Genomic DNA, 140,669 nt, shown 5'->3' with positions numbered 1-140,669 from the left:
GGTCTCCAACATTCAGGAACCAGATATATCCTTTGTCTCTGGGAGAGTGCAAAGCTAAGCAGAGGTGACTTGCAGCCAGAATTCCAGGCTTCCTGAGCCTGTAGGATCAGGGTCTGGAGAACTAGATCAAATGGTTCTAAAATGGCTTCTCTCTATAAAAGCCCAAAGCACCCATTTCTGAGAAGGAGCCCTCACTGCTCACAGCCTGCCCTGTCATACCCTAGGCCTGGCTCCTGCCCATGGGCAGCAATGGCTACATGCCACCTCTTGGCTCTTGCCTTCCCCCCTTTGTCTCCAAGCTAACTAGCTGCCTGTTCACACAAGCTTGCTCTGGGCAGGAAACTGGGAGGTTGGTGGCACTGGCTTGTTACCATCTCATTCTTGACCTCCAGTACCCCCATGGAGTCACAGTAAATTCAGTCCCTGATGTGTGGTTTCCACTAGTCAAACCCGGGGGAGAGAGCCTCCTGCCTCTTGTTTGTGGAGCACGTCCATCTACCTGGCCGTGTGCTTTCCCACATTCTCAACTCCCTGAATTTGGCTCCCGAAGATGCTCACTTGGTTAGTGTACCAGTTGAGGGGATAAGGAATCCCCGCTGGGAAGAGCAACCAGCCCCACTCCTAGCTGGGAAAGAGGTTGACCAAAGCGCTGTAGTTGCAGATTGTGGCCGCCAGAGGACAAAGTGAGCAAAGCTTTGGGAGAGCCAGTTTCGGAAAAAGTCAAACTAGACAATGTCTCTGGGTACTTCACTTGGGTTCCCCCTCCTCGAGTGGGATTTGGTAACGCCCTCTCGGGAACGGTCTAGCCGGTCTTTCTTTCTTTTCTTCCTTTCTTTCTTTCTTTCTTTCTTTCTTTCTTTCTTTCTTTCTTTCTTTCTTTCTTTCTTTCTCTTCCTTTCTTTTTATTTATTTTTTATTGGTGTTCAATTTACTAACATACAGAATAACCCCCAGTGCCCGTCACCCACTCACTCCCACCCCCCGCCCTCCTCCCCTTCCACCACCCCTAGTTCGTTTCCCAGAGTTAGCAGTCTTTACGTTCTGTCTCCCTTTCTGATATTTCCCACACATTTCTTCTCCCTTCCCTTATATTCCCTTTCACTATTATTTATATTCCCCACATGAATGAGAACATATAATGTTTGTCCTTCTCCGACTGACTTACTTCACTCAGCTCTTTTCTTTCTTTCTTTCTTTCTTTCTTTCTTTCTTTCTTTCTTTCTTTCTTTCTTTTCTTTCTTTCTTTCTTTCTTCTTTCTTTTTTAATTTTTTTTATTGGATGCCAACATTTAGCATAACACCCCGTGCTAATCCCGCCAAGTGCCCCCCTCAGTGCCCATCACCCAGTCACCCCAAACCCCCGCCCACCTCCCTTTCCACTACCCCTTGTTCATTTCCTAGAATTAGGTGTCTCCCATGTTTTGTCATCCTCACTGATATTTTAACTCATTTTCTCCCCTTTCCCTTTATTCCCTTTCACTAATTTTTATATTTCCCAAATGAATGAGACCATATAATGTTTGTCCTTTTCTGATCGACTTATTTCACTCAGCATAATACCCTCCAGTTCCATCCATGTTGAAGCAAATGGTGGGTATTTGTCCTTTCTAATGGCTGAGTAATTTTCCATTGTATACATAGACCACAGCTTCTTTATCCATTCATCTTTTGACGGACACCGAGGCTCCTTCCACAGTTTGGCTATTGTGGACATTGCTGCTATAAATATAGGGGTGCAGGTGTCCCAGCGTTTCACTGCATCTGTATCTTTGGGGTAAATCCCCAGCGGTGCAATTGCTGGGTCTAGGGCAGATCTATTTTTAACTCTTTGAGGAACCACACAGTTTTCCAGAGTGGCTGCACCAGTTCACATTCCCACCAACAGTGCAATAGGGTTCCCCTTTCTCCACATCCTCTCCAACATTTGTTGTTTCCTGTCTTGTTAATTTTCCCCATTCTCACTGGTGTGAGGTGGGATCTCATTGTGGCTTTGATTTGTATTTCCCTGATGGCAAGTGATGCAGAGCATTTTCTCATGTGCATGTTGGCCATGTCTATGTCTTCCTCTGTGAGATTTCTGTTCCTGTCTTTTGCCCATTTCATGATTGGATTGTTTGTTTCTTTGCTGTTGAGTTTAATAAGTTCTTTATAGATCTTGGATACTAGCCCTTTATCTGATAGGTCATTTGCAAATACCTTCTCCCATTCTGTAGGTTGTCTTTTAGTTTTGTTGACTGTTTCTTTTGCTGTGCAGAAGCTTTTTATCTTGATGAAGTTCCAGTAGTTCATTTTTGCTTTTGTTTCTCTTGCCTTCATGGATGTATCTTGCAAGAAGTTGCTGTGGCCAAGTTGAAAAAAGGTGTTGCCTGTGTTCTCCTCTAGGATTTTAGTGGAATCTTGTCTCACATTTAGATCTTTCATCCATTTTGAGATTATCTTTGTGTATGGTGAAAGAGAGTGGTCTAGTTTCATTCTTCTGCATGTGGATGTCCAATTTTCCCAGCACCATTTATTGAAGAGATGGAGTACTTCCAAACTCGTTCTATGAGGCCAGCATCACCTTAATTCCAAAACCAAAGACCCCACCAAAAAGGAGAATTACAGACCAATATCCCTGATGAACACAGATGCAAAAATTCTCAACAAGATAACTAGCCAATAGGGATCCCTGGGTGGCGCAGCGGTTTAGCGCCTGCCTTTGGCCCAGGGCAAGATCCTGAAGACCCGGGATCGAATCCCACGTTGGGCTCCCGGTGCATGGAGCCTGCTTCTCCCTCTGCCTATGTCTCTGCCTCTCTCTCTCTCTGTGTGTGACTATCATAAATAAATAAAAATTTTAAAAAGAGACATTAAAAAAAAGATACTAGCCAATAGTGGATCAATATAGCCAATATAGGATCCAATAGTGCATTAAGAAGATTATTCACCATGACCAAGTGGGATTTATCCCCGGGATGCAAGGGTGGTTCAACACTCGTAAAGCAATCAATGTAATTGATCATATCAACAAGAGAAAAACCAAGAACCATATGATCCTCTCAATAGATGCAGAGAAAGCATTTGACGAAATACAGCATCCATTCCTGATCAAAATTCTTCAGAGTGTAGGGATAGAGGGAACATTCCTCAGCATCTTCAAAGCCATCTACGAAAAGCCCACAGCAAATATCATTCTCAATGGGGAAACAGTGAGAGCCTTTCCCTTAAGATCAGGAACAAGACAGAGATGTCCACTTTCACCACTACTATTCAACATAGTATTAGACGTCCTAGCCTCAGCAATCAGGCAACAAAAAGAAATAAAAGGGATTCAAACTGGCAAAGAAGAAGTCAAACTCTCCCTCTTCACTGATGACATGATACTGTACATAGAAAACCCAAAAGCCTCCACCCCAAGATTGCTAGAACTCATACAGCAATTCGGCAGTGTGGCAGGATACAAAATCAATGCCCAGAAATCAGTGGCATTTCTATACACTAACAATGAGACTGAAGAAAGAGAAATTAAGGAGTCAATCCCATTTATAATTGCACCGAAAGGCATAAGATACCTAGGAATAAACCTAACCAAAGAGGTAAAGGATCTATACCCTAAAAACTACAGAACACTTCTGAAAGAAATTGAGGAAGACACAAAGAGATGGAAAAGTATTCCATGCTCATGGATTGGAAGAATTAATATTGCGAAAATGTCAATGCTACCCAGGGGAATTTACACATTTAATGCAATCCCTATCAAAATACCATGGACTTTCTTCAGAGAGTTGGAACAAATCATCTTAAGAGTTGTGTAGAATCAAAAAAGATCCTGAATAGCCAGGGGAATATTAAAAAAGAAAACCATAGCATCACAATGCCAGATTTCAGGTTATACCACAAAGCTGTGGTCATCAAGACAGTGTGGTACTGGCACAAAAAACAGACACATAGATCAATGGAACAGAATAGAGAATCCAGAAGTGGACCCTCAACTTTATGGTCAACTAATATTCGACATAGCCAGTCTTTCTTACCTGCTTGTGCCGCCCTAACTGGTTGGTCCCTGTTGAAGCTGTCCTTGGGCCCCGTCTCTCCCCCCCAGATGTTGATCCCATGCCCTTGGAGGAAGCCTGATGATGGGGTGAGGCTTCCCTGGCTTTTTTCTGCCCCATGGCCACATCTTTCTGCTTCAGCAGTCTTATCTTTGGACCAATTATTTCCACATCTTCCCTTGAAGGGAGTTTTATCTGCCATATACATTATAGTAGTATGGTCCTTTACCAGTATTCAAATTGTGCCTGACATGCATGAGAAAGAGAAGAACCAGTGTGGGGGTGCCCAGATGGCTCAGTTGGTTGAGCATCTGACTCCTGGTTTCAGCTCAGGTCATGATCTCAGGGTCCTGGGTTGAGCCCTACATCTGGCTCTGTGCCCAGCAGGGGAGTCTGCTTGAAACTCTTTCCCTCTGCCCCTCACCACCCCAGCTTGCTCTCTCTCTCAAATAAATAAATAAATAAATAAATAAATAAATAAATAGTCTTTTTAAAAAAGAAAAGTCCTAGTGTGTTCTGGTCTTCTGCAAAGAACAGCAATGTGAGCCCACCTTTTAGTGTTGGGAAGTATTTGGTAAGATGGTAACTTACCTTAGCCAAGAACACTGAAGTTTAAGGCAAACCTAAATGCCAAGTTGCTTATCTGTGCTAAAAACAATGATAGTCTGCCCCACTTAATGAAGCCTTTCCATGGTCTAGGAACTATACCGAGTGTTTCAAAGCTACCATTTAACTGGATCACAGAAATCCTATGAGAGTAATGATCATTTCTTCTCTTTCCAGATGAAGAATCTGAGCTTCAGGAAGATTAAGTGACCTGCCTAAAATCACAAAGCTTGTAAAAGGGCAGAATTGGGATATTAAACAGATTGAACCGGATTCATTATTTCCTTAGTGCCCCACCTCTGATCCAGCTTCCATTCCCTTGCACCCTCCTGGCATGGCACTGGCATCCTTCCTGGCACCTGTGCATTGTGGTGACACCATTTGTGGGATGTTGCAAATGCACACCTATCCATCACAATATAGTCCACTGACTAAGGAGAGATCTGGGGAAATGTGTCCCAATATGTTTAAACTGCTTACAGCACTGTTGCTTTTATCTTCTTTATTCTTTTCAAAGTTTTTTTATTAATGTATTTTATTTCTTGAATCAGAAGACTATTTTCATAATAGGTAAGGTCCATCTTTTGCTCCCAAAGGGTTCAGCCCATTCATTCTGCCTGAGGTGTCCACCGGTCTAGCAAACACCTGAGTGTCTTGTGAACCTCAGCTCAAGGACTGGATCTCTGTGATGTCTTTTCAAATACTCTGCCCTCTTAGTACTCTATTGTCTCCACCATGGCACTTGTGATGTTTATCACACTTATTTATCTGTATCCCCCACTGCGTCCCCAGATCTGAACTGGGGCTCAATCAGATTCATAAGTTTCTGCAGGACCTGGCATAAGCTGTGGATCCATGTAACAGCTAATGCTAATTGAGCACTTACTATGTTCTAGGTGCTTTACTATGTGCTAAGCATTTTGCCTATATTAATTCTTTTTTTTAAGATTTTATTTATTTACTAGAGAGAGAGAGAAGCAGAGACACAGGCAGAGGGAGAAGCAGGCTCCATGCAGGTAGCCCGACGTGAGACTCTATCCGGGGACTCCAGATCAGGCCCTGGGCTGCAGGTGCCGCTAAACCGCTGAGCCACTGGGGTCGCCCTATATTAATTCATTTAATCTCACAATTGTCCCGTGAGGTGGGTTTACTATTATTTTCATCCATTTTACAGATGAGGAAATTTATGCAGAGATAACTTGCTTAGGTCATGTAGCTAGTAAACAACCAGACCTGGGGCTTGTACCCAGGCTGTCTGACTTAAGTCTGTGACCTTAAACATTATGCCACATTGAAAAGACACTTGGGAAAGTTTTGCTGAATGAAAAAACCTGGAATTTCTTCAAAGTGTCATTCAATCTGAAAAGTTCTTTGGCTGATCTCAAAGGCAGGGATTTAAATCAATATCCCGGGCACCTGGGTGGCTCAGTGGTTGAGCACCTGCCTTTGGCTCAGGGCGTAATCCCAGGGTTTCAGGATCGAGTCCCACATCAGGCTCCCTGGAGGGAGCCTGCTTCTCCCTCTGCCTGTGTCTCTGCCTCTCTTTGTGTCTCTCATGAATAAATAAATAAAATCTTTAATAAATAAACAAAATACCCCAGCCTGCCATGTGGATCTAGTGGTCACCTAGGCAGTTTACTCAGAAAAACCTGAACTTAAACCATTGGTCTCACTGAGTTCACCTCTATTCATTCACTGGACCACATGGGCCTCAATCTATAAGGAGACAAAGGGTGTGTGAATGTGGAAGAGGGGTTGTGATGGTCTGACTTTCCTGGCTCTAGGACTGCAGGAACAATCCTGAATTTCCCCCTGATGGGTCTCCTCCCCCTGTCTAGAGTGGATCTGAGACAGAGTGGGTCCTAGGATCTCAACCGAGCATGCAATTTATCTCTGAGTTTCCCAAGGCCCTAGGCAAACAGAGGAAAAAGATTGGTGTGTAACACTCCACGTGAGCTATCATTAAGTCTGTGAACAGTTACTAATCACCCAGGCTCTGCCAATCACTGTGCCCACTCCCAAGAAAACAAAAAGAAGCCAGGAACCATTGATCTGTGCAGTCAAAAGGACTACTACAGCTTTGCCCAGCAGAACTGTAAGAGCCACAGCTGGGAGCCACATATGTAATTCCAGTTTTTCTCACAGCTCCATGAAAGAACAGCAAAAGAAACAGGTAAACTTAATTTTTTAAAAAAGATTTTATGTATTTATTCATGAGAGACACAGAGAGAGAGAGAGGCAGAGACATAGGCAGAGGGAGAAGCAGGCTCCATGCAGGGAGCCCGGTGTGGGACTCGATCCTAGGACTCCAGGATCATGCCCTGAGTCAAAGGCGGATGCTCAACCCCTGAGCCATCCAGGTGTCCCTAAACTTAATTTTAATAACATATTTTAACTCAATATATCTAAAATGTTATTGTCTCAACATGTAATCAATATAAAACTACACTAACGAGATGTTCTTTTTAAAAATATTTTAAAATCTTGTGTATATTGTACATTTCTAGCACTTTCCACCCTGACCAGCCACATCTCAAGTGCTTGGTAGCCCCGTGAGGCCAGTGGCTACTGATTGGGAAAGTACAGATCTATAATCTAAGAAAATAAACTTTTTCTTTGCCTTAAACTTTCAGAAGAAAGGATTGTGGCATTGGGTGTTGGAGGCTGGGACATTCACACTGTTTCCCAAGTGATCAGAAATCTAAACCATAAGTGGCTCTTGCAATTTTTTCTTTATTTGTTTTTAAGTTCACAGGTAATGGATATGTTTTTATTATAAGGAAAGCAATAAAGTAAATTGTCCCTTAATCTTCTTCAATACTGTTCCATTCCCAGAAATAGGCTTAACTATCTAGCACTTGGCTATAGATCCTTCTTTATTTTTTTCATATTTTTTTATTTATTCATGAGAGACACATAGAAAGAGGCAGAGGGAGAAGTAGACTCCCTTCGGAGAGCCTGATGCGGGACTTGATCTCAGGACTCTGGGATTACGACCTGAGCTAAAGGCGAATGCTCAACCACTGAGCTACCCAGGTGCCCTCTTGGTACTCCTTTCGCGTGCATATATTGAATCACTTCATTCTCTTTAATGGCTACATGATATTCCAGAGCCATTTCCTTACTGAAGGGATTTTGGGCTGTTTTTAATTTATTTTTTCACTACTGGTAATACTGCAGAAAGAGTATTCTTGCCCTTACCTCCACGTACATTTCTGTAAGTGTTTTTCTGGAGTAGATAAAACGGAGTGTATTTGCTGGGAAATCTACGTCTTGAGTGATAGTAGGTGCCATCAAGCTACCCTCCACAAGGAAACTCAATTCATATCCCCTCCTCCCCTCAGTGCGAGGATTTCTCACACCCTTCCATCATACACTGGATCTGATTTTTATTGTAAGGAGGGGTATCAGATTTTAGTATCGATACAAATGCAGTAAAAAAAATATTTTTTTTATATTTATTCTACAGTATTCTTCTCTTCATATCCAGAGATTCAATTCCAGGCCCAGAGTGAGTCACTGATGATTTCTAATGAAATCAACAAGAATGTGACAGCATCATCATGTCCTACTGTGGGGCCTTAGAATCTAAAGTGAGTGATAGGGAGCCCTGGGTGGTGCAGCGGTTTAGCGCCTGCCTTTGGCCCAGGGTGCGATCCTGGAGACCTGGGATCGAATCCCACATTGGGCTCCCGGTGCATGGAGCCTGCTTCTCCCTCTGCCTATGTCTCTGCCTCTCTCTCTCTCTCTATCATAAATAAATAAACATTTAAAAAAATAAATAAAGTGAGTGATAACCGAATATGGTCAATGTTACCCTAGTACAATAATCTCTCCAGAAGCGCCCTCGTGGATACCAATGCACCTTCTAAGAATTCAGTTTTTCCTCCAGGACTGGCATAGATCTTCAGTTCTTTGGTCAAACACTAGATGAAGTTGTTAGCTTATTCAGGGATCTTGTAGAAAAAAAAACATAATTCTTCAAACACTCAGCCCACCAAGCTGTTCACTCTGAGAGGCCCTCAGAGAAGTGAGACCTAGACAATCCGCAGGAGTGGAAGTGCCCTCTGTCTACCTCATTGGGAGCCAGGTGCTCATGGAGGAGGGAGGCAGGCACTCCCTCCCTCGCTTGCACTATTTATTACTGTTTTTTAAATATTTTATTTTTTCATTGAGAGAGGGAGCGTGCAAGTGTGGGAGGAGGGAGGGACACAGAGAGAATCTAAGCGGACTCCTGTGAGCCTGGAGCCTGAGGTGGGGCTCGATCTAACGATCAGAGCTGAAACCAAGAGTTGGCCACCCAACTGACTGAGCCACCCAGGTGCCTCCACTTGCAGTATTTAAATTCTCTTTTTTGGGATGCCTAAGTGGCTCAGTGGTTGGGCACCTGCCTTTGGCTCGGGGCGTGATCCCAGGATCCAGGATCAAGTTCTGCATCAGGCTCCTTGCAGAGAGCCTGCTTCTCCTGCCTGTGTCTCTGCCTCTCTCTGTGTCTCTCATGAAGAAATAAATAAAATCTTAAAAAAAAAATCTCTCTCTTTTTTTCATGTGGACTTCCTCTAGTGGGAGTCAGGTAAGTTTAAAGCTTTTTATGAGATTCCATTGTTCTGGTCTTCAAGTGACTACACTGTCTTCCAAAATCGTGCAGTGTATTTGTTCAGCCAGGGCAAATTTCCCCTTCAGTTTTCAGGAATTTCAAGAAAGTACCTACTTGTGTGGCACTCGCAGAGCCCTGGCATGGCCTGCATGTGGCCGTATGTGTTCTCATACACAAGGCTCCCTCTTTCCAGTTCTGGGGATTCTTCTGTGGCACTGTAGGCTCAACACAGTGAGCTTTGTCTACACTTCAGAGACCCAGGGGGAGATTAAATCACTCTCACAGTTCCTTCTTGGATTAGAGTTCAGTGTATTGTGACCACTATTATTTTTATGGTGTTATTTTGAGTAATTTAATATCTTATTATAATGGTCTTAGATAAAATGTAAGGCATCATGATAAAGACAAAGGCTTCCTTTTTGGGCTTCCTTCTGGAACCAGAGCACAATACCTAGAAGGCAGCCTCTTAGTGTCACTGGAGAAAGGCAGTAAATGAGCAACTATGAAGCCTTCAGCAGTGGATTTACCTCCAAGAACTCACCATGGTCTGATGCTCAGTTTTGGGTCTCCAGGGTTTGGTTCAGATATGGTACTTGCCAGCAAATTCATATGAACCATGCTACTAGGAAATGATCTAAAGCCAGAATCCATGCATTGATTTATTTGCTCATCAAACTTTTACTGACACTGGGCTTAAGCCAGGCCATACCCTAGGCTCTGGATGTAATGAACAAAACAGGTTTGGTGTTGATGGTCTAGTGGGACATAAGCAGCCCATTCCAACCCAATGAGACAAGGTGTTATGGTTATGGGAGCAACTAAGAGAGAGTGACATACTTAGCACAGGGAAGGAAAGAGCCAGTAAAAGAATAGTATCACAGGAAAGATAAGCCATGACTGCTAGGGCAAGGTCTCAAAAGAAGAAAACTAAATGTGAACCAGAAGTCTCTTTCCTGAGTAGGGAGGGAGGGCCAAGGACACATACAATTCTAAGATGGGTGAGAGGCAGTTCTTGCCGGTATAATCTACCTGGGGACAAAGGGTTAGGAAGCAAGTTGACTGCTGAGAGTGAGGGAGAGGTTCTGATTTGGCAAAGATTAGAACAGACACTGTAGGAGGATGAGGGACATATCTGAACAAGGAAATATGCTGACCCCAGCATGCATGCAAGGGGTGCTCCCCTTCTGGCTCCCACAGTGCCCATGCCCTGAGTGGGGGCACACAGAGGTCAGACTCACAAGGGTGGAGACTATATCAGTCTGGCACCATTGAATTAATAGACCATGGAGTTGGATAAGGAAAGGAGCAGAGAGCACAGGGAGACAACACACAGAAAAAAAGCCTGATCATGGGTTCCTCATCTCAGTGAGGGTTGTCACCAAGCTTCCACCGCTGGAGTCAGAAACTGGGGTATCCTCAATTCCTCCTCAACCTCAGTCCATCACCAAGATACATAGCTCCATAGCCTCCTTATCTCTTTGGTCCATCAACTTCTTTTCATCTTCCCTGGTCCCTCTGCTCTGCTCCCCCGAGAACTCTGGTGATTCCATGAGTATAGGACAGAACTTTGCATCAGATTCTTTCTGCTGCTGGGGAAAAGCTCAAATGGCTTCTAGAGCCAGACAATGAATGAGTGAAGATGCCAGGGATTGTGGCATGTTGGAAAGCCCTTCGCCATAAAACAGGGAAGGAGAGGGCTGCCATGAGGAAATGTAGGTCTAGTATTTTGCTGGATCTTTCTGTATTTTTAAGAGAAGCTTAAAAGAGTTTTATAGAGAAGTTTCCTGATTTTTAAATGTAGGCAAACTATTCAAATTTAAGGGGCACCTGGGTAGGTCAGTGGTTGAACATCTGCCCTTGGCTCAGATTGTGATCTTGGGGGTCTTGGAATCCAGTCCTGCATCAGGCTTCCTGTGGGGAGTCTGCTTCTCCCTCTGCCTGTGTCTCTGCCTCACTCTCTCTGTGTCTCTCATGAATAAATAAATAAATCTTTGAAAAAAAAACTATTCAAATTTAAAATAAAACTGTTCATCACAGAAAAACTTGTTTTTCTTTTCTTCTTTTCTTTTTATTGTATCTGTATGACACGATGGGTATTAGCTGAACCTATTTTGGTCATCATTTCACAATATTTGTAAATCAAAGCATCATGCTGCATGCCTCAAACGTATACAGTGATGTATGCCAATTATTTCTCAATAAAACTGTTGTTGAGGTGTTTCAGAGTAAAGTGTGCAGAGGGCTGTAATTTACCTTGAAAAAGATCAAAAGATGCACCCTTGGGTGGATAGAGGGATGGATAGATATGGGATAAAGCAAATATGGCAAAAATGTTAATTGGATCACCTTAGTGACGCATATACATAATTCTTTCAACCTTCCTGTGTGCTTGAAAATTTCAAAATATAAGGGGTACAGTTTTTTTTAACGGAAAAATAATTGTGACCCCATGAACCACTACTTGGTGACTTCCGTTACTAGTTTTAATGGACTTTATGAAAGTGAGGCAGAGGTAAATGAGTTCATAATATAAAGGGCATAGAACAGTCCCTAGCATATTTAATAAATATTAGATATTTATATCGCCAGCATTTGGAACAGAGAAAACGGACACAGAAGGGCTGGACCTAAACGAATTTCATTGAGTGTAGAGTGCAGGGACTAGGATTGCACGCTGTTGCTGTGTGAGTTTATACCTGTAATTTCCATCTCTGCGCCTCACGTTGCTCACTTAAGCTAATAAGAATTGGACCTAAGCTCCCCTGATTGATCTGCTCCCTTTCCTGTTTCTGCCTATACGTGTCTCCATTACCCCTCCTTTTTTTCCCCTCTTTAATGCCTTCCTAAAAACTACAATTCCCAGGAGCGCCTACAGGCGTCGACGTCGCGCAGTTCTTTGTCGTAGCTCGCGCCCTTTATACCTACTTCCGCCCACGAGCCACTTCCTTTTCTTTCCGGGGCGCGCGGCGGCAAGATGGCGGTGCAAATTTCCAAGAAGAGGAAGGTAAGACGCTGGGGTCTAGGTTCGGGGATCTGTGGTGCCGCGCGGGTCGAGGCTTGTCGAGATGCCGTCGCGAGACCCTCAGCTTCGAGCCCTGCTTCGGGAAGCGGCCTGGGCCGCGTGGCATTCCCGCGGACCGCGGATGGCGGTGGATTGAATGCGAGGCCCGAGCCAGGCGAGCGCGGTTTGGCGGCGGAAGGGAGTGATGAGAGACGTCTGCCGCTTCTGGGCGAAGACCAGACGTGAGCACCGGGCGCCCCTCCCGCCCGAGACAAAGCGCTTGGGAGCATTACTTGGTTAACAGGTAGCTTTAGTAAGCGTATTTTGAGAGGTTGGGCCGTTCCCCCTAATGTCTCTCACTAGGACTTTGGGGGGGGGAGGTGGCGTGTGCACGCCTTCTTCGTGTCGGGGCGCGGCCCTCTGACCCCCGAGACCTCGGTTGGAGAGGCTGCTGTATCTTGCCCCGTCTCTACCGCGGAGAAAGTAACCGGGAGGGAGGAGAACCGGACAGAGCACTGGATCGAGCTTTAACTTTTCGCTTTTCCGCAGGCGGAAACTGTAAAGTCCGCTTGCTTTAGAAAGAGGCAACTAACTTGTCATTTTGTGTGTGTACACAGCGTCGTGCAAATCCACACACTTTTTCGAATTAGAGTTCAGCTTTGTGAGACATGTACTGTAGGCAAGATAACATGGCTGGGAGTCTTCTGATGGTCCCTGAAGGCAGCGTATTTTCATGGGTTACAAAGGTAGCATCTCTGCTCTGCAGACAGAAGGAGTTGTGAATGTGCCATTTTATTTTATTTATCTTAAGATTTTACTTATTTATTCATGGGAGACACAGACCCAGGCAGAGGGAGAAGCAGACTCCATGCAGGGAGCCCGATGTGGGACTGGATCTCGGGACTCCAGGATCACGCCCTGCGCCGCCCTGGACCGGAGGCAGGCGCTTAACTGCTGAGCTACCTGGGCATCCCGTGAATGTGCCATTTTAGAGCAGCTGTTTGTTTGGCATGTGCTACTCCTAAAGAAGTCTTTAAAACCCTTCAATGAAGAGAAGATGACGAGTCTGACTGGAGGTGTTATCTTTGCCAGGCGGCCCCTACTCCTTGCTGCGTTCTGTGGCAGTTTTAAGGGTCCTTGGGTTAAAGTAACTTCCAAAGGACGATCTAGAGGCATTTGTCTGAGAAGGGTTGTTAAATTCTGTGTTGGAACAAGGGTAGTAAGAGTGATGATGGGATGTTTGTATGAGGTGTTGCATTGGCAGAAGGACAATGACCCTGCCATCCCACGTTCTAATTGTGAATTTTCCCTTTTGGTTAGTTTGTCGCTGATGGCATCTTCAAAGCTGAACTGAATGAGTTTCTCACTCGGGAGCTCGCTGAAGATGGCTACTCTGGGGTTGAGGTCCGAGTTACACCAACCAGGACAGAAATCATTATCCTGGCCACCAGGTGAGATCTCATTTTCCTGGTTAGCACCTGTTACTTGTTGTATATGCTAGGTTGGTGTATTCTGTAAACTTCCAGGGAGAACCAGTGAATTGGCCTTATTAGCAAACGTAAGTGGTTTGTTTTTGTTTTTAAGATTTTTATTCATTTGAAAAAAAAAAAAAAAGATTTTATTCATTTGACTGAGAGTGCAAAGCGGAGGATGGGAGGGGGTGTTGAGGGGCTGAGGGAGGAGCAGGGAGCCCTTTGCCGGGCTTGATCCCAGGGCCCTGGGATCTTGACCTGAGTGACCTGAGCCAAAGGCAGACACTTACCAACTGAGCCAACGTGGCACCCCACAAATGTGTATTTTCGTAACTGCCTTTTAAATCTGATTCTAGCTCTTGTCATCCAAAATTTGTATTTTCTATGTTAGACGGGTGAGACTTCATTACCACATATATGTAAAATTTAAAGCCATGTTTGCAGTTTTGTGAGAGCTATTGTGTATTTTCGTTTTCTCAGGACACAGAATGTTCTTGGTGAAAAGGGCCGGAGGATCCGGGAATTGACTGCTGTGGTTCAGAAGAGGTTTGGTTTTCCTGAGGGCAGTGTAGAGGTGAGTGATTTTGCCTTTTGCCAGAGATTACCGTGGACCTGGAAATGGTTATTTAGGGTGGTTACTTTTATAAACCCTTAATGTCATGAAGACCTTAGTTATCACCAAGTATTACATATGAATTGGTGTTTTGTTGGTTGTCTTAATAAGTAGCAGGCTTTATTTTATAGGCCTTTTCTGCTCATTTCTGGTGGTTAAGGGACTTTTTTTTACTCTCAACTTAAGTATGGTAATGATATGTATGATGGATTGGCTATCCCATCACTTGATGTAGCTGTAGAAGTATCTAGGGATGAGAGGGCAATAAGGAAAGATTCAGACTATGTCACAGCGTAGGCTACCTATGAGTAGTAGGAGTGTTTTAGTACTTGAGGGATGCCACAGTGACCACATGCTTGTATGGTGAATGAGTTTTTTTTTTTTCTTTAATTGAAAACAATGGGGAAAGTTAACAGGTTTAAGGGTGTACCTTGATTTCTTCTTAAAGCTCTATGCCGAAAAGGTGGCCACAAGAGGTCTATGTGCTATTGCCCAGGCAGAGTCACTGCGTTACAAACTCCTAGGAGGCCTTGCTGTGCGGAGGTAAGTGTCCTGAGACTTTTTTTTTTCAAGATTTTATTTATTTATTCATGAGTTATACACAGAGAGGCAGGGAGATAGAGGGAGAAGCAGGCTCCTCACAGGGAGCCTGATGCAGGACTCAATCCCTGGACCAGGATCACACCCTGAGCCAAAGGCAGACACTCAACTACTGAGCCACCCAGGCATCCCTGAATGATTATGTTTTAAAGAGTGGTCAGTGCTATAAAGGGAGTACACTTCTTGGTGCTTAGGTAATAGAACAAAAACAACTCCAGGGAGAGGAGGTCAGGGTTCCCGTTGAAGTTAGCTCCATGAAGTGTGGAGATTATAAAGGCATAAGACATAGTCCTGATGGGAGAGAGCTAATCTGAGCAGTATGTAGGTATGATGTGAGGAGTGGATTATAGAGTGTATGAGGTAGCTAGATTGGCCCTGGAGCCGGGCCTTCTGATGAGGTTTCAGTAGGAGCTCTTTGTGTACTTTCATTGTTGTAATTGGAATGCTTTTCCTGGGTGTATGAAATTTAGGTGGTACTTCCTGCAGAGCCCTGGGAGGTTTTCTCAGCAGGAGAAGAAATTAAGAGCTGTGCTTTAGGAACATTGACCTGGTGGGGAGATGGATGGCAGGAAAGGTGTTATAGGTAGGGACATACAAGAAAGACTGCCTGGCTGGTTTGAATGCCAGCTACACTACTTAGAACTGTGGTCCTCAAAAGCTTAATCCTTGGGCTATGATCACTGATATCCTTGGAGGAATTGTTAGAAAAATTCTCAGTCTCCACCTGCTGAAGTGAAAAGGAGTGTGGATCAGCAACCCTTTTTATACCCACTGACTTGGAAGTTCTGAGACCTGAGCCACTTACTGAACATTTGACCCTTGGATCTCCTGTTTGTAAATGGGGGGTCATTATATCCACCTCTCCTTTTAGTGGTGATTAAATGAGATGATGCGAAGGGGCTTGAACCTAGAGTGGTGGGTCCTGCTTTACTTTCCCTGTTGAAGGTGGCAGCTAGCTCTCCTAATTAGTATGTCCTAGGGTGTATAGTAATAAATGAGTTGGTGGGGGGCATATTTTACGGCTTATTGTCATTTTTATAGTTCTAGAAGTATCTTTTCCAGCACTCTGTTCAGGGCAGCTAGGAGCCTACATTAGTAGCTTGGATTCCTAATAAATGTGAATTCTGGAGATTGAGGAATATTTAGTAAACCATAAAGGGGCCGCTCAGTGACTGGGTTCTTACTGATTGTTTACCAACTCATTGTGAAATGCTGCATTTGCAGAGATGGACTGGATGACCTATGCTTGAGTTATACCACCCCCACCATTTAATTGCCAGTTTAGGGGTGCCTGGGTGGCTGAGTTGGTTAAGCGTCCAACTCTTGGTTTTGGCTCAGGATGTGATCTCAGAGTTGTTAGATTGAACCATGGTCAGCTCTCAATCTGTATTGAGTGTGGAGGCTGCTTAAGATCTCCCCTCCCTCCATTTGCATGTGTCCTCTATCCCAAATGAAAAAAAAAAAAAAAAGAGTAAATTCTTGAGTCTGTAATTGCCAGTTTAATTGACCTGGTGTGAGGCTTGGACTTCACAGGTGTTGTTCTAGTTTAATCTTGAGGTGATTGTAATGTACACCCAATGCTGTGAAGCATTTGGGTTAGAAGGAACTGGAATATATATTCCTTAAAGAATTACCTTAAGATTAGGTGTGATAGGAATGGAGAATTGCCAGGCTCTGGTCAAATTTATTCTCCATTAAAGGAACACTGAAGATATTGTAGACTAGTAAGTCTATGGCTTTGTTTTTATTTTTTTAAGAATGACAGGGTGGTTAGGATGCCTGGGTGGCTCAGCAGTTGAGCATCTGCCTTTAGCTAGGGTGTGATCCTGGGGTCCCAGGATCGAGTCCCACATTGGGCTTCCTGCATGGAGCCTGCTTCTCCCTCTGCCTGTGTCTCTGCCTCTCTCTCTCTTTTTCTCTCTCTTTCTCTGTGTCTCCTGTGAATAAATAAATAAAATCTTAAAAAAAGAGAATGGGAGGTGGGATGGGGATAGGGTAGGCTTGAATAGTCTTGTCTTTGGTTATAACAGGTGGATGTTTCTTGTTCTCCCAAAGGGCCTGCTATGGTGTGCTGCGGTTCATCATGGAGAGTGGGGCCAAAGGCTGTGAGGTCGTGGTGTCTGGGAAACTCCGAGGACAGAGGGCTAAATCCATGAAGTTTGTGGATGGCTTGATGATTCACAGTGGAGACCCTGTTAACTACTACGTTGACACCGCTGTGCGCCATGTGCTGCTCAGACAGGGTGAGCAGCTGGGAGTGCTTGAGGCAGAGGGCTTTTAGCAGATAGATGTGGTTTTTTTTTCATGTATACCTCCATGTCAGGGAACATGTTTTGGGAGTAGTGGAGCATGTTTGTACTCCATGTGAGTTTATTCACGAGCTGCATTGACCTCTAAGAAGTAAATTGCTGAGATCCAAGAGTTGGTTTGCTTTTGTCTCAGCCACCTATGTACCCTTCGGTGATGACACGATGACGAGTCAGAAAGGTCACATCCTGCTCTTGGTCCTTGTCAGTGCCACGTTCTGTGGTGCTGTGCATGGGTTCCTTTTGCAAAAGTGTCCTGTTTATTGATTGATTAGAGGCATTTGTCTGAGAAGGGACTGGATCCATGGGTGCTTGAGTAACCTACTATTATTTTACTCTGCTCTATCCTATTGTGGGACAGGTACAACCACAGCTAGATTCTAATTATGGCATCTTCCAGGTGTGCTGGGCATCAAAGTCAAGATCATGCTTCCCTGGGACCCTAGTGGTAAGATTGGCCCTAAGAAGCCCCTGCCAGATCATGTGAGCATTGTGGAACCCAAGGATGAGATACTGCCCACCACCCCCATCTCGGAACAGAAGGGTGGGAAGCCAGAGCCGCCTGCTATGCCGCAGCCAGTACCCACAGCATAAATAGGTGTGTCTCTAGGGGCTTCTTGGGGTGGGCATGAAGGACCCTTATCCTTTGTCTCCCTAATAATTGTATATCCCGTACTGTTGTAAGCACTTGCTATGTAAACATTGGATTATACTTACCACGGTTGGAGCCAGAGGCCCATTTAACCAGGGATTCTGTAGGAAGAGAGATTTGCCTTTAGTCTCCTAAGACATTCCTATGTTTACCAGTGTGTTTGAAACAAGAATTTTCCTTTTATTTACTTAAAATCAAGGCACTCTTGTTAGTAGTTACCTGTTGTTCAGCAGCCCCTTCAGCAGTTAAAAAGGTATCACCAATCCTCTTCTATGGCTAGCACCTTTTGTTTGTTTCTAGGTGTTCTGTGTGTATATATTCTTCATGCAAACCCTAAATGAGAAATGAAACAACCCAATATTCAGGTGAAGATTCTGTTCTTACTGTTGTGCTCTATTTGGTTTCAGGGTCTCCTTGGCAGTTGGATCTGGAGGCTGGATTTTACTCTGTGAAGACCTTTAATAAAATATTTGAGTAAAACACGTGGCACAAATAGACTGTCCACTATTTGGTCTGAGAATTCTATTGCCTGAAGGGAACATTAACTTGGTTGGCTGCCGGCCTCATTTTCCCTGAAATCCTTGGTTTCAGCTGTTGTTGTGAGGCAAGAGCCAGAACAGGAAGACCCAAACAGCTAACCAGAGTAATATCCTATAAATCTGTGTAAAGTGAAGGCTGATTGCTAGTTGGATAGCACCTTGATTAATTCACCCACAGTTTGAGGTTATAGGTTTGGAAGAGGGATATATTTAAGATGTTTTTCTTTTCTAATGCATAAAGAAATCTTATTGCACATAGAAAATAAATACGGTGCCTATTGTATTTTCGGTCATTTCTACACTATAGGTAGTTTTGTATAATTCTACATTTTATCCTGAGCATGTCTGAAGTGTAAAGGGAATTTGCTTGTGCCACTGAAAAGCCTGAGAAGTACATTTATTAGAATCCACACTTCTTTGTTCAGTCCTTTTAGCCATTATACTTTAGAAGAATGTAAAGAACATTTACATTGTCTACAGTTTGTCATATTTGAAGTGCTTTCTATTGATAGTTATAAGAAATGGGGTCCTCGTAGTTTCTTTGGGTGAAAGTAGTGTGGGACCAAGGTGGCATGAAAATCCTACGTGGCTATATAGGGAATGAGTTCCATTGAGCACAGCGACAAATGTATCTCTGCCCCCTCCTTCAAGAACCTTTGATATTTATGCTGTATCTAGACCATCACCTATTGCTGGTTTTGTCAGTGTGGTTTTGTTTTAAAGATTGTATTTATTCATGAGAGACCCAGAGAGAGAGCGCGGCAGAGATCCAGGCAGAGGGAGAAGCAGGCTCCATGCAGGGAGCCCGACAGGGAACTCGATCCCTGGTCTCCAGGATCACACCCTGGGCTGAAGGCTGGTGCTAAACTGCTGAGCCATCAGGGCTGCCCTGTTTTTGTCAGGGTTCATGGAACTGAGACCACCTATCACTAGTAGAGACACTTCCCTTTAGAAGTCCATAACCTCTGGCAAAGCTAACGTGTTTACTGTTTTAGGGAGTGGAATGTGTATATTCTAGTCCCTAATGTATTAGGAACTAGAGCCTGAATAAAAAATGTAAATGTTCCTTATTTCCCCATTCTTCCCCTCACCTTGAGGTGACAGTTTCTCAAGCTGATGAAAGTTTTCTGGGAAGGGCTAAGGAGGAGGTGATTTTAGACAGGCTGGTGTTGGGCCTCGTCAGTACTATATGTGTGTAAAGTGAGATTTGAGTGCTCTGGATAAATGATTCTGTGCCCACCCCCAAATCTAATGAAATACAGGCAATAGGGTTTTTGTTTGTTTGTTTGTTTGTTTTTTTTGAGAGTGTGAGAGAGGCAGAGACACAGACAGGGAGAAGCAGGCTCCATGCAGGGAGCCTGATGTGGGACTCGATCCCGGATCCCCAGGATCACACCTCAGGCTGCAGGTGGCGCCAAACCGCTGCGCCACCAGGGCTGCCCCAGGCAATAGGGTTTTATTTATCCCTTCTGGGTAAAACTAGTGGCATTTTGCAATTTACTGAAAAGTGTTGGAGCTATGTTGCTTTAATTCTTGTATTTTTGGACTTGTGTAGTTCAGTTGTGAGGAGATTTTTTTGCTGTGAAAGTAGTTCAGGCTAATAGCATCCAGAATACTGGGTGCTGGTAACAGGTTAAGGCAATCCTGATCATGTAGGGCCTCAGTGTCTAGTACTAGCACAGCCAGTCACAGGTCTTCGTGTATCAAATTATGTAATTGTTTAAATTCTTTAATCTACTTAAAACTGGAAGTTCGGGGTGTTGGATTCAGAAGTGCTGTTAATGTCCCACCAGGGGGTGCTGTAGCAGGAAATAAGTATCAAAGTAGTAGCTTGGGGAAGGAAAGTAAAACTCATTGAATTGCATGCACATGTGGAAAAGTACGTGGTTTATTGGCATGCGTTTGTAAAGCTGGAGTTAATGTGAACGTACCCTTGGATAGCCATTACTCCAGTAAAGAAAGGCTTTGGGGTGTGTTTTTTTTTTTTTTTAACGATTTCAAAAAACGAAAGTAAATGTAGAACTTAGGTAAGCACTCTAACCACAGCCCATCAAGAAATGCAGGTTACTCTGGAGGATGTTAACACCACCAATCCTAGATTAGTTTTTCAGCTATCTCTTTTTCCTTTGTGTCAGTCCCTTTGACATTTTATTTTTTTTAATTTTTTATTTTTTTAATTTTTATTTATTTATGATAGTCACAGAGAGAGAGGCAGAGACACAGGCAGAGGGAGAAGCAGGCTCCATGCACCGGGAGCCCGATGTGGGATTCGATCCCGGGTCTCCGGGATCGCGCCCTGGGCCAAAGGCAGGCGCCAAACCGCTGCGCCACCCAGGGATCCCTGTGTCAGTCCCTTTAAAGTTGAAAGTTGACATGTGAATATCTGACTGGCTACTCCTGTGTGTAATCCAGCTGCCTGAGGTGGGGAGAAAAATAGCTAGCTAGCCCCTTTGATTGTAGAGGTAGGGCCCAGACTTGCACAATGCTCTCTCCTTTACCTCAGTAGGCAAAGTGTTGGTACTGGGCAGCCAAAACTTGTGGAATGGCCCTTGGAACCCAATGGTGAAAATCTGACTGGTTGTAACATGGAAGCAGATGACCTCCTTTCATGGACTTCTCAACAAAAGGTTACTGTCAAGCTCTAAAGAGTTAAGTTCTGGTCATTAGGATTCCTGGCACCATGACAGGCTTCAAGCAGGAGCTGATTGATCAGCTTGTCCATCAGGCAAGGAAAGAATAGCTGCTGAGATGTGAGAACTTGGAAAGAGGCCCTGGGTGCAAGCAAGGGCCCCAGACCAATGGACAGCACTGTCCATATGGAGAACCAGAAGTATAGAAGCTGATGGCTTCAGAGACAATGGGCAGAGGGTTTCTTACGGAGGTTTCCCTCCAGACAGAACCTTCTATTGGCACAGGCTGCTGGAACCTACAGCAGGATGATAATGTGTGGGGGGTCTGCTGCCCACCTCCAGTCAGTCAATCTACTACCTGGGAGATGAGGCAAAGGTTATGGGAATGTTCAAGCATGGTGGGGTTGAGGATACGATTCTCTGCAGAGTGCTTTAAAAAGGAGACTGGTGGTAGGGAGAAATGGCTTTGCAATCAGACCTGGGTTCAAATGTGATAGCGGCACTGATCCACTGATGGTGAATCTCCAGTTCAACAGGGCTGTTGGAAGTTAAAGATCTATCAGTACCTGTCTGTAGTGTTTATCATCTAGTATATTACCGTTGGAGGCAACAGCTAAGAGCCCAGGCCTTCCAGTCAGACTTGGTTTATTTTTTGTATTTTTAAAAAAGATTTTATTTATTCATGAGAGACATAGGCAGAGGAAGAAGCAGGCTCCCTGCAAGGAGCCCAATGCAGGACTCAATCCTGGACACCCAGGATCACACCCTGAGCCACCCAGGCATCCCAGACTGGGTTTAAAACCAGGTTCGCAACTTAGGACAAACTTGGGGACCTGTATTATTGTCTGAGCTGTTTATCTGCCTATGATTTCATAGCACAGTATCTGATCCTCTGTAAATGTTAATGTTACTATTGAGTACTTAAGCATTTCCTCTTGGGACTCATTAATAGCTTAACTTCATGGTATTGGGTTCTCCTCAACTGTAAGGGCCCTGACCATAGAAACAGCTTTCTGCTACTGTTGTGGAGTGGGCATCACTGGTCAGGTCTCACTGCCCTATTTTACAGGTGGTGAATTTGGCTTTTTCTTTTTTCTTCCAGATTTTTATATTTATTCATTCAAGAGAGGCATACAGGCAGAGAAGCAGGCTCCCTGTAGGAAGCCTGATGCAGGACTCAATCCCTGGACCCCAGGATCACAACCTGAGCCAAAGGCAGATGTTCAACCACTGAGCCACCCAGGCTCCCTGAATTTGGCCTTTTATCGTGCCATGATCCACCTAGTGAGAGAATCCGCATTTTCAACCTCAAAAGATAGTTTTTCTTACCATATTTCTCCCTCAGGAACATGAGATTTTGATGTTCCCTTATGAAACAAACTACTTCCCTATTGATTAAAACTACATGTATAACTTGATAAGCAGCATGACCGTGGTGAGAATTTAATTGTTAAATGCTCCAAGCTTGTTGTAAACACTTCATTATTCTCAACATCCCTGTTCCGGGCCAGTTCCATTACTAACTTCATTTTATAGCAACTTTAACCCACATCCTACATCTTAGGGGAATGTATGAATTCCCTTAGACTTGGAAAATATTTAGAATATTTCAAGATCCCTGCAAACTGGTTTGAGAGCAAATAACATGAATCCTGAGGTTGGGAACAACTTACTTGACCCTAAGCCCTTATTTTTACAAAGAGCCACAGTGGCCCTGAGATTCAAATGAGACCAGGCCTCTGCTGCTCAGTCCTGTGTTGTATTAGCAGCTCAGTCAGCTAGACACAGCTGGGCCTTTGTCCGCTGATGGGGAGTACTGCTGGGATGGGTTCATCCCACCCTCCACCTTCACTGGCTGGCCAGGGATTGCCCCCATGATCAGCGTGCTCCCGCCAGTCCTTTGTGTGGAGAGTCAGAGGAGCCAGACCCTTTGGATCCTAAATTGCTGAGAGGAGAGGGCGAACACAGACCCAGCAATAGGGCTGCTTTCCCTTCTCCCTTCAGGGACCAGAGGTGATGGATCTTTGCTCACTGGTTTTCCCTCAATATAACAGGAAAAATAGCCATTGCTATTTACCATCTAGTCCAATGACACCCTACCTTTTATATTTTAAGTCATTTTATAGATAATTTCCAGAAGTAAGAATAAAGGGAAAGTGGAAAACCATTTTATAAATTTTACAGGTATTTAAAAATACTAAAGTTTTAGCTAGTAAAGCACCATTCTGAATATACTAAAAACCATTGAATTATATACCCTTCAAATGGGTTGGTTTTATGGGATCTGAATTATATATCAGTAAAACTCAATTCATATATTCATGAAAATATATATACATATATATTTATGTATAATATATATGTTTATATAATATACATAATTTGTGTATGTATATACATATATATGTACTGTATATACATGAATATATACTATATATATATATATATACACACACACACATATATATGGATTGAAACAGGGATATCCAGGTGGCTCAGTGGTTGAGTGTCTGCCTTTGGCTCAGGGCATGATCTCCGAGTCCCACATCAGGCTTCCTTCATGGAGCCTGCTTCTCCCTCTGCCTGTGTCTCTGCCTCTCTGTCTCTCATGAATAAATAAAATCTTAAAAAAAAATAGTAAGGAAACAGTAAACACTTGCATATTTTCCTTGCCTGGAAGACCTATATACCAAAAAGCACCATCTCTTGAATGCAGATAAATGCTCATTAGCTACCATGTGTGAAGCTGGAATGTATTCATCTTATAACTACTGATCTCAGATTTCAAATATATCTCTAGTAGGCTCTAGCTTATTGTTTCTGGGGTTTGCTTTTTGTCTAGTTTTACACTTGCATCGTCAACAATGGAATACTTTATTATTTTTTTACAGAGAGAGAGGCAGAGACATAGGCAGAGGGAGAAGCAGACTCCATGCAGGAAGCCCAACAAGGGACACTCGATCCCAGGTCTCCGGGATCACACCCCAGGCTGAAGGTGGTGCTGGGCCACCGGGGCTGCTCCAACAATGGAGCACTGTAAAAATTTTTGATGGCTCATAATGTTGAAGAGAGGACAGTCCTATTCTTTCCTCCATAATTTTATTTTTTATTTTCTTAAAGATTTTATTTATTCATGAGAGACACAGAGGGAGAAGCAGGCTCCTTGCTGGAAGCCCGATGTGGGACTTGATCCCGGGACTCCAGGATCATGTCCTGAGCCGAAGGCAGATGCTCAACTGCTGAGCCACCCAGGCGTCTCTGCTCCATAATTTTAAAATATTTTTGATTTTTGATTTATAAAGATCAATTTGAATAACCAAATTAATTTTTAAAATACAGCATCTATTTTCCTACATTCACCTTAGTACACAACTGTCTCAGCATGTCTTCACTTACAAACTAACAAAGTATACTAAGTAAATCTGGGGGTATAGGCATCTTAATAAAAAAATATTATACAAAACGGGATGGTAGAGGTCTTTGTCAAAAAAATATTGTGCAAATGGAATCCTTTTTGCTGAATGACTTAAAATGCCACATTTTCTTTCACTTACCAATTCTTGAGTTTAAGAAAATTCATCTAGGAAAGATTTTGCTTCTGTGACCAATTTCCCCATCTTCAGAGGCTAGAGTGCTACTGTGTGTCTCTGCGTTCATTTTCTGATTTGTTTGTATTAGGTGTGAAAGATCTCTCCATTTTCTTCTCTTTTGTCATGGGTGGAAAATGAAAAATCCTGAATTCTCAGCCTACGTCTCTAGACTTCTTGTATCTATCATATTGAAAGATAATATACAGTACTTTAGGGAATACTAAATGGAAACTGAGGGATGATGTGATAGTGATGATGTATTCACTATTCTATCTTTTGGGCAATACTATCATTTTATCATTGCAGTCTTGTTTGGGAATAATTGCGGAGTAACATGAAGTGATTTTTAGGATGATCAAATAGCAAAGTTTTTCCAAATGTAGGAAAATAAATTCTTCACAATCTCATAATGTATTTTAAGTTTATTAAAGAATCTAATGAATCCATATGGTGATTGTAAGTTACAATGAGTTTTACTGTCTTTTTTAAAAGGTAAGTAAACTTGTTTTTTAGAAGCCCATTAAGTCATAAAATATCAAGTCTTACAAATATGACTTCTCAAAAACGAAACTCAAAAACTAAATTTGGGTTCAGTGGCTTCTGATGGCATATGAAGAGTTAAGTATGTTCTTAGCTGGGGAGAGTATGGCAAACTCAAGTGGCTAAGGGATCATGTACTCAGAACTTGTGGTCTGGCTTCCTGTTGGATAGTGACAGTCCGTCTCATTCAGCAGGCAGCCCAAAGGGGGGTGAAGAGCAGTGGGCTGGGAGCCAGAGAGGCCCTCCATATATGGTCTTGGTTGAACTCACAGTCTTAGAAATTAGGACATGTGGGTGTGTGACCTTTTGCTTTGTATTGTGTCCCTGTGAGCCTCACCAGGGAGATGAATCACATCTCCCCTTCATCCAACTAGAAGCCCCTAATGGCAGGGACAAAATCCCATCAGGCCGGGGCTTCTCTTGGTGGAAATGATATATAGTAGTAGTAGTAGCTCCCCCCACCCCTGTCCCCATTATCTGTGGTTTCACCTACTGTGATTTCAGTTACCTGAGATTAATTGCATTCTGGAAGCAGATGATAGTCTTGACTTAGGTCAGTAGTAGCCTAAGGATGCATCATGATGTCTAAGTCATTCACCTCACTTCATCTCATCCTGTAGGCATTTTATCATCTTGCATCATCACAAGAAAAAGGGCTAGTACAAAAAGGTATTTTGAGAGCCCATATTCACAATAACTCTTATTATAATGTATTATATTTTAATTATTAATTACTTTTAATCTATTGTGCCTAACTTACAAACTTTATTTTTTTTTAACTTTTTAAAAATTTATTTATTCATGAGAGGCACACAGAGGCAGAGACACAGGAAGAGGGAGCAGGCTCCATGCAGGGAGCCCAACACAAGACTCGATCCCAGGTCTCCAGGATCAGGCAGGCCCTGGGCTGAAGGCAGCGGTAAACTGCTGAGCCACCCAGGCTGCCCACAAACTTTATCCTATGTGTGTATAAGAAATCATAGTGTATACAAGGTTTGGTACCATCTGTGGTTTCAGGCATCTGCTGGGATTTATCCCCCACAGATAAGGGAGGACTACTGTATCTTCTACTTTTAAACAACTCATGTGCTATCCTTAACACTATTTTCTCAGATTAGCAGAGCCTAGTGAGGCTGCATGGAGAGAGCAGGGTTTTGAGATAGCTTGACCCAGGGTGGAATCTTGGCTCTGCCACTACTCACCAGACCAGAGACATTAGTAGACAAATCACATCTCTGGATCTCTAGTTCCTCATTGGTAAGTGGGGCAATAGGTATGAAATAGAATCCAGGAAACTTTGATACAGCATATTGAGTGGGGGAGGGCTCTTGTTCTGGACATGGGGGATACATAAATAAGGCTGACACCTTTCCTGACTCAAGAAGCATTCTATGGATATGTCAGGGAAGACTAGGGATGTCACATACGAAGGCCTGGCCATATGCCTGGTGATAAAAGAGGAGCAGATAAGGAAGGGACATGAAAGACCAGACAGCTCTGGAATGAGTGGAGGGTGTCAGGTTTGCCCAGGCAGAGAGAGGAGGAAAGGGCACTGGCACTTGGACAAGAGAGCATTAGAGGCATGAATGGTCATTGTTGGAGAAATGGGGTGGTTTGCTTGGCACACAGGAAATGCCCTGCCCAGGTGAGGTGCCCATGTTCTCAAGATCTCTCCCTGAATATTCCCCTACTTTTTCCACTCAGGCTTTTGCTTGGGTGGGCAAGCAATATGGCACTTTTTTTTTTTTTTTTTGCTTTGTCCTGGGTATTATCTGTGGGGTGGGGATAGGCAGGCTCTGAAGGGTTGGGCCTCTACTCCCCTCCCCTTTACCATTATCATCTGCGTCCAGATGGTCACAGGCTTCCTAATCTGAGATAATCAGAGAATAGCAGCTCAGCTGGGGCCCAAGCCTTTGTGCTGGGCTGTGATGGGCCAGCCCCAGCTGGAGAGACCCCACAGATAGGGCTCTGGGGCTTTGGAAGGCAGGGAGGGGCATGGGGCTGGCCCTGTGCCGGAGGGGATGCAAGGAGCAGATGATAGCTCTTCAAAAAGCAATCTGAGTGCACATAATGGGGAGCCCCAGATGGGACCTGGCCAGCCCCTCTGGGCCTTAGAAACATAGGCATAGGACCTGAACCTACTGGGTCTCCCCCACAGAATACATGATATCTTTTGTCCCCTCTCTCCTCTGGGCTCATTCCTCCTCCTCTAGCAGTTTTATGTTGCTGCCTGTAGAGCCTTGCCACCCAGGTGCTTTTGTGCCCCTTGTTGATATGGGGGATCTCACAGGTCCAGGTGCAGTCCCAGGCTGGCTGGGATCTCAGGCCTGGGGCTCTGGTGCCTGCCACCCTGGGCCTGCAGTTTGCTGTGAGCCTTGGCCTCAGTGCTACTCAGGGTCCCACAACTGTTCTTGTCCTATTTTGTTTCTGCTGCTTTCAGAGTCAGGGAGCCCTACCTCAGTCCTGGCTTCTAGCAGTGAGCCTGGTTTGTAATCCCCTTTTTAAAGCTTTATACCAGGGTCTGAACCCCAGAGCTGGATGGAGTTTCTCCCTTTCTCATGGTTTTATAATTCCAGTTTCCTATGGCTCGGACTCTTTAGTTGTTTGGCTTTTAATTTTATCTGTCATTGCTAAGTGCCTGAATTGGAAAGGGTGGTTTAGAATGAGAGAAACAACCTGACCAGAAGTGCTTCACAGATTGTAAAGCTTCATGAAATCTTGAGTCATGGACGCTGCCACTTACTAGGTATGTGGTCTTGGGCAAATCTCATCTTTTTTTTTTTTTTTTTAAAGATTTTATTTATTCATGAGAGAGATAGAGCAGAGGGGGGGGGGGGGGCAGGCAGACACACAGGCAGAGGGAGAAGCAGGCCCCATGCATGACATGGGACTTGATCCTGAGTCTCCAGGATCAGGCCCTGGGCTGAAGGCAGCGCTAAACCGCTGAGCCACCCGGGCTGCCCGAGTCCCCTCATCTTTTAAGGCAGTTCCTTTTCTGTAAAATACAAACATTAATAACTAGCTCGTTAAAAGTTAAAAAACTGCCAGTAATCTCAAATTTAAGGACAGTGATTACCTCTGGGAGGAATGTGGGAAGGAATGGGTTTGGGAATGGAGGTGCCTACAAAGGCATTTGTAATGATCTATTTCTTAAGCTAGATGGTGGAAACACAGATATTTTATTGTAAAACTGTACAAAAATATATATATATACTTTTTATGCATGAAATATTTCATAATTTAAAAAATATGTCCATACTGCCATTAGGAAGGTAAACAAGGTAACATATGAAGGTGCTTTGTAAAGAGTCAAAGCAGGGAGCAGATATTGGGCATTACTTCTCCAGACAAAGCAGGCTTGAGCTGGAACACAGATCCAACCTTTGAAGGAGGTTTTATTTCTACAAGAAAGGGGGCAATAACTTAAGGGTCTATATACATGGAGGTGCCATGAGGAGGGCAGTGGTGAGCCTGAATTCCCCCTCCTTTCTCTGCTTCCTGGCTCAGGCTGTACAAGTCTGAGTCACCTGCCCAGGGTCTGAATGATGGTGATGCAGCCATGGGAGCTGGTGCAGCGCTGTAGGGACGGCTGAGCCTCCACCTGCCCATTGCTGGGGTCAAAGGTGAAGACCTTGTCGGTGCTCTCCCCAAGATCATCCCGCCCACCAAGGATGTGGATCTTCCCGTCACACACAGTCACGCCGCAGCTCTCCTGGGGAGACAGAAAGCTAATCAGCTCTGGGGCTCCCTGTGTCCCTAGCTGGTCAGGCCAAACAATAAAACCTGGACACACAGAATATGAGCAGGCAGTCTGGATGACAGAAAGGCAGGAACTAAATGAATCTGAGTTCAAGCTCTGGCTTGACCCTTACTAAATGGCCTTAGGCAAGTCACTTAAGCTCTCTGGGCCTCAGTTTCCTCACCTGCAAAGTAAGAATAATAATAGTACCTTCTTCCTAAGGTTACCTTAACAGTTAATGGGGTTAAGCATTTTATAGTGCCAAGAATATAGTAAGCACTCCAGTAAGTGACAACAATCACCATGACCACCACTGCTGCACTGAGATCTCAGACTCAGAGAAGCCAAAAATCTCAAGCTTTTAGAATCATTGAAGGTCAGAACTGGCAGGGACCACCAATCTATGTAGTCTCTTTGGAGTTTCAGGGATGGGGACAAGTGGGGGCCAGAACATCCAGGGCCTGGACTTCCCTGGTCTGATTTACTAGGGCAGGGGAACTTAACCAAGTCCCTTCTCCATCCTGGACGCCCCACAACAGACTACTGGTTGTGGCCTTCAGGACAGAAGAGACTGCAGGGTCATTTAGATCAAGACTCATCCAAAGCTAAAGACTTGGGACTGGGCTTCCATGCTTTGGTTTAATTGGTGGCCTTGGGTGAAGCCTCAGTCTAAGGCTGGTCTCATCTGTGGAAAACAAGGCTGATTATCAAAGAACAAAGCTAAGGAACGATGTATAATTGCCGAGCACAGAGTCAGAGATAAGACTCAGAACCTCTGAGATCCATATCCTTAGACATGGGACTTTGCTCTCCCAAATGGAACCGGTACTAAGGCTGTGCCCTGGAGCCTCTACTTACCACAGGGCTGGGGAGGACAGCTGCCTCCCCCCAGACATCTGTGCCAGGGTCATAGGTGAAGATTTTGCTCATAAGGCCCCCCACCACATAGATGATGCCCTCAAGGGAGACAGCCTCGAGACACCGCTGTGAGAAAGGTGCTGGTGATCGCAGACTCCACTGGTCCTCCTTGGGGTCAAAGCACTGCACCTGAGGGGCAGGAGAAGGGACTGTGGTGAAGCTTCATCCTCCAACTGCCCTGCTGCCCACATCCTCCCATCTCTCCAGCAGGGGGACTCATTTGACACAATATTTGCCTGTGTCCACCAGGCCTCAGCTAGCATCTAGGGGTGGGGGGGGGGGGTGGTAGAGGACACCCACCATCCCTGCCCTCAAGTGTTCTCAGTCTGGCTCCACACTGTAGCCCCAGCCCTGGACTCCCTTTGTCCAAAGCCTCATATTTCAAGGTCCAGGAAAGATCTGCATCTCAGAAAATAGAAGTACCATCTGCATTAGTGCTATAGAAGGTTCTTAGAGAGCAGGTACCCCAAAGAGATGCATTTCTTATTGCATACATTGTTACTCCCCCCCACTGCCCTGCGGTGCTCTGAGCTCATGACAAGATTTCAGCTGGGTGCCTTGCAGCCCCCGTTCATACAGCTGTCTACAGGCTTCTGAGGCCCACCACTGTTTATAACACCTTCCAGATTTTCTGAGAGCTTATACCACTTGCATGTTCACTTTGACTCTGTTTCCTCGACTGTTGCCTTGGAGACTCCTGGAATGGCCTATAAGGAACCAATGCTGCACAAGAAGGTACTAAAGGGCAGTTCTCCCAGCCAGCCCCAGGAAGGTGTGTGTAGGGGTGCATGAGTCGGAATATGGAGGGGTGAGGGATCCTAGTTCTAGAAAGATTCAGATCCTGGACTACAGACTTGTGAGGCCAGCAGGGGAGGGAGGAAGCTGCTATGAAGATGATTAATTTTTATTCACAGAAAGCCAAAAATGTCCAGCAACAGAAATTTTGGTGGATAGACTATGGGTCACCCACCCTGTGGACTATTCCACATTGAAACGTTGGCTGTGAGGAGTTTTTAAGCATGGGGAAAGTGCTTACATTTAAATGAGAATAAAAAGAAGAATGCAGAATTTTACTAACAATAAAAACACAAAGCTAAAACAGAAACACAAAAGTAGATTCAAAAGAAGCCTGGAAAGCAATGCACCAAAATATTAATAGTAATTATCCTTTGGGGGTGGAATCATGGGTAATTTTTTTGTTGTTATTTCTCTGTTTTCTAAATTTTCAATAATGTGTGGGTGTTTTTTTATTTCTTTGGAGGAAAAACATTTTTAGTTATCCCACCCTTGCCCTCAGTTAATTTTTAAAATCTATGAGAGCCCTATGGCACCAGCTCAAATATTCGGGTTCAGACCCGCTGTGGGACCTTGAGGTCATCCTCCCTTCCTTGCTGAAACGGAGTCACTCTTCAAGGCTGTGGGGAGTGAGAAAATGGATGAGGATTGAAAGTTACCAGCTCTGCTCTTGGCACCAGCAGGCCTCCAGTACCCCAATCCGTGCCCACCTTGTTTGTGCTGACACCGTCCTGCCCAGCGCCCCCAATCACGTAGATCCGGCCCGCGCAGGACACCACCGCTGCCGAGCTCACGGCCTCGGGGAGCGGCGCAGCGGCCACCCAGGTGTTGGAGAAGGGGTCGTAGCGTTCTACGCTGCGCAGGCGCCGAAGGCCATCAAAGCCGCCCACCGCGAACAGCTGCAGGTGAGGACAAGCAAGGGTGGGATGCAGGTGGAAGCCTTCGCTCTGTGCGGAGAGACTACCTCCAGACCCACACAGGGCGCATCCCAACACTGCCAGCACCTGGCCGGCCTCCCTCAGCAGCTTTCCTCTAACAACTGGGGTTAATGATACCGGTCTCTGGGACGGGTATTAGCCCTGTCAGATACCTGGCACCAAGCTGATGCTTAATCATAACATCTGGTAATTTATTGAGGGTTTACCCACCTTACTTCAGTAATCCTAAGACATGCTTTTTTTCTTTTCTGAAATTGGGATGTAGCTTACAAAGATAATTAGTTTTAATTGGCAGACTCAAAATTCAAACCTAGTCTGGCCCCAGAACCCATGCTTTTGACCCGTGACCACTAGGCTGTACAACTATAGCCATTAGTTTGTATTACCATTAGCATTATTATGTAACTTCGGGCAAGTATCTTTCCTTTTTGGTGTTTAAGATTCCTTCTTTCAAAGAGACTGTCCTATAGGACCTTCCCCCAGGAAGTCCACTGTCTGTACCTTGGGCCACAGGGCAGCAGCTTTTGTGTGTCCCTACCTGCCCCTGCATGACTGCCATCTTGTGCCTCCACCTGCCCTTGAGCAGTGAGGCCACCTTGATCCAGGTGTGCAGAGGAGTACTAAACATCCACACATCACGGCTGTTGATATGGCCTCCTAAGGAAAGAGAAGCAGCTGTTGACCCCAGGCCCTCTTGGGATCAACAGCACCACTAAAGACCTTGATACAAGGGCCTCCAGATCCAAAGAAGAGTTAAGGGTAGATGATGGAAAGGACTCCCCCCACCCCAACCCTTATGGATGTGAGACTCCTACCCAGTGACCTGGACATGTGCTTTGAATGAATGGTGGGAAGGTGTGAGGACAGAAGGGCAGGGAGTTTTGAAGGGAGAGACCTGAGAGATTTGGGGAGAAGGAGCTGATCTTCAGTGGGTGCCTTATGGTGGTATGCCAGGATCTGTACTCAGGGAGTAAAAGAGGGGGGTACTTAGAACTCAACTGGAGATAAGAGTGCAAAGTGTGCCCAAGACAAGCATCAGGGATGTGCTGGGGACAGAGCAGAAAGCACAGCCACCTGGGCTGGGGTGGGAAGAGGTAGAGAATGACTCAGTAACCCTGCGTTATTTCTGCCCTTACCTTCATTATGTCATGTCTGTTCTCATCCCTCCAGGAGGTGTTAGGATTATTGTACACACTTTACAGATAGGAAACTGAGATGTGGCTTAGAGACCAGGAATGCCCTGCTGAAAGCCACATGGCCTTTCACTCTAGATCAATGACCAGAGCCAGAACTTCTAGTCTCCCAAGATGAGGATCAGTATGCCTTATGGGGCTAGGCCTTGGAATGCAAACTGCAGACTTTTCTTCCCCATTCCTCTTGGTTACTGACCAGGGACTCCTCTCTCAGGAGCAGCCTTTCCAGGGACAACCCTGACTACATCCCTCAGTCTGAGCCCATGAGTCAAGCTCCAGCTTTGTTTTGTAGACCTTGCCTTTGTGCATTCCCAGCAGAGGCCCTACCTGCTGCTCACAGGCCATCAGTAGCCTTGGATAAGATGTCCAGTAATAAAGTGTGGCCTGGATGGACCTTGAGATCTTTCTGGCTCATTCTTCTGGTGTCTTTCCCAGACACCCATACCCCTCCCTACGAGTGCAGTCTACCTAAGCCTGGAGTCAAAGCCTCCCTGATCTGACTCAACTCCCTTTCCTGCCTCATCTACAATACTTCCCCTCCTCTCCCAGACACAATCAGCACTCTGGAGACCCAAGTGCCTGGGGTTCCTTTCTGCACATTCTTGCCTTCATGCCTTTGGCTATGCTGTTCCCTCCAGATTTTCAAGGTCCAGCTGAAAAGTCTGGTGACAAAGTGAAGTCTCTCTGTCTCCCCCCTCTCCAGGGGAGTAGGGACTATTTTATTCTCTCTCTAGGGCCTGAATCTCAGAGAGGGCACAATCCATTGGTATCACACCAATTTGTGTTCCTTCTAGCTTTACCATTTTTGAGATAATGGGAAAATTCTTAACCTCCCTGTAAAATGGAGTTGTAAGGGAAATTGAGTAACTAACGAAAGCTGTGTAGCATATGTTCTGCAGAGAATTGGCTAAACAAAAAGAAGTGGTTATTAATAATACAAATTGAAGTGGACATTGCGGATGAAGGTCGGAGTCATTCCAGTGACTGGCCCTGCAGGACTATATACCACTTCAGCCAGTAACTGTAGGTTACTGGGGGAAAATCCCACCCCTATCTCGTGGTTGGAGAGAAAAACAAAGGGAGTGGCATGAGAGAGGCAAAGAACCAATCCCCACTGCGCCCTATCCTCACCCGAGACATAGACATCATTGCGGAGAGCACAGGCAGCAAACTCTGAGCGTGTGTAGCCTGGAAGGCTGGGCAGTGGGGTCCAGCGCCGGCTCTCTGGATGGTAGGCATCAGTGAAGGGCAGCTTCAGGAGCCCCTTGCGGTCGCAACCACCGATGACCACGATCACTTCAGCTAGCTCCATGAATCTGGCGTGGGAATAAGCCCAATGCCCGTTGACCCACACCCAGGTTTTGGCGTCTCACATCCTCTTGTTGACCACACTGTACCATCCTGCTGCCCTTCTATGCCCTCATGCTCTTTCACACTCTCTGCCGCCCAATCTCATGCTGGACTCTGCCACTTTCAACCTCCTTTCCTAGTACTGATGGGAAGAGTCACCAATCCTTAACCCCAATCTACTGACCTCTAAATTACAGGAAAAGGATCTTTACAGAGCCCTTACCTAGGAAAGTCACCTCGTTTAATCCTTATGATAGTTTTATTAGGCAAGGATTACTATTCCTTTTGCAGAGAAGGAAATTGAGGCTCACTGACTTTGGCTTGCCAGAAGTCATGGTGCCAATTAAGTGAGACAGCTGGAATTCAAGCCTAGTTTGGCTGCCACTAACCCATTCTGTTTACCTTTTTCTTCCTTTCATCCCTGTTAATTCTGCTGCCTCCCTCCTACTGTAACCATTTCCTAAACCCATTCCCTAATCACTGACTCCATTGGACCAGGATACACACCCTTTCAGCAAAACATTCTCCCCTCCCGCTAGTCAACCCCTCAGGCTCTGACCCCACCAGAATTTCCAAACCAAGCCACCTGGCCTCCTATCTAATTCCTTTGACAAATACTGAGCAGCTTCTTTGTACCTGGTCCTGGGCTTAGTGCTGGAGACACAGTGTAGTAAAACAGAGGCATCCTGTCTTCGGTCTCTGGGAGGGTGACAGACAGTCTTGGGCTACTCCACCCTAAGTCTCTTGGTCTGGCATTCCAGGGGTGGGAGAGTAGCCCTCTTTCATTTTTTTTTTCCAGGCCCTATTTATGTCCCTTACAGAACTGAGCTTTCGGAGGGTAAAAGCTGTTTTCAGTTACTCCCCACGTCAGGGCACCCAACACAAAGCCTGCACAGAAGCAGTACTCCGAATTACGGATGGATGGGCAGGAGAAAGAATGTGTACAAGCTGTGAGATCCCTGCCTCTTCCCCCACTGGACTGTCAATTCTTTAAGGACAGAATTCTCCACACCGAGCCCGTGAAATGTGTCCTGAATGAACGACCGAATCTCATTTCAGCGGCCCGATTAAATGACTGCATTAAAGGATGCCACAGGGGGCAGCCCGGGTGGCTCAGCGGTTTAGCGCCGCCTTCAGCCCAGGGCCTGATCCTGGAGACCCGGGATCGAGTCCCACGTCGAGCTCCCTGCGTGGAGCCTGCCTCTCCCTCTGCCTGTGTCTCTGCCTCTCTCTCTCTCTCATGAATTAAAAAAAAAGAAAAAAAAACTTTCTCAAATTAAAACAAAGGACGCCACAGGGCCGGGATGAGGGCGGGTGGGGGCTGGGGCCGTACCTCCGCGGCCGGGCCTGCAGCGCGCCCGCCTCGCGGCCCAGGATGAAGCAGGCGCGGGCCTGCAGCAGCAGCGGGCGGCACTCGCGGCTGGCCTGCAGCAGCTCGTCGGCCTCCACCTTCTCCAGGAAGTAGGCGGGCGCCAGCAGGGGCAGGCGCACGTGCTCCAGCAGGCGCCTCAGCTGCCCGCGGCGGGCCGGCGCGTCGTGGCGCACCCAGCGCATGGCCGCCTCGAACACCGCCTCCTCGCGCGCCACGCCCAGCGCCGGGTCGGCCAGCAGCGCCGCCACCTCGTCGGGCGCCAGCTCCAGGAAGTCGGCGTGGCGCGCCACCTCGACGAAGGCCTGGCGCAGCACGCGGCCGCAGCGCTCGGCCAGCGAGGCGAGCGAGAAGGCGGCGGCCACGCGGCGCAGCGCCAGGCTGTTGGCCGCGCGCAGGCGGCCCTCGAGGAAGCGGGCGCAGGCCTCGCGCAGGCCCGCCACGCCCAGCCGCTCGGCCAGCGCCAGCACGGCCGCCGCCTCGTCCTCGGCGCGCAGGCGCACGCCGGCGCCGTACACGTAGTCGAGCACCACGGCCAGCGCCGCCGCCGCCGCGCCGGGCGCCGCCTCCGAGGCCACGGGCGCCACGGGCACCACGGCCGGGCCGCGCTCCGGGCGCCCGGCCGCGAACAGGCTGCGGAAGTAGGCGCTGCCCGCGCTGAGCGCCGCGCGGTGGCAGGGGAAGTCGCGGCCGCCGGCGCGCAGCACCACGTCGGTGAGGGTGCCGCTCCGCCGGAACGCGTTCAGGGTCTGCAGGACGCGCTGCGCGTGGCAGGACGCCGCGCACGGCGCCGGGGAGCCCGCCTCCAACTCCTCCGGCGCCGGGCCCTCCAGCATCCTGTCGGGGGAAGGACACAGACAGCGTCGGAAACCCACCGGGTGGGGCGCGCGAGGGGGCAGGAGGGCCCTCCTCCGTCCGCTCCGTTGGGCGTTCCCCGTGCACTCGGGCGGGGTCCCTCCATCCAGAATCATCCGAATCCCAGCGGCCTCAGTGCTCTGGAGCCTGCCTTCCTGAGGGGCTAGGCCCTGCCTTAGCTGCCGCCACCTTCCCCTCTTCAGCCGTATTGCTCGTTCTGTTCTTCAAACTCCCTAAAATATTCCTTATCGATATCAGCGGAAGACAGATGGCAGGCTCGCAAATGGGGGTGATTTGAGGATAGTCTAATAAGGAAACGATTTACAAACACGGCGTCTAGGGCCTCTCACAAGGGATGAAGCAAGGCCTGTGGCTGCCAGCGGCGGGGAGCCTTTATCTCTCCCCGAGATCTGGAACCTGCACGAAATATCTATAGGAAGGCCCCCTTCCTGACAGGAGCTATCGAAGGGATTCAGGCTACCCTAGAAATACCCAGTGTGGTGTGGGGAGCTATAACTGGGCTCCCTCTTGTCGCACACCGTCTTGTCTCCTGGTGTCCTGTAGGTGCTCCCCACTGACCAAATCCTGATGATTGATTGATACTTTATTTATTTGAGAGAGTGCGTGTGCATGTGCAGGAGAGGGGGGGGGGGGGGGACAGAGGGAGAAGGAAAAGCAGACTCCCTCCCTGCTGAGCGTGGAGCCCGAAGCCAGGCTCCATCCCAGGACCCCGAGATCATGACCCAAGCTGAAGTCAGATGCTTAATGATCAAGCCACCCAGGTGCCCCCTGATGATTCTGTTTAACAGCCGCTTCTCCCACAGTAGGTGCTCAATTTTTTTAAAAGATTTATTTATTTATTCTTAGAGAGAGAGAGAGAGAGAGAGAGGCAGAGACACAGGCAGAGGGAGAAGCAAGCTCCGTGCAGGAAGCCTGACGTGGGACTCGATCCCGGGGCCTCCAGGATTACGCCCTGCTGCAGGCGGCGCTAAACCGCTGCACTACCGGGGCTGCCCAGTAGGTGCTCAATTAATATCTGTTTAAGGTTGTGTGAATGTATTAAGCTAGCATGTATTTAGAGCCTTTTCTGTGCCAGGCAGTGAGCAACACAGTCATAGACCTGCCCTCCTGGATCTCACAGCTTGTTGGGGGTCCCATGGTGGGGGGCGTGGCCACCATAGAAGGGGCACTAAACACAGTTGGAGGGGAGTCAGGGGAGGTGTCCCTGAGGAGAGATCTTCACAGTGAGAAGCAGAGGGGGAATTAGCCAGGCAAGAGGAAGGGACTTGTTCAGGGGTGATGTCTCCATTTAGAGAACAATCTTTGCTAAGGCCCAAAGGGTAGGAGGGCAGGAGGCTAGAGCCCAGAGCCCAGGTGGAGAGGGAAGTTAGCCCTCTCTCTAGTGAGTTCTGTCAGTGTTCTTGTGGAAGAACTATGGGGAAATAGAGCTGGCTCTGAGGACTGATCCGGGTTCTGGGCCTGCCTCTGTCACTGACTCACTAAGTGAGCTGTGCAAATCACTTCCCTTCAGTTTCCTCCCCTGAAGTGGGATCTTAATGCCTACCTTACAGGATTGTTGCAGTGTTGTGATTATTAAGTGGTATATGAAAACTGCTAGGTAGGGGCACCTGGATGGCTCAGTGGTTGAGCATCTGCCTTCAGCTCAGGTCATGATCCCGGGGTCCTGGGATCGAGTCCCACATCAGGCTCCCCTCAGCAAGCCTGCTTCTCCCTCTGCTTGTATTTCTGCCTCTCTCTGTGTTTCTCATGGAAAAATAAATAAAATCTTAAAAAAAAAAGTGCTAGCTAGGTACATAGTATAGACTCAGCTAATGTTTCCTTACATTGGTTTTTACTCAAGAGGAAGGGAGCACACCAGGTGTGCTAGCAGATTTTATGTGCATAATTTCCTTTGATCCTCACAACCCTGAGCATTTCTTTAGATGTCCTGCCATCCTTTAAGTTTGTTGTAAGGAAACTAGCACTCAGGAAACCTGCCCTTCAGAGGTTCCTCTGAGTGTCAGAGGAGGGGTGTTTGTGAAAGCACTCTACAGACTGAGGGTCGGTACTGGGCTGGTTGTGACTCAGTCATTATGAACATGCAGTGTCTGCTTGCACACCTCCAGTGACAGGGAGCTCACTTCTTTATGTGGCAACTTACTTTCGGGGAGCAGGAGTCTGTCCTCAACCTCTTGCCTCTCCCTCCATGCTCCTGGTCCCACGTACTCTGCCTCCTCTGAGACTGCTTTGCCCAGAGGTCAGATCTTGCCCAGTGTTAGTCTGGCTTTCACTGCTCATGCCTCGGTCATCCTGGGTAGTGGATCCTCATCTCAGGCCACAGAAATGACCTCCCTGGTGGGCAGCGTCCCAGGAAGCTAACTGTGCCCAAGTAGAGGGGCTGGGCTCTGAACCCACCTGGCTCCATACTCTGCGTGCTTAGCCGCTTGCCAGGGTGAGGGCACGTCCTAAGGAGCAGCCCAGGAGCAGCAGAGGGAAGTGAGAGAGGTCACTGGAACATGCTGCCTCCATTCCATTCTCTGCCGGCTGCTTGCTAAGAAAGTAGCCACCCTCTGAGCTGAGATCAGGAGGGCAGGTCTCTTCTGGGTATGAAGGGGCTTGCTTTCTGCAGCACAAGGGGCTGTCTGGGTGGAGAGAAGGAGTCCCTTCCCGGGAATTGCACCACTACTTTTTCATTCTTTCTACTGCTGTCTACTGTGACAGGCACTGTGGTCACACTGGGACATCAGACTCTGTTTCCACCCTGGAGGTTCCCGGGCTGGGGGCTGGAGGACCCAGTTGCAACGTGGAAGGTAGGGATTCCCAGGCAGGGCTCAGTTGAACATTCTCCTGTCCCAGCTAAGAATCTAGGTACCTCCAGCCAAGAGTCCTGATGCAGACTAAGGGATCCAGCTCCTAGAAGTTGACATGCCACCCTGTTTCTTGTGCACACCCATAGCCACTCACACAAACACACAGACTTGTAGACACCACACAGCCCTGCTGGTTGAGGGGCTAAGTCCCTGGATGTTCCTGGCACTTACCTGGCCATGCCCTCACCCAGGTGCTCTGCAGCTACTGCTCTCGTACTGACCACTCCCGTCTGTCCTCCTGCTGCACCCTTGGCAGTCCGGGCTCCAGTGTCCTTGCCGCTCTGCCTGGACTCCTGCTCCGACTCAGCTGCAGGAGGACAAAGGGGCTGGACGCCAGGGGGGGAGGGAGAAGGGGGGGGAAGGGGAGGAGGGACGCTGGGCTTTTGTTCCATTCTTGGACCAGCCCTAGGAGGGAGGGAAGGAAGGAGGCGGGAGTAAGCATGGCCTTGACTGTGCATGTATCTCAGGGATCCTTGTATCTGGTTTGGGGGTTATCTGGTGCTGGGTGCACCCCTGAATAAATGCATGGATGTGAAGGTGTGGGGGTGCTGCCCTAAGGAGTCAGGCTGTAATTGGGTGGTTGTGAGGGTACAGGTGTTCCAGGGTACCTGTATATGAGCGTGCGAGTGCACTGTCCCTGACTATGTAGCATTGGGGTGGGTGTGATCATGTAGGTGTGGCGAAGACTGTGGCTCTATACTTAGAGGTTTCAGTTTCCCTCCTATCTGTGTGACTGCCTATCTGTGTTCCTGTTTGACAGCAGACATTGGCATCATAGGACTTCATGTGTCTGGTTGTCTGTCTGATATGTCCCTCTTTGTCTCTGTGATTGTTTCTGTGTTTGATATGGGTCTGTCTGTGCATGACAGGGAGCTGTGCCTTGTGGACCACATATGTCCTATGTCTGTGGCCTGGTATGAGTTGAGCTGTTTTTCAGCAATGTACCTGCCTTGGAGGGGACTCCGTGAGGTGGGGTGTGGTGGTACTGAGCAGGCCTGGTTGAGGTAGTTGAGAGGGAGGCGTCCCTGGGCCAGCCTGGCCTCCTGGAGCCAGAGGAGGCAACCACATAGGCTGGTCCCAGATCGTTTGCTGCCTCCACACAGGGCCAGAGGGCCTAGTATTTGAGAGGCAAGTTAGGAGATTTGCCTTCATGGAAGAGGACAGCCATTGGGAGGAGGTTGCTTTGACAAAAACCCAGACCGGCCCAGGGCACTTGGGGTCAGGTTCTGAAACTGCCATGACTTACCATGCAGCCCTAGGCAGATCACTGCCCATCCCTTGGCCCAGCTCTTCATCTTGGCAATAGGGGTTGCTCTCAGTTCCTGCTGTGCCTTATCTCATTGGGTTGCTGTGACACTCAGGAGGAGGCTTGTAAGTGAAAGCCACGTGCCACATGGAGTCAGTGAGGCCGGGGTGCTACAGTAATGTGACCCGGCCTGCTCAGGCAGGCTGAGTTTGTGGACAGAGCTGTGATGGGGTCACTGTGATGCTGCCAAGTATGTGTCCTGAGGCCAGAGCCTGTTTCTGGTACCCAACGCCAGGGAATGTTTTATCTCCCTTCTCCCTAAAAAAGGAGGGTGTGTTGCCGTGTGTCAAAGGGTATGAGAGATTCAGGCACCTTCATATCTGTACTTGGGAAGGAGGACTCTGGAGCAGGTGGAGGGTAGGCTCCACCTGGTGGAGGCTGCACCCTTGAGGTCCAAGAAAGGAAGGAAGGAGTGGGAAGGGGAGGGGCTCTGTCTCTAGTTTTCCTGTCTGTCCTCCACAGACAAGGGGAAGAGGTGGGGATGGCATCAGGAAGTGGGGTTCTCAGTGACTCCTCAGGTCAAGGGCCAGAAGCCAGTACTGGCCCCAGGCTGTGGGCGCAGCTGAGGGTGGAGACAGGACTGGCTGTCTGCGCAGCTAGGGGATGGCCTCCATCATCCCTCCATCGTTTGGGGTGAGGGAGGCAGCTAGACTGCCTCTGCACTGGGGACATGGCTACAGTGTAGGGCCCTGGTGAGAGTGGGATGCTAACTAGCTGTCCAGCCCCCTCTACCTGCTCCTGGAGACTCTGAGATCTCAGGTTGCCCAGGTGTGGCCACAAGCCAGGGATATCCTAGTCAGGGGCACTGATGGGACAGGGAAGGGCTGGAAAGGTCAAATCCACTTTCCTGGGTGGGTCAGCCAGAGGCTGGAACGGTTACCGGGGCATTTTGGGTAGAGCAGTGTGTCCCATCCCTGACTCAGCTGTTCAGAGTTTCCCTTATACTTCATACCCGGGGAGAGGCAGGAGTTGACCTCTGCCTCAGGAAGGGATGCGCTTGACAATTGTTCCGTAGGAGGACAGGAGGGCACATCTCCTCCCAGTTCCCAGAGGGCAGTCTTAGAGGTTAATGTGGGGGGCCCAGTCTGGATTCCAGCATCTGGGAGGGATTTCTTTTTCTTTCTTCCAAGAAGGTGCCAGAATTTCCTCAGACCCCAAGAGTTCTATCCAGAAGACTCCTGTTTGGAGAAGGGATACATCCCTTGGCTCCTAGGAAGCACCTCAGAAAGTCTCCATATGGCTGTGAGGGGACCTGCTAGTTCTGCCACCCAGCCCTGCGTCAGACCCAAGAGGCCTTCCCATCTGCCTTGCCATTCTGGCTGGTTGTGGAAGGCATACATATACTCAGGCTGGAGCTTGGGCGCGGTTCTGGCTTTGTCCATTCTAAGCTGTGTGGCTTTGGATGGTCACTTTACCACTCCAGGACCATCTCTCCCCACCACAATATGGGGATACTGATCCCCAATCCCAGGGCTGTTAAGGAAATCCCAGTGTCATGGTGATGCTGGGTAGGGGCCCAAGCACCCTGCGCTCTTCTATTCATTTCTGAGAATGCTTCCTCCTCAAATCATCGGCCCCAAACTGAATCCCAAACCCAGCAAACTCTATCCCTACCCTCCCACAGACCATTCAGAGACGACACATGTCAAGATGGCAGCTTTAATCATATTGGCCAAGGCCCTCAGGCTCGCTCTGCTGTAGGCTTCCTTGGCCATATGCCCACCCTTCCCAGGTGGCCACTACCCTGTGGCCACCGATGTGGAAACCTGAGGTTGTGTCAGTCTGTGGACCTCCTGGGCCTCTGTGCCACTTTGCCCTAGAAGCCTGTTGGACACTTAGGTAAGGGATAAAAGTAGCCTGAAGCCTACTCTTCTGGCCATCTCCAGCTGCTCCTGGGGACATGGCTTGGTCCCTCTCCTGGGGCAGGGCCAGTGGTGGTAGGAGGCCGGCCGGGGAGGAATGTCTCCACCACCGCAGCACCGGGGAGGAGTGTCTCCACCACCGCAGGCTTTCCTCCTGGGCTGAAAATCCTTGTGCTTTGAGACAGACAGAGATGCAGGGGGCAGAGGCCCAGCCCAGGCCCTCAAGGCAGGAAACACGCAGAGAAGTCAGTTGCCTCTGAGCAACAGGAGGACGGACACACATGGGTACACGTGGATATCCACATTCTCAACTGCCACAGGGACGTGGCACAGCCCAGAACATCGTCAAAGCTTCCAGATCAGGATACAAGGGAAGGCCTCCAGGGGAGGACCAGGCCCCAGGCCCCAAACTTTCCACAAGGAGCCCCAGGCCTGCAGGGGCATCTGCGAGGCTGGAGTCCTGACCCAGCTGGGCCTCAGGAGAGAGGGGAGCCCCCTCAGCGGAGCCCATGGCTGACAGAGGGCCAGAGCCGATGGGGAGGCCGTGGAGCCAGCTCCCAGAGCTCTCCCAGTCCAGACATGCTTGTGCCAGCTCTTTGGGGTTCCCTGGTCTCCACCTCAGGTATAGGCTGGGATAAACAGGTCTTCAGCTAGCACCCACTCCGGTCTGTGAGAGTCTTGGTGCGGCTGCCACTCCCGCGGTTATTCATGGGGGTGGGAGCGCGGTTGGCATACGTGTCGTAACTGTTGTCTGAACATACAGAGAGCTCATCGGAGACCTCCATGCCATCGCTGATCTCTGTTGGGTCAGAGGGAGGCAGAATGTGAGTGGGGAGAAGAGGGGTCAGTGAGGATGGCTGGCTGATGCAGCAGGAAGGGGCACCTGCAGCAAGTCCTGGTCAGGCACTTGGGGGCTGATGAAATCACTGGGTTCAAGTTTGGTATTGAGGTTGGCATTCAAGGCCCTCCTTGGACTCTGCAAACACTCTGGTCACACCTCAGTCTGGTCACACCTCATCTGCTGTCCCCTGGAATTCCGTGGGAAACCATCTGCACCCTCCTGATCTTGGTACCCATGTGTTTACTCAGGCCTCTCTTGGGAATGACCTCCCTGAAAACACTTCCTCTTCTTAAAATCTGGCTCAATTTTTCTCATCTCTATTATCACCACCTCCTAAAAGCTTCTGCTGAGCATCCCCCCTGTGGTAGGATGGGGCCTTCTCACGGCCAGCCTAGCCCCTGCTTTCCTGTGCCCCATTACATCCTGTACTGTCACTATCTGTGGCTCCTACCGACTGGAGTACATCAAGCACTGGGCTGAGGTCTGGGCGTCTGTGTCCCCACTGTCTGGCACAGCACTGGACATACAACAGAGCCTCAGAAAAGGTCTGCCGAGTAGAGCTGAACCCACCCTGAGGGGACTGAGGGTGCCTTGGTGAGGCTGAGAGTCTCTGTAAAGGACTTTTTAACCTGGAATGGGCAGAGTTAGGTGAGGATTGTGGCTGGCTCCTCAGAGCCTGCACTTAGAAGATGCTAAATGAATAAATAGCCTTTGCCACTGAGGAGAGGTGGGGGCCTGGATGCACAGAACCTGCGAGGCCTAGGGGCTGGCCTCTTTCCTTCCATTCATTCTACCTGCCCCTTCTGACTTCTCTGGGCCAGGCTGTAGGAGCCTGGGGACCCCAGGTGCCTTTGATTGACCCCTCCTTCCAGGAGCTCCCCAGGGTGGCTAGAGGGCTGTGGGCCACCAGGGGAGGCACCCCAACCCAGCCTTGGTGCTCAGGGAAGGCTCTCAGGAGAGGGAGGTCTTTTCAGCCAAGGCAGGAGGAATGCAAGTACCCCATAGGCAAGAATCTGTGAATCCTAAGCACCTAAGACAGTGCCCAGCATTCATTTGTCAAAGGAATGAAAATAAAGGAACGAATGAATGAGTAGATGTTCATACCATCCTGGGAACCAGCCCCCAAACCAGTCACCCCCACTGGGGTCTCGTTCATTCAGACAGTGTTACCAAGCATACCTCTGGGCCAGGCGTGGTGCTGACCTGTCAAGCACCCTGTGAGGGAGTGCCGGTCCATTTTGCAGAGGAGGCATCTGATGCTAATGTGCTCTGGTTCTTTTATCTAGTTGGGGATGGAGCTGGGATTTGAACCCCAGTCCATCTGGCTCCCAAATATTCTTCAGATCTCTCCTCTCCTATATTCCCATACCCAGTCTCTCACATGTGTTACTGGTTTCTTTGCCTCCAGCTTCCCCCTCTTTTCTATCCTCCACACTTGTTATAGATGGAGTTGTGCTCTCCCCCAAATTCATAGGTTGAAGTCCTAACCCCCAGTACTTCCAGAATGTGACTTTATAGGGGAATAAGGTTGTTGCAAATATGAATTAGTTAACGTGAAATCATTAAGGTGGGCTCCAGCCCAATAGGCCTGGAGTCCTTATAAAGTGGGGAAATTTAGACACAGAGATGCATACTGGGAGAGCACCATGTAAACAGAGATGACTGTCTGCAAGTCAAGGAGAGAGGCCTGGACCAGATCCTTCTCCATGGCCCTCAGAATGAACCAACCCTGCCGACACCTTGATTTTGGACTTCTAGCCTCCAGAGCTGAGACTACAAATTTCTGGGTTTAAGCCACCCAGTTTGTGGTGATTGTTTCAGCCCTACTGTAAGGAGGACAAATCTGCCCATGACCATACTCTGCTTTCAAAGTGAAGCCCAAGTTCCTGACCATAGGCTTGAAGCCGAAGTGCCTCCCTAATGCCATGTGAGTGCAAGGCCACCCTTCATGCCATATGGCATGATACATAGTTCCTGGTACCCCAGTAAGCCATGCCCCCTCACTACCTCTGAACACATGCTGTTCCTGCCTGAATGCCCCTCTTTCGCTTTGCTCGGTCAGCCCTCACCTCCAGCCCACCACCCAGGCCCCTCCTGCTCATCTTTCCCATTCCAGCTAGATCACCTCCTTGCAAAATGGGCCCCAAGATCCTCACTGCCCCAGAGAGCTCTGACCATTCACTTCTGCAGCCCATTCTGGCTCGCATGCCTGTTAGAGCTCTAGTGGTACCCAATTTTCTATGTATTTGTTTATACAGCTGTCTCTTCCATCAGACTGGGAATGTCAACAGGGACTGGCAGCAAACAGGAGTAAAAAAAATCAGTATTTGTGTACAAACCAGGCAAAAAGGGGTGAACTTTAAAAGCAGACCCCCCCCAACTGCAAAGCTGGGTGGGTGTATGTATGTCCATGTTATGTCCCTGCCAGTATGTGTTGCGTGCGAATATGTGCACACATACTCAAGTACATGTGTGGGGTGGAGATAACTGAGCCCGCTGCCTGCCCCGAGTTGCAGGCCTGCACACCTGAGAAGATGAGCTTCTCCTTCATGATGCTGACATCCCGGCTGGTTCGACGCACTGCAGCACTCAGCATGATCTGCTCAGGATTGTAGCTCCGTATGCCACCTAGGCGCCACCTGCAGAGATGGCCCATGGGCACGGGTCATTTCCCACACTTCCTTGGAGGGGAGCATCCTGCCCAATCCCAGAGCCTATCTGGATCTGGCCTGAGAGACCAGCAGGACTCTTGTCTGACTACAGATGGGGAAACTGAGGCCCAGACAAGGGCAGAACTTGAGCCTGAATCAGAGTCTACTGACTCTCAACCAGGGCTCTCCTGCCTCCCTCTTGTCCCTGGGATCCTAGATCAGGTCCCCTTGGCCCAGAAGATGGTTTGTTTGGGGTTGGTGAGTTCTGTTTTAGGTGCGCACAGTTGTACGCTGACTGAATGGGACAAACTAGGAGAGAGTTTAGCAGGCATGACTCTGACACCCATCTGTGGGGAACACACCAATCTCAGGGAGTCCCAGCTGCTGTATCATCCAGCTCCACCATCAGGGCTAGGCTGGATGAAGCCAGTGGGGAAGGCCCAAGAGGAAGTGAGAGAGGGTAGAAAGCGAGGAGGAGGCCGTGGGGGGCTTGTCTTCACAGGTTCAGAGGCAGAGGTATCAGGGTGACTTGGGTGGGCCAGAGGCTGCTCTGCTCCAATAACCCTGGAAGAGTGGCCTATTTCCTCCTGGGAGGCAGGGGCGAGAGCATTAATTGTTCTGATGGCTGAGGCAGGGGTGAGGTGGGGAATAAAATTAAGCCAGTGGGCAAGAGGTGAGGCTGTAGGGGGCGTGCAGGGGCCCGGCAGAGCCAGGAGACTCAGGTTCTGGTGCCCAGCCTGGGGCAGTTTTTGCCATTGCAGTTTCTCTCAACCAGCCCTAGATCTTTAGTTTCTGAACTTAAGACTTTTCCAGTGAACCAGACCGAAAGATTCACTGCCCCCTCTCCCTCCCACCAAGAGAAGCAGGGATCAGCTTGGAAACAAGAACCCAACCTCCCCAGGCACTGAGCCCTGCTGGGTGGTGGGGGGAGCCCAGACTCGATGAGAAATCAGTTGTTTCCAGATGGGGTCAGCACAGCAGAAATGGACAGACAGATGGACAGGCAGGTGGGTGAATGAAAAGAGCAGACAGACAGGGGAAAGCAAGAAGCAGAGGGGAAGGCAGCTTGTGCTCTGGCTGGGCTGGCTGTCCTACATGTCCTTGAGGGCGACAGGGTCTCTTATTTATCACTGTGTCCCTGGCACCGACCTCAATGCCTGCTATGTGGCAGGTGCCCGGAGTATTTGTTGAATGTATGAATGAAGGCTAGGGGGCCACAGGGAATGGTCTCCCTCAGGGTCCCCTCATCTGTCAGTCCTCTCCAGACTCCCAGGAAGACAATGTCATGGCCCTGGCTGGACACTGAGCAGGCCTGGCACCTGGGCCACCTCAGCTGCCCCTCAGCACACTGGGGCTCCAAGGGTGAAAGCCTGGCTCCCTGTTTCAGGCCCAGCACAGTGGCAGCATGTGGGGGCACCTACTGACTAAGAGGATGAAGGAAGGAGAGATGCATGTCCCTTCGCTGGGCTCTGTCCCTCAGCCAGGGAGCAGTATGTCCTCCTGGAAGCTGGTTGGTGAAGGTATCTAAACCAGGAGGGCCCAAGGCACTGGACCAACATGGGGTCTTGGATCCCCAGGACCTAGGACTCACATTGGAAATTAACATTACACCCAGGAGGAAGGTGTCAGGCTGGGGTCTCTGCAGCCAGGTACATCTAGGACAGGAAGCTCAACCACTGTGGGGTTATTCCAGGGAAAGCAAAGAGGCTACGTGTATGAGAGGGGAGTCAGAAATGGAGAGTGAGAGAGGAGAGACACAGAGAAAGTGAAGGAGCAATTTGAGAGGCAAAGCCCGAGAGGAGACACCAAGAGATTAGAAGGGAGAGACAGAGCTTGGTAGGGTTTTTGCTGGGCAGTGGTGAAGGTCCCTGCGAGCCAGCCTTGGGAGGGGTGGCCAGGCACAGTCCTTCCCCAGAGGAAGCTGCTTTGGTGCTGAGAGAGGCCTGGTCAGCAACCTGCAAGGAAGCGCTGGCTTCCGTCCACAGAAACAGCAAGGAGGACCAGAGGGCAGCAGGGCACACATGGCGAGATGGGGAGAGAAGGGAGGATCGCGGGGCAGAGAAAGGATAGCAGGAGGCATCAGGCGAGGGGAGGAGGTGTCTGGAGGGGGACCCACGAGGGACCCAGGCACAGGCTTGGTGCACAGCAGGTTTTCAGATGGAACTGGAGAAAGGGATGGCAGGGAAGAAGGAGAAAGAGGAACAGGAGAGGAAGACCACACCAGAATTACCTGATCAAGTGATAGCTGTGAGATGCCAGAGTGCAGCAGAGAGGGGAGTGGGGAGAGAGAGGAGGGACATGCGCCGGATCAGAGCAGTGTGTGACAGAGAGAGAACGTCAGTCAGGAATAAAACAGCCAGTCATTGTTTGTGGCTGGATCGGGGGCCCCTGTCTGGCCCTAAACCCTCCCCTGGGCCAGCCCTCCCCTTCCCCACTGCATCACTGTCCCAGCTGCTGCCCTGACAGGCAGGGGTTCTCCAACATGGCACACCCAAGTTCTGAGTGTTGGTGACAGCCCAGGCCCTAGGGAACAGGTGAGGACACAGACAGAGAGGAGCTGAAACCCACCAAAGTCCACACAGCAAGTCATGGCAGAGCTTGGCTCTGGGCTCCCAGCTGGGTGCTTGTTCCAGAAACCACTCAGCTTTGGCTGAGGAGGATGGGCTGAGGGCCACTGGGTGGTCCTCCTTTTACCCTGAAAAGGCTGCCCAGGGCTCAGGAGGAGGTTCGACTGGCTGGGGTGGGGGCTGGGCTTGTGGGGCATGGAAGGAGGTCAGAGCCTACTCACTTCTGGAGGACGAAGATGCCAATGATGAGCATGAAGGAGATCAGGTCCGCGGTGACCCACATGAGACAGTACTCGTCTGGGGGCTGTGGACAGATGGCCCGTGGCCAGTTTTCAGTTATGTCCGGTCCATACCAGAGCTCCAAAGTGAGGGTCTGGGTAGGAGGACCCCATGTCACCCTCAAGGAAGGATGAGGGAGGACCTAGAGGGGGCTTTGGGGTTTGGGGCCTTGAGATTATATTTTGTAGCAGTGAGATCTGAGCACTGTGGGTGTGTGGGCGTGTGCATGTGCAAGTGTAGGATAAAAGAGATCTGTGTGGGCTATGTGGGGGTGCCTGGGTAGCTTTGTCGGTTAAGTGTCTGACTCTTGATTTCAGCTCAGGTTATGATGTCAGGGCTGTGAGATCAGGCACCACGTTGGGCTCCATGATGGGCATGAAGCCTGCTTAAGATTCTCTCTCCCTTTTACTCTGCCCCTCCCTCTGTCTTCTCTCTCTCTCTCTCTCTCTAAAAAAAAAAAAAAAAAAAAAAAAAAAAAAAGTCTGTGGGGAGGTCAGGGTAAAGGGGGCATATGTTAATAAGCCTGAAAGGTTTGTGTGCTTAAGGGGACTCCAAGCAGAAGGCAAGTCAATGAAAGGCAGGCAGCTGAATGTGAAGGTGTAAAGGACTAGCAGGTATGCAGGGGTGTGTGTGGAGAGGCACAGGGCATCTGTGCGGGTCTAAGGTTACATGTGTCTCCGTAGGATGTGGAGTGCGGGAGCTCCCCCTCCAGGGGCCAGGGAGGGCAAAGCCTCCTGTGCAGCCAGGCCTCCAGGGCCCTCGATCTCAGGGAGACTGTGGAGGAGGGTTGGGCTGGGCCAGGAGCCCTTCTCGCTGTTGGTCAGCTCCAGTGACCTGAAAATTCGAAGGTGCTCATTGCTGTTGCCGCCAGTCAGTGAGTTCCTCCATCTCGTTCTGAGCAGAGCCCTTGGAGGTTTGTGAGGACAGTGGGCAGGTGGATGGACACACCTTCCAGAACCTAGATCTGATTCACTGACCCTGACACTGTCTCAGCTGGACTGGCTGTCATGTCCTCAGGGGAGGTGGCAGTGGGAGCACAGCAGGGAGGTCACAGGCACCCCTAACCCCCTATAGCAGAGCTGGGACTGGAGCTCAAGCCTGTCAGCAGGTGCTCCATCAACCAGTTGAAAATTGGTTTTATTTGCTTTATTCTCAGACCAGCTTTTCACTTTCCCTATCCTTGTCCTGTTGTTACTCTTTTTCCCCCTCCTTTAAAATAAGACATAACCTCCCCACGCTCAAACCCCAAGTAGTAATTGACTCCCCTAGGGCCCTGAAGTGATGTTTTTCTCCCCACCCCCCAGCACCATAGAGCAGACCTCAGAGGCCACGAAAATCCTCCTCAGTGCCCTGCTCCCCACCCTTGAGACCTCACCAGAGACTGGAGTGTGGAGCCTGCCCCCCACCCTGTGCCATAGGCTCTCTCTATACATCCCCAGGTATCCTCTCTGCCCCCCCAAAATTTCCCAACTCACCATGATCCAGAGGGGGGAAGGCACCTGGGACAGGACATGGGTGTTGTCAGAGGTGACAGACGGGACCCCCGCGCACCACAGCAAGGAGAAGAGCCACGGTGCATTGACCGTGTAGAGGTTCACACTCAGGTTCCAGGATGCGTAGTCCCTGTGGGGCCGGCGGACAGAGGCTGGTTGGCCCTCGGACCAGGGCCTCCAGGCCCAGTGTGGGAAATCTATAAAGCATGCCCCCCTATATAAACCTGCTGTCCTCACAACTGTCCCCAGAGAAAAGAATCTACCCCCAGAGGACCAAGCTCAGACAATGCCCAGATCTGCCTTATGCTCTCAACCTCTACTCCTTGAACCATGAGCTCCAGTGCGTCTGGCCTCCTCTGCGTGAGCTGGGGTGGGCACCTGAGCTCCTGGCGGGACACCTGAGTGTAGCGCAGGTTCAGCCTCTGGATGTGGCCTCTCCGCAGGCTGGTGGCCGCCTCCTTGGAGCCCGATGTCTGCTGGAAGCCAGGGGCCACCCTCCGCACGAAGGGCCTCTGCCTGTTAGGCAGCCACATGACCTGCAGGCAGGAGCGGGTCAGCCTCAGATTTCTCTTCTGTCAAACCGGGTTATGGCATCTACCCTCCCAGAGCCCCGGGAAGGGTTAAAAGAGATGAGGACCCGGCACACAGTGAGGCTTACATGTAATAACCATCTACAGGGGCCAGCTAGGTCCAGCCAAGGCTGTGGAATTGCTCCGGCAACAACTCGGGAACCTTCCCCTCTAGTCCCTTTGTCACAAGACTGATAACCCAGGTTACTCCGGAGGTTGCCACCGGCCTGGCATGCTGCCATAAAGTGGTTTCAAATCTCTGATCTCCAAGTAGTACACTGCAAGGATGTGGGCAACGCTTCATGAAAGTAAGTGTTCCAGAGAGCCTGCTCCTGCCCTTTGTACATTTCAAAGGGCTTCCTTGTTTCCCTCTTGTCTCCATGATGGCCCTGTCAGGAAGGCATGGGGCAGGCCATCCCCATTCTACACTGTGGAAGCTGAGGTCTAGACAGGTGGCCTGGGAGTTGATAAGGGAGTCCTGGGTTTCCCGAGGGGTGGGGCGGGGTGGGGCCGGGTGGGGCTGCTCTGCAGGGCCTCACCTGGTGCTGGGGGTAGCCAGAGCGCAGCAGGGCCTCCAGCGTGATGTTGAGGAAGCTGCCTCGGTAGGGGTGCTCCCGTGGTGGGTCACGCAGGTTGAGCAGCAGCGTGGCATTGCCCTTGGCCAGCTCCAGGAGCTCTGCTAAGCTGCAGATGGACTGGTTCTGCGCCTCCCTGTGGTCAGAGGGCGACAGGGAGCTGGCCGTCCAGAAGGGATCAGTCTGGTGGAGATAGGGATACAAGAGGCTGCCTCACCGGCTGTTGGGGCTCCTGGCTACCAAGGAGGGAGACCCTTGAGCTGCCAGTGTCTGCTGGTGTTCGGGTCAGGCAAACTGATGGCTGTGGCCAGTCTAGGAGATCCCAACCCTAACTTCTCCACACCACACCCTGTTTCCTGAAAGAATCATTTGCTTGGAACTTCTCCCAGACCCCAGCACATTTTAGTAGCATTTCAGACCAGGAACCAATCTCCCTCTAGAGTTTGACAGAGTTAACAATTTTTATCTGTTAACTATTCTCATCACTGTCAACTTTTTCTATGGGGAAAACAGAATCAGAACAAGCAGTGATGACCATGATATCTGGGCTCCAGTGATAGGAGCTCACCAACCGGCCTGGTGATGAGTCACTGATGCTAGGGAACTAGGGGTCATCTGAGCTGATGGCTGCCCCATCGGGTCCCTATCTGTGTTTTCCATGTCCAGGACTGGGACAGGTATAGCCAGACCTTCAGGAACCACTGGCCGGCGTTGAGCCTCTGCAGGATGGTCCAGTTCAGCATAGAGGCGGGCTTGCGGGCGAGCTCTGGGAATTCCTCCTCCACGTTGGTGGTTCGCCGCAGGGTGTTGTCATGCATGAGGAAGGGCACACCATCCAGGCTGTGCGAAGGTGGGACCGCCAAGTCACTGTCCACTGAGGCCCCTCATCTGCCCACTGATGATCCTCCCCCAACACCCATTCACTCCTTCCCACCCATTTACAACATGCCCATGGGAGCCAAGCAGGCTTTGCTCCTGTCTGGGCCTCAGGGAGGACAGTGGGCCGGTGGGGGACTCCCTCTGGCTCTCTGTGAGGGTGAGATGGGGGTAAGGATGGCTGAAGATGAAGGGCTGGGCCTATTCTCTTAGCAACCACAGCAGATAGGTGCCACCTCATTTGTTAATGGGGCGACTGAGGCTGTGAGAGGGAAGTACCTAGTTCAGGCCCATTAGCCCAGAGAGTGGTAGAACCTGATTTAGAACCCAGGCCATGTGAGGCCATTATAGGACAGTACAAATGCAGGCCTCTTTGACACATTCCTCTTACCACCAGCCTGGTCTACCCCACTGGGGCTGCCAATAGCCCACATGGTATCTTAGTGTGAAATAGTAAAAGGCATGGGAGTCCCCCTTCCTCAAGGCATTTTACCACCATCTGCTAGAAAGTTTGGATAAACACACAATTCTGTGATGTCTACACTGGCAATGATGGACTGATGGTGATATCTATACGTGGAACCTATGTGTGGTTTCATTTTTCACTACACAATCACCTGTGTAGACTAAACATGGTAGCCCTGTCTTTTTCCCCTTCTCAGAGGTAATCTGTTGTGACACTTTATGGATTCTTCTCAACCTTTATACTAATAGATACTTTTAAAAGCTATACATTGAGAATGTGTAAATCATTTTATGTGGTCTTCTAAGAAAAATATAATTGACATCACAGTGGATGTATTACTCTACAATGTGTTTATTTCACTTATGAGTGTTTGAACTCCGTCTTGCTGAGCCATATAGATCTAGTCTCTCCTTCAACAGGACCTGTGACAGGACCCCAGGTCCCATTCCCCCACCCCTGCTTGAACCAAGAGCATCTACTCACTTCTCTATTTTATATCCTGGCATTTGGCACAAACAGGGTGTGGGCCCTGCAGTGGATAGTCCAAGTCTCTGCCCTCCCATCTCTGAGGCTCTGGGACCTGAGGTTCCTCCAGCAGAGTCCCAGATGTGAGTGCAGCAGGGATGAGAGGTATAGCAGTCCCCCCAACCCCTACACCTACCTGATGGTGACATCAGCCTGTAACCCGTACAGCTTCTGCTCTAGGGCCTTCCGGAAGGACATCAGCGTATGCTCTGGGGCCAGCTGGGCAGGAAGGGAGAGCCAACATTTAGCTGATGTACACCTCCCCGGCCAATGAGAACCTGTGTCGGGAGGCTAGAGTAGGCCTGGTGCTAGTTCCCACTCCTCCAGGCAGTGGTTGTGGGACCCTGGGCACCCACGCAGATTCTCTGAGGCTCAGTTTCCTCATCTGTTAGATCATGCCTGCCTCAGAGGTTTTTTTGAGGGGAGGAGGCAGGGGTAGTTAGTGTTGACCTATAGAAATGTGGGGGGTGTGAGGGCTTTTATATAGTCCTCTGCCTTGTGGCAGTCTTGGGCTGGGGCTATTTCCTCATGGTTATACCCTAGGTCCAGGGGGGAAATCCCAGAGGGAGAGGAGAGGGTACTCAGGATGGCAGAGTTTCCACAGGGTTCCTGGTTTTCTCATCTATACAGACATGACAAGACCACCCCCCAGATTGTTACATGGGTTAAAAGCCCCCAACATAAGTGCTTAATAAATGACTACTAATATCATAGCATATACATCAAAAGATCCTGGTTCTAGCCCTGGCCCTTCCATTAACTAGCTTTGTGACCACCAGTGCATCTCCTTCCCCATTTTCCCCTTGGGGGTGCATACTCCGTGTTCTCTGGATTCACTGGGTCCTTCCAGTTGGGAGAGTGGGAGTTCCAAGTCTCCCTCCCTAGTTGTCTGGTCTGAGGACCCTGTCATACCCCTTGTCACCACTGGGGGTCACTACCACACCAAGGATTGGGCTAGGACTCTGCACAGTGTGGGCTGGAAGAGGAAGGACTCCTGGCAGTGAAAGGATGGGCTGCAAGGGGTTCCTGTGGCTGATCTCATTCCCACCGAGACATGCTCATGCCCATCTTCCCTCCCTCTGGTCTTGCCGCTCCCACGTGTAACACATTCCCACAGCAAGGGCCATGGGGCTGAGAAGGAACAATTCTACTTCCCACTCACCTCACCTCTGCACCTTGGTTTCTTTAGCTTAAAATGGGCTAATGTTATCAAGCTCACAGGTAAGATAAGAGACATCCTTTGTTCCTCTTTCCCTGGGGCAGAGCAGCTTTGGAGGACGTGGCTCCCTTCTCTCAGTCTTGTGGGCTGTGTGAGGCCTCACCCAGAGGCAGAATAGGGTCACAGAGGCATTAGAGACAGGCTTGGACTCTGGAGCCCCTGCCCGTCTCGCCGCTACATGGTCCACACAGCCAGGCCTCTCACAAGTGCCAGAGCTCCCTCGTGGGCTGAGGCTGCAGAAGGTGGACTGTGGGTAGATACAAAGGAGCATGGCAGGGGCTACAAAGACCCCTGGTGGGCGAGGCTTTGTAAACCCAGGTCTCTCAGGGGGTAGGTGCCGACCTCCTGGAGAGAGAGACATGGAAACCTGGGCCTCCCTGGCCAGCCTTGGGACTCCAGGAGGGCTCTAAGAAGCAGGCAGGATTTCAGGGTGAATTCTTAATCCCTGCCTGCCTCAGGCCTAAGCCCAAGTGGGGTTCTTTTGTCAAGGAGTGTGTATATGAGGGGCAGTTGTCACAAACTCAGGTGGGCAGGCCACTGTAGTTAAAAGTTCCAACGCTGGAGTTAGTCTGACCAAGTAATAAAGAGGAAACACACAGGTGCACCCACATAGGAACCATACACCCAAGGGCACACAGACACCATCTTGAAGACAGCAGTGTGCACTTGGGCTCATCACACACAGATGTGTGGATCCAGAGCCAATGATACACAATGATATGTATTAGTGTAGACACCGATACACGTGCATGCACAGTGAGACACTTGGCTGTGTCAGACACTCGTGCCAGCCCCTCAACAGCCACTGCAAGGACGTAATCACCCAGATGCATGATGTGGGAGATTCTCCAGGACAAATGACTCAGTTTCTTTGACAAATAAACAGCATATGGAAAAAGGGGAGGGGGACTGCTATAAACTAAAAGATAACTTGGAAGACATGTCAGCCAGATGCACCATGTGGACCCCATTTGGAGCCGGATTTTTAACAGCTCAACTGCAAAAAAAGTATTTTGAGACAACAAAGGAAAACTGAACATAGATTCAGTATTAAATAATTTTAAACAATTATTATTAATTTGGTTGGGTGTAACAGCAGCATTGAGTTGTCATTATGTTAAAAAAAAAGTCCTTATGGATTAGAGATACATCCTGAAGGATGTATGGGCAAAATGATACGATGTCTGGGATTTGCTTTAAAATATTACAGCAGAGGGGTGCCTGGCTGGCTCAGTCTATGGAGCATATAGCTCTTTTTTCCTTTTTTAAGATTTTATTTATTTATTTTTGAGAGAGGGAGAGAGAGCGAACACACGCGCATGCACACTTGCACACACACACACAAGAGCAGGGAGAGGGGCAGAGGGAGAAGAAGAGGGAGAGAATCCCAAGCAGACTCCATGCCAGGCACAGCGCTTGATCCCACAGCCCATGAGATCATGATCTGAGCCAAAAGCAAGAGTCTGATGTCCAACTGACTGAGCCCCAGGCAGTTGGGGCATGTAGCTCTCGATCTCAGGGTCATGAGTTCAAACAATGTTGGGTGTAAAGATTGCTTACATAATACATTTTCTTAAAAATCTTAAAATAGGGATGCCTGGGTGGTGCAATCGGTTGAACATCTGACTCTTGGTTTCAGGTCAGGTGGTGATCCCTGAGGTTGTGGGATTGAGCCCTGCATCTGGCTCTGCACTGGGTACGGTATCTGCTTGGGATTCTCTCTCCTTCTCCCTTTGCTCCTCCTGCTTGTGCTCAAAATACTCTAAAATAAGTAAATCTTAAAAAAAATATATTGAAAATAGCAGAAAAAAAGTAGGGAGACAGATGAAATAAGAATGGCAAGAGTACTGATAAATGTTGAAGGTGGTCTTGGAGTCTTTGTACTGTTTTTCATTCTATGATTCCTTATACCATTCTTAACACCTCCCACAAATATTAGAGATTTTTCCTACTAAAAAAATTATCTATGCTGGGGCCACTGGCTCCTTCCCAGCTGAGGGAGCAGGTGGGAGTGGGTAATCTGGGTCATGGACAGAGGAGGTGCTATAATCTTGGGCCCCCGCCCACCTGCAGAGGCTATGCTTCTATGTTATGCTCATGATAGTTTGCAGCATAAGGCACAGAGGGGATTGGTGACCCACCCCACCAAGACACACAGGCAACATGGGGCAAAACTGGACTCCAAATCCAGATCTCTGACTCCATAGCCATGGCCCTTCCATCTGCTTTCCTCCAGGAGGTGCTGGGACCAGCAAAGGGTATGTTGGGAGGGCCCCAGGGTGCAGCTAGGGAACAAGTGTCTGTGTCTTATCTAGTAAATGGGCACAGTAACACCCACCACAGGCAGCAGGGAAGAACCTAAGAGTGATTCACAGCCCCATAAGACTCAACTACCTCCTTTTAAAAGTTACTTTGTCAGGTGCCTTGACTACCCTGAAATTCAGTGATACCATGGAACTCTCAATCACTGAAAAAAAAAAAAAAAAAAAAAAAAAAAAAATGCTCACGGAGTCTTCGAGTGCCCCCTGGGGGTGGAAAGTGGTACTGCCTCTGTTCAGAATCACACATTCCAGGTGCTTCTGGAGAAGGAACCCCTGGTCCAGAGGAGGGAGAGGGCCTGCCCCAGAAAGCAGAAATGTATACCTATTCCTTTCTGTGCACTAGGCCCATAACCAGGCACTTCACACGTGCTAAGGCCTGCTTCGCATCGGCCAGCAGGGCAGACGCTCTGGTTATCTAGGACAAGGGAACCGGCGGCAGAGCAGATAGGGATCAGTCCAGGCTCCCACAGCTGACAAAAGGCCGAGGAAGAAGGCTCTGAAGCCATCCTCTCAAGAAGAAGGCCTACTGTGGGGTCACAGGGCTCTGACTTTGACTTCTTCCTCTCTCCAGGTGAACCCCGTGAACACCACTACCTTCCCTTTAGCCATGGGCTCTGAGCTGCACCTGTCCCTTTAGTGCCAACCCCCCCCCCCCCCCACCACCAGCCCTGAATGTGTTTCTGCTGCCTCTGGCAACCCAGGGACCTGCTGTCCTCCCCACACCTGGCACCTCTCTCACCTCACCCAGCTCTGCTGGGTCTGGCCCAGCCTGAAGCCCTCCTGCATCTTCCCTCAGGATAAAAGTTAAATCTTTTTAGTAAGATACCTTCAGGGCTCTTCAGGATTCAGTCCATCTAAGATCACTGCTATTACTACATTACACGTACATTCCTTTCCCCACAAGTTCCTCTCTACAAGGAGATGGTTCTTGGCCTGTCTTCCCCAGAATGGTAGCCCCACTCTGCTCCTTTAGGACCCTCAGGGGGCACTCACCATAGGGGCTCCGCGGTGGCCAATGAGGGCAGGCTTGGGGCCCAGGTCCTTTTTCTCCATGATGCAGGGAGAGGAGATGGTGAGAGGGGCCAGGTAGAAGGCAAACACCACGGCAAAGAAGATACAGAGAATGGCCATCTGGGAGGCTGCAGACACCGACTGTGAGTGAGGCTGCCTGGGGAGCTATTTGGCTCCCACAAGGCCCACCCATGAACCCTGGGCAGGTTGGAGGTGAGGGGGGTGGGCAGAAAAATCCACCTGTCAGGACCCAGATACCGAGGTGACCCTGCTCCACAGGCAGCCCCCATTCTTGCTGGGATGGCGAGCTTGACTTCTAACACACACAGACAGGCAGAGGAGGGAACACTCGGGGCTGACCAAGGTTGCAGCCCTAGGTGGAACTTGTCGTCCACTCTGAACCAGAACCCCTGCACTGAGAGTGACACCTTATCCCCAGGCTCCCTAGGTGATGTTCATGTGAGGGCAGGGCAAGCTGGTTTTGGTACTCAGAAGGCAGTCATACTTACAGGACCGTTCTGCACGGGCGAACTGTCCGGCCACGATCCAGGAGAGCGCAGTGATGGCAGCTAGGGCCCCCACATGCAGGAATGGTGCCGTGCCCTGGTGTGTGGGAAGGGGCAAGAGGGACCATTGGCTCCCAGCTATGCCCAGACTCTATCTGTGGGTCAGGCAACTCTATCTCCATTTTTCAGTGGAGGAAACTCTGGGTGCAGAAACCCTGAGCCGTAGCCTAGCCCCCTCCCTGCTCTGACTTGCTGTGTGGCCTAGGCCACTCCCTGCCTCCTCTGGGCCTTTGGAGAGACATAAGTGATAAAAAGGGACTGCCTTGTTTGGAAGGTCCCAAGGAAGGAGCTGTCCATAACCCCCCTCACCAACCCCACCGTCCCCCCCTCACTGCCCCCCACTACCCCTTCACCACCCCTCACCATCCCCACTCACTGCCCCCCACTACCCCCTCACCACCCCTCACCATCCCTCACTGTCCTCCCTCACTACCCCCCATTACCCCCTAACTACCCCCCACCATCCCCCACCATCTCTTATCGCCCCCCCCACACTCACCTGCAGGGAGATCAGCAGTACCTCCCACTCGTCCTTCCACAGCTGGGCTACGGCTGACATGGCCACCACTGTGGACACCAGGATGACCACCAGCCCCATCTGGAAGGGGAAGTATCCCCCAACAGAGGGTCAGAGCCAGTGTGCCTGGACAGCCTGAGCATCCCCAGTGTGTGTGTGTGGGGGGGGGGGGCAGGCAGTGGGAGAGCCTGAGAGGTCACAGAGAGGAATGGAGAGTGCAAGAGAGACCCACAGAGCAGGGAGGCACGACTATAAGGGAGCCATAAGTGACAGAGGCAGGAGAAGGCAGGGGGACCTCAAGAGAATATGGAAGGGAGGCTGGAGAGGAGAGAAGATGGGAGGCAGCTGGCGGGGAGGTGAGGCACAGCCCAGGGTTCAGCCCCACTGAGGGTGTGAGAAGACACTCGGCCAGTGGGACCTCTGCCGGCCCCAGCCTGTCACGTCCAAGGCCTCTCCTGGCACTGCCAGCACCCCTTGGGGTGAAGGGTGACTTGTCCAGACCATGGGGGCAGGAGGCTGAGAAGCCGGGTCCCCTGCAAGAGCTGATACCCCCTGGGGGGTATCAAGCAGACGTGAGGCAGGGTTCTGCCCCCAACCCCCTGCCCGGCCCCACCGCCAAGGCTTGCTCCCAGCCCCGGCCTCTGAGCTTCCAGCTTCTGTGTTGGTGGGGGCTGCCCTCTGAGCTGCCTCCCGGAGAAGGTGAGGAGCATAACCCTGAGGGAAGAGGAGACAACCTCCACAGGTCAGCGAGCTCTGCGGACAGATGGGATCTGAAACATCTCCTGCAATGCAAGATGCTTCCCCAAACCAAGTGAAGCCTGGTTTCTGACTACTCGGCCCCCAGCCCCCCTCTCAGTCCAGCCACTTTCCCCCCACTGCCAAGCCTGGCAACTTAAAGCTCAGGTCACACCTCTACCTCCAACCCCCCACCCCCATAATCAGCCCGTAGCGCCACCATGGCCTGCCCTGCTGCTGCTGCAAGCTCTCCCCACTGCCCCCACCCCTTCCTGCAGTGCCTTTTCTGGAGGCAGCAGCCTCCAGCTTCTGAGAGCCCTCCACTAACAGAAGGAGCTTGGATGGTAAGGGCAGAGACAGTGGTTGATCCATCTTTGTTCCCTGCCAGGCAGGGAAGATTCATTCCTGCCTGGGATTAAGTTTTCCTTTGGAGGTTTGTCATTCCAGCCCATCAGCCCAGAAACAAATGTTCCAATAAGAAACAGTAATAAGGCTGAGACGAGTAGGGGCCTTTATGGGCTGTAACATACTGGCCCGGGGGACGCGGGTAAGGGAGAGGCAGGTACACAGAGGGCCCATGTGCCCGGGGCCAGGGGAGGGATGTCCTGTTTTCCTCATGTTTTTTCTTGTCATGTCCCAGGTGAGGTCATTATCACCTTGGGTTTACAGATGGGGAAACTGGTGGGCATAAGGGTTTGCTTGCCCTGTAGCTTTGAGGGGGCAGATCCAGAAACAAACTCCATCCTGCCTGTCTCAGGGGTCGTGCTCTTTCTGGGCTTTCATGCTGCAGTAGACGGGGAGGCCAAGGAGTGTGCTCACCGTCCCTGAGAATCCCCCCCCCCCTCAATACCCAGGCTCCCTGCCCCTCTGCTGCCCCTTCAGGCAGGCCCTGGGCGCTGCCAATGTCTCTGAAGGGTTGTTTCCGCAGTATTCCTACATTTAACTGATAGTGAAAAGACTGATTTCCCATAATCCTAATGCAATTAAAATTTTTATTCTCTCTGAGTTTTGCAGTTGCTGTCCTGGCAACCATTATGCTCAGCAGCCTTACTGCAGTGTTCAGTGTCTGTGAGATCCACATCCCCCCCAATGTCTCCTTAAGCCATGATAACTGCACCGATTTCCAACAACGTGACCATTGTCCCTTGAATCTGACTGGAAAGGATAAAGCCCACCCAGAAGGCCAGTGATGGCTCACTATCCTGCTCTGAAAGTGGTCCTTGGTTTCCTGTGCAGGTGGGATTGTGGTTTGAGAGGACAGCGGGAGGGACGGAGGACACATGCAAAATATCCGTGCAGTGAGCCTGGCCTGCATGCTGGTGCCTGAGAGGAGTGGGAAGCCAGCCTTGCAAAAGTGCAGCAGGTGGCTGGAATCTGGGTTCTGTGATCCAAATGGCAGATGTCTGGCCAAGGTTCGGGGCTGCACCAGTCCCATCCTTCAGTTAAATTTCAGCTTTGTGGCCTAATTTGAGGGGCTAGCCCCTCGAAGCAGCTCTCCTGATCTGTGCAATGGGAAGAGCAACTGCCCCCTGAAAGGGGTTTGGGGATACGGCGGAGAAAGCAAGTGTTGTGCTCATAAGCACAGGGGTTGGCAACAAAATAGTAAATGCAAATGCTTACTAAATGTTAGTGGTATAATTTGAACAAGTGGGCATAATACCAAATGAACAAGATTTTTATTTTATTTTTATTTTTTTAAGATTTTATTTATTCATTCATGAGACAGAGAGGGAGAGAGAGGCGCAGACACAGGCAGAGGGAAAAGCAGGCTCCGTGCAGGAGCCTGACGTGGGACTCGATCCGGGTCTCCAAGACCACGCCCCAGGCTGAAGGCGGCGCTAAACCGCTGAGCCACCCGGGCTGCCCGAACAAGATTTTTACAAGGAGTAAACGAAATACCGTGTGGAAAGTGTCTGACACACACAGTAGGCGCCCAGGACATGATGGCCACGGCTACTGTGATGAGCATCACCTAGCAGGAGTGTACCTTCCCGAGCTGCAGCTGGAGGAAGAGAGACCAGATGCCAGGAAGAACTGGGGAGCCTGGGCTGGTTGTTTGGAGGGCAGTCTGAATTCATAGGGAGCGCTGATGCAGGGAATGTGATAGGATGGCCTCCAGAGGCATTGCTGGGGCCTGGGCTGAGGGCAGAAGCACAGGCCCTGCCCCAGCACACAGTAACTGATGGGTGTGACTGTGCCCAGTCCTCCTCCCTGGGCTGCAGCTTGGGTCACTGACAGACACCTCCTCTAGGCAGGCCCTGGGCTGGGCGCTGCTGCCACTGTGGCAGAGGCCTCAGACAAGGCCACAGATTGGGGCAGTGGAGTGTGATCAGTGCCAGGACGAGGAACAGCCTGGGGAGGTAGGAGCTGTGATCAAAGCCCCTCATGGCAGTGACGTCTGAGCTGATTCTGGAGTGCTGCGTGGGGCAGGAAGGGGGGCATCTCAGGGAAGGGATCTCCTGTTTACTGGAAAGTCCCAAGTACACTTCAACCTTCTCATCCTCTGGGCCCTTGCCTGGACTTGTCTCCTGTTTCTGGGAAACAAGCTTTGAGAGGACTGGGGAGGAAGGGGAAGGTCCCCAAGTGGACACCCAGATCTGCTCACAGTACCCTGCCTGCCCCAAATGGCTCCTGTTCTGGACCATCCTAGGCCTCTTTGTTCTGCAGCCTGCCCCTAATCAGGACCCCGGGGAACCAGAGACTCTCAAAATAAAGATAATGATTAAAACATAAAACTGTAGTACGTAAATCAGTACAATACTGGGCATGAGACCGGAGAGATAAGTGGAAGTAAATAAAAACCTCAGAAACAGATCCTTTTTTTTTTTTTTTAAGTAGGCTCCATGCCCAAGGTGGAGCCAAATGTGGGGCCTGAACGCATAACCCTGAGATCAAGACCTGAGCTGAGATCAGGAGTCAGGTGCTTAACTGACTAAGCCATGCAGGTGCCCCCAGATCTATGTATATTTTAAAAATTAGTCTAATATAAAAGTGTCATCTCAAATTAGAGGGAAAGAATGGATTACTGAACAGAGTCGAGTCAGGACCTAGGAAGCCATCTAAAAAAGAAGAAAAATCACACGATACCCTCAAATAACTTCCAGAAAGATAAAATAAGTAAATGTTAAAAAAAAAAAAAAGTAGAAACCTACAGTTACCAAGTGATACCAACATAGAAATTTTTTATAACCTTGGAGTGGGAAAGACTTTTCTAAGGCTGACACAAAACCCAGGAGACATAAAAGAGATGACACATTCACATCCTGAAGAATAAAAAAGTTCCTATGGCAAAAATACAAGCCCAGTTGAAAGATGAATTGGGAAGAATTATTTGCAGTTCAGTGGTCAAAGGGCTGAATTTTCTGAATCCATAAAGCACTCCTACAAATTAGTAAGCAAAAAGCAAATCCCACCGCAAAAAAAGGGGCAAAAGAGATGAAGAGCCAGTTTACAGAAAAGGAAACTAAGTGACATGACTTCTAGCATGTGGAAAATGCTGAATCTAAGTCATCGAGAGAGAAATGTACAGTAAACTACTGGCAGCATCATCCTCACCCATCAGACTGGCCAAAGTCAAGAAATCTGGGAATGCTTTACAGCAAGGGTGTTTTCTAAGCCCAGACTGCAGGGCATGTGTCGCTGGCCCTGGGCCAGAAGGCCGAGTGGCAAGAACTAGTGAGAGTGCACACTCTTGACCACACACTTCCCTGCCCAGCTCACTGCCACACTGTATGGGCGAGGAAGTGAGAACTCTGGGATCCGGGGCAGGCGCATCAGCCTGGAATGAGGGACGGGGTGGGGGGGGCGGGGTACAGGAGCCAGGAGTGGACACCCGTGGGGACACTCTCCACGCAAGGAGCTCTGGTTTTGCCAAGGTGCAGAAGATACTTTTTTAAATATTTTTTTTTTTATTGGGCACCTGGGTGGCTCAGTGGTTGAGTGTCTGCCTTTGGCTCAGGTTGTGATCCCGGGGTCCTGTGACTGAGTCCTGCATTGGGCTCCTTGCAGGAACCCTCTTCTCTCTCTGCCTGTGTCTCTGCTTCTGTGTCTCTCATGAATAAATAAATAAAATCTTTTTAAAAAAATGATCAACAAGATAAAAAAAAGATTTTTAAGAATTTATTTGAGAGAGCAAGCTAGCAAAAGAGAGCAGGGGCAGGGAGGAGAAGGAAAAGCAGATTCCCTGTGAGCACCAAGCCCCACTTAGGGCTCTGTCCTGTACCCTGAGATCATGACCTGAACTGAAGGCAGACACTTAACCTAACCTACTGAGCCAGCCAGGTGCCCCCCAAGGTGCAGAAGACAGGGAGCAGGCTAGTACTTGTGTCAAGGGAGGAGGAAAAAGGAAATGTATTTGCCTATTTGCACATACTTAGAGTACCTCTAGAAAGGTAGTAGGGAGATTCACACTGCATAACTTTTTCGTACCTTTTAAATTTTGAACTGTGTCAGTGTATTAGATGGTCAAAATTTGGTTTAAAACAAAAAAAGATAGGATTCTTTAGAATCTTAGGATCGAGTGATAGAATCTTTGAAGCAGAAGAGTAGAATTTCCAGTCCCTGCTTGAATCTTCCGACCCCCAGGTACTCCCTCCATCCTGGTGCAGCAGGGCCAGCTGTGGATCAGCTCGGCCTGCAAAGCCCCTCCTCGTGCTGAGATCTCATGGGAGGGCATGGAGGGGAGAGGAAGGCAGGACTGGCACCCCAGGAGCTGGCCCTGGGGCACATGAAGGCATCTGATCCTCCCAGACCTAGGGGACGACTCCCTGTACTGATCTGCTACCCAGGCTGGCTTCATGCCTCTGGAGGCCTCTCCACCAGGATCAAGGAAGTGTGACCTGACCTGCTGAGAACCAGGCATGAGCCAGAAGAGGTAACCACAGTGGGTGCCAGCCCCACCTGGGGTGCCAGCTAATGCAGTTCTTTCAAGTGTCAGCTGCCCAGTCGGGAGAAGAAAGAGCCCCATGAGGGGGCCTTCAGAAGCCTGGAGGAGACTTCAAGATAGTGTGACAAGCAGGAGGAAGGGGGAAGGCTGCTGGCTGGCCTTCACTCCTCTCAGACTCAAGTTACCAGGATCTGACTCCCCCATGCCTGACTTCAGAGGCCCCCTGGATGCCCCCTGGCACCTGCCACTCCACACAGCCTAGCTTCTTGCCCTGTCCTCCTCCTGGTTCCTGCTCCATGTCCGCCTTCTAGCAGGAAGTGAGCCCCTCCCCTTGTCACTCTGCACCCCTCTGAGTGACTTCTGAAGGGCTTCTGAACTTATCTTCCCCTTCTTTTAGGAGGGGGGTGGGTGAGCCACGTTCTGGTAAAAAGAGACACCTAGGCTCCCTCTGCGCCCCACATGCTCCGGGGAAGGAGGGGCTCTCATGGTCGGCTTTGTGCCACACCCCATGCCAGCTGAGGCCTCAGGAAGGGCAGGCATTGGCCACATGCATTCACATGTGTGCAATGAGTGGCCTGAGCACTAAGCCTTGGAATGTATGAAGCCTCCCCACTTTGGGCCCCACCCTGAGTGGGGCACGGGGGACACAGAGATGGGCAAAGCCAATCTGGCCTGCAAGGAGCTCCCAGACTGGGGAGGGTCGGTGTGGGGGGGGCCAGGTGGAAGTGGACAACACAGATGCTAAGGACCGGCAGGGGAGCTGGTCAGGGCCAGGGGAGACTGAGCAGTGTGTGGGTGGGGGACGCAAATGAAGAAAGGAATCCAAAGGAGAGAGAGGGAGGGCAGGAGCAAAGAGGTAAAGTCAAGAAGCAGCAGCCACACCAGGAGGGCCCAGGCTGTCTCATGCAGCAGAAGCGGAGGTGATCATCCCATGCCAGAATTTGGGAGGCATGAGCAGGGCCCAAGTCATGCAGGGCCTTAGTTGGGGAGGTGGGATCACCCTGGGAGCAAGGGGAGTGGTGGGAAGGGCTCTGAGTTGGGAATAACATCACCATGTGAGTTTAACCATATTGAAGAATGAAGAGGGTGGGGGCTGGGGCTGTGACCTGTGCTGGCCAATTGGCAGCTACAGAGCCAGGATCCTAATAAGTGGGAGACCCTGAGCAAGTTTCTTAAACTCATGGTACCTCAGTCTTTCCAGCTGCAAGATGGAATGATAAGTCCCTCCATCATAGGGTTACCATGAGGGTTAAATGAGTTAACATCAGCCAACCTATGAGAACAGTGCCAGCTACAGAGTGAGTGCTCTGGTAGCTGTCTGAACGACTGTAAGGGCAATCCAGAGGAGGGATGGCCTCCTTCCAAGGAGGAAGGATGGCGTGTCCAAGCTCTTCCTCTGCTGCCGCAGCCTGCAGCCCCCCTTCCGTCTCCCAGCCCCCATGGAGGTTGCCCTTACCTTGTGCAGCCAATGGAGGTTCATCTGCTGCCCCACGGCGATGTGACATAGTGCTAGGACCTGAGGATGGGGCCCACAGGGTAGCAGTCAGGTACCATGTGGGACCCGAAGGTTTTTGCTGGTTCCCACATGCCCTTCGCCAGTCAACAAACTGCAGTGGGGCAGGCAGTGGGAATGCTCAGTCCCAGCCCAAGCCTGGCCACCTCCCAGGTTATTCTAGGCCCCTAGGCTCCTCCTCCCCTACAATTTCTTCCTCAAGAGGTCACTGGACCCTGCTGCACTTGGGCTGCCCGGTAAATGTTTTAGGAGTTTGAGGCCCCAGGGTTCTGAAGCAGACTTGAGCCTCATCCCCAGAAAGCCCCCAGCCCAGCATGGGAATTGACCTGAGTCTGAGGGAATAGAGAATTGGGAGAAGTTTCTGGAAGAGACAGTCTGCAGTGGGCCCTAACAGAAAGAAGGTTCTCACTGGGTCAGGAGGAAGACGTTCCAGGATGGGGCAAAAGCAAGATGACCTCCCACCCCAGAGGTGCAGCAGGCTAAGGGGCTCTGGGAAAAAGCCAGCTTCCCCCTTTAGACCAGGGTAACCCTCCATTGGCCCGTGCAAGCCGCCTCCCTCCCCCTGGGAGCAGGGCTGCCCGCCCTCTGGGACAGCCCCACGTACCAGGAGGCCCGCGATGTAGGTGAAGGCGGCAGCTGTGGTCATGAGGATGGGCACGGACCAGTCACTCCAGTAGCCCATGCGGTTGTAGAGGTACCTGCCAGGAGGAGAAGAGGTCAGACCTGCACCAGGGAACCAGGAGGCTCCCCTGGGGCAGCAGGCCGTCAGCGCTCACAGCCAGCCTCAGTGACCAGGCCTTGGACCTCTCAGTAATGATATCACAGTCTCCGTGCTCACCGGTCAGGCCTGTCCAGGGCTCACAATGGACCCCGGGGCAGGCCAAGAAGCATAAAGAAGAAAACAACAGTTCTCCATATTTCTGCAGCCCAGGAGTAACCATTAGCAAGACTTTGCATACTTTTCTTCCAGTGGGTTTCCCATGGTTATATATTTATAAAATAGCAAAGCCAGGACCTTGCCATGTCCAGCACATGCTCAGCTTGGGTTTCGGAGGGAGGTGCAGAGGGTTCAGATCCCCACTCTCTGCCTCTTACTGGCCTGCAGAGGTGACAGGCTTCCCTGATTCTAAGATGCCATTGACTGTGACATTCATCTTAATTTCGATGCTAAAACGTGAAAGTCTGGGGGTCTTAGGATTGATAAATCAGAATCCCGGACTTCTCTGAGCCTTAGCTTCTTCATCTGTAGGCTGGAGAGAACAAAGTGTCCTTCACGGGGCTTCTAGAGCACGAAAGGAGGCAAGGCACGTGGTAGTACTCAGTCAGTTCTCTTCTCATTATTAACACAAGAATTTACTGATGTCAGTAAAAATCCCAAGGAAATGTGATTTTTGAAAAGCCATGTGTCTGCTGAATTAATGTGCCATATGTAGTCAACTTTCTACTAATGAAAACAGATTGCAATGATTCACTCTTATAAATGAACACAAAAAAGAAAATTTTGCATATAGCTCTATTATTTTCTTAGGCTCCTACAAATAGAATCATAGGCCAAAGGGAATGAACTTTTTAAGGCTCCTGAGAGCTACTGCTGAGCTGCTCTCCAGAAAGACTGAGCCACCTGCATCCTCCCTGGACAGCTGGGGACACTGAAGCTCAGAGAAGACAGCAGTTCACCCAGAGTAGTCAGAGAATGTGAGCCGGCCCCAGGTGCTTTCCAGCCTGCTGCCACCTTTGGCCTGGGCAAGGGGCTGGGAGGAGACACCAGGAGGACACTCTGGGGCACCTGCCCTTCCCTGACCCTCATCCTCAGTTGCAGGTGAAAATCTGCTGCTTAGAAGACCACTGAGTGCACCCTTCTCACCATACAGCTGGAGAAACTGAGGCCCAAAGAAGGGCAGGACCTGCTCCTTGGGAATGACTCCTGAGAGCTGTTTGGTGACACTTGTCTCTCACTTTTGGCAGGGAGCCCTCCTGGAGAGCAGCGCCCACACGGCCCCCTCCCTGGCTCTCTGCATCCAGCCCTCACCACCTGCCTCTTGCTCATGTCCTCTCACTTGTGTGAACCATCCCCAGATGCTGTCGAGACCAGGAGGGCCGGGCCCGGGTCTCCTGAATCCCAGCACCAACTCCAACAAACTGAGAGGACAGGCTGAGGGAGCTACGGGTCTTGAGGCCATCACTAAGTCCCAGGCCTTCCCCCTGCAGCCTCCCCAACAGGGCAGGCACCTGTGCTCTGCTTGAGCTGCCCAGTGACGGGGCGCTCACTCTAGGCAGAGGGAGGTAGTTCTGTGGACAGTGTGATCCAGTCAGCCACGCTCAGGTCCCTGCCTGCCTCTTGCTGTGTGACTTTGGAAAGTTTACGTAACCTCTCTGAGCTTCAGTCTCCTCAGACGGTCCTCAAACTACTTTGGCACTAACTGGTTTTGTGGCCACAGGTGAGTCCTGCCCTCTCTGGGCCTTAGTTTCCCCATCTGTACATGATGGGGGTAGACCGGACGAGCTCCCAGGAAACAGCCCGCCAGTTCAGCCCAGTCCAAAGTCTGCAGTGGAGGGCCAGCAGGGAATGTTTCCATTTATGCACAACAGTGCTTTGGGTATCTGTGAGGATGAATAATTGATTTATGGCATTTAATAAAGGCCAGAGGCCACCTCTGTGACTCAGGCTCATCTTGCCAGGCTGCAGGGGGACAGCGGCACATCCTTTATTGTGCTCATTAATAACAGGGGCACAGCCTTGTGCCATGCAGAGGCGAGTGGATGCCCAGATTCCACTAATGGCATCTTAGGATCATCTCAGAATCCTAGAACCACAGCACTTCAGAAGCCCAGAGTCCTGGAAATCCCAAATTCTAACCTCATGGCCACCTTCCAGCTGGAGCTCTGGCCTTCCTGGAAGCAGCCCTGAGGGTGATGTGGAGCTCTGGGCCCTCGTATGGTCATCATCTCTTTTCATCCTCAGAAAGACCTTATGACAGTGGAGTTATCCCATTTTACAGAAGAGGAAACTGAGCCTAAGAGGGGCTCAACTTAGTGTGCTCATGGTCACAGTGAACTGAGCTGAACTTTCAACAGGATGGAGAGTGAGGAGGCCTGGCTTCCAAGCCCCACGTCGGCTCCCACTGGCTGTGTGACCTGGGGCCTCCGTTTCCATGCCTGTCAGTGGAGGAGTTCCCCACCAGAACCCAGGGAACTTACCCCCTTCCTGTGCTCTTCACTGTCTGACAAAGGTAGGCAGCGGAGGCGGTGAGGAAGAAGCAAGTACCCTGGTGCTCTGGTACCAGCCTCAGATGGCCCTGCCCTTGGACCTGAGGAGTGCTGAGCTATCCTAGAACCGTAGCATCTGCTAGCCCTGCCCAAGGTCCTGCTTAGGGATTTCGGATGCCTGGGGGCTGGGGTCACCTCCTCTGCCGAGGCCCTGGCCTTTCTGGGCCTTGGGATTCTTGTCCACAATGAGGTCCAGAGACCCCAGACCTGGGCTGAGCCCTGCCCCAGCCTCCTGTTCCTATTTTCCATGACAGCTCAGCAGGAAAGAGTTCCCTGTTCTCCCCAGTGGCCCTCAGCTCCTGCAAGGCCTTTGTGCTTTCCAGAGGATCACCCTGTCCCCAAAAGGCATACACAAGCTCTGGGGCCCAGCCTGGGAGACAGGTTCAAACCAAAGCCCCCCAGTTCCAGCCCAAGGTCCAGGCCCCCATGTCCCCTGTCCACCCCATACCCACTCACCAGTTGAATTCATCGTAGTCATTGTGCACTTCCCACCAGAAGTAGAGCCAGGTGAGTGTGAGGCCGAAGGTGAAGGTGAGGAGCAGGAACCAGAGGCGTTCCCACTGGAAGAGCAGAGCAAGGAAAGGAGACAAGTGAGGTCAGCGGCTGGCCCCTTGGGCCACCTCCCACCTAGAATGTTCTTCTGACCTCCCCCTTTATAGCTAAACCTGCCAAGCAGGGATTGCTTCTACCCTATTCATCCTGGTGGGGACCTGCCCAACACCCAAAATAGTAGGGAGCTAGGAGCAGCATTAGGGGTCTGCCCCAGGGGTCTTCTGTTCCTCTTTGGCTGAAGCCTTTCCAGGGTGCACCAGCTTCCCCATTCTGGTGATGGCCCCCAGGAGCAAAGGCCACATGTGCCCTAAGCCTTGGCACCAGCATGGTCCTCTGCAGCCTGTGAGGTTACATCCCTCACCTCCTTCCCTTCTCACACACACCTACAGTGTAGGCGTTGCTTCTCACCCCTGCCTGATGCTACTCAAACTCACTGAGGCTCAGAGAGGTGAAGCAACTTGCCCTAGTCACACAGCAAGGAAGCAGAGGATTAAAGACCAGCACCCCAGTCTCTGGACTTGAAGCATTGTGTTCCCCCCACCACCACCAGGTGTCAGCCCCTCAGGGCTGGGCCATGTAGCCATCCCCTCCCCACTCCCGTTCCTGCAGGGATGGGGTCCCTCCCCCCCCCCCCCCCATTGCTGCTTCCGGAGAGGTCTGCAGGCACTTCCGGCTGGGCCCTCAGGTTTATCCCTGCTTTCGTCTGTCCCCTTATCTCAGAAGCACAACAAGCTGGGAACATCCTGCTCTCTGGGAAACTGCTGAGATCATCAGAACAATCCAACAGCCTTTGAGGGGAAGTCAGTGCAGAAAAGAACCTTGGGGGACTGCAGGGCTTGGGTGGCCCAGGCATCTCTTGCCTGGCCACTGCCCAGAACCCTTGCAAGCTCCCTGCAGCTCCCCTAGGCTTCTTTGATCCTTCTAGCCCAGAGGCATGGTTCTAACCCTGGTGTAACCTCTTGATGGCGCTCCTCACTGCTTAGCCAGGTAGGGAGGTCCCTCTGGGGGTGCTCCCCTCACCCCCCCAGCTGCATCCCCTTCCCCAACCAGTTCCCTCACCCTGGAAGAGTCACTGCACCCTGGCTTATTTGCTTATTTCCTGGACTCCACCTCTGCCACCCACGGCATCAGTGCATCTGTCTCTAAACTCATGCCCTGTGCACCGTGGTCCTCTCCTGTGACCGTGTCTCCCAAATGACTGTGTGATCTACAAGGACACTCCCTTACAATTTATGACTGTAGGCAGGAACACACGTATAAGAGGAGGGAAAGTTCATTCACTGCCCAGGACACCTCCATCCCATGCCACCAAGAGACACCGCAGTGGAGCGGTTATACATACAGTGTCTGGAGCCAGACTCCCCATTTACCACTTACAAGCCGTATGACCTCAGGCATTACAAGCTGATGTAACCCCACTGTGCCTAGTTTATTCGTGTGTGTGGTGAGGAGAGTAGTAGTACTGACACCGTGGGGTCGATTTGAGGATCAAATAAGATAATACAAGCCATGTTCTCAGAACCAGGCCCGCACGGTCAGTGCTCTAGCAGTGCATCTTCAAGCACGCTCTGCCTCTCCCAGCATGTTGGGAAAGGCCCTTAGACCCAGAAGAGCCATGATGATCCACACTGAGCACCCACTCCATGCCTAGGCCTGGGCAAGGGGGTCCGAGCTTGGGTGACAGTTAAAGCAGCCTCCTCCGCTCACCGTCATGTACAAAGCCAGGCTGCCTTGCTTTGCCCCACTTTGCACATAAACAGATGTAGAGGTGACAACTCCCTGAAACCAGCTTTCCAGCAGGTGGTGGTGGGTGGCTTCTCAGACAGTAGACCACTTGCGTCTGTCCCACCCAGACAGAGGATGGCACGAGCCCCAGCTCCAGGCCCACGAGGCTCAGCCTTGCTCGGGAGTGGAGAAACCCCAGATAGAGGCAGGGCAAGCCATGGGCCGTCCTGGAGCATGGGAACCCTGACAGCCACCAAACAACCTGCGTGGCTGGGACCATTCAGGGGAACAGAAAGGAGCCACAGTTCAGCCGTGGGGCTGAGGGCTGTGGGATGCCACGTCTGAGCCAGCATCCCCAGCCCAGCTGACCTAGCATCCCCCAGGCCTTGACTTTCTCAAAGTCCCTCTTGCTGCCTCCAGTCCTTATTTGCTCGTAACTAAGAATTCATTCACCCCCATTCCTGCAGAGTGCAGCTGGCTGGTCCCAGGCCAGCTTAAACATCGGTCTTCCAAGACTGATCCACCTCTGGTCATGTCATGCCCCAGCTCAGGAATCTCGCTGGCTTTAGCCGTCACCTCTGCCCCCTAACAGGCACTTTCCAGCCCAGGCACCAAATCACCCGCAGTTCCTCAAACAGGCTCTTTCAAGCCCCATGCTTCTGCACAAACCATTCCCTCCATTTAGAAGGCAATTCCTCCTCCCAAGGCATTCCCTGTCCCGGCAGGGTGAATCTCCTCTCCACGGAGGTTCCACAGCCCTGGCCTCCCTGTCCTGGCACAGACCCCACGGTTCTGTAACTGTCCCTATGTGCCAGTCTCCTCTGCTGTACTGTAAGCACCTTCCAGATCTGGGGGGGGGAGGGGGGGTCTTCATAGTCCCAGGGTAGGGAGGGAACCTAAGCAAGTTTTGATAGTGAAATGGTAGGTGAGAAAAGACCCTTTCTCCAGCTCCAGCATGAGGATGTCACCCAGGAGAGATTTCACCGGGGGCTTACCATCCCACCCCCGACAGAGGGGACCCCCAGCTGGCAGCAGTGAGCGGCTGTCTGTCCGTAGAGCTTGCTCCACTTCAGCAGGGGCAAGGCTGCTGCACGTCTGGCCAGCAACAAGGTTCTGCGAGGGCTCTGGGTGAAGGGTGAGCCCCAGCCCATGATGGGTCCAGTCCCAGGCAAGCAGTCTGGAATTTGGGACAGTGGCATGTTAGAGAACCTCCTACAGGTGCTGGCCAGGCGAGGTGTGACGCGGGCCCCAGGGGCAATTCTGGCAGGTGGCCAGGAAGACCATGGGTGTTGGGGGGCCCTGCGCACTAAGGCCACTGTCCCCACCTGGCCAGATCCTGACAGCAGGGCAGGAGGGACGGCAAGAATGTAGAGCTACCCTAATGAAGCTGGACACCGGCCCAGATGAGAAAATTTGAGCTGGCAAGTGGGTGAGGCACCCAGGGTCTGGCAGAGATGGAGGCCAGGCCTAAGGATCAGAACCAGGCAGGAGCTGGGGGTGGGGGCCACCTAGAGATGAGACTCTTGGGAGCCTGAAGCTGGGGGGCCTATGGCCACAGGGAGCCCGTAGATGGGGATGAAGAGGCCCAACCCCAGTGGGGAGGCAGCAGATCGCTGTAAGAACAATCGGAGGAAAAACCTGGATGTGGGGGAAGGGCTGGAAGAAATGGGAGGGGAAGGCCAAGCACTGGTGGAGGAAGGGGCGGGCAGCAGCTCCACCAACAGAGAGGCTCTGAAGGGCACTAAAGGTCCTTTGTCGGGGCCCCCACAGGAGAGAGGCCTGGGCTACCTCCCAGGAGGTCTGAGCTCTGAGGTCATGGCCAGCTGGGAGGGATGTGGACCCACCGGCCCTCCCTGACTTCCTCCTGCCTGCACAGGGCCTGGGGCTCTCTACTTGTGGGTTTTTATCCCCATCCAGAGCAAATGAGAAGGGCCAGCACACAGAGCTGAGGGAGCTGCGGACCCCAGCACTAAGAAGTGGCTCTCGCATCATACTTACCATTGGTATATAGATTTCTCATGGCCCCTTTCCAGCGGATGCTGGACATAGTCCTGGAGAAGGGGAGCCTTTTGCTAATTTGCACAAAGGCTCAAATATGGGTAAGTAGAGAGGAGTCAGAGATTGAGCAACATGGCCAAGGTCATCTAGAAGGGGAAGATGGAGGTGGGATTGAACCCAGGTGTCCTGACAGGAGGCAGCGGTCTGCAGGTTCCTTTGAGAGCTGGCCCTGCCAGCTGGGACCTAGTATAGTAGCCCCAGGTCAGCCTGGTCCCCTGCAATTCCTTGCTCCTGTCTCTCCGGGCTCCACCTGAGGCCAAACCCCCTCCTTCAGCAAGCACTTCCATCCCTCAGCCCTTGAAGACTTCCTTTCCCTGAGCACTTCTGCACAGACTCTTGGTACCCACCAACTTGGCCCTCAATCATATTCTGAAATTTGGACATGGAAAGAGCCTGGGCTCTGGAAGCAGATGGACCAGTCTCTGCCCCTTGGGCCAGTTAACCCCTCTGAGCCTCAGTTTCCTCATCTGTAAAATGGGAAGAATAACCCCCTACCTTGGAGGGGTGATATTAAATGAGGTGATGTATGTCAAGTGGCACACAGTAGGTGCTTCAAAAGGGACAGTTCCCTGGGCTGGGGACTCCTTCAGGACAGGGATGGCTAAAATATGTCTGTGTACCCTGGCCTCATCCTGCAGAGAATAAGGTGGTGCTCGGTTATGGTGTGAAGAACAGAAGAAGGTGCGAGCATGCCTGATGCGGGGAGGCTCAGGCCACCAGTGCACAAGGCCACCCTCCCACACAGACATAGCCTCAGGCTGAGCCTGCAGCCTCGAGGAACCAAGGGAAGGAGCTCCTGTGATACTCCGCCCCCTTCCCTTCAGAGCCCCAGCCGCCGAGAACAAAGGTCAGAAGTCCCTGAGCTGACTGGGCAGTAGCGGGCACAGGGGAGGGGAGAGCAGCTGGGGAAGGGGACAGGCCCTGGCTGGGAGCTGGGAGCGGGGACTGAGGGAGAACCCCAGGGGCCCAAGCCCCAGAGCCTAGGGCATTCAGCCCCACACCTCCTGCCTCCTCTCCTCCCGTGCTTGTCCCCACGCTCCCTCCAGGAAGACAGGTCCCTCCAGCCTGCGCCAAGCAATGGTGTGCCAGCGTCCCAGAGGCCACTGCTTCTCCTCCCTGTCTTCTGCTGATTGTCTCCTTTTCTCCTCACCCCTCTTCATCTCTGTCCCGCCCACTCCAGAGCCTTCTGCATTCAGAGAGAAACTGAAGGAGCTTATGAGAAGGAGGGGGGGGGGGGTGCGAAGGGCAGTCACACAGCCCGGGGCTGCAGCCACAAACCCTACACAGGAAGTGTGGGGCCAGGCCCCAGCTGCAGCTGGCTGCTCCCCTCAGGCCCCTGCCAGGATGCGCACAGACACGGCTCCCGCTCCTGGGGACCCTTCCAGTCTTGGCTCCGCCACAGACCTCAGATTCACAGGATGGCAGAGCCAGTGCTGGACTCCTGATCTCCCCTGTCGCCCCCGAGGCAGGGACTGCCGCTGCAGCCTCCGGGAGAGGTGCCCACCCAGCTTCTGCTCCTGCAGCTCCAGGGATGGGCACTCGCCCTCTGGATGCTGCATGGTCCTCCTCTAGACAGAAAGTTCTTCCTCCTAAGACAGCAGCCGGATAGGGACACACTGCCTTGGGAGCCCAGGGACGCGGGCTTCGAATCCCAGACTGGCCACCTACTAAATGGGTGGCCTTGGAGGAGACAACAGCAGGTGGGCAGGCTGCACAGAGCAGCAGGACCTGAGTGTCCCACCATCCCTCCCTGATGTGCCACTGACATCTACCTCCACAACTGCCACCTGCAGCTGGTCCTCTGACACCACACAGAACAAGTCCAGCAAAGGGGCAAGAAATATTGGGGTCAAATGGCCAGGGCATGGGAGAGATATGACCAAGAGTTGGATTTTCATTCTCAGCCTTCCTCCCCATTAGCTGCAGGGCTGTGGGCCAGTCACTGAGGACCAAGCCTCAGCTTCCTCCTCCATTCACAGGGATGACATCACCTCTACCTCACGGAGGGCTGCCAGGCCCGCATGTGATTACAGATGTAAGCTGTAAGTCACCAAATCCACGATCGTTCCTATAATTATCATCTCGCATCTGACAGCCCTTTAATTATGTGAAGACAGTGATCAAGACGTCCCCCGCCCCCTGCTCTACAGCAAATTTTTTCCGGCTGCTGAGGACAGCCGGTAGCTCACCTGCCCCTGGCCTGGGGTTGGTGCCAGGGTCGGCAGGAGACAGAGGGCGGGCCCAGTTTTGCGGACTGCTGTCCTAGAAGCAGGCAGGGATGAAGGAAGGAGACCCTGGCACAGCAGCTGCCCCATGCCCCCTCCTAGCCCTGCACTGCTGGCTTTGGGGGACAGAGCCCTGCGAAGCCAGAATTCACACTCGGGTCTGAGTGCCTTCAGCATTTTCAGCTATCCCAGAGCAACAACAAGCAGGACAGGTAATTATCCTTGTCTGACCAAGGCGGAAATTGGCTCAGAGGGGCAAAGCCTTGGACCAAGGTCACCAAGTGAGTCATAGGCAGTGCCAGGCCAGGAACTCTGGAATTTCAGTTAGAAAAGAGTTCAGACCTCATCTCACCTCATCCTCTACGGGCCCAGTTCCGAAATGGAAAAACTGAGACCCAGAGAAGGGGGATAGCCTGGAAGCAAGGACACAAGATTAATACATGGCAAATTAGTACAGAAACGATGAAGAATCCAACAGATGATGTCAGGACATCTGGACATCCATCTGGTAAAAAAATTAGACCTCTACCTCACACCCCATACCAAACCAAATCCCAGAAGCTCCCCTCTCTCCTTGCCGCCACTCTCTTTAGTGACCCTAGACACATGCTGAGCCCTGCACCATGCAACGTGAAGGAGGCCTGGAATCCCCTCTGAGCAACCCCCACAGATTGCAAGGCAATTCCAATCCCAGGAATCAACGTGGCAAATGGGGCAAGCATGGGCTTCTCAGGAGTACAGGGCCAATGACAGGAGGAGGAAGGATGGTCTGGAGGGCTTCCTGGAGGAGGAAATGTCTGCTGCAGAGTTGGAAGGAATGGGCTTGCTGGGATGACAGGTTAGGGAGCCTGGACTGGGGCACACACCTCGGCAGCTTTTGCTTGGGGAGCTGGCTTCTTTTCCTCTGGGCATATAGAAGCTTTCCCTATATAAGAGTATTTATCTTCCTATATACTGTTTATTGTCTTTTATTTGATTATTTTACTTTAATTTTTTTATTATGCTTTTTGTATAAAAATTTAAATTTTCAGGGTGCCTGGGTGGCTTAGTTAAGTGTCTGACTTCAGCTCAGGACATGATCTCAGGGTCCGGGGATCGAGACCCACATCAGGCTCCTGGCTTAGCGGAGAGTCTGCTTGTTCCTCTGCCTCTCCCCCACCACTTGTACCCTCTAACACACTCTCTTTCTCAAATAAACAAAATCTTTAAAGAAAAAAAATTTTTTTAATTGTCATGTAGTCAAATCTACCCCTCTTTTTCTTTCTTTCTTTTTTTTTTTTTAAGATTTTATTTATTAATTCATGAGAGACACAGAGAGAGAGAGGCAGAGACACAGGCAGATGGAGACTCCAGGATCACGCCCGGGGCCGAAGGCAGGCGCTAAACCGCTGAGCCACCCAGGGATGCCCCCTACCTCTCTTTTTCTTTATAGGTTTTACCTTTGATATTGTGTTTAAGAAAGGTAGCTCAAGATTATATATATGATTCTTAGTTTATCCTGGTAATTTCTTGGCTTAGTTGTTTACCTTCAAATCTGTAATCCACCCAGGGCTGTGTACGCATTTGTCTACGGCTCCAAGTGAATGTGTGTGTGCCTGGAGAGAGGGTGGAAAGCCATTCGTCTCAAGCGTGAAGATTAGAATTCCTTCTACTCTCCATCTTTCCAAGTTGTTTGAATTTTCTCTAACAAATGTGTGCTTCCTAAATAGAAAAAAAGAGCTTAAAAATAGAATAAAATACATTTTAATCCATTTGGAATTTATTTGGGTTTGAGGTAAGAGGCAGAGATCTAATTTTACTGCCACCAAATGGATACGTCAGCTGTCCCTGCACGGTTTGTGAAGTCTGCCATCATTTCCGTGTTCATGTACCACACGGCAGGCACATCCTCACATGTGCGTGCACCGCTTCTAGGCGTTCGAGTCTGTTCCAAGGCAGCCCTTGCCCCGTGGGTGGGTGCTGCCTGCGTTCCTTCCTCGTGCCTGAGCTCAGCTCCCTGCAGCGCCCTTGGGGTCCCTAGTCTGCTTTACCGTCCTCAGCACCACACGGCCCTGCAGGGACTGGAGAGAGAGACTGTGGTGCGGGGTGCCTACCCACAGAGTCTGCCCGCGCACAGGCTAGATCTCAGGCAATGCCAGGTCCTCCAGTCCTCAGCCTGTTTCACCCTTGCCACATGCCAAATGGGGGGACTGAAGCGCCCGAGAAGCCAGGAAGATGTCAGCTGGGAAGGATGCAGGGAGCTCTGGGAGGGGAGAGACACGCAGGGATTACTCTGGCCCTGACCCAGGAGATTTGGGGGAGGGGGTGGCCTGGGGAGGTCTGAGATGTATTATAGCATTAGGGCCAAGCAGGGAAAGGGATTAGAGTCTCCACCCCCAGCCAGCTCCTGACAGCCTAAGAGGCCGGATTGATCTTTCTGGGCTACAGAGAGCCAGGCAATTAGGCTTGTGTGTGCCCCTGCTCCTGCTGGGTGCACTGGGAGGGGCTCACGAGGCAGTAGAATGAAACTAGGCCCAGCCGAGGGCACCCTGCCTCTCCGCACCCATCCCATGGGTTGCATCAGCCCATGGGGAGATAGCAGTGGAGGAGCTAGGGGGCCTTAGGAGGGATTAGCCCGAGCTCTTAGAGGGCCTTGCCAGGGCCACAGGGGGGTGGGTGGCGGCACCTCCGGCTGCTGCCCTATCATCTCCTGCCCCTTCCAGGCTCCCTCAGCAGACACCCAAGGTGGTCACCGAATGTTAGGCGCTTCCCCTGCAGTGTGGCATGGCCACGCCAGGCACCCTTGGCACCATTCAGCAAGGAGCTAGGTGGAGTGCAGGGGTTCCCAAAGGCCGAGATGGCTTGGCCTTATTACAGTGATAAATCCTCCGCGCCCTTCACTGCAACAAACCAGAGCTCCACCAGCCTCTCCTCTCTCTCATGGAGGCAATAATATCATCTCCTATTTTCTTATCATAGTGGCAACCCTGCAAGGCTTAAAGGATAATACAGGTCTGATCCACATTTTATTTATTATTTTGTTTTTTATCCCCTTTTTTGGAGTGGGAAAACTGGACACTGAAAGGCGCCCCCGCCCCTCTGACCTGCTGGGCTCCTTTTCACCAAAGCACCAGAGAAGGGAACAGCCACCCCTTTGAAAGTTTATAGGGTGGACACGTTTTCCCCAAGGTTGGGACAGCAGTCTCTTGTACAAGACATGAGGTGCACTGGTACCCCTTGGGGCATGAATCTGTACCTCCATCTAACCCATAAGCAGGCTGAAGCCCAGAGACGGTCTGGCCTTGCCTAGGGTCACACACTAAGTCACTGATGTAGGCAGGGAAGAGTTCAGGGCACAGCTCCCTGGGGGATGCCCAAGCACTTCTGGCTGACTCCAGTGACACCCTGGAGCCCATTGCAAAGGCTGCTTTATCGAGGGAGCCCACCTGGATTCCCAAGTGGGATCCACTCTCCCCTATAGGCCCACCTGGTGGTGATAGGATCGTGATGAAATGCTTCTGTGACTTACCACCAGTCTGTTGCCCCATTACACAGATGAGGATCAGAAAGGTCTGGCTTCACAGAAGAACTTCACCCACAGCTTGTCTGAGTTGGGAGGTGCTGGGGGAGGCTCCCTCAACACCTCCACCCTCGTGCTCCTGCCCACCCACCTGCAGAGTCCAGTCTCCACTCTCAGGGTGGCCTAGGGGGTTCTGTGGTGAAGTCCGCACCCTCATCTGCCAAGCACAGCCAGGAGCACCAGGAGACAGCATGCACCTGTCCACACACGTATGCTTGCCCTCTCCCAGACCACCCAATACCCCAGAACTCATCGGAGGTCTTCCCTCTCTGGGCAAGGCCAGCAGAATGGCAGGTCCCTAACTGGCTTCTTCAGTACTCTTCAGCACCCCGCCTCAGGCATCCTGCCGGCCTTGCCCGAGCCCCAGGCCCTGCTCTCACAACACTGAGTTCTTTGGGAGGCACAGAAAGTCACAGTGCACAGGAGCAGCCAGATTGGAAGTGCCACGGGAGCCCAAGGGAGGGGCACCTGGTTCTTTTTTGGTTTGAGGGGGATAATTCTCCAAGAAGGCATCTGCCATGCACCTTGAGAGGTAAAGAGCGAAGGGGCATTCCAAGCGAGGGGGCAGCCTGAACACAGGCCTGGTGCTAGGAAGGGGTGAGGCTATTCTGGAAGGGGTGGGGCGTGGGGGGGAATGATAGACTCCCCCCAGCGGGGGCCTTCCTGCGTGGCTACAGGGCCTCTGGTCATAGGAGACAGACCACTGGGGGAGGGGAGACATAGTTGTGTCCCACCCTCACTGTGCTCTTCCTGAACTCTGTGGAGACCACTCTCGTCTGGCACTCACCCCGGGAACACAGCATGCTTCCCCACCCCTCTCTGGAGTGGCCTCATCCAGCTAGGCTAGAAACCATGGGGTGATGGGAGGGAGGCATCGTCAGGGACTCCCTTAATCTCTTCCATCTCCAGACTGTTGATTATATCTCCCAAGTCTCTCTAGAATCCCTCCTTTCACCAGGAACCTGCACACGCTATGCCCCCCCCCCGCCCCCTCCCCGCCATCCCCCCAATCCCCCACCCCAGGTGAGGCCTCAGCCTCCCTACCTGGCTCCCCACTCTCCCCACCTAAACGCCAGCCTCTCCGTGCAGTCTCCACATCACCAGGCTGGGCCCTGCACAGCCTGAGTCTGACGGGGCTCCCTCCACCCAGGATGGGGAGTAGGCTCCGCAGCACAGCCTTAGGCTTCCCTCCTCACATGGAGCCACACTGAGGCCAAACTGCTTTCGGTTCCCAAACAAGAGCAGCTCTGGTATCCCGTGCCTCGAACACTTCCCCGTCCGGCTAGACAGAACTAACTCTCAGACATCAGCTCAGGCAGGCCCTCCCATAGGCCCTCCCGTCTGGGGCTTTCCTGGGCCTCAGCACTGATCACCCTGGGTGGCCTGGGTGTGTTGGTGCTTGTTGATGAATAAGGAATCGGTGCATTGCAGACAAGACTGTTGGTGGGGAGCAGGCGGGGGGCACAGGGCTGGGGATGCAAGTGGAGGGCAGCGCACGAAGGCTGTGCCTCCAACTCTGTGGCTGGAATATAACACTTATTTTGCCTGGAGCCTAATCCATGAGGCGGAGGGGTCACAGGAGCTTAAAACAGCCCTCAGAAGGCAAAGGCAATATAGAAATACAGGAGAGGGCAGCCGGGTGGCTCAGCGGTTTAACGCCGCCTTCAGCCCAGGGCCTGATCCTCAGGACCCGGGATCGAGTCCTACATTGGGCTCCCTGCATGGAGCCCCTCTGCCTGGGTCTCTGCCTCTCTCTCTGTGTGTGTCTCTCATGAATAAATAAATAAAATCCTTTAAAAAAAAAAAAAAAAAGAAATACAGGAGAATTGACAGTCCCTGTCTGTCACCTTCAGTGACTTGGGCTGGGCGGCTCCTCCAGGGTCTGACCTATATGCCTCTTGCTACAAGAGAAGCTGGTTCTGACACGGTGCTGCCTCCCACAGACACGCGGTCTTCAGGGGGCCCTGGGGGACAGCCTGAGAACTGTCTCCTGTCCTACCAAGCCCTTAATTGGCAGTATTAGAGTAATGAGTCACAGACAACAACCAATTCATTATCTCCAGTTATAAAAAGCTGCACTTCCCCTTCCTAGCTGTCGAGTGAGCCAGCCTCCTGCTGCCAGGCTCTTCCATTCCCCAGGGGCTGGGGGCAGAACAGGCCATCTCACCTCTCAGGTCTGGTCCTCAGTTTCCTGTTTCCTTATTTGTCCAGAGTGTGTCCTGGGGGTGGAGGGACAGTAAGAGCAAAGGCCTGGAGGAGGTGGGAATGCATCAGGCTGGTGGGGCGGGAAGGCTCAGGCTGGGGGGCAGCAAGGAGGCTGCTAGCTCCTATGCAGAGGAGGGGGCTCCTCTCCGTGCCCCAGGATCCACTCCAGTACTGCAGGGCCCGCTTTTCATCCCTGGACCTCAGAGGGCTCCTAGTCTGGCATCCGAGCCACTCCCACTCTTGCTCCTGGTCCCACGCTCCTCCCCCATCGGGCAACTTCCCAAAGCTTCCTCCGGCCCCTCCTTTCTTCCCCTTCTTGCAAGTTCTCATTTAATCACATACTCCTCCCCTTCTGCCTTCATCCTCCAGAGGCTCCTGTTGTAAAATCCATCCTGGGCTTCAGGTGTGACGCATGGTTTAAGCCTCGAGTTCTAACTCATGGGAATCATAGTTAAACCTGCCCCACAGGGGCGATCTTACAGGGCAATGCAAGTAAGCTCTCGGCTCCGGCATATAATAGGTACTCAATAAATGTTAACTGTTACTCTCAGGCTTTATTTCCCAACCTGAGCAGGATCGTGATGAAATGCTTCTGTGACTTACCACCAGTCTGTTGCCCCATTACACAGATGAGGATCAGAAAGGTCTGGCTTCACAGAAGAACTTCACCCACAGCTTGTCTGAGTTGAGAGGTGCTGGGGGAGGCTCCCTCAAGAGGACAGGGAGGGGAAGGGTCCCATCCCCAAAGTCAGAGGGGCAGGTGAGGATGAGAAGAGGCACAGGCCCAAAGTTGAAGCCCCTGCCCTTTCTGGGGGCCTTTCCTCTACTGCTTGGCAGTGCTCCTTTCACACCCAACCTGTGCTCCCAGAGCTCCCTCCAGGGCCTGTTTGTTCAGCAATGCTCATAGAGCACCTTCTCTGCATCAGCCCTGACTGTGAGCCCCAGGTGTCAGGCCAGAGAGCCCAGCCCCCATCATGGTCCTCACCTGGCCATCACGGGAGAGGCAGAGACAAAGGGTGAGCAGACTGAAGCTAGAACCCAGGAAGCGGGCGGGGAAGCGGGATGGGGTGAGTGACAGGGAAGGGGTGCTCTTCCTCAGCTGGGAGTCGCAGTGGGTCGCCCGAGGTGAGCTCAGCCCATTCTGCATTCTGTGAAGGCCCTGACACCCAGAGCTGCTGCAACATGCTCTCCCAGCCAAGCTGGCGTGTGGCCTCCTGCAGCCCCTACTGCCTCTGTTCCATACCTGGCACCCCCGACACAGGCATTTGCAGACAATATAATACTGCTTGGGCTCCCAGTCAGCTCAAAACCGGCTTCAGCCCACCACTTCCTCACCTGGGCCCTGGGCTGGCCTCAGCCAAGATTTATCACTTCCTGACTCTGAAGCCTGGGATGGGTCTGCCCGGGGCCTACTGAGGGGTGTGAGATGTGCTGGGAGCTCTGCCCTCCTCCAGCAGCTTCTCGGATGGCCAAGGGGCTTGCTGCTGGGGAGCTCAGCCATCCTCCCTCCCGGAGCTATGGGACCAGCTCCCTCCCAGGGCCAGATCACAGCTTCTGCCCCTCATCAGCGCTCCTGGCTTCTCTTACCCCATGAGAAATGGTAGAGATGACATTAGCTCGAGGGCTTGTTGGGAGAAACATGAGAGTGGCCATGTCAGTGCCCAGGACTGCACGTGGCACCCAGACACTGAGTGCCAGCTGCCTGCCAAGCTCCGGCCTTTCCCGACACGGGGCGGCCCTGCTGTCTGCCCTGGGTCTCTGGGGAGAATGGAGCAGAGGAGCCAAGGAATTCTGAAGTCTTGACCCAACCCCTCCTCCATTTCTCAGAGGGAGAGGCTGAGGCTCCTGGAGCTGGGAATGACTTGACTTAATGACCAGTCACAGCCAGTGCTGTACCAGTCACTCGGTGCCATTAGTGTGTGCCATCCACCAGCAGTTCCCTGAGGAGGGGGATGTTTTTGCACAGGTGAGAAAGCTCAAAGTCAAGTAGGTACAAGTAGAAGAGGCACAGTTTGGCCTTGAGGCCTGCCTGGCTCCCGATCTCATGGCCTGCACCCCTGTGGGGGAGATCCCCCAAATACATAAGACGGAAAGGCTGTCTCGGCAGGGCCAGAGATGGGGAGATTGGGGCTGCCACCTCAGCACTGCAGGGACCTGTCCTGTGGCCTTGGGCAGGCCCCTCCCTCCCCCTCGCCTCAGTTTGGCAAGTCCCCTTCTCTGAAGGCCCACACAGAAGAGAAGCTCAAGCTGGCCAGTGAGGAGATCGCCCAGGTGCACGGCAAGGCCCAAGCGGAGGCCCTGGCCTTCCAGGCCAGCCTGAGGAAGGAGCAGATGCGCATCCAGTCACTGGAGAAGACAGTAGAGCAGAAGACTAAGGAAAATGAAGAATTAACCCGAATCTGTGATGACCTCATTTCCAAGATGGAGAAGATCTGACCTGAAGCCCCTCCCCCCCTTTCTGTATATCTGTCTGTCTGTCTGGGGAAGGTTTTGTGTTCTTTCCTCTCACTTAACCTCTGGTTTTTAAACTAGACTACTTTAAGAAGAGTAAATAAAGTTTCCCTTAGGTTAAAAAAAAAAAATGGTAACATGGTAACATGTCAGATGATGTGCTCACCAGGTGGCACCTGCTTCTCACCACTTGGGGGTCATGAACCTAGGCTCCTGACTCAGGCTAGTGCTCTGTTGCTCCCCAGCATGTGCAGGGAAGGAGGACGGGAAGGCGGATGAGCTTCCCAATCCTCCCCATCCAGAGAGCCTGGTGATACTTGGCTTCTGACCTCAGCTGCCACCCACACCCTTGGCCGCTCCATCCTGTTTCAAGGCTGGCTCAAGGTGGAGTCTGGCTTCTTTGTTTAGACAAGCAGGAGAGAGGAGGAAAGCTGTTTTCCAGGCAGCAAAGCTTTTAGATAAACACTATTTATCTCCCTCCCTTCCCTCCTCAAGGAGTTGGGTTCCTTCAGAGAAGAAACTAGATCCAGCGGCTAACAGTATCCCAGGGACGGAAGCACGGGCTCAGCTCAGGGGCTGGCCTGGGGTGTCAGACATTGAAGGAGGCTTTCTTTATCCGGCTGAGCACCTGCTGCCAGCTCGGACAGGCCTGTGGCTCAGGTGGCGGAGCCCTGGTGCCAGGCCGTGGCCCTGCCAGCTCCCAGGCTCCAGGATGGCCTGGCCCAGTTCCTCACCCTCCCCTCCAGCCGCCTGGCCACCTGCCTGCCTAGCTGCCAGGAAGCTGAAAACTTTTGCTCCTTGGGGGTGAGCCCTTCCTCTTGGGGTGTCCCTCCTGGAGCGCCCCTTTCTGCTCAGACCTCAGGAGTAGCCCAGGACCCATGTGTCAGAGGAGAGTTCACCTCCTCCGTCCTGCATTCCGCTGGAATGATCATGGGCCCATTTTACAGAAGGGGAAATGGAACCCCAGAGGGGCAGTGACCCGTCCAGAGCCACACACAGATGACAGAGCTGAGACCCTTCCCCCCAGGCCCCAGGGCTCCCTAGGTCCTCTGGCCCCATCCCAGCACAGCTTACCGGCGTGGTGTCATCGTGGGACCGCTGGTAGCGCTTCCAGCGACAGCCGTAGATGCCGGTGAGGCAGGAGAGGCACAGCTGTGGCTCATAGTACTGCAGGGGCTGGTGTCTCACCATGCTCTTGCCTGCCGCCCTGACGCCCGTTCCTCAGGCGCCCATGGACGCCCCGGCTGGTCCTGCAGGAGGAAGCACAGGGCCGTGAGGCAGCGGAGGGGCAGGGACTCGGCCCCAGACACAGCAAGAGTCATTGTCGCCCAGTTAGGTGCCAGGCCCCCCACAGGGCCCTGCCGCGAGGCCTACACAGAGGCCGGCCACTTGCAGGTCCCCCAGGACGGTCCCTGCCCTAACAGGGAAGTCACCCCCCAGCCACACTTGCTCTGTACCTGCTGCTGCTTCCTCTGCCTGGAATGCTTTCCCCTTCAAGCTCCACATGGCTCTTTCCTTCCCCTTCTCAGGTCTTTGCTCAAATGTTCTTTTCTCAACCAGACTTTCCCAGGCCACCTTCTATAAAACTGCCAACTCCTTCCCATACTTCCTCAGCCATTCTCAGCTTTATTTTCTCAATCGTGTCCTCTGATGCACTTTATTTAAAATATACCAGGCACTGTCTGAGCACTGTATACCTCGGGGGCAGGTACACGTCCCAAAGCCGTTTGACAACTGAATACACTGAGGCTCGGGGAGAAAGGGACTGTGCCTGGCATGGAGTCAAAGACCTGGCTGTGGCCAATCTGAGGACCTGCTCTGGTGTCCCGAGTGCTCATTGCTTTGGGCTTAGCGAGTTCTGCTGTGGTTGCTAGAACAATGAGAGGTATCTTGTGGGCTGAGTCGCTGCCACCAGGAACAATGGCCTTGGCCCTGTTTGGCACCCTGGAGATGCCTGTTGGGGACTCAGCCACTTGAGGCTAGCATCGGTCAGTGTGGCCACCTGACCGCCGGCTAAGGCATCTCACACACCCTGATGTCAAGCATCATCTGACCCTTGTTGCCACTGTTCTTATCATCCTATCTTACAGGACGAGGACCCTGGGGTTCGGAGCAGTCAAATGATTTGCCCAAGGAGTCAGGACTCAAGTCCAGGTCTATGGGACTCCAGAAACTCGAAGCCACATGTTATGTATTGGGTCCCGTCCTAGGTGTTGGAGACAGTGTGAATGGGACAGGCTCACTGATGTCCTCGGGGCCCCACAGGACCAGTGAGGGACAAAGCCAGTCACTTACTGTGCACCAACTCTTATAGTGACCCTATGAAGTATTATATTTTTACTGAGATCACACTCACCAGCCAAGAAATTCACCCTTTTAAGGGGTACAATTCAGTATTTAGCATATTCAGGTTTTAGTGTGGTCATGAAGTTGTACAACTGTCACCACTGTCTGATTCCAAAGTGTCTTCATCATCCCAGCAAAACACCCAGACCCAGACCCATTAGCACTACCCGTCCCCAGTCACCATACCCCTCACCCCGGCCATGCCCCCTCCTAATATACTTTCTGAATCTATGGATTTTCCTGTTTCTGGACATCTTGTATCACTGCAATCATACAATATGTGACCTTTTGTGTCTGGTTTCATTCATTTAATAGTATTCAAGGCTCACTCTATTGTAGCAAGAGTCAGTCCTGCATTCCTTTTCAGGGCTGAGTTACAATTGCATGAAGAGACCATTTTATCCATTCATCAGTTGAGGGACATTTAGGTTGTTACCACTTTTTTAGTTGTTAGGACTAACACTGCTAATGCACAGGTTTTCACACGAACATATTTTCATTTCATTCTTGGGTACATTCTTTGGAATGGAAGTACTGGGTCATGTGGCGACTCCATGTTTAACCTTCTGAAGAATGGCCAAGGACCGTTTTGCCAAAACAGCAAAGCAGCTGCACCATTTTACATTCCCCGTGTAAAATCTTTATCACCCTCACTTTCCAGATGGGAAATCTGAAGCACAGAAAGGTTTAGCCATTGCCAAAGGTCACACAGCAGAGCCTGTCAGTCCAGCTCCAGGGCTGTGCTCTAAACCCAGGGTTGGCAAATTATAATTCATGCACCAAATCCGGCCGGCCACCTATTTTTGTGTAGCCCACAAGCTAAGAATGGTTTTTCTGTATTTTTACAGTTTGGGATAAAAAAATCAAAATAAGAATATTTCGTGACACATGAAAATTATATGAGAGTCAAATTTCAGTGTCCATAAATAAAGTTTTATTGGATGCAGCCACGATCATTTGTCTATGTACGTCTATGGCTGCTGTAACAGAAACTATAGTGGGGGGGACTGGTTATAACAGAGACTAAATGGCCCACAAAGCCTAGAACTCCCTGCCCAGCCCTTGGCGGGGGCAGCGTACTAACCCCTGCACTAGCGAGCTGGCCATAATGGCTCATGAGCTGGTATCTTGAAGAGGTAAAGGCAGGCTGTGGGCACTTAGCATTGTGCATGTTGGGTCAGGACATGCTTCCAGGAGACAGCAGGGAGTTGAGGGCTGTCTCCAAGTGCCCCAGGGGCTCCTCCAGGAGTCAGGCTGGGCTCCAGGTCCACCCACTACTTCCGCCTTGGCCTCACTCAGGGCCTCTACCTACCCCCATCCCCACCCCATCCTCCACCAAAGGTTAACCTCAGCACAGAGATTACAGCCTCTGGACAGTAGGAGGGGAGGAGACGCATTAGGGCCTTGCTGGGAATATCGACTGACTTGGAGCCTCCTAATTGCTGGGAATTGTCTGGTGTAGCCTCTGTGCCCGTGGCTCCCTGGGGAGGCCTGTGGACTACGGTGCAGCTGCTGGGGGCTCTCGGAGCCAAGCTGAGCCCCGGGCTTAGGGGCAGCATGGGATGGTGTGCTGTTGCAGTCTGGTGGCTTAGGTCCCATGGGGTTGGGGAAAGGGGAGAAGGAGGGGCAGTTTTGGGGGGGCTCTCTGCTTTCCTCTATTGCACTCCAGAAGGAGTGTGTGCTCACAAATGTACTCCCACATTCACAGCCTTCCAGACGGGGTAGAAGGCCAGATCCCACACAGCCAGGGAACCAAATCTTACCCCACCTTTACTCTGTGGTTGGGGCCTGTAGGGTTCTTCCCTGATCCTTGGTTTCTCAATCTGTAAAATAGGTAACAGCCTCTGCCTTGACTCCTATAGGAAACCAGATTATTGGAGGGGAGGGGTTGCCTGGAGGGCACATCCCTGCAGTGACTGAGGTACAGCAGGCGGGCATTCTGTGAACAGGAGCCCCACACCAAGGTTCCCCATTCTCACGAGCCTTTCCCAGAACCTGCCGAGCCTGGGACTGATTCCCATATGTCCTTTGCCCTCCGCTGCCCCACCCCCACAAATTGAGCATTACAAGGCACCAAGAATGGAAATTCCATCTCAGATCGGGGAAGCAGAACTGCCTGCACTAGGCCGCAGCCCTGGGCTCAGCTGATCTCGGCTCTAGGAGTCGCCTCCCCTCTCCACCCCCACCCTGCCCAGTGAATTTTCACACTCTTCAGAACCTCAGGGAAGTCTTGGGGAGGCAGACCTCTTCTCCCTCCCCTGCATGTTCTGGGGCTTTTTCTTCCACTCCCAGGGCTTCAGCTATCAGGTGTGGCCAAGCCCACTCAATATCTGCCTCCCGACAGAGGCAGCCAGCGGCTCCTGAGTGTCATCCAGACTCTACAGACCCAGTACAGACCACATCGACCTCCTTACTCCGCAGCCCGCTTCTAACACCCCTCACAGCCTCTTCTCACCAGCCCCCTGGCTGTTGGCCTGGCCTGGGTCTCATCTCTCCCTTAGATAGGCAATCCTCTGGCCTCCCTCCGGGGGCCCCACCCCACCTCACCTGTGGCCCTCGTGAGCTCTTCAACAGGCAAATGGCCAGGATGTGGCCTCTGACACTTCTAGCCTCACCCTCCAGAACCTGCTGTCCCTTCTGTTGATTAACACCTCTCCATGCTTCAAGTCTCAGCTCAGATGTTACCTCCTCCAGGAGCCTCCCCTGAGCTCCAGGTTTGCTTCCAGGGTTTCCCAGCTTCCCCTGGCCCTGAGCATCCCGCAGTCCACCCCAGGCACCCCGTGTGAGCGCGGCGGACGGGCCTGCCTCCCCCATGGAGTGGCCTCGGTTATTCCCGTGCCCTCGGTGGCCAGCCGCAAGAGGAGGGGGCACTGGGGACTCACGGGACTATATTTCTGAGGAGGCCCGGAAGTCCTGCTGTCAGAGATGTGCCGTTCAGACGCTGAGCAGTCGGACAAGCTCCCAGAGACCAGACTCTCCCCGGCCTCACCCGACACCTCCTCTTCCTGCCAGGGCTAATGACATTACGCAGGACTGATGGATTTCTCCAAGCCACCTCCAGGACCAGCCCGATGGGCTGGGGAGGGTAAGAGAAAGCCCTCCCCTCTGAGCCTGATGTTCAAGGGCGCCCCTCAGTCCAGAGTTCCATTTTCTGTCGGAATTCCTGGCCCTAGCCCTAGGCTTTCACAGACTCCTGTTTTGTAGATGAGAGAGCCTCCAAGGAGTCGGGCCTGGGATGGAGTGAACACCTGCCATGGAGCAGGAGCAGGATGCTGGCCCTCCTGGGTCCTCTCCCATCCTGACACCCTGGGTACGGACCTTCTCCTTCCTTGCATGACCACCCTCACTGCCACGGACCGTGCTGGCTGCGGCCCCCAAGCCTCTTCACTTCCCTGAGAGCGGAAAGAATTTCAGGCCAAGGTGTCAGAGCCCGGGTTCCAGCCTGATCTTCAGCTGACTTGCTGTGTAACCTCAGACGTCACTAGCTCTCTCTGAGCCTCTACTCACCTGAGAAATGTGGACCAGATGGAGTGACACAAAAAAGGACCCAAGCAAGGGCACCTGGGTGGCTTAGGCAGTTAAGCATCTGACTCTTGATTTTGGCTCAGGTCATGATCTCAGGGTCATAAGATCGAGTCCTGCACTGAGCTCCACGCTTGATGTAGAGTCTGCTTGAGATTCTGTCTCCCTCTGCCCCTCCCCCTGCTCGCTCTCTCACTCTCTCTCCCTAAATAAAGTCTTTTAAGAAATGTTTTGTAATTAAAAAAAAAAGGACCCAAGGTTGCAATAAGAAGAAATAAAACATGAATATATGCTACAACATGAATAAATCTTAAAAACATGGTGCAGAGTGAAAGCAGCTACAGAAAGTGACATGGGTTATACCTGTGTCATCTCCTGATGACAATCTTTCAAAGTAGAGCTCCACAGACTTCTTTTACAGTTTGGAAATATAGGCTCAAGGTGAATGGATGAACAAACTAGTCACCCAGACAACGGAATAGTTTTCAGTGAAGGCACCTGGGTGGCTCAGTTGGTTGGGCAGCTTCTTTTGGCTCAGGTTGTTATCTCAGGGTCCTGGGATCAAGCCCTGTATTGGGCTCCCTGCTCGGTGGGGAAGTCTGCTTCTCCCTCTCTCTGTGCCCCCCACAACTCATGCTCTCTTTCTCAAATAAATCTTAGAAAAAAGGAAAAGTGGTCAGTGCTAAAGAGAAGTGTATGATTAAGCCACATAAACACATGAAGAGACCTCAAAGCATATTTTTATGTGACGGAAGCCAGTCTGAAAGGCTCCATACTGTATGATTCCAGCTACATGACATCATGGATAAGTCAAAACAGTGGAAGCAATAAAGAGATCAGTGGTTGCCAGGGGTTGGGAGTGGGAGAAGCATGGAAGATTTTTAGGGCAATGGAATTATTTTATATGATGCTATAATAATGAGCACATTTGTCAAACCCCACAGAATATACCACACCAAGAGTGAACCCTAGTGGAAACTATGACTTTGGCTAATGATACTGTGTCAACATGGTCTCATCAGCTGTAACAAACATACCACCCTAATAGAGGATGTTAATAACGAGGGCAACTGTGAGGTGGGGAGGGAGAGTATGTAGCAGCTCTCTGCCCTTCCTGATTGATTCTTCTCTAGACCTAAAAATGTTCAAAAAAGGGCTATTGGGACACCTGGGTGCCTCAGCGGTTGAGGGTCTGTCTTTGGCTCAGGGCGTGATCCTGGGGTCCTAGGATCGAGTCCCACATCGGGATCCCTACAGGGAGCCTGCCTCTCCCTCTGCCTATATCTCTGCCTCTCTCTGTGTCTCTCATGAATAAATAAACAAAAATATTTTTTAAAAAGAGGGCTATTAATTAAATATATATGTATTCAATTTAGATACCTATATCAATCAATTGATCAATAGCTAGATAGGCAGGCAGGAGAGATTAAGTGATTCACCCAAGGCCAAATGGCTAAGTGGGGAGAAGGGAAGACTTGAACCCAGGACTTTCCATGGCACTAGCCCCAGTGTGCCCACATTCCTGCTGCCTTCCATGTCTGTGTCAACCACAACGCCCATATTACTACAAACTGCACATCAAAGAGCCAAGCCCAATATTTTGGTTGGTACCAGGGGAGCAAAGAGGGGAATGCGGCCAAGTACCCAGGGGAAGAAAAGGGAAACCCCTGTCCTCACTGGCCTCAACCCCAGCCCAGCCTCGGGAGACCAGCAAGCCGGGTGACCCCACAAGCCTCTGGCCTCGGCTTTCCTGTTGTGTCATGGGATACATGCCACCAGATGACCAACCAGGGCCTTTCTGGCATGCACCCTAACCTTCTAACCCCCTGCTCTGTCTTCATCCTCAGGAGAAAAGCAGAGATGGGGCAGCACAGGAAAGGAAGGACAAACCCCACAGTTCTTGCCTGGTCTGGGGGGAATAGCCCTCCCCTTCCCAGGACTAATGCTGGAAACCCTGAGCCTGCCACTGACCAGAAGAGTCCAAATGAGGATGAAAGCTGCAGGAAGGCCTGCAACATGGCTAGAGGCCTAGTTATCCTGAGCCCCAGGCCACCAGGGCTCTGCCCCTGCCTTGGTGCCTCCACTGGCTTTGACTGTGGACCCAGGTATAGGTAATTGCAGGCTGGATAAGTCACAGTGATGACCCCAACATTCCCTTAGAGTAAAACCCAAGACATGAAAGGCACAGGGCTATGAGGATGCCTCCTTAGTGCTCAGGGGACATGGCCTCGGAGGTAGACCAGGGCTGCCCTGTGGCTCTTCCTCACTGCCCTGCCCCTCTCCCGCTCCCAGTGTGGGTGTGCCTGTGAAATGGCCTTAGCTCTGGGCCCCTCTGCCCATCTTCAAGGCCTAGAAACTCCTACTGGGCTCAGTTCAGCAGCCCCTCCTCCAGGAAATCCTCCCTGCCCCGGGGCGAGGTCTCTTCTGGGTCTCATAACTCCTTTGCCTCCTTGGCCCCAGCACCGATCATTGCAGGCTGGCTTCTTGGAGAGGGCAGATCTAAGCAGAACTCAGAAGTAAGGAAGGACTTGTGGCAAAGTAGGAGGACACGGGGGCTCTAGGTAGGGGGACAGCACAAGGAGAGCCCGGTGGCAGGGAGGCATGAATGGGGCCTCCTGCATAGCTGAGGGCATCCCCAGGCTCCAGCCAGCAAGTTAAGCCCCATGTGGGTTCCATCTGGAGGTGATGGGGGGGCCTGTTGCCAACAGGAGACTCCTCGCCCTCTGGGAGCCCAGGGGCAGCATGGAACCTCCAGGCAGCTCATCAAGCAACTAAACCCAAGCCCAGGAGACAAATCCTTGGCTCCAGGCTGGGGCCGGCAGGGGGCAGGGGCAGACAGGGTCAGCAGCCCTAGGCCCCTGTCACTCCGGCTCATTCTTTGGGGAAAAGCTGCTCAGTGGCCAAGGCTTGGGCTCTGCAGGAGGCCTCAAAGAATCAATCAGGCCATAATTAGGGTCATTATTAATCTCCTTCCACAGTGGTGCCAGGGCTGCCTGTTTATCCAACACTTCCGTGCCAGGAGACCTCTTATTTCCCTTCCCCTCTGAGCAGGCCAAGCTAGACCAATCTTCCAAGCAGGCCCTGGCAGTGGCCTCCCCAGTTCTTCTGCCTCTCTTGGCCGTCCTCCTGCAGAAAGTGCTCCTCGCCTCTCCCTCAGGAAGGGACGGCTTCCTTGGAACTGTGGCCTCTGGAACGATTTACCCTCTACCTCAAGGCTCTTGAGCTCCCTGGGTAAATGTTTAAGAAGCCTCTGCTCTGTAGCAGGCACTGCTGGGGGCCAACAATGATTCATGGGGAATCAGACACGAACCTTCCTTTCCAGGAGACAAGCTCACTGCACAACAGCAGCTGCAACTATAGCCACATGCCCAGTGCTTTCCAGCGCACGGGAGCCTCCACACACCCGCTCACTGAAGCATCTGGCCAGCTCCTCAGGTAAGTACCAGGTGCCCATTATACAGACGAGGCGGAGAGGCTGGTGGAGGTCAGGATAGGACTGCTGAGCTTCAGTCAAGGCCCTAGGGAGACAGACCCATGTGTTTGGGGCTCCGCGCTGGACAGGAGCCAGGAATACCCCTGTCCAGGGGACCCGACTTCTCTTGGCCTAGGAAGGACCACTCTTTCCCAAGTCAGGACTCTGAGCATGGGCTGAATAGCCGCCAGGAGTGACCTGGCCTTGCCCAGAATGCAGAGCTTATTAGCATCTCAGAACTGAAAATCTCTAGCTACAAACTCTCCACACCCAGGGTCTTAGAATCACCTCACTCGAGACTCATACAATCACAGAATCCTAGGATCTAAGAACTATCCTTGGATTTCAGACTATTAAACTCATCGAATGTCAGCACCAAGAAAGATCTGGAACCATTCCATCCAGCCTCCCTTCCCCGGCAGATATGCCCCATCTAGCTCCTAGGGGTGGTTCCCCAGCAGAGTGGCCTGCATAGGCTTGCATACTCCCTGTGACAGGCCCCTCCCTTCCTGAACGACTGAGTGCTTCCCCCTTGAAGCCACCAGGACCCCCATCCTTCACCCCCCCACCCCCCACTAGCAGTGGCAGGCTCTCCCTGGAGAAGGCAGAGTGAGCAAACATTCTCAGGGCTTCTGGTGGGGCCTCAAGGGTCAGCCTGGGGTCCTGGAGAGGGAAAGGCTTGCATCAACCTCTCACCTTGTTGACATCTCTGTTGAATCACCTCCCAGGAGCTGGATGATTCAGTCACAGGGACCAGGCTGACTTTTTCCGGGGCCTTTCCCTCTGAGGTCCCTGTGAAGCGGGGCGATTGGGTGCCCAAATGGGAGGGAAAGGAGAAAGCGCAGTCTGGCAGAGACTTGCACTGAGCAAACTTGTCCCTGCCCAGTTTTTACCCCCAGAGGGAATAGAGAGCAATGATTTATTTTATTTATTTATGTAAAACAGCAGAGTTATCATACAAACCGGCTTCCCAAGCAGGCCCTTGGGGATGGGAAGAGAAGCAAGGCCTACCATTTGGGGAATCTTTCTCTTGCTCCTTTCCCCTTCTGCCACCTGTGTAGCCGCACCTCCCCCTGCCCCTCTTCACACCCCTCTGCTCCAGGCACTCCACACCATCCAGCCTCCTCACCTCCACGCCTTTGCTCATGCTGGGCCCTCTGCCAGGAAAGCCCTCCGCGCCACCCCAATTCAAATCCTCTCCATCTTAACAAACGGACCCTATGCAAAGCTTGGTCTGATCCCCCCACTCCCCCAGAGGCCCCCCGCCCCCCGTCTTTGTGTTCCTGTCATGTCATCTGGCAAAACTGGAGACGTGATCGCAGGCCTCTGTGCCCGGTAATTATCTGCTTCCGTAGCTGAGAGCCTCCCCAGGCAGAGATTTCGGAACCATTTGGCCAAGCTTTTCTGAAGAGCCTCAGTGCCTGCGGCCCCGCACCGGGCCACGGGGACACAAGAGACCCCCCCCCCCCACCGCCCCCCGGCCCTGCTAGAGGAGTCACTATGTCCCTGCACCAGGTCCAGCACCAAGGAGGCTCTGGTTTATCTGTCAGCCAGAAAAGCTGGTGAAACGTGCGGCGGAAGGAAAGGAGATCGGAGCCTCCTGTGCTGCGCGACTGCAGAGCCACTTCTGAGCCTGCTTCCAATTCTGCTCCTGAATGATAATTAGCCTCTCCCAATTTACAGAAAAAAAAAAGTTACTAAAAAAAGTCTCAATTAAGTATTTTCTCCCACCATTTTTGCTTAACCCCCTGATATCTGTTTGCACACATCTGTTCTGGGTCTAGTATCAGATGACCTCAGCATTAGCACAGAATACTGACTTCCTGTCACTTGTCTCTCTTCACCAGGTGTCCCCTGAAGAACGGGGTAGGCCCCTCTATTCCCAGGCATGTTCGAGAACCTGGGGCCTTTTCTTCCCTCCTTTCAAATTTCTCAGCTTCCCTTGCATGACCAAAGGAACCTGGGCTTACTAGAATGCTGAGAAAGGAAGTCGCAGGAATATGCCGGCTCAGGACAACTTCAAGGTGCGTGCCAATTGCGTGTGTCAAGACCTCCAATTCCACCATTTGCCATTCATTCCTTTGGCTGAAGCGTCACTTTTTCTAGGATTATCTTGTAAAATACAGATCTCCCCTGGCAATGGGAGCCCTTTAAACCCCCCGACTGGAGGTCAAGGAAGCTTAGGTGAATACATGGCTCTAGAGGCAGTTAATCACAGGGATTTAGAATGTGCAATAAGAGCCAGTCTGCCTGGGTTTGAGATGAGACCCAGTTCTACCACCTACTAATTGGTATAATACCACTAGGCCTCAGTCTCCTTATCTATAAAGGAGGATAATAATAGCACCCACCGCCTGGGCTGACGTGAGGATTGGAGGAGCTAACACATGTCAGGGGCTTGAGTAAGTACTGGGTATGTGGGAATAAGTGGTCTACCAGACAACCCTGCTGAGGGCTGCAGTTCTTTTTCTCACCCATCAGGTGGACAATGATCCCTGTTCCTCTTGATTATTATTATTATTTTTTGGTAAACTGTAAGGCACTGTACCCCTGGGAGAGGCAGGCACTGCTGGCAGCCAGCGTGCTGCCCTCTCTAGCTTCTCTAACTCCTCTCTCCCCCCCACCCTTCCTTTCTCTTTTCTTTACCTGGAAGAAGGTATCAGTGGCTGTAGGCGGGGCTCCTGAGGATGTCCTGTCCACGGAGGTGGTGATGTCACTTCACTGGGACCGCTGAAGGAACAAGGGGACAAAACCAGTCAGACCACTCAGCAGTGCGCCCTGCCTTCTCCTCTCCCACCTGATTCTCTGTGAGTCCCCGTGGCCTTGCCCATCCTGTGTTGGGTGCGGGGCTCAGGGATGGGCCACATCTGGTCCCTGTCCAGGGAAGCTGCCAAGCTGGCGGGTGGTCCAGTTGTGGGCCACCAGACCCCTCACAAGCAATCCTACCTCCACACATGCTGCCTACAAACCAGCCCCAACCTGTCCAGGGTACCGGACAGCCAGTACCCTGAATAACTCCTGCCCCCTCCAGAACCCACAGAAATGCAATCCAAGCCCCAGCTACCTTGGGGAGACACTGGGGCTGCAGGTGGCTTCTGGGGTGCTGAGGCCCTTTCCTGCTGCCCAGAGACTTGCTTCTCTGGAGGGAGCTGCCAAAGCAGCACTCTTCTGAGGCAGCCACTGAGCGAGGGCCAGTGGGCTGGGGGCGGGATCTGGCCTCTGCAATTGTGCAGCTAACTTCTGACTCATGTGCTGCCTGCCCCATCGCCGGCTCCTACAGCCGGCAGAGCAGCCGTCTTGCCCAGGAACTGGGAGGAAGATGGTACCCACAGGCCTCGGGGAGGAAACGAGAGGGGAGGCAGCTCTGGGGCAGCATTGCAGCCTTGTGGGGATGTGTCACATTGCCCACTAGGGTGCACTGAGGCTGCCAGGAGCCCACCTAGGCCTCCAAGAGAGGCAGAGCCAGGGCTGGGACCCAGGCCTCCTGGTGCCCTGCAGACTCATGACGGGGGTGGCTCAGGCCCACTACCCAAGCCCATGCCCACGCCCACATGAGAACCCTCCAACCCCATCAGGCCCTGGAGCCACACACCAGCAAGAAACGCACGGCCAAGATTCAGCCTCAGACTGGAGGGGAACCGAGCTGGACTCAGAGACAACTTAGAAGTGACCTCCAGCTACTGAGAGAGAGAGAGAGAGACCAACCCACCCCCTCACCCCCCACCGGGGCACCCTACCCTTGCCTCCCTCTACCTGCAGTCCCGGCTTTCTCCCAGCGCTCTGGAAGCACTGCACTTTCCATTCTACAAAGCATACTTATTTCCTTCTTCTCTCATTATGACCCTAAGTGACATATAGAATATAAATAGAGCAGGGCTTCTCAAACTTCAATGTGCAAACAAATCACCTGGAGACCTTGTTAATACACAGTCTGACACAGTGTTTTCTAGTAGGTCTAGACAGGGACGCGAAGGTCTTCATTTCTGGCCAGCCCCCAGAGGATGGTGGTGCTGCAGGTCCGGGGCCACAATTTGAGTAGCAAGAATATCATTGTTAACAGCATGGGTGGGGGGTTAAATCGTCCAAGTCAGAATCTTAACTCTTACTCTGTAACCTTGGGCAAGTTACCTAACCTCTCTGGGCCTCCAAACACCTCCTTATAAAATAGTAACAATGATGACAACAGTATCAAACCTGACTCATAGGGTTGATGTGAGGATTAAATTATGTAAAAGGCTTAAAGTGATTATTATTTCAAATTTAAAAATGGAGACTCTGAGGGACAGACAGAGCCAGCAAAGTGGCAGAGCCAGAATTCAACCCCAAATCTCTTGGTTTACAAGCCACCACGAAATGTTACCTAGCAAACCCTCCCTGACACATGGAGATGGAGGCCCAGAGAAGGGTGGAGAGCTGGCAAGTTCATGAGAAAGTTGGTGTCAGAAATTCAAGCTCATGACTCCTAGCCTTGTATTCTTTCCAACCTAACTATCCTTCTGCACAGATGAGAAAGTGTCTCCAATTCTCCTGGAGGGGTCCCAGCCTCTGCTTGTCAGTCCCTCTATGGGCAGCATCCATCTCCTACCTCCAGTCTGTCGCACTGCTTGGTCTCAGGTCACCCAGCTGGGATGGCAGGCAGAAGGTGACATGGCCTGGGCCCAGCCCTACCCCCACCCTGGTTTCCCACCACAGGGCCAGTGGGAGCCCTGTGAGTCACTTGAAGGAAGTGCTTGGCCCCAAACAGGAAGTGGCTTTTCAAGCTGAAAACCCCTCCAGGATCTCCAGGGCCCTGCGGCAGGTGGCTGGGGTAGCAGAGCCTGATGGAGCTCACTGGGATATACTAACACCTATTCGGATTTTACCTGAAACCCAAACTCGGCACCCATCCTCTGTACCCTGAAATCTGTCCAGGTGCTTTGCTGCTGTGTGACCTTAGGTACATGAGTGTCCTGCCCTGAGCCTTTATTCCCTTATATGAAGGATTTGGGCTGCATTACAAGATCACCTATGGCCTGGCATTCCTAAATGAAATGAAGGGTTGGAGGAAGTGAATACGGGTTTTCAATAAATGAGCAAATGCATGTATGCATGAAATGCATGAGTGAATACAGACACAGATTTAAACCCCAGCCATCAGACAAGCTCCATCATTTATCTGTTGTTAGCTGTACGATAGAGATCTCACTGATGAGATCTCCTCCCACCCCCTGAATCACCCTTAGGCGCAAGGAAGAAGGGCCAGTGCCCTGAACCCACACATCACAGACACATGCTCACAGATGAACATAGTAGAGAACATATGGGAGTCTCTGCCACAGGACATGCATGGGACCTACCAGCACAATCTCTTCCCCTAATGCCACTCAGGCCCCACTAAAACCCTTCTCCATTCCTTGGGCATGATGAACAAAAGGTGATTCTGTACAGATCAAAAACTGTGGGTTGCTTTGTTGCTGATGAGGGAAAGGGACACTGGTTGGTGGTGGTGGAGGTGGGGAGGGGACTTAGTGGCAGGAATGTTTAAGGGCAAATTCATTTTTTTAAAAGATTTATTTATTTATTTATTTATTTATTTATTTATTTATTTATTTATTTATGATAGACATAGAGAGAGAGATAGGCAGAGACACAGGAGGAGGGAGAAGCAGGCTCCATGCAGGAGCCTGACATAAGGGCAAATTCAACTTGTCAAATCCTTTCTAGCAGAGAGCAAAGAGTGATAGCTTCTTGCATAACAAAGTATCTGTTTCCCAGGAATGCTGAGCAACAATTTTTTTTTTTTTTTGGCTTTTCTCCCTGTTCCAATTTGTGGTTATAAAAGTACTGATGAATTAGTGTGGTATCCATAATAAATGCACAAAGCGGCTGAAGAACATCTCACAGTATCTAAGGATTCATATTACTCAAATTAATGTAATATGAAATGTGACACTTAATTCTTTACACTGGCCACTCAGTGGACAGGAATGGCTGGGACTGAATAGTTTCAATTGTATAAATGTTCAAAAATTTGAATATTTCATCTTTCTTCAAATAATTTTATTTTAAAATCGATACTCATTGATTATGTGTACAATTTTGATTTCCATAGATAATCTCAAGGAGCAAAAACAATTTTTGAACATATAAGTTTTCCTTTTTCTGCATCTACTTTAATTTACATTTTTGATGGAAATATACTCAAATTCTGTGCACTTCAAATATAATCGCATTTTACTTTTGATCCTTCATATTATCACCATCGATACCCAATTTTCAAGTGCTGTGCCAATCTTGATTATAGCAGTATAACTATAGTGATCTCACTAAAATGAAGACAATATATTTTATGAAGTGAATATGAAGTACCGTATGAATTATCTTATCACTCATCAGAACGTCACCACCAAAACACCCAGATGTGTACTCATAATTACATTCAGTCTTCTTTGCTATTTTGTCTCTCCCAGTTGTATAAAACCGTAACTTTACATGTATATTTCAATTTATATTATGAAGATGTAATTGTCAAGGTGAGACAATCAAATTATTTTATCTAACAGTTTCTGGGTTTGTTTTATAACCTTCAAATATCTGACAGAGCTACGTGGGCCTCTATTTGTATTCCTGCTCTAGGCTCTGTGCACTTTGCACTGGGCCTGCCTGTCCACCAGCTCTCACTTCTTTGGAGCCCAGGCCACCTGCACTGGTCACTTCACCTGAGCATCAGCTGAGCTGCCAGCCAGCTGTGTCTTCCCCAGAGTCTGCCTTTTAGAAAGTGTTCTACACATAAAGGTCCTCATGCTTAGATGTGGGCCTTATTTCCAGAGCCGACTAGAATTTGTTCAAGGATAGTGGCCATGACTTGACTAGCATCTCTCACAGACCTGGTGTTCCTTAAAGTCCCGTACATTCCAACACCATCTGTAAAGGGACCTGGCCCAGGGTGCCTAGAACTGTCTGGTAGCCTCGTAGCCATCAGGCTGAGTAAACGGACCCAATGACCTGTGGCCACCACAACTGGTTTTCTCTCCTGCTCTGCACCTCTACTCAGTCCCCCTCTACCCATACCACCCTTTGGCCCCCTTACTCTGAGCCTACTGGTCACACTGATCCCCTTGGATGAAAGCCACCAGAATGCACACTTCTGAGAAACCTCTATGTTCCCTGCCCACCACCCCTCGTAGCATCTTTCACAAAAAGCTTCCAGACTCTAGGGGCCAGGTTCTGGAGTGGGGGCAGCGTGTCAAGGGCACACACAGCTAAGTGAATGGCAGGGCCAGGATACATATTCTGACTCCCAAGCCAGTCTAGACAACGATAAATCCAGTCACCAGCACACATTTCCTGAGCTCTTGTATGGGCCAGGAGAAGCTCCAAGGCTCTTGTGGACAGAAGGGGTTTCCAGGGGAGGAACCCACCATCTAATGGTGTGGAGAAGGGCATTGAGTACCCCCTGAACAAAGGAGGCATGAGCTGAGGGAGGGGTGCAGGAGGGCCTTGTTGAGGGATCAGAGCCATCTCCCGGCTTCACCCCAGCCTAGCCCAGCACCTGACCTGCTGGATGCAGCAATGAATACCCAGGAGTGAGCAAACTCGTCTCCTCTGCATCCCCCACCTCAACCAGCCAAGGAGCAGGCAGGGAGCAGCCCGGGCCTCAGGACAGGTCTTGCAGTGAACTAGTCATTCAGCCTGGTGAAAGCAGGACCCTGTCCATCTGAGCACAGAGTGAACCCTTTCCGCAGTACATGCTCCAAAATTGTGTCAGACGATCTAGTGATAAACAGCACCATGACTAACCACCTAGCTCAGTCCATCCTGATCACTGAGAACTTAGTTCAGGTTCCAAATTAGACAGGGCTGGGGCCACAGCAGAGCTGATAAAGGGTTGAGTGCTTACCTAACCAGCCAGGGGGCAGGGGGCAAGTCCTGGCTCTCTCACTGTGATCTGGGCAAGTCACTTTGCCTCTCTGGGTATCAGTCAAACAGGGATTAACACCATGTTGAAATCACCTGATTTGAGGTGGGTGGATACAATACTCTGGTTAGAAACATGGGGAACTGAAGCTCAGAGAGGGGAACTGATTTGGCCAAGGTCACACAGCAGGTGACAGAGTCTGAACTAGGACCAGGGCCTGTCGTGCTCTCTGGAGCTAGTCTCCTACAGGCCAGATTATGGGTGACATCCCTTGTGATCCCCCAGGGGTGGGAGAGGGATTGGGGCAGATTCTCTCGGGGGGCAACCCAGGCTGACGTCACCACTGAAAGTCATCATCGTCGGGGTCCTGGAAGAACATCTGCTTGTTGGTTCCTGGGACACGGGGACCAACATGAGTTCCATAAGCAATCCGTGAACACCTTCTATGGAAAAAGGCCCAGTAGACAGTGGGGTGGGGTGAGGTGGGCTGAGAAGAAAAGGCAAAGTCAGTTCACGTGGGGTTGGGCCCCGAGAGCCTCAGTCTCCCCCATGGTCCTCAGTGCTTCCAGGGCCCTGAGCTAAACCACTGCTCCTGGGCCCTCTGCTGGGTCCTGCTTTTCCTGGATCCCCGCTGGGCTGTGCAGGCAGGGCTGGGGGTGGGGGTGGGGGTGGGAGTGGGGGGGACGCAGAGGTAGGCTTCTCAGGAATGGACTACAGCACGGCAACGTGGAGAGGTCGGAGGGGCTGCATGAAGCCAAGTTGTCAGGGGGACCCTTGGGGGCTGCAGCCAGGTCTCCCAGCTAGGGAGCTCTGTGGGATTCTGCTTCTGGAAGCTGAGAGAGTGAGCCGACACGTGGGCCTGAGGGAACAGTGAGAGCACAAGGAAGCTCACAGAAGGTCCCACTTCTTCCACACCACACAGTCCTGACACATCTCTTCTGTCCCCTCCCCTTTCTAAAAGGTGAGAAGAGCTGTCACTTATTGGGACTTCCTCTGTGCCAGGCTCCACACAATCAACACCGCATATGCTTTATGGGCATGTGATCCATACACTAATTCCCAGGTATCGTGCTCCACCCACATCCCCTAGGATCCCTTCACCCACCAGGGGCATACGGGTTGTGTGGTACCTCCCAGCAGCCAACATCTGTGGAGGCGTGTGGGCGGGCTGCCCTGAGGCTGCTGGAATCCCTCTGCCTACGGTCATGACCACCTGGGTGAAGGTCTAAGTTCTCTAGCATTCTTGCTCTGGCAGTCAGCTCTGGGCCCATGTCCTCAGAGCTCCCCTGCAGACGGAGCCAAGTGCCTTTCCACCCTTGCTTCTCCTCCTCTTCCTGGTTCTTCTTTCCCTATTCCCTTAGCATCTTCTTTTCTGGAAAACTTCCTAATAAATCACTCTCACACGAATCCTGGCCTCAGTATTCTAGATCATCCAACCTCAGACAGCTATGAGGTCCTTGCCATTAACTTTCCCATTTCAGAGACAAGGAAACTGAGGCTGAGGTCTAGAGCTGTTAAAGCTCCCCCATGTGGCAAGCAGCAGAATAGCCTTGAAGGGAGGTGGGCCCCCAGTGCAAAGCCTGAGCCCCCGCCCCTCTGTCCACCAGCATCAGCTAAGCCTCTTTACGCCTTTCAACGCTGTCCCCTCCTGGCCATCTGGGCTAACTCTCAGTTTTTTTATTAGAAGGAAAACAGGAGAATCTGTAGATGATCCAAGGGGGATGACTAAGTCCTCAGATTCTTGTCATTGGCTCAGATCTGTTTTGGTCAATCCTTGTGAATCAGGGCGGGTCTGACATTCTGGGAATGCAGGGAGACTTCAAACCAACTTTATGAAAACAAGTTGTAAAAACACTGGCCGCCACTCAAAGCGGCCAGCTGATCAGCTTGGCTCCGCGGAGCAGGGTTGAACAAGTTCACCAGAAGGGAATGCACAGCAGGAGAGACTTCGGCTAGACCCAGAGGAAGAACTTCCCAGTAACTGGGAAGAAAAGGAGTGCTAGCTGGAAAGGAGTGGGACAGGCCAACTGGGTGAGACTCAGGCCTGTCCAGTGCCGCCTGGAAAGAGCCAGCGTGGAGGAGGTGTCCATGGAGGAGGAGGAGGAGGAGGAGGAGGATGGTGACTCAGGCAGTGAACACCTGTTCTACTTCCCTACAGGCGGCCCTGCCCCTTGGGGAGCTGGGTGTGTCCTCCTTGGAAGTAGGAGGATCCATGCCTTGACCTTCCCAGGCTTTTCATGTTTGAAGCAGCTCTGAAGCCACCCCTAGAGCCCTGGGGACAGAAAAACACCAGAGGCCAACTCCGCCCGGCTCTGAGCTTCAACCACTGACTTTGGAACCTGCTTTTAATGAGGATGCTCTGAGTTTGTGGGGCTTCTGCCTCCTAGGAGGTCAAAAGTCTCTGCAGATAAGGTCCAATCCTCCCACCCCTAAGGTGATCGGAGGCCCTGGAGCCTGGCAGAGCTCAGGGCAGGCCTGAAGGTGCCCCTGTGCCACCTCCTCCCTGCTCTGCGCAACCAGCCCTCCAGGAAGACCCGCCCCCTCCGGGCCCTCCCCTGGCCCCTGCAGAGAACTAAAGCAGGTGTTTACCGCCCATCTCACCTGCTCCTCCCTCGCACCTCTTCTGTGCTGGCTCCTTCCAGGCCCCAAGGAACAGGCCTGAGTCTCATTCAGTTGGCTCCCCTCCTCCCCTTCCCAGCCTGCACTCTTTCCTTCCTTCCCTCTCACCCAAACTCCTGAAAGAGTTGTCTACATTCACGTCTCCATATCCTCCCTCCTACCTGCTGCTAAACCCACAGCCTTCTGTTCCCACCAAGTTCAACCGTGACCTCCACATGACTGAGCCACCCCCTGCCCCCAGCAGCTCTCACCCTGACACTGCAGGCTTCACCCTCCTTCTGGAAACATCCTCCATCCCTGGAGTACAGGACACCACTTGCCCTGGTTTCCCTCCTTGTCTCGCCCGCCCCCCCCCCCCCTTTGCCCAGGCCTCAGGCAGCACTTTCTTCTATGCCCTTTGGCCGCCCTTGCCCTTCACACCCGTGCAGAGTCAGCCGGCACTGCTATCTCTGCCTGGGCCAAAGTCTGAGTATCCAGTGACCCCTGGTCATCCTCATCCTGGCCAGGACGCCTCACACTCACAGTAGTCCCATGGGAACTCATCACATCCTCCTAAAGCTGCTCCACCCTATCTCTATCTCGAGGCACCACCATTCTCCAGTCTTCCAGGCCTGGCAGAGGAGAATCTCCCATCCCACCCACCTTCCTCAAGTCCCTAGGCCTCCCTGAGACCGTGCTTATTTCCCACCAAAAATTCCTCCGGTCTTGGCTTAAATTCCTCCCGCAGGAAGCCTTCCTTGACTCTCCTGGTAGACTTGGGCATGACGCCTTTTCCTGTTTTCGAGAGCCTGCACAGCCCGGTTCAGTGGTCATGCTAGTGTCCAGCTGCATACCGATGCCCTGGCTGGCTCTGGAAGGGTAGAGGCAAGCCCGTTCTGACGATGGGCCTAGCACCCTGCCCAAGGTCTGCACAGAAGAGCCCCTGGGGGACTTGTCTTTCTGCTGAATTTGCCCCACTGGTGAGCTCTGGATCTCCTCTTGCCCACACACCTCCCAGGGCAAGGGTCGTCTCTGCTCTGCCACTCTTTAGCTTAAAACACATGAGCTCTTAGCCCCCAGTAGGCACATTCTAACCTGTCTGCCGTGTATGAGGACAGACCCCACGGCACCTGCAGGAAAGCAAGAGGGCCCCTCTTATACACTTGCGAGCACCAGCACAAACACAGGGCCATGGACGTACAGACAGGCCCACAGATGCAGCATCCTGGAAACAGCTTCTCTGCTTCCTTTGTAGTTACCATGGGTGCCAGGAGTCAAGGTTGGCTTGGCTGGGGCTCAGGGCTGGCTCTCACAGATGCAGGGCAGGGGCCTGGGGTACAGGGAGGCAGCAACAGTACGCAGATCTGCAGCTTCAGCTCATCTTTCCCCATCCATTTCCCTAACCTCTTCTTCTAGGAAGTCCTTCCTCTCAGTGCTAGGTGGGGAAGTGGCCCTCAGAGGGGATCCCGCCCAGATCCCACCCTGATCTTTCCCTTGTGCCCCTTCTCACAGGGAAGGGAAGGACTAGACTGGTCGGATCACAGCTCAGAGCTTTTAGGATCAAGACTAAGCCCATTTTCCCAGCCCTGGTCCTGACTTGCCTCCCCATAGTGGCGGCTCAAATGCCCCCCCCCCCCCCCCCCAGTAATCCTTGGTGGTTCCCTTTCCCAGAGGCAGCACCAGCCTCAGAGGTAAGAACCCAGCCCTGGCAAGTTCATCTGATCCTCAGGACAGCCCTGATGGGGTTGGTGTGCTTTGCTCCTTTCCAGGTGAGAGACAGGTGACTTTCCCAGGGTCACACAGCTACTAAACCCTTCTCTTTCACTGAAACCATGTTCCCAGCCACCAGCCCCTTCAGGAGGGAGTACGAACCTTGGAGAGCGGCCGGGAGGAGGCTGCAGGAATGAAGGCGGGAGGGCCTTGCTGGGAGAAGCCTATGCCTGAAGAGCACCTATTCCTGTCGAACCCAATTGGAGAGGGCCCTGAGTGCCACTGCACCTGACTACAGCCATGTGGAGGGCCTGAGGCTGACTCCTTTACGAACTTGCTGTGGGATTTGGAGCAAGTCACTGGACCTCAGTTTCCCCATCTGTGATGTGAGTGAAGGTGGACACCACAACCCTCAGTATCTGTTCCATTTGGACCCTGCAAAGCTGCAGAGGAGGAAGGTTTTTTTCTTTTTTTCTTTTTTTAAGATTTTATTTATTTATTCATGAGAGACAGAGAGAGAGACAGAGGCAGAGACAGAGGCAGAGGGAGAAGTAAGCTCTCCGAAGGGAGCCTGATGTGGGACTCAATCCCCAGACCCCGGATCACGCCCTGAGCTGAAGGCAGACACTCAACCACTGAGCCACCCAAGTGTCCCAGGAAGAGGTTTTGGAAAAGGACCATGAGAGGTGTGGGTGCCGCTCTGCACAGATGGGGCTGAGGCCAGAGGAGGAGACCCTCTGCCCTTCTATCTTCCCTTGCAGCAGAGAAAAATTGCAAAGTATTCAATATACTAGAAGGGGAGAAAAGGCAAGTGAGGCGGACTATGCATATCACTTGCAAAACTGATGCAAATGCCCAGGGCAAACACCTGGGCATGCACCCCATCATTCTTCTCCTCTCTCCATACCCGCTAAGGCCAGTACCTCCCCAAATCCTGCTGATCACACCTCAGAAGTGGCTCCCTCATTAGCTGGGCCTCTTTTCCAGGCTTTCATATCTCTGCCTGAAAAACAGTCAAGAACCCCTTGGGAGAAATCCCATATGCAGAGCTTTTCTCAACCTGGCCTACATTCACCTTCCTAGCCTCCCACCATCTCATCTCAGGGGAGCACCACCCCCCCCCAATCTGGAGCTAAGTCCCTGCCCCAGGAACTTCACACTCCACACCCTCGCACAGCTAGTTCCCTCTGCACAATGAACTCCTACAGATCCCTCAATACCCAAATGAGAAATGCTGCAATTCAGTGAATTGGCTTCTGCACTGGGAATCAGGCCTTAAAGTCAGCACATTGTGAGTAAGTTGCATGTAGTCAAAATCACCCTTGACTACGTATAGCTATCATATACAATGCCTAGTCCATGTTCTAGACAGCTCCATGTTTTGACGCACCTAACTCTCACAACTGTGGCAGACTGTATTTTCAAAGACAAGGGCAGCAGTATCTCTCATCCCACATGCTCTTTCTACAATGTTCCCAGGGAGAGGTAGGGTCTATGCTACCCCCACTGGAATTTCGGGGGAGGGGCTTGGGACTAATGGCTGAAGTAACACCATGAGATTCCCAAGGCCAGCTCGTTGAAGGTGATGCAGCTTCTGCTGGGCTCACTGGAACACTCTGCTGGGGTGCTGGGCCACCATGTAACCAACCTGACTGCTCTGAGGTTGCCATTCTGTGGGGAAGCCCAGAGGAGCCCACAGCCAGGAAGGAAGCCCTGCAAGTACACGAAGAGCGAGAGAGGCCCAGCCAACCTCCAGCTGCCCCAGCTCCCCGCTGCTCTAGCTGCCATCTGCCTATAACCATGTCAGAGGCTCTGAGCCACAACTGCTCCGCTGAGCCCACCTTAGATTCCTGACCTATATAGAGATAATAAAATGGTTGTTCTTATATAAAGTCACTAAATTTCTAGGTGATTTGTTTTATAATAACTGGAATTTCATTATCCCTGCTTTGGGGAAGAAGAATCTGAAGCACAGAGAGGTTAAGCAATTTGGCCAAGGTCACAGAGCTGGTAATTGGCAGGGTCAGGATTTGAACCCAGGCAGTTTAGCCCCAGAATCCACCATTTTCACTGCTCTGCCATACTAACTGCCTTCGGGGTCTGCTTGGTCCCCAGGCCCACAGCAGGCCTCAGGGACTGTCTGCTGAATAAATGACCGAGGGAAGGAATAAGCAAATGAACAGGTGAGTGAAAGCAGTGCGAGCTCCCAGGTACAAGGCAGGACCTCAGGCAAGTCTGAGCCGTGCAGATGAGTCTGATATGAGCTCCTCAGTGCTGGGGTTGCATTGCTGTCCACAGCTCTGGGAGGAGGCGGTCATCAGAGGAGCCTGAGATGTTCTCTACTCCAGGCCTTCCCCAGTCTTGCATGCTGCAAGATCCTACGCAGGGCCCTGGAGAGCCGGTGCCACCTGAGGACAAGGCCTGTGGGTCCTGGAGACTACAGCAAGAAGGTCCCTGAGCTGGAAGGCTAGAGACCTTAGTTTAATCTTGGCATGACCACTGACTAGCTGTGCGAACTTGGGCAATTCCCTGACCCTCTTGGGGCCCGGCTGTTCTCCATTTCCATCACTGTAAGATTCACCAGATGTTGAGCTGGCCTCATGGAGGAAGGTTAGGATGAGCTTGCACATGTAGGTCTCCTAAACCCCAAAAAGGATCCATCCCGAGATGGAAAGTGCATAATGAGGAAGGATACCCACCCCTCTCACTGGGAATTTGCCTTCCTGGGCATTTTTACATGCACAGTTTTGAATCCTTGCAACCCCACCAGGCTCAGCAGCAAGTGACAAAGGACTCAGACTCACAGCTCAAGTGATGCTGGAAGCCAGGGTCCAAACCAGGCCCATTCACCTTCAAAACTCCCACTCTTCACATTAGCAAAAGGTGACACAACCCATGGTCCAGTGACAAACGGATAAACACGTTATAGGCACATATGGCCAAATATTATTCAGCCATAAAGGGAAGGAAATCTTGTCACATGCTATGACATGGTCAAACCAAGAGGACATTATACCAAGTGAAATAAACTAATCACAAAAAGACAAATATGGTATTATTCCACAGATATAAGGAATTTAGAGTAGTCAGGTTCATAGTGGAATGGAGGTTACCAAGGGCTGGGGCTGGGGGTGGGGGCCGGGGAGTTATAGTTTAGCAGGCTTTTCAGTTTTGCCAATTAAAAAGTTCTAAAGATGTGCTGTGCAATGATGTGAATAAAGTTAACAAAAAAAATAAAGTTAACACTACTGAACTGTGCACTGAAAGATTTTAAGACAGTTCTAGTTTTTTATCACTGTCAAAAAAATAATTCTCACTCTTGGGGTAGAGAGGGAGGTTATAAGGGTTATTAGGGAGGGGAGTCCAGGCAGCCTTCACGGAAGAGGGGGCTTTGAGCTGGGCAAGCACGGACAGGTCTGGGGCTCTACAGGCTCAGCTTTGGCCTGCCTCCCTCCTAGGATGAGGCTGACTCCAGGCGCTCCAGCCTTCCAGATCTGCATGCAAAAGCAGTACCCAACGGGGAGCAGGCATTGGAAGAAAGAATTTCTTAAATACCTACTATGTGCTTCCAGCCCACTTATTTCATGACCTTAGACCAGGCCCTATCCTTCTGGGGCTCAGTCTTCACATCTGTACAACGAGAGGATGACCCAGGATTCCTTCCAGTTCTCACAGTGGGAATAATCTCTGAGGAGCAGGGGAGATAGGAGGTGGGCACCAGGGACTTGCAGAGAGGGGGACCGGGACACTCACTGTTCACAAGACCAGGAATCTGGAGCTATGGCCTCATGATCCTGCCCCAAGAAGGGGAGTCTGAGACCCAAGGGGATTTGGTTTCCTTCCAACTCAATGAACAGGTGCCTGCCCCTGCTCTGCTTATGATAGGCTCATAATTCCTCCTCCCAATCCAGTTCAGAAACCTACAGTAAAGCACAGTTCAGTGCACCAAGACAAAGTCCTCCATGCCCAGGGTTCTCTCCAGGAATTGGGACTCTCACCTCTCCCCTGACTCAGGGGAGTCCCAGAAGGAACGAGGCGGGACGGTCCTCAGTTCCAATCTCAGCTCTACCAAGTACTAGCTGGGCCTCAGTGTCCTCATGCACATTGTGGGGATGAGGACACCTCCCTGCAGCACCCCTGTGAGGGTTAGATGAGGCAAGGGCACAAACACTGAGCCTGGGGTCTGGCATATAGTAGGTGCTCAATAAATGCCCACCACCCATCAGCTCTCTCTTTGAAGACAAAGGCATTTTCAATGATCTGTTTGTTTCTCTCAGAGGCCAGTTTGTTTGTCTGAACACTTCTCGTTGAGATTATTTTCCCCCAGGAACACTGGGTGATGCTCCCCAGCCAGCCCCAGGGAAAAGAAGGGAGGAGCCATGAGACTTACGGAAAAAATCAAATCATTATCACGTGGAAACAAGAGAGAAGTCCTGGGGAAGCCCGTGGCAGCCCAGGCACCCTTCACCCACCCTCTCCCTCCTCCACCCAGGAGGATCCACGATGGCCCCAGATCCTGCTTAATAAGCCCCGTGGGCAGGGCTGGGAGGACTGATATGATCCAGCCGCTACTTAACTCACAAAGCCTTCTATTCTTAGCTGAGCAGGGGCCTAGTTCCTTGCCAGCTGCCATCAGAGCTGCCAGTCCTGTGGTGCAGGCCTGAGGGGTGGTCAGTGATGACCACGAGGAGGTGGCAGGTAGCCCCTGACCTGACTGAAGCCCGAGGCCCACGTGAGGGGGCCGAAGAGCGTGGCGCTGACACAGGGGAGGCAGGTGAAGCTGGGTTCTCTGTCCTGAGCCTCTGGCCTGCACCCCGGGCCACCCTCCTACAGATGCCCCAAGCACCCACTGTGTGTCAGCTGTGCTTCTATCCCCAGTAAAGTTTCACAGATCATTTCTCACCTGAATCTCACAACTCTGAGAGCTAGGTATCCATTCCCTTACCTCTTACGGGGATGGGGAGACTAGGGACTCACCCCGGCCACCAGCAGATACACAGAGTCACGCCTCGCACCCAGAGCAGCCTGGCTGCAGAGCCTCATCTGGTCCCAGAGGGAAGTTCCCCCAGCACCCGGTGACGTAGAATCTCCTCTGCTGGGGTTGTAGGTGTGAGAACATGTCTAAGCTCCACTGACCTTTTCAAAGAGCTTAACTCTAATTTTCTCTTTCCTGCTTTAAGATCACATCAAGTATCTAAAAACCTGAGTTCTCTGCTCTGGGCTATAATTAGGTCTTCCCTGCAAATCCGTGGCCTACTATGTGCCTGGCACCTTACTGAATGTCCCACCTGCTGGGTGGTTTGCTCTGACCTTACAGTAGCCTTGTGAGGTTGGTCTTGTCATCAGCATTTTACAAACAAGGCTGTATCACAAATTCAAGGTTGCATAGGCACTGGATAGAACTGGACAAGAACTGGGGCGTGTCAGGCCTTTGTAGGATGGGGGAGAATTGATGCTGATGTTTACTGGCTCTTCTTTCAATAAGCTACTTAAGTTTATGTTCCTATTCCATTATATCCTTCCCCCTGCCTGTCCCCCGCCCTGCCCCCATGCCAACCTAAGCAGGGCATCTGTGATGCCTCTGGGTGCTAGCTGAGTCCAGCTGTCTGTTAAGACCCCAGCCCTGCTGGAGCCAGGACACCATCTGGGAGCTTCTCAGGAACAAGGGCATCGAGAAGGACCCTCAGAACTCTAAGGGAAGGAATGCTGGGCATAGCCCAGTCTTGTCCCCCTGCACCTCATCATGGGCAGAGTGGCTTTGACCAAATACTCTGTGTGACAAGCTACAGCCTGCCCCCCGCCCCCAGAGGGGGTGCCTAGGCCCTGCTGACATAAAGCAGCATCCACACCAGAGATCTGAGTCACCCTCACTGATACCTCCTGACACCAACTGGGAAGTGGAGGGGCTGGAGGGGTGACTGTCTTATTCTGCCCATGAGCCTCAACCACCCCCTTGCCCCCAGAGACATAGGCCAGAGTCTCCTGTAGGTGGGCAGGCCCAGCTACCCAGCCTTGTGAATGGGATAGGTAGGCTGGGAGGAGGGGTTCCTTACGTGTGCTCCCCACCCTTCCCCAGAGACCAGGACCCAACACTCCACAGGCCTCTGGGAAGCAGCTGGAGAGGGGCAGTATCTGGTCCAGGGCCCAGCACAGAGGAAGGGCAGGGCAGTTTCTCCTCCTATTGGAATGCACACAGACACAGGAGTGCAAACACAGCCCTGGCCTGCATGTGCTACTTGTACATAATTCATAGGCTCCTATCGCTTTGGCCTGGATAAAATGTACTCAGCAGGAGAAACCTGCAGCTCCTGGGGAGCGCTTCCGGGAAAGACATGAGTGAGCCAGAGGCCTGGGGGATTATGGAAATTGGGACAAATAAATGTTATTAACCACAAGAACGGCTTACACATGCATGGGGTAAGTTAGTTTACCATACACTTTCATAAACTTTATCTCATTGAATCTTCACAAAAAAGCCAATGTGGGAATTACTACTGGTCCCATTTTACAGATGAGGAAACTGAGGCTCACAAGTAACTTACCCATTTTCCCAAAGATGGAAGTAGAACTTCCCCTGTGCCAAACTGCTTAACGTACACAACAACCCTCAACCCCAGGCTGGCTCAACTCCCCTTCCTGCCAGATCAGTCTGGGGCCTCAGAGGAGCCGGCATCCAGGACACCAAGGCACTTCATCCTGAGCCCAGCGCCCAACTGCTGGGGGAGGAGGGGGTAGGGAGGAGCGAATTCCCCCAGCAGAGCCAGCCTGACTTCAGCATCTGGGCTGCCCCCCACCCAGGGAGCCTCTGGCCCCTGCCCGACTAGGGCAGCTCAGCGGGCCTCAGGCAGGGTGGGGAGACACGCTCTGGTCTTGCCCCGCACACGCACACGTCAGGGATTCCTGAGAGTCAGAGCTGGAGGGGAAGTGCCAGGTGACTTCGCCCAACAGGAGCTTGGGCTACTCGGGGTCCAGAGAGTAGAAGGGCTTGTCCAAGATTCCACAGTGGGAGAGTCCAGCCGGTCTACAAACTGGACACCGCCAGGTACTGGGGACACTGGGATAAAAGTGACACGGTGTGGCTCTCCACTCAGCTGGTGTTCGGACTCTCCTGATCTGCCCCAGGCAGCTTCTCCAGCTCCATCTCCAGCAAACCCCCTCTCCTCTATCTTCCCCACCACCCTGGCTCCTTTCAGCGTCCGGAAGACGTAATTCACCGGTTGCCACCTTTCACCTTTGCTCGTTCTTGCCACCCACGAATGCTCTTCCCACGAATGCTCTGGCCAGAGCCTGCCCACCCCTACAACTCCCACTATAACCTCTGTGCCTCTTTGCAGAGTCTCACTGGAGATTGCTCACTCCCCAGCGCAGGCTGCCAATCCCAGGGGAAGCGTTCCTTCCTCTTCCTTCCTTCTGAGCCTCCCCACACTCCTCACCTCCCTGACACTGCACCCAGGGTAACTGCTCCTGGCACTGCCTCACGACACCCCCCAGGACCTGGGGCTAATGCCCAGCTGAAGTGAGCTTCACACGCTCCCCCCCCACCAAAGACCCTGCACAATAAGAGTCATGTATTCCTCTTAAGGCTTGTATTTTTCTTTCTTTAAAAACTCTTGATGGTGGGCAGCCCCGGTGGCGCAGCGGTTTAGCGCCGCCTGCAGCCGAGGGCATGATCCTGGAGTCCCGGGATCGAGTCCCACGTCAGGCTCTCTGCATGGAGCCTGCTTCTCCCTCTGCCTGTGTCTCTGTCTCTCTCTCTCTCTGCATCTCTCTGAATAAATAAATAAATAAAATTAAAAAAAAAAAAAACTCTTGATGGGCACGGGGAAAGGAAATGGAAGGTTCTTAATCAGACTCATCTTGGCATTTCCAAATGCTGGCTCTGTGCCTGGCACACAGTAGATGTCTGAGATCCGTTCTGTGGATGAAAGAATAAGAGTATCTTGGCCTCGCACTTCCTCCGGCTGCCCAAAACTCCACCATCATTACCAATTCCTTCCTGGGGCTAAACCATGCTCTCTGTGATCCTCGTCAAAACGCAAACAGCCCTGGGCAAGAAAGCTCTAGCTGGAGACCTCTGCAGATCAGCTATTCCCCAAGCGTTCTCTAGGCGATTAGTCTCAGACTCTGTTCTGTGACAAAGGAGTTCCAGGCTACTGCACGCTTGGGAAAGGCTGGCTGCACACTGTTGGGATCCCTAATTTATATCAACACATTGAAAGCCCTGAGAAGTCCTGTTTCAATTTAAATGACCTAGCATTTCCTGAATTTGTATGCCCATGCATCCTAGGACCCTTACCACCCCAGGGACTAGCGCTCCTCAGAGCACAGTTTGGGAAGCACGAACTAGACGGTGTGTGCAGATCCACTGCAGGGTGAGGTATGCACCCTAAAGGGCGTTTGTGCCAAGGCCATACTTCCTTGCATTGGTCATTTTACAGAGGCCCAGGTCTGACTTAAGCTACCACCAACAATCTTTTGTGACAGAAGCAGAAAATGAATGGGGACATCATATAGCTTACAAGTGGAGCACAGAGGGAGGGAACAGGTGACAGGCTAAGCTGGTGACCTGAGTTTCCACTACAATCCTGTGCTCACTGCTGGCCACTGGGTAGGAGACCTCATCTTGCTGAGCTTTGCTTTAATCATCCACAAAATGGGGCTAATGCTATTCTCAGGGCTGCTGTAAAGACTCAGGGTGGTAATACACGCAGAGGCAATTATAAACTGTAGGTCCTGTACCAGCATTCGCTATGTACCTCATTCTTTCCCTGCACGCACTGCCAGGAGGGTGTGGTCATGTCTTGATTGATCACAAGCCACTGCAGAAGTCCACAATCAGGGAGGGGTGGGTGGGTGGATGGATGGATGGATGGATGGAATCCCTAGGAGGACCCTGAACAGGTCTACTTGAATAGGTTTGTATGTATGTACATATGTATGAATGAATGAACGAACAAACCAATTCCAATAAATTCAATTGTTCCATTTCTTAGTCTCCACCTGGTAGAAGCAGTAAATCAGAAAGGACACAGATGGACACAGACAGACACACGTGCACACGCAAGAGAGAAGAAAGGTGCGTGGTGGAGGCAGGTCTTTGGGCAGCAGAATGAAGGTGATGGTGAGGAGAGCCAAGAATCTGCAAAGCAGACACTGTGGCGGAGCCGGCACAGCAGCCAGGGCCCCTCAGGAGAGGGGCCAGCGGGTCTCGGCAGTCCCAGCAACACGGTCAGCGTTTACAAGGCCCGTCCCAGAGACGTTAGCCATGTCAGTATTGTGCAGGGGAGGAAGTGATCTATCCTTTTCACAAAGGTTTCCAACCTAAACTATGAAATTGTTGTTTTTAAAGGGGATAAGGGAGCAGACGGAAATGTTAGGGACACAAGCTTAGCTGCCTGGAAAAATACTTATGTTTTTCTATTAACTTACCAACATATCTGTGTGCAGGACAAACATTTTTAAAGTGCCTACTGCGTGCCAGGCAGGTGCTGTTAGTTTCTTGGCTTGGGGAGGGCAGACTTGGGGCCTCATCAGATAGCACCACACATTGAAGACTGGATAAATGAGATGTGAGGTCACTTGAGGACAGAGAGGGAAGTGCTGGAGGAAAAAGCCACAGACGGGAAGTCTGGAGGACCAAGCTAAATCACTATGTGACCTCACCACATGATCTTCCCACCTATAAAGTGGGGTGATGCTAAATATCATGAACACTACTATGTGGCACCAGGCACTGGACCAGTGGTTACAGGCCGTATCTCACCTGGTGGGCATAGCTGGCAAGACAGCTATTGCTATTTGTTATGAGGAACGACTGTCCCTTTCACAGAAAAGCAAATGGAGGCTCAGCAGGTTACTCAGTGCTTGAGGGCAACGGGTTGGTGGAGCTGGAATTTAAGCTGAGGTTTGTCAGATTCCAGAGCTCACCCTCTCCTGCCCTCCCAGATGAGTCCCGTGCTGCCTCTCACTAATTGCTGTGAGGACTTGGTGACACCATGGATATCAAAGTGTTTTATAAAGGCAAACTATTAGGTGTCCAAAGCCAACAAGAAACAAGTCATGATTCCTCCGTGAAACCAAACACTGAAGTTCACGGGGGCATTCAGACCTGGCCACAGCTCAGGACTCAGGGCTCTTGCCCCTTCCGCCTCCTCCATTCCTTGGCCTGCTTCTTCCCAGAGGCCCATCCCAAAGCAGAGACAGCCTTGCTCATGACCACCTGGCTCTCATGTGCTCGGCCCTTGCCAAGGACCCAGAGGGCAACTATGGCCCAGGTGCCACGGGGAGCCAGGCAGAAGTCAGGAGCTCTGGGCTCCCTCACCACTCACAAGCGGTGGGGCCTCAGGCCAGTCTTCTCATCTCTTTGAGCCTTAGGTTCCCCTCACATGAGGGATTAAAGCAGAATTCACAAGGGAAAAGACATTCTCCCAAGAGGGACTCAAGAAATGTGACTGACCTTGGTTGGGTGAGTTTAGCCCGGTGGGGAGGAGGAGATCCAAGCTCTCAACATCCCTGGTTTGAAGAGGAGGCTGCTACTCCACCCACCAGAAGTCCCGCATCTAATCCTGAACTCACTGCAGACTTTGGGAGCCCTGGTTTGACAGTGGACTTGGCTCTTACCACCAGCAGGACACGAATCCGCTGGATGCCCAGGTTGTCCAAGGCCCAGGTTGGGGAGAGGTAAAAAATGATCTTCAGGCAGAACTGCATACACCTTCATGGGAGGGAGCTACAACCCAGGCACAGACATCCTCACCAAGGCCCAGAGAGGTTGCTGACTGGCTTTGGGCCACATAGCAAGATAGGTCAAGTGGGTACCAGGACCCAGGCCTTCTAGGTCCAGTTCAGGGCTCTCTCCACTGCCCCAGAGTCATCCCTTTTGGAACATGGATTGAGCACAGAAAGGAAGAATGGTGTGAACAGTCAAGATAATGCACCCACCCCCACTTTCTGGGGCTCAGGAGGCTCTGGCCTTGGGCAGGTAGGCCCCCAAGCCCCAAGGTGAAAACCAACCCCCAGCCACTCCACCCCCCGGCCTCACTGCAGGTACTGACAGGGCACATGTGTAAAAGGGAAGGATTCAGTCTGCCTCTGCAGAGCCCTCAACAAGAGGAAGGAGCTTCCAGTTACAGCACAATAGATCAAAGTTAAAGGCAAGAAAGAACTTCCTGATGCAGCATTAAAAATGGACCAACAGAGAGGATGAGGGGGACTGTGAAGGTTCCTCTAACACAAAGAGCTGTGATCCCATCTGGTATGTCATTTTAGCTGCGAAACAGGCCTGCGAGGTAAGAGCTGCTGCCTTCATTTCATAGGTGAGTAACTGAGGCCCCGAGAGGTGGAGTGGCCTGCACGGTGTCTTCCACGCTCTGATCAAAAGAGGCAGAGCTGGGCCTCGCAGCCAGGATGGACTGGGAAGCCCGCACACCTCCCTTCTCGGGAAGGCCTCTGAGGATCAAGGCCCTACCACACCCACCACGGGCATCTCTCCACTCCTCCTCTGACGCTGGGGGCGAGTTGTGGCAGATGCACAGTGTTCCTGTCAGGGAGGAGGGAGTGCTCAGGGGAGGCCAGCTGCAAAAAGAAAGGCTCTGTGTCCTAGGCCTGCCCAGCTACCCCCCAGGTGCCAGGTCCTGGGGGCCTCACAAGTGCTTTCCGTGCAATGCACCCCAACACATCTGTCTGGCCATGCCTCTAGCTCCCTGCTTGTCAGGAACCCCACGGTCTTCCTAAATCCCACACCTGGGCACCCCATCACAGGGCCCTGCAGTGTCAGCCTAGCACCCTCTGCATAGCCTATCCCAGGCCTGACTGGCCCCATACGACCCTTACCTAGTCTTTTTTTTTTTTTTTAAGATGTTATTTTATTTATTTATTCATGAGAGACACACAGAGAGGGGCAGAGACACAGGCAGAGGGAGAATCAGGCTTCTCCAAGGGAGCCCTATGTGGGACTCGATCCCAGGACCAGGATCATGCTGTGAGCGGAAGGCAGACACTCAACCGCTGAGGCCCCCAGGCATCCCCCTGGCCTGGTCTTTATAGGCTCTCTGGAGGCACCTGAGCTCTGAGTGGTATGGCCTGTCCTGGGTGTTACAGGCTGGTGTAGGCCAGGACTGCCCCGAGCCACCAATGGCTGCCCAGCTCTACAGAGGGCCTGTAAAGGGGTGACACCAGCCTACCCATAACCTTTGCCTCCCTCTGGAGATCAGCCTGTCCTTGGCGAGGGTACCCTGGAAGCCACCTGCAGCCTGATCTGGGGGATGAGGCATAGACTGAGGCAGGCCCCTTGGGTCTCTGACTTCTCCTCAGCAACAGGGTGGAGGAGAAGCTGACCAGGGCAGGAACCTGCACAACCCTGCCTTAGCCCTGTAAGTACTTACCCCTCTCCGCAGCTGGGGAAATGAAAGGTCAAAGAACCAATACAGAACTGAGCCAGGATTCAAACCCAGGTCTGCCTGAATTCAAAAGCCAAATGTTTTCCCACACGACTCTACCTTTGGGTCCCTGCTCAACCACTGAGGCACCCAGGCTCGCTGCGCACCCCTATTCACTGCTCCCCAGGCCTCCTTTCCCGTCCAAATGGGCCCAGCAGAGGTCCTAACCTACCTTTAGGACTCATTTCAAACACCAGCTTTGCCATGAAGCCTCCCTGGTTTCTTTCATTCTCCTCTGAGCTCCTCTTGCTTCCTGCTCGTGACTGCCTAACCTGCCAGTTAGGAATAGAACCGGCCTATGCCCTGACCACTCGCCTCCACCCCCCACCCCACGTCAAGGACTCTTTCACAGCAGGGACACCCTGATTCCTCTTCTGGCACCACTGGCCTCAGGGGCAAAACTTGGTAACATCAAGTCCAACTGCTTTCTGTCACAGATGGGGAAACTGAGGAGCCATTTCTCACAGGACATGGTTTGCAGCAAAGGACCAGGGGGAGGGGTGGATAGCCGACAAGTGAGTGTCCACAGTGTGGCCAGGTTGCATGACACCATTATAGCCTTGTCACTGGAGTCTAGACTGAGGGCGGTGACAGTCCTGTCCTCTCACTAATGGCCCAGCCGCACAGTGAGTTCTGGGCTCCCACCATATTATTTGTGATCATGGTAAAGGCTGTCATTTACTGGGCACTCCCTGCTCGCCAGGCACCGTCCCATGTACTTCATGTTAATTCACTCATCTGATCTTCACAGCAACCCTGGGTACTCGCTGTTATCCCCATCTCACAGATGAGGAAACCAAGGCACAAGAGATTAAGGGGCACGTTGTGTAGTTCTCCAGCCTTTTATGGTGGAGGCAGGATTTCAGGGAAGTCTGGCTTCAGGGCCTGTGTTCTAACCACTATACCACACTGCCCGGCAAAGAGGGACAGGGACCCAGGTTGTTCAAGTGATCAGACTAGAGAAAACTCAGAGCCAGGTCCCCCAAGGACAGGTGGGGGTGGAGCCGGACAAAGTGGCAGGCATAGTAGGCAGAGGCCTAGGTGCCAATCTCGAAGGGATACTGAGGCGCCTCTGGGTAAGGCAGGCATGGAAAGGTAGGCACCCTCAGAGCTCCTCTCTCTGCGGGCACTGTGCCAGTTCGAATGCTTCGATTCTTCTCTGGTGTGGGGGCTGAGATCCCCTCCATAAGGGATATACTCAAGTAATAACAGATGATCCTTAAACTGAGTCCTGAGGAGGGTGGGTCCACTGGACTGCATGGCTATTGATGGAGGGAGTGAGCAAGGAATACCTACTGTTTGCCACCCAGGACCACTCCCCACGCTGCCTGGAGCTGGGGAGGCTGATGCCAGTGATCTGTACTGGGCTCCGTGTCGCTGGCTTCTGGGTAGGTTCACCCAGTGGGAAGCCCCAGTGGGAGATTGGAGGAAGGAAGAGAGATAGTTGAGGCTTTCCCGCCCTCCCTGGGTCTCCCGGTTCCCTCTACTGCAGGCCGCAGCCCAGTCCATATCCACTGACCACTTCCTGCCCTGGCAGCTTCGGCTCACTTCAGCCCTGGACTGTAACTGCTCCCAGGGGCTGTGAGCTCTGAGGGCTGCACGCCGTTTTCTTGGTTTGCCACAGCCCCATTTCTCGCCTGAGGAGTTCACCATGGGCTGATATGCTCCCTCTGGCTGGGTCAGAGCAGAGGAGACCAAGCACCACCACCGGATGAGCCCCTTTCTGCAGCCTGCTCCAGGAACAGCCCTTGGAGTCACCTCTCAATACACACTGAACGAATAGCTGCAGAGCAGCTATGGGGATGCTGTTACTATTACAAAGCACACAGACCTCCACTGTCTCAGCCTGGGCCTGGCCTAGCACACGGGGCAGGCTGGAGGCAGGGGCAGGACGCAGCCAGTGAAGGGAGGACCAGGAGGGAGAGCGCGGCTCCAAAGGAAGACAACAGCTGGTGGTTTCCAAGTGCTCGCTCTCCAGTAGACACTCAGCACTCCATCCATTCACTTCTCACAACAGCCCAAGGAGTACATCCTACTTGTGCATTTTACAGAAGAGAAAACTGGTGCTGAGAAGGCTGAAATGACTCACCCAGGGTCATACTGCCAGCAAGTGACAAAGACAGGGCTCACATGCAAGTTTTTCGGCCTACAAAACCCATGCTGGTAACTATCTAGAAATAATTTCGTTGAACCGGCTTCCAGCAGAGGCAGCTGACTTAAATGGGGTCAGTTATTGGTAAGGGCCAGACAGAGGCCTCTACTGTCTCCCCATTACCCTCCCCTAGATGAAAAACAAAACAAAACAAAAAACCATCCTTCTGACATTCTTCAGTTCTCCCAGGTGGGACAGGGCCCCAAGCAGGCGGTGCAATTGGGTGTCCAGGTTGGAAAAACAAGCAGATTCAGACAAGGCTTCATTGTTAAGGAGGGCCTGACACTTTGGCCATTAAAACAAATCCCAGCAAAACAAAATGCTTGCTGCCTTGTCTTATCTTGCAGAAAAGGGGGGGGGAGGCATGTAAGGGCTCCAAGACCAGGTGTTGATCCCTCCTCACACCCCCACCTAAGACCCAGCCTCCAGTGGCTAGGGCAGTGGGAAGAGCACTGTGGGGGGGAGTCCAGAGTCTGGGTGTAGCCCTGCTCTGCCACTGCCTGTGACCTTCTCCTGCACACTGCTCCCTTGTCCAGTGCTTTCTGTGCGTGGCCTCCTGTGGTCTCTATAGTCCTCTCCAAGAAAGATTATTGTTATTCCTACTTTCAGATGAGGACACCAAGGCTCAGAGATGCCAAGCAAGGAGCAGAGGAGGGTTGGAACCCAGGCTTATCAGATTGCAAAAGTCAGCCCACTCCTCCAGTTCTCTAGGCAGGAAGGGCCCAGGGAGCGCAGTGCCCCAAAGGAGGGAGCAGCCTGGGAGCAATGAGCTCCTTCTCACAGGGGTAGCATCCTGAGGATGCTAAGGAACGCAGGCCACAGAGGGTGGTGGGTGCTTGTCAAGCCTGGGCAGCTGACATCACCTGGGAAACTTTAAAAATTCCTAATACCTTCATCTTTGGCCCAGGCAAGACTCTGAAAAGTTTCTTAAATGACTCTAGTGTGCAGCAAAGCTTGAGAGTCGTGAGCCCAGATGCCCACTAGAGCCTCTCCCATCCCACAAGCTCCCTGCCTGTCTTTTGAAGAAGAGAAGGGCTTTATTATTCAAAGCCCTCATTTTACAAGAGGGACACAAAAAATGGGCAAAACATTAAGGGATGAGGTGGTGTCCTGAGGGCCCCCCAGCCAACCACAAGCACAGGCAGCACCAGGGACCCCTGACTTCAGGGTGTCTCAGGGGCAAACTCCTTTAAGATACTTGGGGACCCTCACTCCTGCCAGTGGAAGAAAACTTTCACTTTGAGCCTCTTGGGTGGGAGGGTGAGATAAATTCTTTACGGCATTTTTTTTTTTTTTTTAAGTAGAGTCTACTTATTTAAAAACTAAACTGCCACAGGATTGATGCTGGAGGACCACCTCTACTGGTGGGTGTTCTATGAAAGCAAGAATATAAAACAATTCTGGGCAAGGCCTGTTTATTCTTTTCCACAGGAGATTTGTCCTAGGGCTGCCTGGGGAGAGCCGAGACTCTCAGCCTGCACTTCCTCCTCACCTGCCTTCCTGGTGCCCTCAAAGCCGAATGTCCCAGATGGAGAGACAGCGTGTGGTGGTCCAGCAGATCTGGCTCCTGCCCAGGCTCTACCCCAGCCAGCTCCCCTGGGACAGGAACCTCTGCTCTCTGAGCTCATTTATTTTCCTGTGCTGACACTACAGTGAAGTGTGCAGTGCCGTGGTGCTCGGGTATACGTGCACGTGTGTGTAAATAGGTACCTTCACACTCTCAGCTCTGGGTGCACCACTTCCAGGAAGCCTTTCCTGATACCCTCCCCACCCAGCCCTGGACAACCCCAGCTCCTGGCCTTCCCTGCCACATTCTGTCACATGCTGTATGGTCACCGCTTCTGTGTCCTTCCCTCCCTCCCAGGCCATTCATTCATTACACAAAGCAGATGCCCTTTGCCTGGGATTCATTCTATAGGCCCTTCCTGAGCACGTGATCTGTCAAACTCTGTGCTGGATGCTGGGGATGGAGCACCAACAGCGTGCCTCGAGTGCTTGCTGTGTGCTAGGTATTATTCCAAGTGCTTTACGTGTATTATTCATTCACTCCTCACCCCAACCGGGTGCACCAGGTGCTATCGTTGTCCCTATTTTACAGATGGGGACACTGTGACCCGGAGAGGTTAAATCACTTGCCCAAGTTACACGGTTAATAAGTATGTGTGCTCAGGCTGTGGTTCAAGCATGACTCTGTATCACCATCCACAAACACAGATGGGACTGGCCCCGCCCCAGGAGCTCGCTCTTCACAACTCAGAAGTTTTGTATCTGTCTGCTTACAGACAGATGTCTGTTTCTCCCCCCAGATCAAAATCTTCAATCAAACTACATTTTGGATGTGCATGCGTGAAATTGAGACAGACAAACAGACACAAAGACAGGGAAATAGACCAAATGAACGCTGCTTCCCTTTAAGGTAGGATTCATTCTCTGCCCAGCATCTGCTACCTGGACCTGGATGGCTCCTCCCAACTGGGCCATGGCTGCTGCTAACGCCTGAGAAGAACCAGGTCCCTGGCCATCCTGGCGCTGCCCCCTGTCCTGAACTTGGCTCCAGGCCCTCCATGTCTAACAGCTGCCTGCACACTGGGAAGGCGTGGGAATCCCAGCTCTCTGACACGGAGTCTTCCCCAGGCAGCAAAGTGTCCTCCTCCGGGAGTCCTCCTGCCACCTGCCACACCCTCCCTCCTGGTACCACTGGCTGGACTCTTCAATCAGCTTCTTTCCGAGTCACTTCTTTACGGGGCCACCGAGGGGACAGATGAGTAGACTCAGGCTGACGGGAACATCTGCCTGTGTGCCGGGCCTGGCTGGGCACTTCACTTCATCATCTCATTTAGCACCACCCCCGGTGCTGTTATTATTGGTCCCATTGTATAGGGAAGGGAACAGAGGTGCAGAGGTTGAGCAGCTTGCCCAAGGAACAGCTTGAACTGCCTTCCCTGACTAAGGGGGTGCTACTTTGTGCCAGACAGTCAGGAGGGGAAAACTGGAGTGGCAGAGAATCTAGTTCTGACAGGCTGGCAAGGAAAGCAGACCTACGCCACCCCCCTCCACCACCCATCGTCAGTGAGGGAGGGAGAAGGAGGCTCGGATTCCGCCTGCTTGGGAGGAGTCATGGAAGCTTCTAGGAGGTGGCATCTTCGGGCGTGGCTAGAAGCCTCACTGCTCTATTCCTGTGACTATTATAACAGGAAAAAGGGCAAGCCTTGGCCTCTGAAGTTCTGGTGCCCAGTGAGTACTTGTTACCACCTTGGAGGCTGCAAAGAAGAAGGAGAAGGAGCTGCCCTGTTGGCTGCCCTGTCAATGACCCCACCGTGGCCCAGCCAGCCTGGCCTCGGCCCTGCCAACCTGGCCTGGCCCCGGAGGCTCCCAATCACAGGGTCTTCTGTGCAGGGCTAATGACCATGCTGCCAGCAGCCCAGGCCACCACCCTCCTTCAGCGGGGGCAGCAGCTAACTGCAGAGCCTGCTGGCCCAGACAGTGGCCAGGCCAAAAATCACAGCTGCCTGTCACACCACATCCTCTGGCCCTGGTTGCTGTGGTCTCCTCCTCTACCCTCCAGGGTGACAGAGGACACTGCAGAAGACTGCAGCTCCGGGGGCTCAGACACCACCCCACTTACCACAGACACGGGAAAACAGGACCACAGAGGGGGGCTGACTCCCCAGCACTCACACAGCCAGGGCCTGGATACCTGGCCCTTCTTTAGCCTTGAAAAGAAGCCTCATTTCTAGGCTTTTTACATGCGGTAATTGGGTAGAGTTGAGGAGACAGGATGTCTGTTCAGTGGCAGATAGGAGCTTGATTCCTCATTCCCCGCTGTCTAGCTGTGTGACCTTGATCAAGACAACGTACCTCTCTGAGCCCAGTTTCTGGGTGATAACAGCAGCTACCTCTCCCTGAGTTGTGAATGAGAGTGTCTATAAAAGTGCTCAGCACAGTGGCTCCTAAGTATTCAAGGGCATTAGCTATTGTTGATATCGGCCACACAGTGAGTATGGAGATACATTCCACTGACTGTAAAATGTGATGCAGTGGCAGGTATTCTTTATTACTATTACTATGAGTGTTAAAAATTCAGAGGAGATGTGACCAGAGGGTGAGGTAGTTAATCTAGGACTGCTTCTGGGGGAAATTAGGACCTGAATTGGGCCTAGATAGACAAGGAGGTGAGCAAAGGAGCACAGAGGGGCAGTGATGGGGCTCTACGTGGTATGCTTAGGAGACAGTGATGAGCAATAAGCCAGACGTCCAGGCAGTGGCTGTACTGGGCAAGGCCTTGAATGTGCAACAAAGGGGCCTGGTGTTCATCTTACAGGCAAGATGAAGATGGGGATTCCATAACACTTTCTGAAATGTGAGTTCTGTCTTAGACTCAAGGCCCTCTACCTCTTCTCCACATCCCCTCGCTGAGCCCACAAACCCCAGTATTACTACCCCAGAGATCCCCCTGCCTCTCTTACTACACCATCTCATCTGTCCAGCTACTAGTCCACCCCATGTTCACAATGAGGCACCCCTTCACCAAGTACCCATTGTGCCATGTGCTTTACATACATGACCCACAGCTACACTTATTTTACAGAGGAGGAAACAGAGGTCTTGCTCACCATCTCACAGTAAGTAGCACAGTCAGGATTCAATCTTGAACTGACGTCAGGACCCCCTACTCTCTATAGCAAATTGCCTTTCATCCCAGCCGGATGCTTTCCTCCTTGATGAAGCTTTCTGGGTTATTCCAGTCCTCAATGGCCTCTCCCTGCCGGCTCCCACTGCCCATTTGGAATCAGAGGTCCGCAGCTTGATCCTCACTCATCTAGCTTGGTTTCAACCATTTCCTGTGGGTCTACCTTGCCCCCACCTCCAACAGGAAAAGAGCCAGTGTTGATGACAGGTCCCTTTTTTCCTGACCTGTTCCCCTCCCCCCACATCCAAGATTTCTTATAGCACTTATAAGAACCACCCACTTGCTCTGGGGGGGGTGGGAGGTCAGAAGCCCAGCTGAGCACAGAGCAATTTCCCTGAGACTGCCTTCTTGCTCCCCTAGTGAGGGGAACCATAAATTATTCACCGCACCTTTGTGGCTGGGGAGGCCAGACAATGGGCCAGAGGGAATGAACACCAGCTCCCCCCAACCCCAGAAGCCAACAGCCCTGGGGTAAGAGGGTCAGAAGCTACAGTACTTTGCCAGGGTCCCCAAACAGATTCTAGAAGGCTGTGAAACAGGGAAGCAGCCAGGGGAACATGACCCATTCAAGAGTCCCAGCTGGGCAAACCCAAGTCTGTGAGCCTGCAATAGAGCCTTCTAATCTAAGGCAAGCCTGAGAATTTCCTGGTCAAAATTCAAGCTTCCTTTCTTTATAGGGAAGGAAATAAGTATTTGGCAAAGCAATATATATTTATATCTCATTTCATCCTCATAACAACCTTATAAAGGAGAAATTCTGATTCACAGAGGAGTCGGGGCTCTGAGGAGTGAAGTGCTCAGCCCAGTGCCACATGGCGAGTGGGAGGCAGAGCGGTTCCACGTCCGCCTGGTCTGACTTAGCGCTGTCTGGGCTGTTTAGCCCACCCAATTGGGACCTAGTCGCCCCACTGTCTTTTCCATCTGGGTAACTTCCAGAGCACCTGGCGTGAGTCGACACCCAGTTCCTGAAGCAAACTCAAAGGCCCTGGGCAAGTGGCTTCATCGCTCCAAGCCTCAGTATCCCACACGTGGTAGCCATTGGTAACAAGCTCAGTCTTAGCAAACACGGAAATCTCCTGAGCACTTGACAGTTTGCCAGGTGTGATGGCCCCATTATCTATCTGAGCAGGTAAGACAGAGCGAGCCTGTCCCTACCCCATTTTACAAGTGAGGCTTGGAGCCACGGGTGCATCTGAGAGGTCCCAGGTGCCTCCCCCACCCCCATTCTGCCTCACTCTAGGTTCTTTTCTACCATTTCTGTGATCATGAAATGAGATCACAGGTGTGAAATCATCTTACCAAAGAGGAGCTTTGTTTAGATGCAGGGATTATTATGAGAATCTGAATCCTCACCAATGGGTGTTGGGGGGGAATCCCAAGCCCCTCAGGTACCTCTCTCTTCTGGTGCCCCCCCAACCCCTCCAGCCCTGGGGACTGAGCTTCAGCCTTCAGCTGATCTCTCTACCCTACCCTCCTCCACCTCCCAGGGGCTTTCCAAGGTGGTTTCCCCTTGACTCCAGGAAGCTGGGCATGGCAGGGGTTAACTAGTCACAGCCAAGGCCACAGGACCTCAGACCAAGGCCACATCCCCTCCCCCCCTCAGAACAAGAACCCAGAGTTCATGCCAACCTATCTTTCACAACACCCCTCTTTTGCACGGCCCCAGGGGGGCAACAGAAGGAGCCCCTGCCTGTGAATCCAGACACCTGGCACTGTGCCCCCAGTTCTGACAGCCCCAGCTGTAAGACCTTGAGCAAGCCCCTCCCCTCCTAGGCCAGAGGTGTCTGGCAGGTTCCTCCGCCCAGGAGAAGCTGAGGCTGGACCTTCAGTCTGGGCCAAAGGCAACGAGGCTGTGGGCCTGTCTCGAGCCCCAGCAACAATCACACAGACTATCAAAGCAGCCTCATAAGTGGTCACCCTGACCTCACATAAGGGGTGGGAAAGCCCCAGCCACCCACCCCAAAGATGCTAACCGGGAGTGGACATCTTGAAGGATGTTTGGGAAGGTTTTCTAAAGTGTACTTTCTGCCTCAACCGCTCACTTACTTCAGGCCCTAGGATAAGTGGCACCCCCGCCCCCACTCCCAGCCTCCAGTGTCCCATTAATAATGTGAAGGATGGGTAGCTGGTGAGTGCTGAGAAGCTTCACCTCCCCAGCTCTGATGGACTCTGACTTGGGGACCGCTAGAGTGAGTTTTCTCAACAAGTAAGCAGCATCTCAGGATGCCACGGTGTCTTAGGGATCCTAAGTGTGGCACACAGGGGCAAGGAGTCCCTGCTCCCTGGTGCGGGGTCCACAAGGAGGGAAGCTTCCCACCTCTGCCCTCACTCTGGGTCACCTTTCCTGGGACGTGACTTGGCCATGGAGTGGGAGGGAAAGAGATCCTCCCCTGCCTCAGGATCAGCTCTCGGATGCCCCGGTGGCCCCACCTTGACCCCTCCCCGTCGCCTCCAGCCTGGCGGCTATCCACTTCCTTTCTCTCTCGGTTCTCTGCTCCTTTCCCTCTCACCCCCCCCAACCCTCCTACCCTCCCCAGCCCCAGAGTGAAGAGCGCAGGGTCCGTCAACCCCGCTGAGCCCCAGCCTCCCCGCCTGCAGGAGCCCCTGCGGAGCACCACACCTTTCCATCCCACGGAGTATAGTGAGCGGCAGATGAGGGACCATTTGCGCAAGGGTGGGGCGCGGACCCGCACACAATGGGCGCTCAATAAGTGCGCGTTTTCTCCCTTCCCCCGCCTCCCCGCGCCCTCTCCCAGCCGGCCCCAGCCCCGGCTGGTGACCGGATCGCCCGCGCCTGGCCCGGCGCTGCCCGGCTGGGGTCGAAGGCCGCCCTGGCCCGGCATCCGGGGCCCTCTCACCTGCAGCTCTCGGCTCTCGCCGGCCGCCGGGCCAGCGGGGACCCCGGGCTCCCTTCTTCGGGGCGAGCGCCGAGCCCCTCGCCGGGGCGGCGGAAAGGCGGCAGCTCGGGCTCGCAGCACAGCTCGGTCCGGCGCAGCCCGCCCGCCCGGCCCGCCTGCGACTCCTCGCGGGCTCTGGACCCGGGCCGGGGCTCCCTGGGCGTCCGCTCGGTCCCAAGTCCGCAGCTCCGGGGCCAAGGCAGCTGCAGGGTCGGTCTCGGGAGCCGAGGCTGAGGGCTTCTGCGCCCCCTCGAGCTCAGCCGGGGGCGGGGGGCACCTGCCCTACCCGGTCTCGGGCGGGGGCTCCGCTCTCACTACAGAAAGGCTAGGAACGCGCCCGCAGCCGTGGACCGTAGGCTGGGCCGGGAGCGTCCCGCGCGGCTGCTCGGGGTCAGGTCGGGGGCTCGGGCGTCCGGGCCACGTTCCCGGGAGCGTCCCGGCGCAGAGCCCCCGGCTGGGGCAGGCGGGGCAGGCGGGGCAGGCGGGGCAGGCGGGGCAGGGCGCCGGCGAGGACGCTCGCAGCCGCGGCGGGGAAGACTTCCCAGCTCCGGACTCGGCTCGCTCCGCACAAAGGGGCGGACTTCGGCGCGGCGGCGGGCTCCGGAGCTCCGGGCCGCGGCTCCACTTCCTCCTCTTCCCCCGGCTCGCCCGCGGCTCGCTCAGCCCCGCGCGGGTGCCGCCGCCGCCGCCGCCTCCGCCTCCGCCGCTGTCATCCCCGCCGCCCACCCCCACCGGAGCTGCAGCCGCTGCCGGAGCCGAGCCCAGCCGAGGCAGCGCCGCCCAGCGCCGGAGCGCCAGCCCCGCGGGGCCCCGGCCGAGGGGGCGGAGTCCGCCGAGGCCCCGCCCCGCCCGCCCGCCCCGCCCCGGCCCGGGCAGGGGGCGGGCACGCCCGGAGCCCCCGCCTCCCGCCTCCCGCCCCGCGCGGCCGGGCCGCAGGAGCCAATGGGAGGCTGAGGCCAGAGCGGCCCGGCGGACCCGGGGCCCTGCCGGGGAGGACAATGGAGGGGTGCGGGCTGCTAGAGTGCGGCGGGGTCCGCGGTCCCCGGGGCCCCACCCCGGGTGGAGGGAGAGGTGGTGACGACCGGTCCGTGTGGGGTGCGAGCGAGGGGGCCGCCGAGGGGTGGGAGCGGGGAGTCCGGGGGGAGGGACGGGGCTTGGGGTAGGAAGAGGAGCAGGGCGGAGGTGAGGGGCTTACGGGGCGGGGCAGCCTCCCAGGGGCCGGGGGCTCCCCGGGCGGTGGGGCTCCGCCCTCGCTCGCCTGCTCTTCGCCCCTCCCCAGTTTCTAGGGCTCAGGGCGCGGAGGTGAACGCTGGAAGCTGTGAAATCCTCAGATTTCAGGAAGCAGTGAAAAACAAGTTTTTGAAAAAAAAGAACGGATCTTTCTCCTTTCTTTTCTCTCTTTTCTTTCTCTTCTTTTCTTTCAGAGCAGATCATTCTTCAGCATTTCCCGCGGGAAGGAGAGTCGTCAGTTTTAGGAAGACTAAGTCAAAAGCAGCGTGTGAGGCTAACTCACGCAGTCAGACACACACTGTCCTTGAGTAATGACGGATCTGCGGTCTGCTCCAGGCCCCCCCCCCCGCCCTCCCCCCGCGCCTTGGGGCTGGAGCTGTGTTTGATTATCTCCCAGAGTCCCCAGCCGGCTGCAGAGGGCAGGGCACAGGGCAGGGCACAGGGCAGGCGTTGGAGGGTTTTGATGTATGAATGAATGAGTGTTGACGTGCTCCTGGGTTCATGTGAAAGCCACTAATTGGTCTGGGGAGCAAAGGAACGGAGGCTGCACAATAGAGCTTTTCTGTAAGCCTCACAGCACCTTACACAGTAGGTACCCCATTTCACTGATGAGGACACCCAAGCCCAAACAGGCCAAGCGATGTTCCCAAGACCATACCTGGCATTCTATTCACTCATCACTATCACTTACTAGGGCAGAGCTGTGTGGCTTTGACTGGGTTACTTGACCTTTCTGATCCTCTAATTCCCCATCTGTAAAAGAGATACAAAGATGTGCTGCTACTTGGTATGGACTGGGCTGGCACCAGACTTCACACGATGGACAGAAGGGTGTTCCTAGCAGAAGAGACTGCATATGCAAAGGCATGGAGTCTGAAAGAAGACCTCTGGGGACCCCTGGCCTATCCTGGAGGATTAGGAGAGGTAACAGGCAGGCTCAGGCCAGAAGTAGGGGTTAGCTAGGTTAGGAGGGAACCTCAGGGAATAGACAGTGCTCTGGGCAGAGAGGCCAACCTGCGCAAAACCCTGGAGGTGAGGGAGAGTGTTTCTTTGTTGAAGAATCCAGACAAGTTCAGGGTAGCTAGAACTCCCAGGGAAGGAACAGCAGAACTGATGGGAAGAGAAGAGTGTGGTCGGGCCAGACAGAACGGAGTTCAGACTTTATTCCAAGGGTCAAGGACTGTTGGGGTCTTGCTCAGGATCCCAAACCCAGCAGGATTATTCTGAGGCCCCAGTCTGGACTCACTGGCTGTCAGACGGGTGCCCTGGAAATTTTTCAGCCAGGCATATTGGGAGGCACTTTGTAGGGAAACCAGGTAGTATGAAAGCATGTAGAGCCCATGGGAGGGCTATGGGGGCCTCACAGTGAAGCATTGGAGTCCTCAATGAGGTCTGGACCCAGAGACCCTGCCTCACCCCCTTTTGGGTTGTGCATCAGCCTGACAGTCTGGTTGGAAGAACAAGGAAGAGGGTGAGCTGGAGGTTGTAGTCCAGACTGGTGGGAGAGGGCACCCTCTCTTAGCCAAATCCAGGGCTTGGGTGTGGAGGTGGGCCTTGGGAAGCTCACACTGGTGGCTGTGGCAGGAGGACTGGGAAGAGTCTATTTTGCTAAGAAACCTTTGACTGCTCCCTCCACTCAAAACCTTCTGTGGCTCCCAGTTGCTAGCGTGATCAAGTCCTAAATCCCTAGTCTGGTGTTCCAGGCCTTCCATTATTGCTCTCTGCCAACCTCACCGGCCTCCTCTCCCAATCACTTCCCTCTCCCCTGTACCAAACTTCTCGCAGCTCTATCCACAAGCAGGGTGCAGTCTGTCCCATCCATGGGGTTGCTCTTTCTGTTCTCCTTGCCTGGGACCCCATGTTCCCTTTCCCTCCTGAGTAATTTCTATTCCCTGCTGGATGGAGAGAAGAAATGTTGAAGCAAATGCCCATCTGTCCTCTTTACTGCTGTATCCTTAGAGCCTAGCTCAGAGCCTGCCATGTGGAAGGTGCCCAGGAAGTAACTGCTGAATCAGTGCTCCATTTCTCAAATCAAGTGTCTCCTCACTGAGAAGCCTTCCTGGACTCCCCCAGTAGTCTGCCTTGGGTCTTTGAGATGTTGGCCTGAAGGTGCTGTAATTATGTATTTCGAGTCTAGTTGGCCCCACTGGGCTGGGAGCACCTCCATGACAATGCGCCCCCACCCACCCACACCCAGCAGAGGAGCAGGCCCCTCTAAGACCTCAACACTGGGCAATGAATAAGGCTCTCAGAGCACAGTTCTCTGGCCGCCCCTGCTGGGAGAGCTTCCTAGGCGGGTCAGATGAGTAGAATGCCAGAATGAAAAGGAGGCTTTCAGAACAGCCCCTCCATCAACCCTGGGGCCCAGGAGAAGAGTGCCCAAGGTCACCATGAGGTGACTGGTAAACAGTTCTCAGACACCCACATTCGCCCTCTGGCTACTCTCCCAGGAAGAGAAAGTCTCCTGACCTGGGAATATCAGACCTTTTTGCCACCAGAGAGTTCCACAAAGCATGACAGATTCATGGTCATGGCAGTTTGTCTGGGAGGGTGATTGAGGGCTCAGAGGCAGGTTCTGAACCAGGGTGTCTTTGACCAAAGAGGCTAACCTCATCAGGTCAGGTCAGCCTCGTGCCTTGGCACTCCCTGAGCCTCCCATCCTCCTTATATCCTTCTGACCCCAGGAGGCTTAACAGTGAAGCCACTGCAGCCACAGCTCTGTTGCACAGCTCCTTTGTAGTCAACTTCATTGCAAATAACTATTTGCTTTTATGCCTATATTTATAGCAGGAATCTTGCATTCTTTTTCTTAAACAGGGCCACCAAATTGTATGACTTCACACCCATGAGATTTGCTTCCAACAAATCCTTACGGTGCACCCATTATATGCAGGCACTGTGCTAGGTGCTGGTGAGGGCAGGGTGGGGGGAACATCATGGAGCATTAGGCAGATGCTGCTCCATCCTTTTGCTGGTGGGGCTGGGAGGCTCAGCTGAACTCACAATACATGCTGCTTTCCTGCCTCTCTGCCTCTGCCAGCGTGGAATCCTCTGCCAGCCTTGGAATTTCCTCCATCTTCCAAGGACCCTCTGAGAAGCCTGCCTGACTCCCCTAGTGGGAAGCACAGCATCGTCCACGGAAGCAGGTGACGCCAGGTACTGGGGCAAGAAGTGCATCCGAACCCTGACTGGCCTTAAAGGATGGTGGGACTAGGTAAGTGTGTGTTGAATGGGATGTGGACAGGAAGGTGGTAACAAAGTCACTTACACAGAGTGGAGGCAATGCAGGATGTAGGGCACTTGGGATGTGAAGCTTGGGCTGGCCCAGTCACCTCCACTCTCTCTGCCTCAGTGTCCCCGTGAGTGAAATGGAGATGAAAATGGTGACCCCTCAAAGGCCATGAGGACTAAAGTGCTCAGTCAGCGAGGCCCAAGGTAGCATGGTGTGTGTGGAGGAGGCCACATCTGTCCCCATAGTACCGAGGGGGAAAGGTCAAGAGAGCCCATGGCAGGAGAGGTACGCAGGAGGACCTGTCCCTCCGGTCTTTGTCATAGTTTGACTTCTGTTCTGCGAGCAGAGAGGCGTGTTGGGAGGGTCTAAGCAGGAGACAGTGTCAGTTTGGCTTCTCAGAGCTCACCCTGATCGCCCTTGGGAGAAGACAGAGGCAGGAAGAGCAGCTGGGGCCTCTTCTGAGAGTCTGGATGACAGGGAGAGATGAGGCTGTGAGTCTGGGCCCCAGGGGTGGTTGTGGGCGGGTCAAGAACATTTAGAGGGAAAGAGACAAGCTACTGATTGTATGTGGGATAAGGGAGGTAGAGAATTGGAGGGGTCTGGGCCTGCTTTGGGGTAAGAGGGGACCAGCCCCAGGGAGGGAATGTGGTTCACAAGGATGCAGCAGAAAACCCCACAGGGGATGGAGCCCAGGAAAGTCAGAGAAAAACTGGTCGGAGAAGGGGAGAAGGGGGCAGGCCAGGAGCATCAGGCCTGAATCATTGGAGTCAACAGCTGGGGACTGAGGGTGGTTCCCCAGGGGGAGGGGGAGGCAGGAGCAGGGGTGCACATGGACACCGTGTAGGCAACCTCTTCCGGGTCCTTGGGTGGCAGCTGGGGCAGGAGGCAGAATTGGAGGCTTTGGGGTTTTGTTTTTGAAGCAGGACCTAAAGCCCAAAGCCACGTGAAGGAGAGGAGGTAGCAGGGTGCTAGAGACAAGGCACTGAGCAGAGACTGGGGAGAGACAGCACCCGCTTGGGGGGGCGGGGTAGGGGGACTCCTGTGGGGCCAGGGCATGTGAGGAAGATCAGGCCTGAAGGCCTCAGTGAAGCAGGAGCCAGAAGAGTCTGCCCTGCAGGGAGAGGGCCTGGTGGAGTGGGGGCCCCAGGCAGGAAGCTGGGAGGTGCAGCTGGCAAGTGGAAGGGAGACAGAGGTGAGAGCCATAAATCTGTGCTGGCCTCTTGCATATGGTGGAGGGATTGGGGATGGCTCCGGGAAATGTCTCTGTCAAGTAAATACAGATTTATCCCTGGCCTGCTTCGCATTCTGCTGGATCCTTAGCCCCAGTCTTGAAAGGATGGGGTTGCTTCAGGGTCTTCTCTGACCCCAGATCCTGTGGGCTGCCTCCTTCCCCATCAGGCCTTGCCACGGGTCAGTGGGAATAGCAGTGATCATTAAGACTTTACCAGCACCTCCGGATGCTCACAAGAGGGCAGATCTTGGCTCCACCATTGTCAGTCGCATTACTCACTGGCCCATGAACTCCACGTTGGATTTCTTCTGTGTCTTCAGCAGCACACTGGGCGGGTCACACCCAAGAAGTGCCTGAAAGCTTTAAAGAAAGGCAAGGGGAGTCACTTGATTTGACTGCCTCTGCTGCCCCCTGCTGCAGAATAATAGTTTGAAGCGCTAACATGGGAGCTCCCCCTCTCAATCTTGGGGATCTCAGGGCACTGTTTCACACCTAAAAGTTATTGAGGACTCCACAGAACATCTGTTTATATGGTTGATATTGGTATTTTTAGTATTATAAATTAAAACATACACTTAAAAATATTTATGTAATTAACAATCTGATTGAATTTTAACATATTTTTATGAAAAATATATTTTCCTAAACCAAAAATTAGTGAGAAGAGTGGCATTGTTTCATAGGTTTAAAAATATCTTTGATGCTTGTATTAATAGAAGACAGCTGGATTCTCCTGTTTCTGCGTTCAATTGGACACAATATGTTGTTTCGTTTGAAGCTCACAAAGAAAAGCTTAGGAAGAAAATACAGGCGGGGCGCCTGGGTGGGTCTGCCTTTGGCTCAGGTCATGATCCCGGGGTCTTCAGATGGAGCCCTGCATTGGGCAGAGAGCCTGCTTCTCCATCTCCCTCTGCCTCTTCTGCTCCAACTCTCTCTCTCAAATAAATAAATAAAATCTTAAAAAAAATAAAGTACAGGCTTATACGGATACATAATTAGAAAAGAACGTATCTTTTGGTCTGTTTCGCATTTTTTTAAAGATTTTATTTATTTATTCATGAGAGATACACAGAGAGAGAAAGAGAGGCAGAGACACAGGCAGAGGGAGAAGCAGGCCCCATGTGTGGAGCCTGATGTGGGACTCGATCCCGGGTCTCCAGGATCACACCCCAGGCCGAAGTCTGTGCTAAACCACTAAGCCCCCCCACCCCCCGCCCCCCGGCAGCCCCCGCATTTTTTTTTTTTTAGGTGAGCTCTCCACCCAAGATCAAGAGTTGCATGCTGAGCCAGCCAGATGCCCTTCTTTTGCACTTTGAACGTATCTTTTACCCATGTATGATTTTTTAAAGATTATTTACTTATTTGACAGAGAGAGAGCGTGTGCGTGTGTGTGCGCGTGCGCGCACGTGCACACGTGCGTGCACACGTGCGTGCATGCATGCACAAGCAGGGGAAGCAGGAAAAGGAGAAGCAGGCTCTCCACCAAGCAGGGAGCCCGATGCAGGCCTCCATCCTGGGACCCTAGGATCATGACCTGAGCCAAAGCAGACGCTTAACCTGCTGAGCCACCCAGGCGCCCCCCAACCTGTGCATGATTTTGTAAGAGCATGCATTGGCTGTGAGGGCAAAAAATAGTTCGCCAAGTTATCTTTTAAATGCTGATAAATTTCAGCACATAAAATTAAAAAATCAAATTCAAAATATTCCTACAGATCTCATCAGAAAAATCTTTAAGTATTGAGAAGCTGTCAAGCTTACAATGGTGAACACAAGTTTTCCAAAATTCTAATTTTCACTTGCAAGCTTGAACTTTATCCTTAGCAGCAGGTACTGTCAGTCTATCTTGAAATGACAGGCTCAATTATTCATTTTTGAGAAAATGCCTGCCAGATACTCAAGTCTGTATAACCATAATTTGCCTGTCAGTTTTTCTTTAAAGGAAAAAAAAAGGTGTTCCATGAAAAAAGTGGCTAGTTTGACTCACAATTCAAACAATTGCACAAATGCTTTTCCCGGAGACAACCATGATGCTCCTGTCTACAGCAGAAGTGCTTTATGATACTTCTCATTTTGTCATGCAGAATATCAAAAAGGTGTATAATCAAGGATCAGTATATAATGAATACATTTTCTTGTTTCTTGTTTTTTAAGATTTTATTTATTTATTCATGAGAGAGACAGGGAGAGGCAGAGACATAGGCAGAGGGAGAAGCAGGTTCCCCGCGGATGCAGGACTTGATCCCAGGACCCCAGGATCACAACCTGAGCTGAAGGCAGATGCTAAACCACTGAGCCACCCACACACACCCCAATTTACGTTTCATCAATAAAATAATTTTATTGCTTTCTTGAGTGATGCTGGCAGTGTTTTACTGTGAGGGCATGGCAGCAAAGAATCTGACCGTTTCTAGGACAGTTTGTAGCTCTGATGGGTGTGGAGGCACCAGTGGTTACACCACCATCGTTTTTTCCCCATTTGTGAGACATCACATTAGTGAAAAAGGCAAAGGACACCTTAGTATCGTTATGAGGGGAGTCTGGCCCTGAAAGGGTCTAGAGTCTGCTCTGGAATGTGTTTTGTGTACTAGGCAATGGTCCAAGCATTTTATTCTTTTTTAAAAAAATTGTAGGGGCACCTGGGTGGCTCAGCGGTTGAGCATCTGCCTTCGGTTCAGGTCATGATCCCAGGGTGCTAGGATCAAGTCCCACAGCAGGCTCTCCCCACAGGGAGCCTGCTTCTCCCTCTGCCTGTGTCTCTACCTCTCTCTGTGTGACTCTCATGAATAAATAAATAAAATCTTTTTTAAAAATTGTGGGAAAATAGACAACATAAAATTTATGTTTTCACTGTTTGTAACTGTCAAGTTCAGTAGCATAAAGTCCATTCATATTGTTGTGCAACCATCACCACCATCCAGTCTCTAGAATTTTTCTCATTTTATAAACCTGAAAGTTGGTCCCCATAAAACAATGACTCCCTATTCCCTTATCCCTCCAGCCCCTGGAAACCACCATTCTACTTTCTGTCTCTGTGAATTTCACTACTTTAGTTTATCTCATTGAGTCATACAGACTTACTCACTTAGCATGATGTCTTCAAGGCTCATCCACGTTGGAGCATATGTCAGAATTTCCCTCCTTTTGAAGGCTGAATAATGTTCCATTGTATGTAATGTCACATTTTTTTCTCCATTCATCCTTGTTGGACAGCCGGGTTGCTTCTACCTTTTGGCTGCTGTGCATAATGCTACTATGAACCTGGGTACAGAAGTATCCATCAGAATCTCTGCTTTCAATTCTGTTGGGTATATACCCATAAGTGGAATTGCTGGATTACGTAGTACTATTTTTAATTTTTTAATTAAAATTTTAAATATTAAATATTTTTAAGTATTAAATTCTGCTCTCCACAGTGGCTGCAACATTTTCTATCCCCACCAACAGTGCACAAGGGTTCTAGTTTCCCCACATCCTCTCCAACACTTGTTATTTTATGTTTTTTGATAATTGCCAGCCCAATGGGTTTGAAGTATTATCTCATGGTTTTGATTTGCAATTGCCTAATGATTAGTGATGTTAAGCATCTTTTCATGTGCTTATCAGTCATCCATATATCTTCTCTGAAGACACATCTATTCAAGTCCTTTGTCCATTTTTTTTTAAGATTTTATTTATTCATGAGAGAAAGAGAGAGGCAGAGACATAGGCAGAGGGAGAAGCAGGCTCCACACAGGGGAGCCTGATGCAGGATTTGATCCCAGGACTCCAGGATCACGCCCTGGGCTGAAGGTGGTGCTAAACCGCTGAGCCACCCGGGCTGCCCTCCATTTTTGAATCAGGTGGTTTTTTTGTTGTTGACAAACATTTTGCTCTTAAACCTTACAACAACCCTATGGGGTTGTTGCTTACACTGTCATTCCTATTTTCACTTACAGATAAGGAAACCTGACATGGTAGCATGCCCACAGTCACACAGCTAGGAAAGGGTAAATCCAGGGTTAAAATAGTCTGGTGTTCTTTTTCACTATGTTATGTGCCCAAGAACAGAGGGGCATTCTTAATGTCCAAGAGCAGCAGGGGTGCAGGAGAAAAAGGAGAGTAACTCAGATGACCTCCTATCTGGTGTCATATGCTAAGAGGTGATCATGGGTGCTGTTCCTCAGGGTAGAAAATTAGAAATACCCCAACCAGCCAACACCACAGGAAAGGTGATACTGTGGCTTCCTATAATGACCCAATTCAAGGAAACTTTGCTGAGCACCCAGACCATGCCAGACCTGAGGCTGGTACTAGAACATGCAGAATGGAACCAGACCCCATCTTCCGCTCTGGAGGAGTATCTAGTTTACTGGGGGGAAACAGATGTGCCACATCTTAAGAGTAACTTTACCAAAGAAAATTTCATAAACTCAAAATGCCACCCACTGCTTCCCACAGGGTTGTCTTCTGATTCAGTTTCTGTAACAGAACAAGTTTCAGCACAAAGGGGAATTCAGTGGAAGGATACAGGGGAGTTCCCCAAGCTCTAAACGCAGGGGTGCAATCAGGCCTCAGAATGAGGCAAAAACAGGGCCACCAAACAGATTAATATTAACAAATATTAATAATTAATATTATGGTCCACCAACCCAAAGAGAAACTGAGCTTTCTTTTCTTTTTAAAGATTTTATTTATTTATCCATGAGAAACACAGAGAGAGAGGCAAAGACATAGGCAGAGGGAGAAGCAGGCTCTCTTTGGGGAGCCTGATACAGGACTCAATCCCAGGACCCCAGGATCACACCCTGAGCTGAAGGCAGATGCTCAACCACTGAGCAACCCAAGTGCCCCCAGAAACTTGAGTTTACTATCTCTGTTCTAATTACAAAATTCTTGGAAAGAAGGCATTGACTGACTATGTCCTCATTCCTTACCATGGAGGTTGAGAGCAAACATGGTGGTATCTATGTTTGCCAACATGGATAGAGAGGCAGAGGCAATTCTTGGGAAAAAAAAGGTACTTAGCAGGTCTTCTGCCCAATTTGCCCCATGCCGATCAACACACAAACGTGTCTTTTGTTCAGTCATGTTGATGTTTGTTGATAACATTTTGAACTTGTTTTACTAAACTATCCTATATATGTATAGCATTGATACGATTGACACATTGTGATTTCTAACATGGACTTTTGTGATGACTTCTCTTACCTTGGTGCATTAGTCAGCTACTGCTATGATAATGCTATGTAACAAACAGCTAAAAAATCTTGATGGCTTATAAACAATATTCCTCTGTCCTGCTCACAGTCTGCAGGTCAGCTGGGATGGCAAGGAAAGCTTCAGCTGTCTTTCAGGCTCAGGTCTGCTCATGTGCCTCTCATTCTGGGATCAGTGGCTACCCAGAGCATGCTTTCCTCAAGGTGGATGACAAAAAGTCCCAGAATGCGAGTGGATATGTGATGCCTCTTAAGACCTGGGTTCAGAACAATCACACAGTCTCTTCTGGCCACATTCCACAGGCCAAAGCAAGTCACAAGACCAAGTCAATCTCAACAGAGTGAGGAACAAGCTTCAGAGACAGACAGGGGTCATCCAAGAGGAAACCCAAGAGTCTATGGAGTCTGGGACTTAAGAGAGGGAAGGGTCCCCAAGGAGGGCCAGGCAGCAGCGTTGAACTAGCCACCCACTGGGTCTGCAGCATGGAGATTACGGCGACCTTGGAAGGACCTTGGGTGGAGTGACAGGAGTAACGCTGGTTAGGGCAGGTGGCTGGAACCAGAGGCAGGGATGCACCCCATTCCTCTGGGGGGTTCTGCTGGAAAAGAAAGGGAAGACCGTGGATAAGGAGGGAAACAGAGAGGCCTTCATAAGATAGACCTAGAAGATGCATATGCCCAAGGGAAGGTTCTAGAGGAGAGGAGAGCTGACAGTGAGGGAGCGAGCAGACTGCCTGGCAGGAGGGGCTGGCTTGAGCCAGAGGAGGACAGTATTACCCTGGAGATGGGAGGAGGGAGCCTGTGGGGAGTCCTTTCCATTTTCTTTCATTCTCTCAGTGACTCAGGAGGCAAGACCATCGGCTGGGAGGAGGGTAGGGAAGGGTTCTCAGAGGAGAAGCCAGGCAGCTGTTGCCCAGGAGGGCAGGACGGGAGACCCTGCGGTGCCTGCGGGGACCGTGCCGGGCCCTGGGGTGAGCGGCCTTGCGCTAAGCATCAGGCAGCCTGGAGGGCCCAGACCGCAGCACCTGCCCGGGAGCACCGCACCTTCTCGCGGGCCGCCGGCCGTGCAGCGTGCATGTGCATGTGCCGCTAGGGGGCTTGATGGCACGCTGCGCTGCGGGGCCTGGGAGAAGGCACAGGCCCTGCAAACCTCAAGCGGGTGGTTCAGCGGTTTAGGGCCGCATTCAGCCCAGGGGTGTGATCCTGGAGACCGGGGATCGAGTCCCACATCGGGCTCCCTGCACGGAGCCAGCTTCTCCCTCTGCCTGTGTCTCTGCCTCTCTCTCTCTCAATCTGTGTCTCTCATGAATGAATAAAAAAAAAAAAAAACCTCAAACTTCCAAGACTGGACTTACATATTTAGGGAAGCTCTCTTGCCTCCATATTCAGACTGCATGGCGGGGAGGGGTGGCGGGGCGTGGAGCAGCATCCCTTAGGGACGGGCGTGCAAGGCCCCCTATACCACAGACCCTAACGTAGCCATAAAGCGGATACTATCACTGGCGCGTCCTTAGGAACAAGAACCACATCTCCTTGCCAAGAGCCGGTGTTCGGCTACCCTGTCTGGTTTCATTGTCCTTGTATTTTTGGGTCTGTTTTTTGGCAGAGGCAGCTTTTCCTAGATTACTGAACATCTGTTAGCTCGCTTCTAAAATAAAACCGGACAAGTTTGACGCCGATGTTTTCTCTTCCTCTTTGGTGGCCTTCAGTAAAGGCCCGGCTGTCAGGGGCCCTGCCCGCTGCCTTTCCACCCTGATCTCATACACGTGTGGGTGGACTTTGGTGTCGTGCCCGGCATTGGTCAAGCCCTTTCCCCTTACTGGAGCATCTCCTGCCTCCAGCTTCTGGCCTGGCTTCTGAGGGCTCCTTGCCACCCAGAACCCCACTGCTGAGCTCCCAGGTGCTGGCCTTCAGATGTGGGGTGGCACATGCTGAGCCTTGTGGTACTGTGACCAGCTGGCTAGTATGTCCCTGCCTCTTACATCCCAGCCAGTCCCAGTTCTTCTCCTCCTTCTGTGTCCCATCAAGGCACTCAGG

General features: G+C 51.8%; 3 protein-coding genes, 1 long non-coding RNA gene and 2 other non-coding genes across 11 annotated transcripts; 4 read left to right on the top strand and 2 right to left on the bottom strand.

The window, feature by feature from the left end:
* Positions 1-12,174: 12,174 nt before the first annotated feature.
* RPS3 (ribosomal protein S3) lies at positions 12,175-18,700 on the top strand. Its single transcript, NM_001313777.1, has 7 exons — positions 12,175-12,238; positions 13,556-13,686; positions 14,188-14,281; positions 14,769-14,863; positions 16,976-17,163; positions 17,627-17,824; positions 18,286-18,700. The coding sequence occupies exons 1-6, from the start codon at positions 12,209-12,211 to the stop codon at positions 17,818-17,820; spliced, it is 732 nt and encodes a 243-aa protein (NP_001300706.1). The 5' UTR covers positions 12,175-12,208; the 3' UTR covers positions 17,821-17,824; positions 18,286-18,700.
* On the top strand, positions 13,277-13,424 carry LOC119865100. Its single transcript, XR_005375958.1, has one exon. It is a non-coding gene; the product is annotated as a small nucleolar RNA SNORD15 (small nucleolar RNA).
* On the top strand, positions 17,376-17,520 carry LOC119865099. The gene has a single exon (XR_005375957.1). It is a non-coding gene; the product is annotated as a small nucleolar RNA SNORD15 (small nucleolar RNA).
* A 9,633-nt stretch (positions 18,701-28,333) lies between the features above and the next one.
* On the bottom strand, positions 28,334-36,315 carry KLHL35 (kelch like family member 35). Its single transcript, XM_038568607.1, has 6 exons — positions 35,444-36,315; positions 33,892-34,076; positions 32,106-32,224; positions 31,340-31,528; positions 29,775-29,963; positions 28,334-28,889 (listed from the first exon to the last, which is right to left on the bottom strand). Exons 1-6 carry the CDS (start codon positions 36,313-36,315, stop codon positions 28,701-28,703), a joined length of 1,743 nt encoding a protein of 580 aa, XP_038424535.1. The 3' UTR covers positions 28,334-28,700.
* A 5,838-nt stretch (positions 36,316-42,153) lies between these two features.
* Positions 42,154-127,846, bottom strand: GDPD5 (glycerophosphodiester phosphodiesterase domain containing 5). Of its 6 annotated transcripts, XM_038568602.1 has the most exons (19): positions 127,706-127,846; positions 96,010-96,093; positions 85,098-85,273; positions 72,521-72,702; positions 69,705-69,808; positions 66,586-66,679; positions 65,925-65,984; positions 58,831-58,929; positions 58,275-58,368; positions 57,748-57,893; positions 53,351-53,433; positions 52,037-52,187; positions 51,312-51,530; positions 50,582-50,739; positions 50,186-50,333; positions 48,653-48,735; positions 48,095-48,109; positions 45,740-45,852; positions 42,154-43,171 (listed from the first exon to the last, which is right to left on the bottom strand). In XM_038568602.1, exons 4-19 carry the CDS (start codon positions 72,674-72,676, stop codon positions 43,023-43,025), a joined length of 1,872 nt encoding a protein of 623 aa, XP_038424530.1. In that variant the 5' UTR covers positions 72,677-72,702; positions 85,098-85,273; positions 96,010-96,093; positions 127,706-127,846; the 3' UTR covers positions 42,154-43,022. The 6 variants fall into 6 exon arrangements, with proteins under 6 accessions (XP_038424530.1, XP_038424531.1, XP_038424533.1 ...); XM_038568603.1 differs by lacking the exon at positions 72,521-72,702; XM_038568605.1 differs by lacking the exons at positions 48,095-48,109; positions 72,521-72,702.
* A 1,541-nt stretch (positions 127,847-129,387) lies between these two features.
* Positions 129,388-133,948, top strand: LOC111091527. The gene is made up of 3 exons (XR_005375361.1): positions 129,388-129,898; positions 132,015-132,188; positions 133,605-133,948. It is a non-coding gene; the product is annotated as an uncharacterized LOC111091527 (long non-coding RNA).
* The last annotated feature ends 6,721 nt before the right edge of the window (positions 133,949-140,669 follow it).

This window comes from Canis lupus, chromosome 21 (genome assembly GCF_011100685.1).
Source record: "Canis lupus familiaris isolate Mischka breed German Shepherd chromosome 21, alternate assembly UU_Cfam_GSD_1.0, whole genome shotgun sequence".
Classification (NCBI taxonomy): Eukaryota; Metazoa; Chordata; class Mammalia; order Carnivora; family Canidae; genus Canis; species Canis lupus.
Note: the sequence above shows the minus strand (reverse complement) of the source record. Positions and strands in the feature narration are given on the sequence as shown.

Bases quoted from the DNA above. Each gene is read 5' to 3' on its own strand.
- KLHL35 (XM_038568607.1), bottom strand. From the start codon at position 36,315: ATGCTGGAGGGCCCGGCGCCGGAGGAGTTGGAGGCGGGCTCCCCGGCG. The intron at 31,529-32,105 runs GTAGGGACACAC...CCTCACCTGCAG, and splicing joins TGGCAGTCATGCAGGGGCAG to CTGTTCGCGGTGGGCGGCTT. The intron at 29,964-31,339 runs GTGGGCACGGAT...CCTGCCCCTCAG, and splicing joins ACGGTGTCAGCACAAACAAG to GTGCAGTGCTTTGACCCCAA.
- GDPD5 (XM_038568601.1), bottom strand. From the start codon at position 77,371: ATGCGTACACAGCCCTGGGTGGATTACAGATTTGAAG. The intron at 53,434-57,747 runs GTGAGTGCCCCC...CTTCCTGCCCAG, and splicing joins GCCACCGCGGAGCCCCTATG to CTGGCCCCAGAGCATACGCT. The intron at 52,188-53,350 runs GTAGGTGTAGGG...ACCTTCGCACAG, and splicing joins CAGGCTGATGTCACCATCAG to CCTGGATGGTGTGCCCTTCC.
- RPS3 (NM_001313777.1), top strand. From the start codon at position 12,209: ATGGCGGTGCAAATTTCCAAGAAGAGGAAG. The intron at 13,687-14,187 runs GTGAGATCTCAT...TCGTTTTCTCAG, and splicing joins ATCATTATCCTGGCCACCAG to GACACAGAATGTTCTTGGTG. The intron at 14,864-16,975 runs GTAAGTGTCCTG...GTTCTCCCAAAG, and splicing joins GGAGGCCTTGCTGTGCGGAG to GGCCTGCTATGGTGTGCTGC.